The 104539-nt window shown below is 38.1% G+C and overlaps 5 protein-coding genes across 31 annotated transcripts; 1 reads left to right on the top strand and 4 right to left on the bottom strand.

The window, feature by feature from the left end:
• Window positions 1–613: 613 nt before the first annotated feature.
• On the bottom strand, window positions 614–1405 carry LOC114306003 (mavicyanin). Its single transcript, XM_028251154.2, has 2 exons — window positions 1191–1405; window positions 614–998 (listed from the first exon to the last, which is right to left on the bottom strand). The coding sequence occupies exons 1-2, from the start codon at window positions 1366–1368 to the stop codon at window positions 673–675; spliced, it is 504 nt and encodes a 167-aa protein (XP_028106955.2). The 5' UTR covers window positions 1369–1405; the 3' UTR covers window positions 614–672.
• A 2025-nt stretch (window positions 1406–3430) lies between these two features.
• LOC145805503 (uncharacterized) lies at window positions 3431–3793 on the bottom strand. Its single transcript, XM_082900655.1, has one exon. It carries the CDS (start codon window positions 3791–3793, stop codon window positions 3431–3433), a length of 363 nt encoding a protein of 120 aa, XP_082756781.1.
• Window positions 3794–28950: 25157 nt separating this feature from the next.
• On the bottom strand, window positions 28951–36851 carry LOC145805504 (uncharacterized). The gene is made up of 3 exons (XM_082900656.1): window positions 35945–36851; window positions 29777–30044; window positions 28951–29029 (listed from the first exon to the last, which is right to left on the bottom strand). The coding sequence occupies exons 1-3, from the start codon at window positions 36849–36851 to the stop codon at window positions 28951–28953; spliced, it is 1254 nt and encodes a 417-aa protein (XP_082756782.1).
• Window positions 36852–59258: 22407 nt separating this feature from the next.
• Window positions 59259–62444, top strand: LOC114306025 (uncharacterized). The gene is made up of 2 exons (XM_082902588.1): window positions 59259–61890; window positions 62005–62444. Exons 1-2 carry the CDS (start codon window positions 59259–59261, stop codon window positions 62199–62201), a joined length of 2829 nt encoding a protein of 942 aa, XP_082758714.1. The 3' UTR covers window positions 62202–62444.
• Window positions 62445–63549: 1105 nt separating this feature from the next.
• LOC114306023 (protein SPA1-RELATED 2) lies at window positions 63550–85264 on the bottom strand. Of its 27 annotated transcripts, none has more exons than XR_014349095.1 (11): window positions 84957–85264; window positions 84775–84835; window positions 84541–84648; window positions 81785–83317; window positions 71754–71911; window positions 69466–70297; window positions 66408–66562; window positions 65049–65366; window positions 64834–64893; window positions 63982–64339; window positions 63550–63888 (listed from the first exon to the last, which is right to left on the bottom strand). XR_014349095.1 is itself a non-coding variant. In XM_082902583.1 (10 exons), the coding sequence occupies exons 4-10, from the start codon at window positions 83273–83275 to the stop codon at window positions 64148–64150; spliced, it is 3198 nt and encodes a 1065-aa protein (XP_082758709.1). In that variant the 5' UTR covers window positions 83276–83317; window positions 84541–84648; window positions 84775–84835; window positions 84957–85253; the 3' UTR covers window positions 63550–64147. The 27 variants fall into 27 exon arrangements, 7 of the variants coding, with proteins under 7 accessions (XP_082758709.1, XP_082758707.1, XP_082758712.1 ...); XR_014349094.1 differs by having other exon boundaries at window positions 63550–63903; XR_014349079.1 differs by having other exon boundaries at window positions 66408–66554; window positions 84957–85253.
• Between the last annotated feature and the right edge of the window lie 19275 nt (window positions 85265–104539).

The following is a 104539-nucleotide window of genomic DNA, read 5'->3' on the forward strand; positions in this document are numbered from 1 at the left end:
TCTTTTTTCTTTTTTCTTTTTTTTTATCATTTTATATCATCGGTTTACATAGCAAGATGTCATTTGTTTGCATAAATTTTTTAATAATTATTTCTAAACAAAGAAACTAATCATCGACATAGACAATGATAAAAAAATTAGTGAAATTATGCATTTCAAAATCGAAACCACTCCATTCCCAAACACATGATCAAGAATAAATTTCTATGATTTATTGTATTACCTTAGTTTTACAGGCTTTGTTATTTTATTAGTATTTTAATTATTGCAATTTTAATTTTGGATAACTTTTAATTAAGACTTTTTTTGGATGTTTGCCTTTTATGTAATAATTTGGAAAACTTTTATATTTATTTTCTTGTGTTTGTTATATCTTTTATTTTATTTTCTATTGGTTATTTCATTCTCACCGGTCATCCGACATCAACACCATAAGTACAACTTAATGCATTGGTCATTGTGGCTTACAATCAATCATATGAAACAACTTACAACATAGATAGAATTTTAATAGACTCAAAACAAATGTTGCGTTCTTTATAGGAATAGTTATGACATAAAGGGAAAATCAAATCGTTTGCCATGCCATAAATGAAAATCAAACCATTTTTCATTTCCCCAACCGCCAATCGAACAATTTGCCATTTTCCCCAACCGCCAACCCAATTAAAACTAGCAGTTGCCAACGCATTTGCGGGTATGGATGTGATGGTGATGGTGAGGATGAAGATGAGGATGAGGATGCTGTTTTATGGAGTTGGCAGATGGAACAGTCCTTCCAGATGAGCCATTTCCGGGAACAACAGTGATGTGGAGCTTTTGGCCAGCCTCGCATTGGATCCCAACAGCAGAGTAATAGTAATAGTCACCAGGCTTTGTGAAGGTCAAAGCAAGAGGCCCGGTGCTGTGTGTGCTTATGACTGAATTTTGTGTGCATTTATCAAAATCATCTTTGCTGACCTCTTGCACAGTGTGCAAATCACTTCTGAAGGGGAAAACTGCAAAAATTGGCTCGTCAGGAAAACAAATCCTAGCATAATAAGTTGTTAGCATGCACATGCATTGAAATTCGACACACAAGACATTAAAATGAAATGTAATGCTTGATGTAAACGACCTTGGAATTCACATTAATAAATACACGTGAGACACTTATGTGGAGGACGCAGAAAAGGTATGCAAGTACTTACATAGTCTGTCGTTGACGCCAAACACCCTTGATTTAGCCCAGTCTTGGAAATATGTTGCATTTGGGGGGATACTCCATCCAAGACTTCCTCCAACAATGTGGATAAGAGCGCTTGCCGGAGAGGCCATTTGGCAGCAAAGGGCTGCCAAAAGAAACAAAGAAAGCTGTACCTTTGTCATTTTTGGGGCTCTTTGTTTTTTTACCTCTCTGGATGGGTTTGGTTGGGGTTGGTTTGTTTTGAAGGAGGAATGGGGACTCCATTAGCATTTTATAGGACACAATACCAAAAATGGTGGATCAATATCATAGGTTGAGTTTTTGTGGATGAGGTGGAAAATGGGTACTTTTTTTTGCAATACAAAGGGTTTGAAGAAGTCAAATACAACTAGTGAATGGAATGATTTTGTGTTAATTTTAGGGCATGAACAGCTTGATTTCCACATTTAGGGGAATTAAAAGTCTCAACTTTTTGTTGTTGTTGTTGTAAGCTATCAAAAATAGATAGCCTAAATCTGAGGATAAATGCATGGAACATTTGTGCATATGATAAGGGGAACATGGTCAAACTAAGATTTTGAAAAATTATAACCTTTCAAAATATAAGAACAATAACATAATGTGATAAATTCTAACTTACAAAAAGATCATATTTAAGAAAAGCATCACTTCAATATGGTGGATGTCCAATAGCTTGTCAAAGACAAGACAGCCCATAATTTATAAGGTTTGGGACTATGATCTAGGCCCACAAAACTAGGTTGGGCAATTCTTTTAGATCCAATTATAGTATGGGCCGGGCTTGGAAAAACTACTTCAAGTCCAACCCTACCCACCCTGTCCACAAACTATACCCCGTTTGGTAGAGCTGTGGGAAAGTGATTATAATTTATACTTTAACAGCTTATACCTTATAACTGTGAATATAAGCTGATTTTTGACTTATAAAATAAGCTTCTTCTCCTCCACTCAAAGAATAAGTTGATTTTTGACTTACAAAAGCTATAAGTTGTATTGTTAAGCTGAACCAAACACATCAAAATAGCTTAAATTAAGCTAAAAGCTGAAATAAGCTGAAAATAAGCCCTACCAAATAGGGCCATAATATCTTTTTCTTATTATAAATATTCATATTTATGTTGTTTAAGTTTTTTTATTAACAAAAATTATATATTACTAGTTATGTAAAGAATTAGTTATAAAATTTCAACTATTAGCCTTGAATAGGTTAAAGAGACAGCCAAATGATAAAATTAATTACAATTTTTATTTTAAAATATAAAAAAAAATTAAATAATAATCAGTCTATGTGGACATGCTTAAGATTTTTTATTTTATTTTTAGACGGGCTTAGTAATAAAGTATGAGCCCATACCTAGATAGAGCCAGACTTAGAAAATGATTTCAAATATTATTATGTAATATTGATCCGACTCCAATTTGCCCAAGCATGGCCCATGTCCAACCCTAATATGTATACATAGTTTGTCTAGCGAGTGTATTTGAAAGATAGAATATCGTTAATTTTTTTTAGATATATGGGATAGAATATTGTTAATTTCTTCTATAGTTATAATCAAAATTATAAAACTACATTTGGTCTTCTTATGGATGTATGGAATGACAAAAGAAAGAACTTGCATAGGAAGTCATCTTTTTTCTTATCAAGGGAGAAGTTCTAGTTTTAAATTTTCCTCTTCTTTTATTTTTAAAATTTCTTCTTGACGAATCATTTATGATATTAACAAATACACGAGAGTAATACCCACGTGTAGGTAACAAGAATTGAACAACTGACCTTCTAATAAAATACAAAGATTAAAGCCAAACAAGCTAATCTCATTGGTTCCAACTATTTCCTAATTATTATGATTTTTGTTGAACATGTAGAAAATATGTAAAAAAATAAATAAATAAATCACTTTCCTATTATCTTTTTAGAACCAAAGGAGCTAAATTAAATAACAAAAAGGTAAAGGGAATATGGATGAAAGTTCCGATTTGTTTGATTAACCAATTTGAATTATTTTACTTGAACTTTCGAAATTGACATTGTTATTTCTAAGAGTTTCTTCACTTGTTGTCAGTGGCGGAGCCAGAAATTTAATATAAGGGGCACTTATTAATTACAATCTCAAAATTTTTCTTCCCTAATCAATAACAATAACATAATAATAATTTTTCAAATTAATGTTAAACATTAAAAATTAATATTTATTACAAATAGTTTTTAATTTTAAATTTTTACAATTGACCCCGATGAGTTTTCATCTTTTGAAATCTTTCCATAATAGTATCATTGTCAATGTCATCAAAAATATATCTCTCAATGTAGACAACTAAGCTATCATTCATCCATTCATCACCCATTCGGTTCCGCAACCGATTCTTCACAATATTCATAGCTGAAAATACCCTTTCAACAATAGCAGTTGCAACAGGTAAGATTAATACTAAAATCAAGAGCAAATACACCAATGGATATACTTCGTCTCTTCCAGTCTCCACCATTTTCTTAACAAGATCGGCAATTCCATTCAACACTGAGAGCTCACTACTGGATAGCATGTCGATAATATATGTGTCAAGTTGATCATTAAGTACCATTAGGAAATTCACTAAACCATGCCTGATTAAATCGCCAAAGTTTTTGTTCAAATGATTTTTGTGAAAAATTATGATCACGAGGTTGACAAGGACCTTTTTGTAGATATGCCTTACGAATTCGGTCTCGATCATTAGCACTATAGTCCATAATTCGAGGCCGTAGTCATAGATCTATAGGAACGTCTACTAAGTTGATTTCTATGCGACTTTGTTTTGCGGAAGAATAATTATTATCTTCTTCTTGAGGAAGAGATGATTCCAACTTTGATTTTCTTTTGAAATATTTCTCGATGACTGTTTGAAAAAACTAAAAATCAAAATAAAAATTCATAATCAAAATCACAAATCCCCACAAATCAAAATCTCCAATGTTAACACAAATCAAAAAAATTTAAATTAGCACAAATCACAACAAATCAAAATTTTTAATTTTAGCACAAATTATAACAAATCAAAATCCCTAATTTAAATATTAATCACTGCAAATAAATATTTTTAATTTTAGCACAAATCAAATTCCTAATTTTAGCACAAGCAACAACAAACCAAAATCCATAATTTTAATATAAATCACCACCAATTAAGATTCATAATTTTAGCATATCAAAATCTCTTATTTTAACATAAATAATAACAAATCAAAAAATTTTACAAATCAAAACTTAATAAATAACTATATATTAATACTCATAATTTTTATTTAAAAGTAAAAATAAATAAATAAATAAAGTTACTTGTAAACAATGAAGAGAAGATACCAATGTTGTAATGTGGTCCCAAATCTTTGTTGTGTGATCCTAATTTGGTGAATCTCAAGTTGGCAAATTACAAAGCAACAAAGGGAGACAAAGAAAATACAAAATACTTAACAAGTACTGTGAATAAATTAAAAAAATAAAGAATTTTATACACTTTTAAGATTTTAGAATTTTTACCTTATTGTAATTGGAGTTGTGTGTACTTTTTTAAAAAAAAAATTATGTGTCCATATTTAATTGGAATTGGGATTTAAAAAATAAAAAAATAAAAAAAAAACCAAACCTGGTTGCATGTGTGTCAGTGGGTTTGACATATAATTGGAAGGGGTATGTATTAGTATTAGAAAAATGCTTGGAGCATTAAAAATGGAGCACTAGAAGGAGCACTAATGATGTGACAGTGGTTCCTGCTCACTTTCTATGCCTTATTTTATTTATTTATTTTTTTTTTTTTACCATTTTCAATATATTAGTGCTATTAATAATATATTTTTTAATGGTCTAAATTATTGTTGTTAGTATTAAGTGGGGGCACTACTAGTACTGCACGGTGTGAAAGCAGACCCCACATTAATATAATAAAAAAAAAAAAAAAAAAAAAAAAAATCAAAAGTCAGGGAGGCTCGTGACTCTCCTGAGCCCCCAGTCCCTCCGCCCCTGCTTGTTGTGTCAATTTTTATATGGCAACCTGTGAGAACCGTAATTATTTTTGCAAGATAACCTTGACGCACATTGTAATAATATCTATTACTAGTGGAATTTGCCAAGAAGTATAAGAATATGAGTAAATACACTCTACCTAATTGTCCATGACCAAAATTAAATTGGACCTATTCTTCGATGATTAAAAAGAACATGGGTTAAGCAACTTACTTTAAAATTGAGGAAGTCTTGCATGGCTACATGTTGAGACAAGTGGTGTAAAATCCAAGTTTTGTATATTATTATTTTTGGATAGATTAGTAATTAAATTAATTTATATGAGTCACTTAGTAATATTAAGGAATTAATTATGAGATGGCATTATTATTTCTATAATATAGGTGGGTAATTTTGCAATTTTGGAAAAAAAAAAAGAATATTAAGTTAAGTATGAGAAGCCGTGGCTTTTAGTCTTGGAGAAGAAAACAAAAAAACAACACAAACAAACAAGGGGAGGCGTGATGTTGTGGAAAGGCAAGGCAACAAGGGTTTGAAAAAAAAATTAAAGAAAAGAAACCAAAACCAAAAGGAAGAGGGAGGATTTATAAGAGTGATGGTTTTGCTTTATTCATCACTTAGGTAAGATTTATTTTATTGTATTCCTATCTATGATTTTAGTGTTAATATATCAATAGATGATTTTATGGGCAATATGATTAAATAATTATATTGATGTAGTCTATGTTGGGGTTCTCGATTTTGTTCACTTTTAGAGTGTATTTTGTATTCCGTTTGGGTGGTTCATATTTTGAGATTAATATGTGATAGGTTAGGTTTAGTGGTGGTGTGTTTGTGGGATACAAGATTGATTACAAGCAATTACAAATTTTTACGTGTACATAAACAACAATAGAATAATATGGGTTGAGAATTTCCGAAACCGTGATGGTTTTGTTTTGATCCTAAATTGTGGGAGTTCTTAATAGGCAATTGGGTTAATTTATTTTATTGTTGTTACAAGAAGAGATAGATGGGTGCACATAATAATTGTTTATGCGGTATAATATTTTTTTAGGTTTGTGAGATTGAGGTGGATCTTGGTAATTTGATATTAGCTTGGGAAATATTATTTTAGCTGTTTGAGGTAAGTAACCCCCTATCACTGTTGGTTCATTTTTATTCCTATCGAATCGTTTAAAATCATAAATATTTATTTATAGCCTTCATGTTCCCTTAAAATAAAATATGGGTCAAGTATAAAACAAAATCGAATATTATTATGAAAGTTATTTGAATATTTTGTGAAACTATTCTGAAAATTGTACCAAATGTTTATTTTGAAAGTATCGAATATTTTATTTAAAAGTTGTGTATTGTTTGAATTTTGAACATCACTCTAGTCTGACTATGATTTGGAGCCTAGCCAATGGGGGTTATTTATTGGCACAGAAACTAGTTTCTTTTGGGGCTTTATCACTGGCCTATGTGTGGTTCTGGACCTTGTCATGGGCTAAGTGACCGTAGTCATTAAGACTTGGGTTTTGTGAATCAAATCATTGAACTATCTGAATATCGAACCATCGATTTGAACAACGAATTACTTTGAATTATCACAATGGCTTTTCATTTAAAATGTATTGTACATTGTTTATTTTTAGCTATGAAACCACCTTACAAATAATTGTTCGTTTATTGAACTGTTGAAAAAATTATATTTATTGATTATCGATTTATTTATTTATTTATTTATTTGTATACTTGATCCAGCTAGCAGTGATGGTTGGTTATTTACTGGGCTATCTAGCTTACCCTTATTTTTGTTTTCAGATTCTGAAGAGTAGAGCAGCGCGGGATTTTTACATGTGGGAGTGCCGAGAGTAGAACTATGATTTAAGTACTTGGATTATTGTTTTGTTAATGGATTTTATTAGTGAAATTGGTGGATAATTTCATATGATAAGAATAATCAGCTTTTATGGATTTTAATATTATGATAATTAAGGATTTAATTGGAGTATTTTACATTGTTGGTTATGTGTTGGATTCTTAGCCTTGCATGCTCACTTAAATAAGTGTGCGGCATTATCACGGAGCTTGGGACGTGACAATTTTGTGGTATCAGAGCCAGGTTGTAATTTTAAAGGCTAGTATAGAATAGTGGTGAGATTGGGTAGATATAGGATTGGGAACGCTTATAATTTGATATAATGTTAACTTTATTTACATGTTATAGGGACTTGAGAATAGATGAGAATAGAATAAGATGAGGTTTTATTATTGATGCATATAGGTTGCAATGGAACATGATGAGACATTGGCAAATATGGCTAGGAATACACGCCAGGGTCAAACAAATCGACGGACTGGTAATAACAATCGGCGAGGGAATGTGACTAATAATAGTAGTGGTTCTCAAGCAGTCGGAGGAAATCAGGGGCAAGAGTTGGGAAACTGCAATCCCCAATCCAATTGGAATGGTTCAAGTGCTTCAGACTTTGGCCGGGGTGGTGCAACAACAAACCACCATAGGAAATAACTTGACTAGACTTATGGAGCAACAACAACGGATGCAGCCAGGTGTTGGGCCACAACCGAGGCCACGTTGTAACATTACTGAGTTTAAGAAGATAGCCTTGGCATTTGATGGAGCCACAGACCCTTTGGATGCTGAAAAATGGTTGACATAAATGGAAAAGTTGTTTCCCATTTTTGAGTGTACGGATGATCAGAAGGTGACGTATGCTACGTTTATGCTACAAGGAATAGCTAATGATTGGTGGCAGATGGAGAAATGCATACATGAGCATGATGCCAACCCCTATACATGGGACAGGTTTAAGAATGCATTCAATGAGAAATACTTCCCTAGGAGCGTTCGTCTACAAAAACAGAGGGAATTTTCGAAGTTAGAGCAAGGGAATAAGACGGTTGCAGAATATGAAGCCGAGTTTATGAAGTTGTCTAAATTTGCATCAGCATTTGAAGCAGACGAGGATAGCAAAGCATGAAAGTTTGAAGGTGGGCTAAGAACGAACATTATGCAACAGGTGGTTCCTTTCGAGTTACCTACTTTTGGAGCAATGTTGAATAAGGCTTTGTTGGTTGAGAGTGGCCTCACTAGAGCCCAAGAAGAGAAAGAAAAGAATTATAAGAAGAGACCTAGTTCTTCCAACTTCCAAACTAACAGTTCGAAGGGCAATGCTAAGAGACAAAACACTTATTCGGTTGGGAGTTGGGGAAGTCGAACTGTGGGTGGTAGTGTTGACAAGCAGAACGATCAGGTATAGTGCACTAGGTGTGATGGATTCCATCGGGATAGTGAGTGTCGTTGGAATACTGGGGCTTATTTCTCTTGCGGGCAACAGGGGCACAGGATAGCTAATTGCCCTAACCGGAAGGGGCATGAGATTGAACAGAAAACATGGACAAATAAAGGAGCATCAACAGACAAAGGGTCTTTAGGAAGTCAAAAGAAAAATGGAGGTCATAAGCCAAAGACTCAGGGTCGAGTGTACGCACTCACGCATCAAGATGTTCAGACTTCCAACACGGTGGTGTCAGGTACTGTTTTAGTGTCTTCTGTTTATGCACATGCGTTATTTGATTCTGGCGCTACAAATTCATTTGTGTCTATGGGATTTGTTGAGAAACATGGATGGAAATGTGTCTCTAGAGAGATCGACTTATGTGTTGAAACCCCGATAGGAGGTGTTATGGTTGCTGACTTAATTTGCAAATCTCGTGTGGTTAGTATAGATGACAGGAAATTGCTTGTAGACTTAACTGTTTTAGATATGCGGGACTTTGACATAATTCTTGGAATGGATTGGTTGGCAACCAATTATGTTTCTGTTGATTGTCGAGGCAAAAAGGGTAGTATTTCAGATTCCTAACCAACCAGAATTTTGTTTTGTGGGTAGTGGAGTTAACACTCCTCTTCTGGTAATCTCAGCTTTGCAAGCTAGACGGTTGTTAAGGAATGGTTGCGAGGGCTATTTAGCTTCTGTGAGAGATACCCGTGAGACTGAATTGAAGTTAGAGGATATTCTAGTTGTGAAGGAATTTCACGATGTTTTTCCTGAAGAGTTACCGGGGTTGCCACTAGATAGAGAGATTGAGTTTGCCATCGAATTGATACCCAGTACGGGTCCTATCTCCAAGGCTCCGTATCGGATGGCCCCAGCAAAGTTGAAAGAGTTGAAAGAACAGTTACAAGAGTTACTAGATAAGGGCTTTATTAGGCCTAGTGTTTCTCCTTGGGGTGCGCCCGTTTTATTTGTGAAAAAGAATGATGGTAGTTTTCGCCTTTGCATTGATTATCGAGAGTTGAACAAGGTGACAATCCGAAATAAATATCCTTTGCCTAGGATAGATGACCTATTTGATCAGTTGCAAGGAGCACAAGTCTTTTCTAAGATTGACCTTCATTCTGGCTATCACCAGTTGAAGGTTAAAGCAGAAGATATACCTAAGACAGCCTTTCGAACTAGATATGGGCATTATGAATTTTTAGTGATGTCGTTTGGGTTGACCAATACGCTTGCAGCTTTTATGGATTTAATGAACAGAGTATTTAAACCCTTCTTAGATCAGTTTGTGGTAGTTTTTATTGATGACATTCTTGTGTACTCGAAGAGTAAAGAGCAGCACGAAGAATATATGAGAATAGTGTTGCAGATATTAAGGGAGAAGAAGTTATTTGCTAAATTAAAGAAGTGTGAATTTTGGTTGGAGAGTGTATCATTTTTGGGTCATGTGATATCTAAAGATGGGGTGTCTGTTGATCCCAAGAAAGTGGAGGCGGTGGTGGAGTGGAATTGGCCTACTAGTGTCACTGAAATTCGTAGCTTCTTGGGTTTAGCAAGATATTATAGAAGGTTTGTTAAGGGATTTTTCCGAATTTCTATGCCTTTGACTCATTTAACACAAAAAGGGTTTAAATTTGAGTGGTCGGATGATTGTGAGAAGAGTTTCCAAGATCTAAAGAGTCGATTGGTGTGTGCTCCAGTACTTATAGTTCCGTCTGGAGATGAAGGTTTTACCATTTATAGTGATGTATCAAAGATGGGCTTAGGCTGTGTCCTGATGCAGAATGATAAGGTTGTGGCATATGCATCTAGGCAGTTGAAGCCATATGAGCAGAATTATCCTACGCATGATTTGGAGTTGGCTGCTGTGGTGTTTGCATTAAAAATCTGGAGGCACTACCTGTATTGGGTGAATGTGAGATATTCACTGATCATAAAAGTTTGAAGTATATTTTCACTCAAAAAGAATTGAATATGAGGCAAAGGCGATGGTTGGAGCTATTAAAGGATTATGATTTGACTATCAATTATCATCCAGGAAAAGCCAATGCAGTGGCGAATGCCTTAAGTAGAAAGACCCCGAGTAATTTGGCTACCTTGATCACTGGCCAAAAGAATATCTTGGAAGACTTGCAGAGGTTGAATATTGAGATTAGATGGCATAGCCATGAAGTGCAGTTGGCAAACCTTAGAGTTCAACCCACATTGATTGATAGAATTAAAGATGCTTAAGGAAGAGATCCTCAGTTGCAAAAACTTAAGGCTGAAATGGAAATAGGGCTACAGATGGAATTTTGTACGCATAAAGATGGAACCTTGAGATTTGGAGAGAGGTTGTGTGTGCCTAATGATTTAGAGCTCAAGAGGGAAATCCTGAGAGAAGCTCACAGTTCAGGATATACTGTACATCCAGGGAGCACTAAAATGTATAAAGACTTGAAGAAGAACTTTTGGTGGAATAATATGAAGAGGGAAATTGCTCAGTATGTTACTCAATGTTTGGTATGTCAACAAGTGAAAGTTGAACATCAGAGACCTGCAGGTAAGTTACAACCTCTTCCTATTCCCGAGTGGAAGTGGGATCATATTACCATGGATTTTGTGACAGGGTTGCCTAGGACCCAAGGTGGTAACAATGCTATTTGGGTTATCGTTGATCGATTGACCAAATCCGCTCACTTTCTAGCTTTTAAGGTAGGGTCCTCCTTAGAGAAGTTTGCAAAATTGTATATCAAGGAGATTGTGAAGTTGCATGGTATTCCGGTGATCATAGTGTCTGATAAAGATAGCAGATTTGTATATATGTTTTGGAGGAGTTTGCATACAGCTTTGGGCACTAGTTTGAATTTTAGCACTGTCTTTCATCCTCAAACTGATGGACAGTCAGAGAGAACTATTCAAACCTTGGAAGACATGTTGAGGGCTTGTGTTATTGATCTTGGAGGTTCTTGGGATGAGCATTTGGCCTTAGTGGAATTCTCTTATAATAACAGTTATCATGCGAGCATTCAGATGGCACCATATGAGGCTTTATATGGACGAAAGTGTAGATCACCTATTTGTTGGGATGATGTGGGTGAAAGGAAGTTGTTAGGGCCTGAGATTGTGCAACAAACAGTGGACAAGATCAATCTTATTTGAGAGCGACTTCGCACGGCACAGAGTAGACAGAAAAGTTATACAGATAACAGGAGACGCAATTTGGTGTTTGGGGTTGGAGACCATGTGTTCCTTAAGGTGTCTCCTATGAAAAGAGTAATGAGGTTTGGTGTTCGTGGTAAACTGAGTCCTAGATTTGTTGGACCATTTGAGGTTTTAGATCGAATTGGAGAGGTAGCTTACAGACTTGCTTTACCATCTTCATTAGCTGGAGTTCATAATGTTTTTCATGTCTCAATGTTAAGGAAGTATATACCGGATCCTAGTCATGTGATTGATCATGCACCGTTGCAGTTTAAGGAGGATTTGACATATGAGGAACACCCTATACGAATTGTTGATGGGAAGGAACAGGTTTTGAGGCGTCGAGTCATCCACTATGTTAAGGTCCAATGGAGCAATCACTCAGAAAGAGAAGCAACTTGGGAACTCGAGGATGAAATGAAACGAAAGTATCCACAACTTTTTGAGACTTTAGGTATGTCAAATTTCGAGGACGAAATTTCTTTTTAAGGAGGGAAGGATGTAAAACCCAAGTTTTGTATATTATTATTTTTGGATAGATTGGTAATTAAATTAATTTATATGGGTCACTTAGTAATATCAAGGAATTAATTATGAGATGTCATTATTATTTCTATAACATAGGTGGGTAATTTTGCAATTTTGGAAAAAGAAAAAAATATTAGGTTAAGTATGAGATGCCGTGGCTTTTAGTCTTGGAGAAGAAAACAAAAAAACAACACAAACAAATAAGGGGAGGCGTGATGTTGTGGAAAGGAAAGGCAACAAGGGTTTGAAAAAAAAATTAAAGAAAAGAAACCAAAACTAAAAGGAAGAAGGAGGATTCATAAGAGTGGTGGTTTTGCTTTATTCATCACTTAGGTAAGATTTATTTTATTGTATTCCTATCTATGATTTTAGTGTTAATATATCAATAGATGATTTTATGGGCATATATGATTAAATAATTATATTGAAGTAGTCTATGTTGGGGTTCTCTATTTTGCTCAATTTTAGAATGTATTTTGTATTCCGTTTGGGTGGTTCATATTTTGAGATTAATATGTGATAGGTTAGGTTTAATGGTGGCGTGTTTGTGGGATACAAGATTGATTACAAGCAATTACAAATTTTTACGTATACATAAACAACAATAGAATAATATGGGTTGAGAATTTCCAAAACCGTGATGGCTTTGTTTTGATGCTAAATTGTGGGAGTTCTTAATAGGCAATTGGGTTAATTTATTTTATTGTTGTTACAAGAAGAGATAGATGGATGCACATAATAATTGTTTATGCGGTGTAATATTTCATTAGGTTTATGAGATTGAGGTGGATCTTGGTAATTTGATATTAGCTTGGGAAATATTGTTTTAGCTGTTTGAGGTAAGTAACCCTCTATCACTGTTGGTTCATTTTTATTCCTATCGAATCGTTTAAAATCATAAATATTTATTTATAGCCTTCATGTTCTCTTAAAATAAAATATGGGTCAAGTATAAAACAACATCAAATATTATTATGAAAGTTATTTGAATATTTTGTGAAACTATTCTGAAAATTGTACCAAATGTTTATTTTGAAAGTATCGAATATTTTATTTAAAAGTTGTGTATTGTTTGAATTTTGAACATCACTCTAGTCTGACTATGATTTGGACCCTAGCCAATGAGGGTTATTTATTGGCACAGAAACTAGTTTCTTTTGGGGCTTTACCACCGGCCTATGTGTGGTTCTGGACCTTGTCACAGGCTAAGTGACTGTAATCATTAAGACTTGGGTTTTGTGAATCAAATCATTGAACTATCTGAATATCGAACCATCGATTTGAACAACGAATTACTTTGAATTATCACATTGGCTTTTCATTTAAAATGTATTGTACATTGTTTATTTTTAGCTATGAAACCACCTTACAAATAATTATTCGTTTATTGAACTGTAAAAAAAATTATATTTATTGGTTATCGATTTATTTATTTATTTATTTGTATACTTGATCCAGCTAGCAGTGATAGTTGGTTATTTACTGAGCTATCTAGCTTACCCTTATTTTTGTTTTCAGATTCTGAAGAGTAGAGCTGCGCGAGATTTTTACATGTGGGAGTGCCGAGAGTAGGACTATGATTTAAGTACTTGGATTATTGTTTTGTTAATGGATTTTATTAGTGAAATTAGTGGATAATTTCATATGATAAGAATAATCAGCTTTTATGGATTTTAGCATTATGATAATTAAGGATTTAATTGGAGTATTTTACATTGTTGGTTGTGTGTTGGACTCTTAGTCTTGCATGCTCACTTAAATGAGTGTGCGGCGTTGTCACGGAGCTTGGGGCGTGACAAGTGGACCAATCAAGAAAGATATATTTATATAATAAAATAATAATAATAAAAATAAATAAAATAATTAAATAAATTGAACCAAAAGAGCTAACCTCATATTTTTGGTATAGAGCAAGAAGAGAGAAGGAAAGAAAGAGAGAAAAGAGAGTGAGAAACAGAGAAGGAAAGAAAGGAAGAAAGGAAGAGGAGTTCGATACTTAGAGATCATCTTCAACAACAACTAAGGTCGGAAGACTAGAAACCCTCCTTCTACTCGGTAATGAAATATATGTGGTATATTATGTTTCAACAATGCTACATCCTACTAAAAGTGGTGCTCTAAAACACCACTAATGAGTTGGCACCCACTTTTTTTAAAAAAAAAAAAAAAAAACAAGGCACAAAAGCATTGTGGCAGTGGGCTCCACTCACTGCCACATCATTAGTGGTAGCACTAATTAGTGCTCCCACTCATTTTCCATTATGTTTTACAGGAGAAGTTTATGAAGAAATTAATTGATAGTCATTAGAAGGAAGAATGTGAAACATGCATGCCTATAAGCTTATGATCTTCTTTATGAATATTAATTTCCATCTAGTTTCCCTTCTCGCTGATGAAAGTAATCTGAAATATTTGTGTTTTATAATATGAGAGTAATAGTAAGAAATGATTTTTGTAACCTTGCATGTGAATAATAGTGAATACAAAATTTATTTTTCATACAACAATGAACTTCTAGCAAAAGCAAAAAAAATTTCGGGTTGGAAACACTCAAATAAATTCATAGAAACACTTTTGTGAAATCTGAAGCTACTCGAGTTAAATTAGCATGTTCTCATGGTGTGTAAATTTTGGAAAATTATTTGACAATGTTTCGTGGCTAAAACACATTTTTAACTTCGTTGCTTTTTGGAGGTAGCAACTAAGCTAACTTTACCAAGCTACGGTTTATTCCATAGATTGAATTTTTAAGTAATTCAAGTTAAAAATTTTAGATTTATGTGTTATCTTTCAAACGCCACTAGTTTCGCCAATTTTTATTAAGTTATGAAATGGTGAAGAATATGGAAATGTTGGGATGTTGATCCGAGGCGTGACCTTGATTTAGAAAATCTTGTACAGTAAGTGTCGCGAAACCTTCAGATGCCATGAGTTGTATTCTAGCTTCTACACAGATTTGATGGTGATATAAGGGTGACAGTGAGGGTCTCACGCAGGAAAAGCATTCCCAAAAGGCCGTTCCCTTGAGGTAGACCAATGATGTTATGACCTGAATACGTAATTCAGTGCATAGGCATCCTTGGTATTTACCAATATGTTCTAATATACCAAAGAGTCTGAATAAGCTGTATGACCATTGCTTAGGGGTTGGGTAAGGACGACGTTCCATGGGGAATTGTCTAGATAAACTTAGAAAGTAAATCTTAGGGATGATTGAAACTTGTAATGATATTACTTTATTTTAAGTTTTTAATGTATCATTATGATTGTTTCCGCTGTATTGATCGTATGTTTCATTTTAAAACTATAACATTGATTTCTTGTTTTCTCCGTTGAGTGTCATCACTCATGACTTTCTCTGTATTGCCCTGAAATTTTATGCTAGATAACAAGGTTAATGGGTTAATGAGAAGTGCAAGATAAATGTATCAGAAGATACAAATATATAATCATGATTCACTTATGAATCAAAATTAGTGAACTCTTAAATTATCTATTATTTATCCTTATGTAACATTTATAACTTTTAAATTTGGAATATTAAGACAAACATAATATAATATTATTTAAGTATTAATCCATATAAATAGAATTAAATAATAATTTTTTAGAACCTTTTATTACTAAGTACCTAAATTATAATCAAAAAGTAATTAATTGAGACCAAAAGTTCGGACGTCACAACACCAGCAGTAATAATTGGCTCCAAGCTTCTGCTCCACCGATGCTTCAAATGATGACATGATTGTGGAAGATGAACCCGATAAAAGCCTTTCAATTAATTATAATGCAAAAAAAGATGAAGGTGGTTTGTATTGTCACACGACCATATAATAGAATTAAGGGATTTCATTCAAAATTAATGACGCAATCGTGACAGAGGATCGCATTCATAATTTCAAAAACACTTAGTTGAGCATATGTCACTACAAGAAAAGTGGGCTTATAAGACGGAACTTTTTGCGACGGCCCATTTGACATCGCAAAAAGTCATTTTTTGTGACGGCACAACTTGCCGTCGCAAAAAATGTGACCTTTTGAGACGGCACAATTTGCCGTCGCAAAAAATATGACTTTTTGAGACGGCACAACTTGCTGTCGCAAAAAATGTGTCTTTTTGAGACGGCACAGCTTGCCGTTGCAAAAAAAATATGACTTTTTGAGACGGTACAATTTGCCGTAGCGAAAAATGTGCCTTTTTGAGACGGCACAACTTGCCGTCGCAAAAAAATGTGACTTTTTGATAAAAAAAATAATAATAATAATTTTTTTTTCATTAAAATAAAAATAAAACAAATAAATTTTCAATCTATAACTAAAAAAAAATTCATTAACTACAAGAAAAAAATTTATTTTAACAAAAAATAAATTTTTTTGGCGACTGCAAACCCCGTCGCAAAAAAAAAAAAAAAAAAAGGTTAAACCACGTTTTGTTGTTTAAATTTCATTTGTGACCGAATTTTTTTTTTTTCATTCCCGCTATGTTTCCCCCCTTTTTTCTTTCCATCCCCCCCTTCCCTTTTTTTTTTTTTTCCCATTCCCGTTCTGTAACCCCCGCCCAACCCAAACAAAAAATCCCCAATCTCAAACCACCCCGCCCAAAACCAAAAATCCCTAATCTCTTCTTACCCCCCTCTCTGTCTCTTTTCACCCATTTTTCATCTTCATCTCTCTCTTCTCTTTCTCTCTTTCACTCATCACTCTTCTCTGTCTATCTGTCTGTATATCGGTCTCTCTTTCTGTCTGTGTGTCTCTTACTCATCTATCTTGTCTCTCATCTCTTTTCTCTCTCTGTCTCTTTTGTTCATCTCTCTTTTCTCTATCTCTCTCGTTCATTTCTCTTCTCTCTCTGTCTCTTTTTTTTGTCTCTCATCACTCTCTATCTTTTTCTCTTTTTGTCTCTCTCTCTCTCTTCTCTTTCTCTCTTTAACTCATCACTCTTCTCTGTCTGTCTGTCTCTGTCTCTTTCTTTCTCTCTTTGTCTCTCCCTCATCTCTCTTCTCTCTATCTCTCTCATCTGTTTTCTCTCTCTGCCTCTCTCACTCATCTCTTTTCTCTTTATCTCTCTCCTGCTCATCTCCCTTCTCTCTATCTCTCTCATCTCTTTTCTCTCTATGTCTCTCTCGCTCATTTCTATATATATCTCTCTCGCTCATTTTTCTTCTCTCTCTATGTCTTTCTCTCGTTCATTTCTTTTTGTTCTCTTTCTCTCTTTTTGTCTATCTCTCGCTCATCTCTTGTTTCTCTCTCTCTCTCTCTCTCTCTCTCTCTCTCTCTCTCTCTCTCTCTCTCTCTCTCTCTCTCTCTCTCTCACTCTCTTTCACTCATTACTCTTCTCTTTCTCTTTTTCTCTCTATCTGCCTGTCTATTTGTCTAGGCAAACTAGTTCCTTAAGAAACTTGAATTCGAGGTGTTGACGCCCCAAAATCACCAAACAGGGTTGGATTGGCACGAAACTTGGCAAACGCGACCGCCTAGGCACAAGAGACTTGTAGGAGAAGACGGGGCTCGAATCAGGTTCCCGGTTTGGGAGTTAGGGTCGGATTTCTGTCTAGCCAAAATTATTTACTTAACTATCTTTGTAATTATATAGTAGTTAATTTTTTTATGTTTTTTTGTAATTAAAATAGTAACACATAATTATATTGTCGTTAATTATTTTTATTTTTTATTTTCAGATATTTCCTGAGTAGCAGTTTGCTTCTTGTAGAATGCAGGCATGTGAAGATTGCAACTTTTGTTTTTGTAACCCACAGAAGAATCATGACGAAAACTTTTATTTTTGGTTTATGTTATTTAGATTTGTGAACATTATGTATGTATTATGCAACATTATGTGGTGGGATAATTTTGCTAATGTGTTGTTATGAATGGAAGAATACTTTAATTATGGATGAATTTTTATTTATATACAGGAATTTTTATATTATTATATAATTATCAGTTTTTTATAGTTATTTTCATTTAATACAGGTAATTTTCATATTTTTAATAATTTTATTGCAGTTTTTTTTTTTTTTGAGACGGCACCATACTGTCTCAAAAAAAATTAGAACCAGGTTTTTTGCGACGATAGTATAGCCGTCGCCAAAGATATTGGCATTGTTAATTAGTTGAAACAAAAGGCCTTTAGCGACGGTATTCTTCACCGTCGGAAATAATATTTTTAGAGACGGTATGTTTGCCGTCTCAAATAACCATTTAGCGACGGTATTTTTACCGTCGCAAATAACCATTTTAGCAACGGCATATTTGCGGTCTCAAATAAACATTTTAGCGACGGTATTTTTGCCATCGCAAATAACCATTTTAGCGACGGCACCACAATGCCGTCTCAAAAACTTCAAATTTCTACACATTAATGGCGACAGTATTTTGCCGTCGCTAAAAGGCATTTTTGCCGTCGCCTATATTTCGCGACGACGTCACACCGTCGCTAAAGGCCTTTAGCAACCCCCTTTGTTGCAACCCCCCTCTTACCGTCGTTAAAAGCAGTTGTCGTCGCAAAAAAGCAAATTTTTTGTATTTTCAGGGGACAATCGTAATATCAAATATTTATGTATTGTCATATTTTTTAAAATGTATTGTGCTCTAATTTTATTTTTTCACCAAATAAAATTAAGTGTTTAAGTAGCAAATGAATAAAATTTTGAATTTTGTTTAAAAAAATATTTTATAATTATAATATTTTTTTTAGAAATAAAACACTATTTAAATGGGATTAAACATCTTTCAAGAAGAAATTCATTTAATTAGTAAAATAAAAAAGTGTAGAAATTATTAGTATAAAAAATAATAGAATAATAAATTTGGCATACCAAGTGGAGAGTTGTCACCCAAGCCTTCAAAAAAATTTAGCATATCAAAATTTTTAAAAAACAAAAAAAAAAAATTGAGTGGAGATGCTCTAAATTTCTTATCTTATTTCAATAAATAATAAATCAAATGAAATTTGTTATTTTTCATGATTCTTAATAAATAATAAATCAAATGAAATTTGTTATTTTTCATGATTCTTGTTTGAGTATTGAAGTAAAGATCTTGCAAACAAACAAGTGTCCTTATAAACCACCCCCCCCCCCCCCCCCCCCCCCCCAAAAAAAAAAAGTCTAAAAATTGTGTACATCAGAAAATGCATATTACTAATTTCAAAATACTTTTCATAAAATTTAACATAGCTTTTTAATTGTTGGAAAATTATAAAAATCTGAGAGTTTGAATCTTACCATAAAAAATAAATTATGACATTTTAAAATTCCAATTTTTAATTTATTTTCAATCTAATTTATATGTCTATTTTTGTTAAATAAAATTGATGAACAAAATAATATTTTAGCCATTAAACCCAATAGAAAATGATATTTTAAACATTTTATATATACTTACATTAAATTTAATGATTAAAATATTGTTTTCCTGTATTTTTCATTACACTGTGTTTGGTTCAAAAATTTAGAGAATGATTTAAAAAGAGAAATTGAAAAGGTCTTATATATACTTACATTAAATTTAATAACTAAAATATTTTTTCTTGTATTTTCAATTACATTGTGTTTGGTTCAAAAATTTGCAGAGGGATTCAGAAAAGGAAATTAAAAGGCCTGTGAAAATAGGTGAAATATAGGTATATTTTATTCACATTTTACTATCATTTTCTCTTTTTCTTTCCAATTTCCTTTTCCTTTCCAAATTCCTCCCCAAATCGTTTATCCAAACACAGCCTTAGGGAAATTCTAATATAGACACCCTTAAAAGGGATGTACCATATGCACCCCTACTTATGTCATTTTTTTCTTTATGTATGATCAATTTTCTTTTTTAGTTATGACATTATTTTAATTATGACTTATGAAATTTATAATTATATCTTATATTATATTTAATTATGATATTTTTATTTTAGTTATGACTCAAAAAATATAAAATTATATAATTTTCTTCTTTAATTATAAAATGCATATAATATACAACTATTGAGAGTGGATATACTATAATATTTTTCTTTTCATTATAACCCAAAAAAAAAAAATAGAATTACATTTCTTTTTTCTTTCCCATCCCCCCCAAATATACCAACCAAACCATACAGTCTAAAAGAAAATGGTGTCCCTGTTGCAATTGTTTGGGGGAAACCAATGGGCTAGTAGGAAAACTTTTAGACAAACTTTTAGCAAATGGTGTCCAAACGTTATTTGGGTTAGGGGCAATTTAAATATACCGACCAAACCAAAGATCCGTTTATTTTCAGAGATAGAATGGAAAAGATTGATAGTGAAGAGATTATTAGTGAAAGGATTAAATAAAATTATATTTGTTTTGATGATAGTTGTTAGTGTAAGGATTGTTAAATTATTTATATATAAAATAATAAAATAAATAAAAAAATATAAAAACATTAAACATTAATGTTTTTAAAAAAATGCCCAACATGTAAAAATAAAAAATTAAATAACAATAAAATAAAAAAAAAATTAGAAAAAAATAAAACAAATAAAATAATGATTTTTACTTAACAAAAAATACAAAAATTAAACATCAATGTCCAAAAAAAAAATGCCCGACATGTAAAAAAAAAAAAAAAAAAAATTTCTAGTCTACCGGATTATTTTTTTAATACCAAGTCCTGGAGGCCCATCCGAATCCCCTTGGGGAGATCCATCCTAATTAGGAGCTCACTATCAATTTCCTTCCCATATCTCAAAATAAACACAATATTAGTAGGTTCCATCTCCCTACCTGAGACGAAGATTTATGAGCTGGAATGGGCCATGGTAAAGGCCGGGCAAAATAAGGGGCCGAACATGTTTGGGCCGTGATAGCTTGGGCTCGTCCAGATAAGGTTTTGCTCGGTTGAGGCCCAGGACCATGTTGGGATTGAGCTACTTGGGCTTGTCTATGTAGAAAACCGAGCTACTTGAGTTGCTCGGCCGAGATGATTGCCTGCCATTCTGGACTCCACGGTTTGCGCGTTTAGCGCGGCAGGAAGGCCTTCGGTTTGCTGGCTCGACCTATCTTGAACTCGGCTTTGCCGGAATGCAACCGAGCTCGGTCGTTCTGGAGCTCGGCGAGTGGAGCGCTCGGGTACGCTGCACAGCGCAGTCGTGAAAGGCCGAGGTGGTTCCGTCGGTCTACCGGGCTCCGCTAATATAGCCTGACGGTTTGGTTAGGTGGTGATTACAGGATTTGTGCTGACAGATGGGAGAGCAACACCACGTGTCAAGAGACTAATGAGAGCAGATTTGGGCGCAGAAAGTATATAAGCATGTCTGCGCCCCCCATGCTGGGGATGGAACATCATTTGGTGAGAACAACCTAAACACTCAACTCTCTCCTCTCTTTCTAGATCCCTGAGTGTGTGCTAACTTAACCGTCGGAGGGGTTTTTCGGCCACACACCGCCGGGTAGCTCACCGCCGTTGTGTTCGCAAGTCGATTAGACAGACAAGGAGCTTGGTGGAAAGGAGTATGGGCTCTACAGAATATTCACTCCCCGTACAATTGGCGTCGTCTGTGGGAACTCCCTCCGGGGTGACCAGAGCCAGTGCGGCTGGGGGCTAATGTGCGGGAAATCCCACATCGGTCTGTGAGGGACTACTTTCCCACCTTATAAGCAGGCTGGCTCCTCTTACCTTGCATAGGCCTTTTCCCCCAGTAGGGGAGGAACAAAACCATGCGGTCAGAATGCCAAAGCGGACAATATGTGCAAGGCACGGAGACCGGTGGCTTTATTTGGCATTGTCTGTGGGAAGAGTTCAACAGACAAAACCTTATCTTCCAAGCTCATCTGATCGCCTTCCATGGCGAACAACGACGAGATACTGTTGTCCGCCATCGACGGTGTTACCTCGGAGTCAGCCAGACGGAGAGACGGACTCCCCGCCGTTCCAAACATGGCGGGCCTGGAGACTTCCCCAAGAGGACATTCAAGAGACGCGCGGGATAAGCGTGGTAGAAGTTTTGGTAGCTCTCGGAGTCCAGACGGGCACCGGCGGCGAAGAGAATCGTACGCTAGGTGTCTAGAGCACAAGTTAAGGGACCAAGACGCCGTCATCCGTAGAATGGCGGCGGAGATGGAAGATCTCAAACGGCATGTCAAATAGAAGGGTGTTGCTGGAGTAGGAGACCACAGTGAGTGCACCCAACTAGGCCGTTCAGACAGTCAGAGCCAGCGGCACACTCCCTCCCTTTCTATCACTAGAAGCTACAGGGTTGGAGGATCCGACGCACCTGTAGAGAAGTCTAGCGCGCAAAAAAGTACCTATCAACCCTCACGTCCGGCGACGACGTCGAGGTATTCCTATTCCGCTTGCTCAGAAGACTTGCGGGCAGTCTTGAAAGAGCAGGCTCACCGGCGGGAGACTCAAAGGGTGCCGGCGCTCCAGCTGCTATCTTACGGGGGCCGCGCCAGTGATGACATGACGGTTAAAAATCGGCATCAAGCAGACCACTTGTCCGACCTAGCCGAGATGTTTGCCATCCTCAAACAGCACAAGCTACGCCCAAATGCGTCTAAATGTGCCTTTGGCATGGGATCCGAAAAATTCTTGGGTTTCCTAGTCACAAACCGAAACATCGAGGCAGACCCCACACAAATCAGGGTCGTACAAGAGTTGAAGCAGCCCAACTCGGCTAAGGACGTGCAGCATCTAGCCGGGATGGCCACCGCGCTTAACCGATTCATAAGCCGGCCATCAGATCGCTGTCGCCCTTTTTTTCAAGCCTTGAAATCCAAGTTTTCGTGGGACGAGGAGTGTGACCGAGCTCTGGCCAAACTCAAAAAGTATTTGTCTTCTGCACCACTATTGGTAACGCCCAAGCCCAGCGAAGAACTCTACCTTTATCTGGCCGTGTCCCAGCATGCAGTTAGCGCAGTGCTTGTTCGGTTAGCGGGTATCCAACATTTACCCATCTTCTACGTGAGCAAAACCTTGCTATCAGCAGAGTCGAGATACTTTTCGCTGGAAAAACTTGCCTTAGCATTGATGATGGCCTCCAGGAAATTGGCACACTATTTTCACGCTCACACAATCATCGTTTTAACCGAGTTTCCCCTCAAAGGCTTGTTCGAACGGGCGAACTTCTTCGGTCGCATTCTAAAGTGGGCAGTCGAGTTGGGACAATTCGACGTTAAGTTTCAACCCCGAACGGCCATAAAAGCTCAAGCATTGGCAGATTTTGTTGCCGAGTTCTCGCTCGGGATTCACCAAGTATGTCCGGTGGATCTCACTACGGTAGCCAAGGAGGCCAATGAAGATTCCACCGAAATTGTACAGCAGGGCGATGTTGGCGACGCGGAACTTGCGCGCTCCGCCATAGAACCTCCAGCCAGCATGTCACCGCAGCCTGGCGATATGACGACGGTCTTGGGCATAACAGACCAACCTGTTGGGTCTAGTGCCGTGTCGCCGAGGAGGGAGGAAGTGGAACCGATCAGCATTGAACCTGAAGTCGAACAGTTGAGCGACCGTGATCCCATTAACCTTCAAGCCTCTCAGGACCCCTCAGAATATTGGAAGCTCTTTGTTGGCGAAATGTGAAAACTTTTTGTAGATGGGGCCTTGAATTGTCATGGTGTCGGGCTAGGCATAGTCTTGGTCTCGCCAGATGGTCTGACCATTGAGCATTCTATCACCCTCGAATTCCCTGCATCAAACAACGAGGCCGAGTACGAGGCGCTACTGGCCGGACTTAAGAGCGCGCTCCAGGTGCGCGCGTCCGAGCTGATGGTCTACAGTGATTCCCAACTGGTTGTCAACCAAGTATCTGGGGTTTACGAAGCTAAGGATGACAGAATGGCAAAGTACCAAGCTCTGGTAAGGGACCACATCAAGCGATTCCAAGCGATCAGGGTCCAACAAATTGGACAGGAAGACAATGGCCGCGCGGATGAGCTAACCGGTCTGGCTTCCATGGTCGACCAAATCTCTCCCAGTCCTCTCCTGATTGAGTTTCTTCCAAGGCCTAGTATAGAGGAACCGGAGCAAACAAAAGTACTCTGCACCGAGCTTGGCCCTTCTTGGATAAACCCTATTATCCTCTTCCAAAAAGAGCGGACACTTCCGGCCGATAAAAAGGAAGCGCATAAAGTCCGGGTGAAGTCAGAGCGGTTTTGGCTCTCTCCATCTAGCGCTTTATACAAGAAGTCTTTCACCGGTCCTTATCTCAAGTGTGTACACCCAAATCGCGTGGAAGCTTTCCTGTACGAAATTCATGAAGGCATATGCGGCAGTCACATAGGGGGCAGATCTTTGGCCTACCGCGCTATCTCGCAGGGATATTGGTGGCAGTGCATATAAGCGAACGCTTAGAAATATGTTCGTAGAAGTTCGCCCACCAAATTCACCAACCGGCTAGACAACTTCTTCCCCTCACAAGCCCTTGGCCTTTTGCGATGTGGAGACTAGACTATCACGACGCAAACCCGCCCCTGTAGGTTTAGCACCGTAACCGGCCAGTAATCCGTGTATTACCAAAGGCCTCGGAATAGATTAGCAAATAATAATGGGCTGCGGAAGCAATAATACAAAATAGACAAGGTCTAATGAGCTGTGATAACGTACATGGGACAGAACATTTCAAGACTTATTTATATATATAAACATGCCAGTCCAAATACATAATATTTACAAGGTATTTACAGAAAGTACTACCCAAGACCTGACTTTACAAAACAGTCACGAAGACCAGCATGAATTCAATAACAGCCATATAACGAGACTTCAATCGGAACCTCCTCGGGAGGCACAACGATTGGCTGACAAAAACAAGACAGAAGGCCGTCAACTCTGGCCCTGGTCACCTGCAGGCTCACCTACATACATAATATAAACTGTGAGCGGAAGCCCAGTGAATAATAACAGAGTAAAGGGATTTTATGAATGATGTCCAGCACAAGTTAGGATCCAGTATTTAAATCAGAACATATTCAGACTTCAAAACAGAAATAGATGTAGATACACACTCATGTTCATATTCAGATTTTGCATAAAATCATACGTGGTACACCCATTAAATATCAGATCAATTTGGTCCAGAAACCCATATGCATAGTTAGTACCAACGACCACAAAGGTCCATATCTTGCGCACAAGTAGCCGCAGTATTGTTACCCCCAGGCAAGGGCCACGTGCAGATTGGCCGCGGTATTGTTACCCCCGGGCGAGGGCCACGTGAACTAAGGGTGCCACAAATACTTTTCAGAAAATTGGACATTCATTCATAATTCGTAAGATAGCATTTCAGAAAACAGATCATACCATATCAGTCAGAAAATACTTAAGTTAAACATAACTTTACAGAGTTATTACTCACAGTGGGCCTTGAGACAGACAGACGGAGCAGATTAGTTAGACAGAACGCGGCACATGACCTACATAACACATAACAGATACACACTTGAAATACACGCTCTAATTGTACAAAATTTATTTCGTTGGCTCTTAGTGTGTTTCTAATCTCTTATCCTCATTATGAGGTCTTAAACATGGCCTAGGAATGCCTAGGATGGAATGAGGATGCAAAAATGCATTGAAAACCATTTCTCAAATTTTGCTGAAGATAAGGTCCACGCTCGAGCGTGGCTTTCCCCTCTCGAGCGGACATGCAGACAAAGAAGCTCCGTTCGAGCGTGGACTTCCCCGCTCGAGTGGACTGCAAACTTATGAAAAAAGTGCTTGATGCATGAAATTCACGCTCGACGGGCGTTCGACCCCCACTCGAGCGTGTGACACAGACCCTCGCTCGAGCGTGGCTTTCACCGCTCTAGCGGACTGCAAAACACGTAAACTTCTGGGTATACGCATTTCACGCTCGAGCGTGACTCTCGCCGCTAGAGCGGGAGTGCATGTACTCAGACTTTCACGCTCGAGCGTGAAAGTCCCTGCTCGAGCATGGATCAAATTTCTGGAAATTCCAGATTTGATCACCAAGCTCAAATTCGACCTTTGAAGCATCAAACTCAATTTTCTGGGCCCAAAACTTTGGAAAACACTTAATAACTCATAGAACAACATGTTTAAAAGATCATTCCAAGAAATCATGGCCCAAAAGGATATCAATTTTGCACAAACTCAACTTAAATTCAAAATCAATTTATGAACATCACATGCAAGAACCTCATTGAATCCAAACCCTTCAAAACATGACCAAACTAGATAATTTGATGGAAAACAAGATGAATGACCATAATGTGAGTGAAATTAACACATGCATGGAGGAATTCTTGAAATAAATCTCTAGAATGCCATGAAACATGCATGCATGCATGAATTCATTCTTAATTCAATTCATATGTTAATTTGCCTACATAACTGATTTCAAGCATTAATCAACTAAATTACAAGGCTAGAGACTAACATTCTTACCTAAAGTTCTCAATCCCTTATGGTTAGAGATGTTCTTGAGCAAACCACCAAGGTCTCCTAGCAATTTTTCCAAATCCTCAAGCTTGATCCCAATTCCTTTCCTCTCTCACTCTCTCCCACATTTGGTCAAGAAAATGGCTGAGGAGAGATGCTTCTAAGTGTAATGAGGTGTGGTATAGTTGATCTCAAATCAAGCCACTAAGTGGCAAACTTGTAATTAGGCAAACTACTGCAATTCAACACTAATTAATCTAATTTAATCATACCAAATCAAATTTTAATTAAATCTACCATAAAATCACATATATTCTAACTAGTGTGAAACACTAATCAATTTCAAAATCAGGCGCCGATAAGGCTTTCAATTCGCAGTTCAAAGTCTAAACATGAACTGATCATTTTATGTCAAACATATAGAAACGCAAAGATAATGCAACACATATGCAAATTAATTTCGGATTCCCTTCTAAATTACTGTTAGGCATAACTAATCATGGATTAGCGTTAATTAGAGGTCGGGGCTATTACAGTCTTCCCCCCTTAAAAGAGTTTGGTCCCCAAACTCGAATTACCTTCATTTTGGAACAACATTGGGTCCAACGGGAACAAATCTGGATATCTCTTCATCATGTCTTCCTTGGTTTCCCAAGTTGCATAGGTCCTTCCGTGGTTTTGCCAGTCAACTTTTACTAGTGGTATTTCCTTATTCCTCAATCTTTTGACTCGGCGGTTCACAATCTGGATAGGTTTCTCCTCATAAGTGTAGTCATCTTTCAAAAGCACATGTGTCGGTTCGATGACGTGGAGCGGATCTCTCAAATATTCCCCAAGCGTCGATACATGAAAGACGTTATGCATATGTTCCATTACTGGAGGCAAGGCTACCCGATACGATACCGGATTGAACTTTTCGAGGACTTCATAAGGTCCAACATATCTTGGCGCCAACTTGCCCTTAACACCAAACTGAGTTTGACCCTTCATCGGGGTCACCTTTATGAACACATGGTCCCCAACTTCATATTCTCTATCTCTTCTTCAGACATCAGCATAGCTTTTCTGCCGACTCTGTGCAGTTTTCAGGCATTGCTGGATCAGTTTCACTTTCTCAGTTGTTTCTTGCACCAGTTCCGGTCCCAACAAAGGTCTATCACCTACTTCAGCCCAACATATCGGAGAACGACATTTTCTTCCATACAGAGCTTCATAAGGAGCCATTTCAATGCTTGAATGGTAACTGTTGTTGTACACAAATTCAGCTAATGGCAAGAAGGTCTCCCAATTCCCCTGGAAGTCTAACACACACATTCTGAGCATGTCCTCTAAAGTTTGGTTAGTTCGTTCAATTTGTCCATCTGTCTATGGGTGATAGGCACTACTTATCCTCAGTTCAGTCCCCAAAGCCTGTTGCAAACTCTGCTAAAATCTTGATACAAACTTTGAGTCCCTGTCAAACACAATAGATACTGGCACTCCATGTAGTCTCACAATTTCAGTCATATAGATATTGGCCAATTTATCAGCGTTATAAATAGTTTTGACAGGCAGAAAATGGATAGACTTAGTTAAACGGTCAACTATAACCCAGATAGAGTCCATACCTCGACAAGAACAAGGCAATCCCACAATGAAGTCCATGGTAATGTGCTCTCATTTCCATTCCGGTATTGGAAGTGGTTGTAGCAAACCAGCGGGTCGTTGATGTTTAGCTTTAACCTGTTGACAATATAGGTACCTAGCCACAAAATCTACAATACTCTTTTTCATTCCAGGCCACCAAAAATTTTGTTTCAAATTATGGTACATTTTCGTGTTCTCCAGGTGCATAGCAAACTTACTACTGTGAGCTTCGGTCATAACACGTTTCCTCAAATCACCACAATCGGGTACACAAAGACGGTTTTGAAATTTTAGCACATCCTTCTTAGACACAAATCCTGGCCTCGGCTTCGAATCAAATTCCTCCGTGATCTTTTTCAAGTATTCATCCTCGCACTGTTTCTGTTTGATCTCGTCAAGAATTGTAGGTTAAGCGGAGATAGTAGTTAACAGCCCAACTTGTTCTAGGTCAGTCAACAATTCTTTTCGGTTGGATAACAGACATGACAAATTTCCCATTGATTTTCAGCTCAAGGCATCCGCTACAGTGTTAGCTTTCCCTGGGTGGTACAAGATCTGCAAATCGTAATCTTTGATTAACTCTAACCATCGCCTCTGCCTCATTTTCAATTCCTTTTGGGTGAAGAAGTATTTCAAGCTCTTATAGTCGGTGTACACCTCACAAGTTACCCCATACAAGTAGTGACGCCAGATTTTCAAAGCAAACACCACAGCTGCTAACTCAAGATCATGCGTTGGGTAATTATTTTCATGAGGTCAGAGTTGTCCAGAAGCATAGGCAATCACTTTTTCATTTTGCATTAATACACACCCCAAACCTTTGTCGGAAGCATCACTGTACACTTGAAACCCATCAATACCATTAGGTAAAGTTAAGATTGGTGCAGTCACTAACCTGGTTTTCAGTTCTTGAAAGACTGTCTCTCTTTGCTCGTTCCAGTCAAATGGCACATTTTTCTGAGTTAACTGAGTCAATGGCATGGCAAGCTTGGAAAAGTCTTTTACAAATCTCCTGTAATAACCTGCAAGTCCCAGAAAACTTCTAACTTCTGTCACATTTGTCAGTCTAGGCCAATCCACGACAGCTTCAATTTTCTAAGGGTCAATAGAAACACCATCCTTGTTGATTACATGTCCCAAAAATGACACACTGTCAAGCCAGAATTCACACTTGGACAATTTAGTATACAGCCTCTTCTCTCTCAAAATCTGCAAGGTAGTTCTCAGATGGTTCTCATGTTCCTCTCTGTCTTTAGAATAAATCAGAATGTCATCGATAAACATAACAATGAATTTGTCAAGATATTGTTTGAAAACCCTATTCATTAGGTCCATAAAAGCTGCAGGTGCATTTGTTACTCCGAAAGGCATTACCAAGAATTCATAATGTCCATATCTAGTTCTGAATGCAGTTTTCTCTACGTCTTCTGCTTTAACCTTTAACTGATGATAACCTGACCTAAGATCAATTTTAGAGAACACTTTAACTCCTTGGAGTTGATCAAAGAAATCATCTATTCGAGGTAAGGGATATTTGTTCTTAATAGTCACTTTGTTCAATTCTCGGTAGTCTATACACAACCTCAAAGATCCATCCTTCTTTCTGACAAACAAGACTGGAGCACCCCAAGGTGAAGTGCTCGGACGGATAAATTTCTTGTCTAAGAGTTCCTGTAGTTGAGCTTTCAGTTCTTTCAGTTCAGAAGTTGACATCCTATATGGAGTCTTGGAGATGGGTTGTGTTCCAAGTGTTACATCAATGGTGAATTCTATTTCCCTATCAATTAAGTCCCCAGGTAGGTCATTTGGAAACACATCGGGAAATTCACAAGCAACCGGAATAGTTTCTACTGTAGTTCCGTCAGATGGTGCAGTCAGTATACAACACAAGTAACCCCTACATCCCTTCCTAAGCAGTTTTACAGCTTTCATAGCCAAAATCAGATATGGGGGAGGAACTACCCCATTCCCAGTAAAAGTAAATTCAGGCATACCCGGTGGTCTAAACACAACAGATTTACTTGCACAGTCAATGGTAGCACAGTATTTAGTCAACCAGTCCATTCCCAAAATACAATCAAAATGGTCAATGTTCAAGGGCAATAAGTCAACATATAACATCATATCGCCAATCATAATATCACATACCGGATAAACATGAGTGCACATCATAGAATCTCCAGACGGGGTAGTGTAACAAGCCCGCGGGGGACCTCGCTACAGCTCGGACTCGACTTTTTCAGTCACGGTTCTAAGTCTGAACCAAAGAGTCCAAATCCGGCAAATCGTTTTGAGAAAACAGATTTTTGAGAGAAGTGCCAAACATGGACTGCTTTGCCAGATACAAAGTCGCCACCTAAATATTTTATTTTGGGAAATTTAGGAAACCCTGACTCAATGCCAAAAGGCCACGTGTCCGTCATCACCAAAGTTGCCTCGGCTCGGGAACTTGGGTACGATTGGGGAAGGTCACTTCGTGAGCACCCCCGCTCGCCCGGTCATAGACCGGCCTCTACTAATCATGATATCTATTTTTGAAAACATTGTGAGTTCTTATTCCGGTTATTAGCCTAGGTTACTATGTGATGCTAACAGCATACAAGTATAGACCGGGTCGCTTGAATTGGAACGAAACATTTCATGTTTGTTTTTGAAAATGGTTTGCTACCCGCAGGTAGGCTTGAAACATTTGATGATCTATTCCAATTCAGATAACCCAACCTTCACCCACAGGCATTCAGGCAGTTATATCACATAAGCACGTAGCCTCATGGTAAGCATGCTATTCATGGCAGCACTCACACGCATGCAAGGATGCTAAAGCATAAAGCTTACCGAGTACTCCAAGCCAAAATAGAAACTCATTAGAAATCATGCATGAATCCTAAGTATACAGAAATGCCTAATGCAACGCATGCAAAAATGCAACTATAGTAGGCTCGGCTATTCTAAGATGGTATATGAAATGCTACAGCTATCATGTATTCAATTTTGAAATTGAAAATACAATGCAGTTAGTATGATGCGCCGAGCCCGGTGCATGCAATACAGATGAATGAATGCAAACATGCTGTCATACTGTATGCTAATTTAAATATGCCCTAATCTAACCATCATAAGCTGGTAAATAAAAGGGAAGAAAGACGTGGGGTTGGAAGACATACATCACACTCACGCACACTTATTACAGTTATGCCCTCGCGCAGAGGGTCCGAATAAATATACAGTCCAAATATTACAGTCCCCAAATAAAAGAATATTACAGTCCGAAATATTACAAAATCCTAATTAATTAAAGAATTAACTAAGAAAGCAAATAAAACTGGCGTGCAAGCCAGGGACTGCCTTGCTTCTGATGGATGATGCATGTCCGGGTTGTCTTGCGCGGAAATCCACCGGAATGCCCCAATTAGCCTCTGTTTACACCTGTTATTCTTGGAATGCGTGCCAAGTCCCGAAAAGTTGCTGATTCCTCGTTTTGCTGCAACAGAGAGCAGGAAAGGGGCATAGCAATGTATTTGCACAGATGTATGCATGTCTCGATCCTCGTGCCATCAATCACGCATACCGAGGCATGATGGCCGAGGAATCGAAATGCACAACTCAATATAGGACGAATGCACATGAAACTACAACTAAAACCTAACTCCATCATGGATTATCCGGAGTGTTGGTGACTGGGAAATTGAGACACATTCCGTCACTCGGAGTACGAAATGTACCTCGTTTCCCGTGCCCGGGCTAACTCCTATTCCGGACACGATGCAATATGCATGACATGCATGAAATGCAACTAAGATACAATCCTAACGTACACAATGCTATGAAATGAGATGCCTCGAAATGCGTGCACGCGGGCACCCAAACCGAGAAAATGCAAAATGCTATGAAAATGAAATGCCTCGGAGTGCGTGAACACGGGCACACAAACTGAGAAAATGATATGTGTCTCGAAGTACGTGCACGCCGGCACGCAAACCGAGGCGATGATATGTGTCTCGAAGTACGTACACGCGGGCACGCAAATCGAGGCGATGATATGTGTCTCGAAGTACGTGCACGCGAGCACGCAAACCGAGGCGATGATATGTGTCTCGAAGTACGTGCACGCGGGTACGCAAACCGAGGCGATGATATGTGTCTCGAAGTATGTGCACGCGGGCACACAAACTGAGGCGATGATATGTGTCTCGAAGTACGTGCACACGGGCACGCAAACCGAGGCAATGATATATGATGAAATGATATGGGAATGACAAATGGGCTTATACCAACATGAGTGAGCCTCAGCCACACTCACATGGGATGCCGGTGGATAAAAATGAAGTGCCTCGAAATGCGAAAGCGATGCGAATTTCATGAAAAATGCAACATGGACTTATACTAACATGAGAGAGCCTCAGCCACACTCACATAAGATGCCGATGGCAGAAAATGAAGTGCCTCGAAATGCGTGCACACGGGCACGCAAACCGAGGCGATGACAGAATGATATGAAAATGACAAATGGGCTTATACCAACATGAGAGAGCCTCAGCCACACTCACATCGGATGCCGGTGGCAGAAAATGAAGTGCCTCGAAATGCGTGCACACGGGCACGCAAACCGAGGCGATGACAGAATGATATGAAAATGACATGAAAATGACAAATGGGCTTATACCAACATGAGAGAGCCTCAGCCACACTCACATCGGATGCCGGTGGCAGAAAATGAAGTGCCTCGAAATGCGTGCACACGGGCACGCAAACCGAGGCGATGACAGAATGATATGAAAATGACATAAAAATGACAAATGGGCTTATACCAACATGAGAGAGCCTCAGCCACACTTACATCGGATGCCGGTGGCAGAAAATGAAGTGCCTCGAAATGCGTGCACACATGCACGCAAATCGAGGCGATGACAGAATGATATGAAAATGACATGAAAATGACAAATGGGCTTATACCAACATGAGAGAGCCTCAGCCACACTCACATCGGATGCCGGTGGCAGAAAATGAAGTGCCTCGAAATGCGTGCACACGGGCACGCAAACTGAGGTGATGACAGAATGATATGAAAATGACATGAAAATGACAAATGGGCTTATACCAACATGAGAGAGCCTCAGCCACACTCACATCGGATGCCGGTGGCAGAAAATGAAGTGCCTCGAAATGCGTGCACACGGGCACACAAACCGAGGCGATGACAGAATGTGATGAAATATGGCAAAAGTGATATGCAAGCATACTAATGGAATTTCAGCACTAAAATATGGGGGAAAATAGTCCCGAAATGAAGCGAAATGACATGAAATGCCAGGAAATGTTCCGAAATGCGACATTGGGCACCCGAAATGGCCTATAGCTATGCCAAACATGTACAATATGGACATGCAATGCAAAGACAGAAGCTAGACAGTCCCAAAAGATGTACTTTCACAGTTATAAACATGGCCAAACAGCAAGTATAAGTAAGGGAAAAATAGCATGCAAGAATAGGGGCCAAAAGAGGGGTAATGAGGCAAGTGGTATAAGCAAAACTCAAACTGAAAAATTTCCTTCTACAACACTGAAGATGGACCAAAAATATGAACATTTACAGTATATGGCAGACCTCAAATCAGTATACAAACATGCTAAAAATGTGATGCAAAACAAGGCTCAAAAGGTGCTATAACATGAAGTATATAAAATAATCACCAAACAGAAAAAAAGTGTGAATGAAACATGAAGTATAGGCCAAAATAAGACCACTTTTAGTTCGAACCAAGGTCCAAAAACAGAAGCAAAGAGGGCTACTAATTTATGCAAAAATGGGGCCAAATAGGGGATATAACTACAAGTGACACATGGAGACACCAAACAAGGTTGAGCCCTTCCTCAATGTTGGAGAGGAGCTCAAAATAAGCCTAATATCAGTTTATAACATGCTCAAAAACAGATTTCTCATGGGCCAAAAATAGCATGCAAAACTATGACATACAAGATGATCAATGAAGCAAGTATATTATGGGGGGCTCAAACAAGGTTGAGCCCTTAATGAGAAGTGAAGATGAGCTCAAAATATGGCCCTTTTCAGTTAGGGCCGGAGCTTGAAACCAAAAAGAAGTGGGGCTTAGAGATAGATCAAGGAAAAGGGTCAAAAGGGTAAAAGTGTAACTTACCCTTGAAGATTCAAGCTTTTGTTGCTTCTTGGATGGATTTGCAGCCTCTTTTGCCTTCTAGAAACCTTCCTTGCTGCTGGAGGTGAGGTGGTGGTGGTAGAGCTTGGTGGTGTAGAAGGAATGAAGGTTAGGGACTTAGGGTTTTTTGAAGAATTGAGAGGGAAGAAGATGGAGTTGGCTATGGAGCTTTGAAGAATAATTTTTCTAACCCTTATGAAGAAGGCCACCAGCTGGTTATAAAGATCAAAAATGGGGTGTAAAGGTGGGGGAGAAGGAGGGCAAAACTCCCCCACAAAATATCCCCCGGATACAGAAAATATCTGGGGGATATTGCCCCACAGCTGGAAAGGGTACAGTGCAAGGAAGCAGGCCGGCCTCATACTTTTGCTGGAGGTGGCCGGCCGGCCACACCCCCTAGCCGGCCGGCTAGGGGTCAAAAGGGTCAAGGTGATTTTCTGGCCGGCCAGCTACTGGGGAGGTACCTCTATGTGTGCACAACACAACCATGTAGTTGAAATTCCAAGAAAGTGGGCCCAAGGGGTTCAACAATGGCTCGGAAAGAGGGGGTCAAAAGGGTCAAGTTGACTTACTGGCCGGCCATGAACTTTTAGAGGCCTCTCAGATGTGTAGATCACAGATATGTGGTTCAAAGTTCAAGAAAAAAGGTCCAAGGGGTTCAACATTAGCCCGGAAGGAAGGGGTCAAAAGGGTCAGGTGACCTTAATGGCCGGCCATGAACTTTTAGGGGCCTCTCAAATGTGTAGATCACAGATATGTGGTTGAAAGTTGGCAACACTAGCTCCAAGGTATTCAACATTAGCCCGGAAGTGCGAAAAACGGGCGCCGGGAGGCTCCGGAAGAGAGATAACTGGTTGCTGCAACAATTGTTGGCCTCCCACCCTTCAGTGACCTTCCCTGTGATAAAACAGAGGTACCTGCCAAAAATGAACGAAAACCGTGGTAAAACGAACGTTCCGGGGCCAAAACACGCAGTTCGGGGTCCCGAAAATGGGCTGTTAAGCACCGAAAATGGTATTCGACCTCGAAGTGGGTTTCTCAGCCCCCAGTGTCCCTCAAAAGGGATGAAATAAGATGTATGCCAAAAATCAGAGCAATAGGAGATGGTTAAGCGGTCCCGAACCGAGGCACACGGCCTGACGGCTCCGAAAACCGGAAACCGGACTCCGAAATGGGAAAAAAGGCCTACGGCCACCAAATGTAGCCTTTGGACATTGAGAGATGGTCTACGGGACCTCTCCCTTCCCTCGGGAAAAGAAACAGAGAAAACAGAGTCTGGCTCGCAAACCGAGACAAGGCACAGAAAAGGGTTCGGAAGTCCGGAGGCAGGGCTCACGGCCGCGACTCTGAAACTTCTGAACGAGCATATTATGCAACATCACCTAACGCTCAACTGGTGACGTCTGAGTCTTAAGGTCGGTCAAAAATGGGGTGTCTACAGGTAGATACAGATAACACATATGTCATAAGTTCTAATGGTCTAGTCAATTTTCAAGAGAAAGCATGCGATAGAAAGGAATGTGTAGAACCAGAATCTATCAATACGCATGCATCTTGAGAACAAACAGAGAGTGTACCTGACACCACGGTATAGGTGTTTGGTACGTCACCAGGCACTAAGGCGAACACTCGACTCTGTCTCAATGTTTCATTATTTGCATTCCCTCTAACATCGGTCCTTGCATTTGGTCTTGCTGCGGAAACAGACCCGGTGGAACTTGTTATAGGACGGTTAACCTCGTTGAATCTCATCGGGCAATCCCTCACCATGTGACCAGTCTTGCCACAGCGAAAACACGCACCTGATGCTCGATAACAAGCACCTTTGTGCTTCTTTCCGCAGTCGGGGCAGTTTGGAGTAGATCCGCTACTTTGGCTAGAGCTGCTGGAGGATCTTGTATTTTGCCTCTTCAAAACTGACCGGCCTTTCTTGAAGCTGAATTTGGTTCTCTTTCCTCTCCATTCTGTTGTTGGTGTTGTAGTTTGTTTCTTAGCTACTATTGTGGCTTCTGCCATCAATGCCCTGTCAAGTACCTGTACATAAATAGGTAATTTTAGGACACCCACTCGGTTAAATATTTCTAGGTCCAGCCTTTCCTCAAACTTCTGTGCTTTCTTGTAATCAGTATCCACCATATGTGGAGCAAAACATACCAATTCGGTGAATTTGGCCTCATACTCTGCTATAGACATTCTCCCCTGTTTAAGTTCTTGAAACTCGGGCACCTTCCGATCCCTGAAGCATTGGGGAAAGTATTTATCATAAAAGATTGCATTAAACTGTGCCCATGTCATATTCCCATTGCCACTTCGAATTAGTAACCACCACCTTCGGGCTTCATCTTTCTGAGTATAGGTGGCTAGGAGGACTTTCTGGGTTTCAGAACAAGGGAACACTTCATATAACTTCTCCATTTCAAGTAGCCACGTCTCTACTTTCAATGGTTCAATTCCGCCATAGAACGTTGACAGTTTCATCTTCATGAATCTCTGTGTCAGATTGATGATATCATTATTATCTGCTTCGGCCTCTGCTGGTGGAGACGGAGGGGTAAAGGTTGTTGTCTCTGTTGTTGTGTCAAGGTTTCAGTCAATGCTACTAACATCTGTTCCATTCGACCCATGCGAGCCTCTGAAGATTCACTTTCACCACTCTCCTTTACATTCTCCATCTTACTATACAGACATCAAACGATAATGAATACAGGCATAATCTTATTCGTTTCCTTCAATTCATTTGACTCAAATGTACATTCAGTTTTCATATTCAGTTGCATTACCACACACTCACACATGCAGATGGAGCGCCCCTAACTCTTACTAGGACATCCTAAGCTCATACGGACCTGTGTGTGCGGTAGAACACGTGCTTTGATACCACTCTATCACGACCCAAACCCACCCCTGTAGGTTTAGCACCGTAACCGGCCAGTAATCTGTGGATTACCAAAGGCCTCTGAACAGATTAGCAAATAATAACGGGCTGCGGAAGCAATAATAAAAAATAGACAACGTCCAATGAGCTGTGATAACGTACATGGGACAGAACATTTCAAGACTTATTTATATATATATAAACATGCCAGTCCAAATACACAATATTTACAAGGTATTTACAGAAAGTACTACCCAATACCTGACTTTACAAAACAGTCACGAAGACCAGCATGAATTCAAAAACAGCCATATAACGAGACTTCAATCGGAACCTCCTTAGGAGGCACAACGATTGGCTGACAAAAACAAGACAGAAGGCCGTCAACTCTGGCCCTAGTCACCTGCCGGCTCACCTACATACATAATATAAACTATGAGCGGAAGCCCAGTGAATAATAACAGAGTAAAGGGGTTTTATGAATGATGTCCAGCACAAGTTAGGATCCAGTATTTAAATCAAAACATATTCAGACTTCAAAACAAAAATAGATTTAGATACACACTCATGTTCATATTTAGATTTTGCATAAAATCATGTGGTACACCCATTAGCTATCAGATCAATTTGGTCCAGAGACCCACATGCATAGTTGGTACCAACGACCATAAAGGTCCCTATCTTGCGCGCAAGTAGCCATGGTATTGTTACCCCCAAGCAATGGCCACGTGCAGATTGGCCGCGGTATTGTTACCCCCGGGCGAGGGCCACGTGCAGATTGATCGCGGTATTGTTACCCCCGGGCGAGGGCCACGTGAACTAAGGGTGCCACAAATACTTTTCAAAAAATTGGACATTCATTCATAATTCGTAAGATAGCATTTCAGAAAACAGATCATACCATATCAGTCAGAAAATACTTAAGTTAAACATAACTTTACAGAGTTATTACTCACAGTGGGCCTTGAGACAGACAGACAGAGCAAATTAGTCAGACAGAACGCGGCACGTGACCTACATAACACATAACAGATACACACTTGAAACACACGCTCTAATTGTACAAAACTTATTTCGTTGGCTCTTAGTGTGTTTCTAATCTCTTATCCTCATTATGGGGTTTTAAACATGGCCTAGGAATGCCTAGGATAGAATGAGGATGCAAAAATACATTGAAAACCATTTCTCAAATTTTGCTGAAGATAAGGTCTACGCTCAAGCGTGGCTTTCCCTGCTCGAGCGGATATGCAGACAAAGAAGTTCCGCTCGAGCGTGGACTTCCCCACTCGAGCGGACTGCAAACTTATGAAAAAGTGCTGGATGCATGAAATTCACGCTCAACAGGCGCTCGACCCTCGCTCGAGTGTGTGACACAGACCCTCGCTTGAGCGTGGCTTCCCCCACTCGAGCAGACTGCAAAACACACAAACTTCTGGGTACACGCATTTCATGCTCGAACATGACTCTCGTCGCTCGAGCGGGAGTGCATGTACTCAGGCTTCACGCTCGAGCGTGAAAGTCCCCGCTCGAGCGTGGATCAAATTTCTGGAATTTCCAGATTTGATCACCAAGCTCAAATTCGACCTTTGAAGCATCAAACTCAATTTTCTGAGCCCAAAACTTTGGAAAACACTTTATAACTCATAGAACAACATGTTTAAAAGATCATTTCAAGAAATCATGGCCCAAAAGGATATCAATTTTGCATAAACTCAACTTAAATTCAAAATCAATTTATGAACATCACATGCAAGAACCTCATTGAATCCAAACCCTTCAAAACATGACCAAACTAGATAATTTGATGGAAAACAAGATGAATGACCATAATGTGAGTGAAATTAACACATGCATGGAGGAATTCTTGAAATAAATCTCTAGAATGCCATGAAACATGCATGCATGCATGAATTCATTCTTAATTCAATTCATATGTTAATTTGCCTACATAACTGATTTCAAGCATTAATCAACTAAATTACAAGGCTAGAGACTAACATTCTTACCTAAAGTTCTCAATCCCTTATGGTTAGAGATGTTCTTGAGCAAACCACCAAGGTCTCCTAGCAATTTCTCCAAATCCTTAAGCTTGATCCCAATTCCTTTCCTCTCTCACTCTCTCCCACATTTGGTCAAGAAAATGGCTGAGGAGAGATGCTTCTAAGTGTAATGAGGTGTGGTATAGTTGATCTCAAATCAAGCCACTAAGTGGCAAACTTGTAATTAGGCAAACTAATGCAATTCAACACTAATTAATCTAATTTAATCATACCAAATCAAATTTTAATTAAATCTACCATAAAATCACATATATTCTAACTAGTGTGAAACACTAATCAATTTCGAAATCAGGCGCCGATAAGGCTTTCAATTCGCAGTTCAAAGTCTAAACATGAACAAATCGTTTTATGTCAAACATATAGAAACGTAAAGATAATGCAACACATATGCAAATTAATTTCGGATTCCCTTCTAAATTACTGTTAGGCATAACTAATCATGGATTAGCGTTAATTAGAGGTTCGGGCTATTACATAGACATAGTGGGACCACTCCCAACAGCACCGGGCAACCGGAAGTTCTTCATTGCTGTTACAGACTACTTCACCAAGTGGGTTGAAGCTGAGCCCCTAGCAACTATCAAGGAGAAGGACGTCAAACAGTTTGTCTGGCAGAATGTGGTAACGCGGTTTGGCATCCCCAAGATTCTGATCTCTGATAATGGCACCCAATTTGACGGCCGCTTATTCAGAGGATTTTGTAAAGAATTGAAGATTGAATTCTACAACTCCACTCTAGCTTACCCGCAGTCCAACGGCCAAGCCGAAGCATCAAATAAGACCATTCTTGACGGATTGAAGAAAAGACTTGAGAAGGCCAAAGGAAAATGGACCGAGGAACTCCCAAGTGTCCTTTGGGCATACCGGACGACCCCGAGGTGATCTACCGGGGAAACTCCTTTTGCCCTGGCGTACGGCATGGAGGCTGTCATCCCATTGGAAATTGGCATGCCCACCACCCGCAGTGAAAATTTTGAGTCCGAGCTGAATTCTGAAGCAGTCGCCCTGGAATTGGACCTTGCTGAAGAGCGCTGCGAAAGAGCTTTGATTCACGTGGCTGCATACCAACAAGAATTGTCCAGGAAGTACAACAAAACCGTGCACCCTAGACCGTTTAAAGTTGGCGACTGGGTTTTAAGAAAGGTCATGGGCAATACCTTGGTGCCAGGCGAAGGCAAGCTAGGGGCAAACTGGGAAGGACCCTACAGGATAACCGGTCTGGCGGGCAAAAGGGCATACCACTTGGAAGATTTGGACGGCAAAGGCATACCCCAGCCATGGAATGCAACCAACCTCAAACTGTACTATTTTTAGTTTGAGTAGTTTTTATGATTATTCTTTTGAGCAAACACTTGTTTGCCTTGCATTTTCAGAATGTAATACTCTTTTTGTCAATATAATAGAAGTGACTTACCTTTGTTGAAGTATTCTGTTGTTTTCGATGCTTTACTCCGGTTGATTGAAACCGAGATGCTTTACTCCGGTTGCTTGAGTTTATGATTTACTCAACCTTTAGACTCCAACCAAGATGTTTTACTCCGGTCGATTGAGTTGATGACTTGCTCAACTTTGATTTTAAAACTGAGATATTTCACTCTGGTTGAATGAGTTAATGATTTACTCAACTTTGTAATTTAAACCGAGATGTCTTATTCCGGTTAAACAAGCTGATGATATACTCAACTTTGAGATTTCAACCGAGATGTTTTATTCCGATTGAATTAGTTGATGATTTACTCAACTTTGTGATTCAAACCGAGATGTCTTGTTCCGGTTATATAAGTTGATAATTTACTCAACTTTGAGATTTCAACCGAGATGTTTTACTCCGGTTGAATGAGTTAATGATTTACTCAACTCTGTGATCAAAATCGAGATGTCTTTTTCCAGTTAAGCATGTTGATGATTTAGTCAACTATGTGATTTCAACCGAGATGTTTTACCCCGGTTGAATAGGTTGATAATTTGTTCAAGGGCGAGTTAATGATTTTCTTAGCCGAGGTGATTTGCCCGGCTAAAGTTGTTTAGCTTAAACACAATGCAAACACTTAACGAAAATACAACTTTTCATTGATAAGTAATAGCATTACAAAAGGTGGGGCAGTAGCCCAGTTACATTTTCAAACAAAAAAGAAAGAAAACTAAACTAAGGGGGAAAGGTCTGTGAATTCATCCTCGGTCGCGGTCGCCTCCAGGTCGACCATGGTTGTGGTCTCTTGGACACCGGTCTGCTCATGGCCGGCCTGCTTTGGGCGGTTGTCACCCTCGGCATTTTCCTTGGCGTCCTCTGCTTCTTCTTCCTCGGCCTCAGCCTGTAATGCGCTGAAGACGTCGTTGGCAGGTCACACAAGCTACGTCGACAGGAAGGCAGCTGGGGGAGAGGCAAATACGTCGGTCCCAGATCCTTGGCTGAGCTGTTCACAAGCAGCCTTCCAGCCCGCCTTGAAGAAGATGTCTTGGAAGGCATGGACTTGCTTTGTGTAGCTCTCCTCGACCTCCTTGAAACCGACGTCCAAACAGTCTAAAAGAAAATGGTGTCCCTGTTGCAATTGTTTGGGGGAAACCAATGGGCTAGTTAGGAAAACTTTTAGACAAACTTTTAGAAAATGGTGTCCAAACGTTATTTGAGTCAGGGACGATTTATCTTTTTAATATTTAGAAATGACTACAATCCACCATCATTTATGGACTGAAATGTAGTATTAAATTCATTAATAATTTAATAAAAAAATTTAAAATATTTTTATATTTTCTTGATTTGTTTAGAAAGCAAAGTATATTTTAATATTTTATGTTTTATTTCATATGTAATTTACTTTCTTAAATTTTGAAAATAAATATATATAATTTCTTTATGTTTGTCACGTGTTTCACACGAAATGTTTGACAATACATTTCAATTTATAAAAAAAAAAATTATACGACCATTTTCAAACATCAAAAATAAACTGCACATGACCTAGACGTTTGAAAGTGTCAAAGGGCCATTTCGGGGAGTGAAAAAAAAAAAACCAATTTATTGATTTATTGTCTTACTCATATTAGCTCTCTTTCTTCTTTTTTTTCTTACTTTGCAGAGCAAGCTAAGGAAAAATTTCTCAATTACCAAACACTTTGGATCTGTTTGGTAACGTTTACGTTTTCAGTTTATATTTATAAAAATTTAATAAACTCGTTTTTGTTTATTTTTTGTTTATTTTTAGAAAAACATAAACTACAAACGCGTTTGGTAATTGACAAAATGTTTAAAAAAAATTTAAAAATATAAAAAAGAGTGAGAAATGGTAATTGGTGGCAAGTGGCGGTGGAAGACGGTGGTGGAAAGTAGTGACAGTGGGTGGTGGGTAGCGGGTGGTGGTAGGTGGGTGGGTGACGGTGGCGGGTGGTGGGTGGTAGCGAGTGGGTGGTGGTGGTGGTGGTGGTGGTGGTAGTGGCGGGTGGCGGTGGCGGGTGGTGGGTGGCAGATGGCGGGTGGTGGTGGGTGGTGGCGAGTGGGTGGTGGTGGGTGGTGGCGAGTGGGTGGTGGTGGCGGTGGGTGGATAGGTGCGGTGGCGGGTGGCGGGTGGTGGGTGGTGATGGTGGCAGTGGCGGTGGCGGGTGGCGGGTAGTGGGTGGTGGGTGGTGGTAGTAGGTTGGTGGCAGATGGCGGGTGGTGGTGGTGGGTGGCTGGTAGTGGCGGGTGGTGGTGGGTAGGTGGGTAACGGTGGCGGGTTGTGAGTGGTAGCGAGTGGGTAGTGGTGGCAGGTGGGTGGTGGGTGATGACGGGTAGATGGCGAGTGATGATGGTGGGTGGGTGGGTGACGGTGGCGGGTGGTGGGTGGTAGCGAGTGGATGGTGGTGGTGGTGGTGGTGGTGGTGGTGGGTGGTGGGTGGTGGGGCAGGTGGGTGGCGGATGGCAGGTGGTGGTGGGTGGTAGCGGGTAGGTGGCGAGTGGTGGTGGTGGTGGTAGTGGGTGGGTGGGTGGGTGGGTGACGGTGGCGGGTGGTGAGTGGTGGTGGTGGCAGGTGGATGGCGGGTGGGTGGTGGGTGATGGTGATGGGTGGTGGGTGGTGGTGATGGGTGGTGGGTGGTGATGGGTGGTGGGTGGCAGGTGGCGGGTGGTAGGTGGTGGATTGTAGTGGTTGGTGGTGGCTGGTGGATGGCATGTGGGTGGTGGGTGGTGAGTGGTAGTGGCGGCGAGGGGTGGGTGGTGGTGGCGAGTGGGTGGCAGGTGGGTGGTGGTGGCAGGTGGGTGGTGGGTGGTGGTGGCAGGTGGTTGTGTGGCGCGGGGGGTGGGGGGTGGTGGGGGTGGTGGGGGTGGCGGTGGTGGTGGTGGCGAGGGGTGGGTGGTGGTGGCGAGGGGTGGGTGGTGGTGGCGAGTGGGTGGTGGCTGGTGATGACGGGTGGTGGGTGGTGAGTGGTGGTGGCAGGTGGTGGTGGGGGTGGGTGGTGGTGGCAGAAAACGGTGGTGGAAAATGGTGGCGGGTGGTGGCTAGTGTTGGGTGGCAAAAAAAAAAAAAAAACTGAAAACTGAAAATGGAAACACATTTTTTGAGTTTATGTTTTTTGGCTAAATTTAAAAACTGAGACCACTAATTTATAAATCAAAAATTTACCAAATAAGTTTTTATTTAAGTTTTTTTAATTTTTGTAAATATAAACAGAAAATTAAAAACGTAAGTGTTACCAAACGACACCTTTACGCTTTGGGAAGCTAACAAAAAATTAATTTTAAATTTTTTAAGCTAAAAAAATGAACTTTTTTATCTAAGGGGTTGTTTGGGGTGTCCTAAATAAATGCACTTTTTGTCTTTTTGAACTAAAAAATTGAAGAAGAAAATATAGATGTTTGGATTAACTTTTTGACTTTTTATGAAAAAATGTGTAATAAAAAATTGTAAAAATTGGTTTGTAAGAGAAAATTAGAATTGGGAGTTGTGCAGCCGTAATTGTTGACTTTTGGTGAATAGTGTTAACTTTTTAAATTTTTGAATAACTTTTTGACTTTTTGACTTATTCTGAACTTGTCAAACTTGACCTCAGTCATTATACAAAAAAAAACTAACTTTTTTAACTTAAAAAATAAAAATCAACTTTTTACAACTAGGCAAAGACAACAAACACTGCCCCCGAATCAGAGAGTTGGTAAATTCCGTCAAAATCCTAAAAGCCTAAACCCCCCAAGACATGGACGATGACGCTCGAAGAACTCCTCAGCTCATATGCGCTCAGGAGGCACTAGATCTACTCAACTGCGCCACTGAATCCCCCTTCGATCAAGACAAATGTCTTCGTCTCTTGCAGTCCTTGCGTCTCTGCGTCCAAACCAAGGTATATATATATATACATTTTTGTATGTATATGTATTGGTAATCTGATTAAGGTTATTCATGTTCGAATCATAGAATTTTTATGATATCTTTGGATCTATATTCTTGCTAGATGATTGTTGTTTTTTTTCAGTCTCTGGGGTCTTAGACATAACATCGATTGAAATATTTTAATTTTTCTCAGATGTGCACTTGAAGCTTCAATTCTTTGTATTTCTCGTTAATGTTAGAAACTGCCCATTTATATGCTTCAATTCAATGTTCCAAATAACAGATGATAAATTTCTCCAAATGCAACTGATTTAGTTCTATTTCGTTCTCGCCTTTTGAAATGTATAGTATCCCATTTCAGCATTGACCAAGCCAGAAATTTTGTTTAGAGGGGGCCAGAGTAAATTCATCTATAAAATAAATAAATAAATAAAAAGAAGTTTGCTTTTGGGCATGAGTAATTTCTTAATATTTATTTCAATTATTTTATATATTTTGTGTGCTATATTATTAGGATCTTGTGTATAATTGATTACGCCGTCATTTTAAGGCCTTTTATTGACTGAAATAATTTATATAAATTAAAATTATACCATTATGATTTTTATACTTGAAAAAAAAAAGAAAAAAAAGAAAAGAAATGTCATTTACATATTGTATTTTTTTTGGCCAAAGTACAGATTGATGCTGTTACATAATATGTGAATAATTGACAGTCATCCCATATGCATTGTAGGAGTAATCATGAAATATATGACAAATATAAGAATTTTGAGAAAATTTAGAATATATAGCTAAGAAGCATGAACACAAACACAGGATACATCTATTTTGAAAAAATTAGGATTCGGGCACAGCAAGAATATGGGAAAAATATTTTTTTTAATATATTTTAGGACAAATTACAAAAAAAACTCAGGGTTTCGCGTGTTTTTCAATTTAAACTCCGGAGTTTCAATTTTGACAAATTAAACCTTGGAGTTTCTTCCGTGTTTCAATGTGAACTCTCCGTCCATATCTATTTGATTTAACTAATAGAATCTGGGCAAAATTCTCAAATTCAAATACACATGTTCAAACACTTGTATCTTCCTCGTCGTAACTCCGTTTCGCCTTATTTTTGCGTCGTTGGATTCACCTCATTGCTTAGTTTTCATTTCATCCCTCATATGCCTTGTTCCACCTCTTTTTGTGTGCCATTGGAATTCCGAAAGTTAGTCAAAAATAAAATTTTTCTGTCTTTGGGCAAAATTTTCAGATTTGAACATACATATTCAAGCACTTATATCTCCTTCGTCATAACTCCGTTTTGCCTCATTTTTGCGTCGATAGATTCACCTCATGGCCTAGTTTTCATTTCACCTCTTATGCGCCTTATTCCACCTCTTTTTGCATGCCGTCAAAGCTCGAAAAGTAGGCCAATTATTATTATTATTTCCCCCCCCCCCCCCCCCCCTCTATTTTCTATTTCCATGCCTCTTCCTTCCTACTTTCTTTCCACAATTATTCTTTTTTTTCCTTTTCCTTCATAGCCCTTTCACCGAGCTTGTGGTGGCCACCGAACCTCCAACGATGGCGGTGTTGTCGAGTATGAATGTATATGACTTACAAGAACAGAAAGAAATATAAGAGTGGGGGAAGGGCCATGAATGAAGAGGAAAAGAAAGAATAATTGTGAAAAGGAAGGAGGAAGGAAGAAGTAGTATGGAGATATAAGATAGACGAAGAAAAAAAGAAAGAAAGAAATTTTTTATTTTTTGCCAATTTTCGGAGCTCCAACAACACGCAAAAAGTGGTGGAACAAGGCGTACAAGGAGTGGAAAGAAAACTAGGCCATGAGGTCAATCCAATGACGCAAAAATGAGGCAAAACGGAGTTACGACGAAGGAGATACAAGTGCTTGAATATGTGTATTTAAATATGAAAATTTTACCCAAAGAGAAAAAAATCTTATTTTTGGCTAACTTTCGGAGTTCCAACGGCACACAAAAAGAGGTGGAACAAGGCGTATGAGGGATGGATGAAAACTAGGCAATGAGGTGAATCTAACGACGCAAAAATGAGGCGAAACGGAGTTACGAAGAGGGAGATACAAGTGTTTGAACATGTGTATTTGAATTTGAGATTTTTTCCCAGATTCCGTTAATTCAATCAAACGGATATGGACGGAGGGTTCACATTGAAACACGGAAGAAACTCTAGGGTTTAATTTGTCAAAATTGAAACTCTGAGGTTTAAATTGAAAAATACACAAAATCCTGGGGTTTTTTTTTTTGTAATTTGCCCTATATTTTATTTTTTATATATAGCGATATAAATTTACGGCACAAAGATATGAAAGAGATCAATTTATATTTGAGTGTATTTTATTTATTTATTTTCACTTTTCCCCCTCTTTGATTCATATAATTAATTTTGACCCCGAATCAACAGTCTAAAATTATTCTAAAAAAACTTACAAAGTTGTCATGAAGCATGTCCAAATGCATGACACGTTGGGGACTCTTCCTACAAAAATAATAATTAAAAAAATTGATAACATGTGAACTCATGTTTCTACGTGTTAAACACAGACACGGTACCCATTTTGGAGTGTTTGTTCTTTCCAGCTCTATAGAAAAACTCATAAAATAGAGGGTTATTAGAAGAATTTTGAAATACTTAAGAGGGCCATGGCCCCTCTGTCCCCTAGGGCTTCCCACCTAGCTTCATCCCTGCATTTCAGGTATTCTGCTGCTCAGCTTTGAGTCATACACACATAGTACTTTTTCTTGATCTTGAGGGCTGTAAGTTGTAAGTTCAACCTTGTTTTATTTTTGGTAACAGCAGTTTAACTCGATTGTCTACCTCCATTAATCCCTTTTGTACTTTCCCAATTCGAATTAATAACCACGAACACTTGTGCTACATTTGGATCATAGATATATGGAGAGGGGGGGGGGGGGGGGGGGGGGGGGGGAAATCAACTTCTACTTCATACACTTTTCCCCACAAATTCAAGATTCAAACGCAGCCTTAAGCAAATATTCTGAACTTTCTTTTGGTTTTTATTTTTAATTGAATCTAATTATTTGTGATTCATGTTTCTTTGCCATTATGTGTTAATTTTTGGGACATGGATAACTGTGGTACATGCACTTTGGAAATGGTATAAAGGGGGTAAGTTCACTTGATTTTGTTTCCTTTTATCTTCTACAGAAAGTGAAGAAATTCACTTTGGCAGAACAGAGCATAGAGCAAGCAGATTCTAAGAGCAAGAAGGATAGTTAGGTTTTGAATGGGTTGGATATTTGGAGATAAGATGAAAATCTTGGTTCTTTCATTTTTCTTCTAATTTAGATAGCAACAATGACTGAGATTATACTTCTCAAATTGTTTGTTCTGTGACTCAATCTGAATATCCATGGATAAATCAGAGTTGACAGTGTTTCTGTTATTAATACCTGACACGATTTTCATTCTCTTCAAGCAAATGAGAAATGAGATATGTGGGAGTGTAAACAATTATGATTAATGCTTGATTGTCTTAGTACAATTTTGAATGGTATACCCAAAAGGAATTTTGGCATTCATGGTTGTTTTGGATTGGTAATATTTATAGCATTGGTGTATAGTTTCACTTGCTTGGTATATGTTGGAATGAACTATTGAGACTAGACTGTGACCTTTGTGGCCAGGGAGGTTTCAATTGTTTGTATATTGTTTTTCATTTTTGTTTAAACCTTTCACTTCTTCTGTTGCTTACTTTGTGGATGCATTCAATATACAAACACATACTTCTGTTTTTTTTTTTTTTTCTTCAATTTCTTTACACACTGATTCTCAGAGATCAATTATCCCAAGGTGTGAATGAGGTATGCACATCCCATTTGCCAGATTCCTTGGTCAAAGATTAAAAGTAAAAGTGAGTCGTTCTTAGTAGAATGATGAGCAACTTGGAAACGGATTAGAAATCAGATGTCATATAGTTCATTTTGACTGTCAAAAATTTTCTTTTTTTAGAACATTGGTTGTGTGGTTCGGCAGACATACCACATAAAACAGATGCTGGTCAGTTCAAAATATAACAGTCCCACTAGGTAGCTCGAATAACTATGGCTCTTTTTCCTGACATCGTTTTGACACCTTTTTTTTTTCTTCTTCTTCTTTTCTTATTCCTTACCCCTCTCTTCTTCCTCTTCTTCCTTCCCCCTCTTTTTCCTTCCTCTTCTCTTCTTTCTGAATCCAAACTCAAATCAATTTTTTTTTTTTTTTTTTTCTTTCAGCCGGCCAACAGTTTAGAAAGAAGAAGAAGAAAGAAGAGAGGAGAGGAGCGGAAAGAGATAGAGCAGAGAGGAGAGGAAAACTAACAAATCAAACCCAAAAATTTGGGAAAGGAAAGCTACGAAAGAGGAAAGATGGATTTGATTGATTGAATCTCTCTGGGCATTGCTCCGTAACATACACACTAACAAATCAAACCCAAATCAGTCAAACCCAAAAATCAAAACCCACAACCACAAACCAAATCAGACAAAATCAATCAGACCCAAATTAGTCAATTTCTCTCATATTCCCTAATCGCAAATCAGTTCATTTCTCTCATATTCCCTAATTGTGTCTCCTGCTTCGTGAACTAATTTTTGCTTTGACCCGTTCGATTGGTAATCAGAAATGGAATGAAGAGAATGAACTTGTTTGGTGGTCGCTGAAGCCGATGATGGAGTTCGCCTTGCCTCATCATGGACTCTGATGGTGATCCAGATTGTGAGTGTCAGAAAAGGAGAACGCTTTTGGAGTGAAGAAGAGAGAGAGAGAGAGAGATACCTGGAGTGTTAGAATAGAGATAGGGAGAGAAAAAATTTCGGACCACTCGAGCCTAAAAAAATCAAGCTACGAAGCATTTTTGAAAATCTAAAACCAATCTACCGATTTTGATAATAGATAGGTTGACGGTAGCAGTGATAGCTCAAGGGGTAGGCAACTTAGGTGCTCACCACTTATTATTATGGGCCATTTGGAAATATACAAAAAAAAAAAAAAAAAAAAAGGTCAAAAAATCAACTTTTAATACGTTTTGGACCACAACACCTCTCATATAAAAAAATTAAAAAAGCTAAAAAAAATCAAAAAGTTAATTTTTAATCATCTTTTCAAAACACTCCATGTGTCGAAAGTTAATATAATTCTCGAAAATCAAAATAGATGTAAAAAATTTCTCAATAAATAAATAAAAATAAATGGTTAAATATTCAATTATTAGAATATCGCTTTCTTATTAGATGCAAAAAGGGTCTGATTATTACATTTACATTACGCCTCTTTTATTGTCTCAACCAAGACAAAAAAAATCTGCATCTTTATGAGAATTATTTTGATTGTGAAGGTTAGAGATATTGTTATGAAATTTAAATGAAAATTACAGAGTCTATTACAAAGAGCCCAATTAGATTTTTTGCCTTGCACCCCAAATAGGCCTCTAGGCAACAAGTTGAAAAGTTCTCAATCTAAAAGTGGATTAGTTAATGATTTTCTCTTGATAGCAACCTGAACCGACCCACACACCCTTAGGTGCATATGGTATAAAAATCATAAAATGGCATGATTGTTCTCACCACAAAAAAAGAATAATTTTTTTGCACATAACAAACAAGATTAACAAAAATTACAACATTCACAATAGGGATTTTTATTGATAAATCTCATTTAGAAGTGTTTTAATCTAAGAAGTCTATGAAGGAATTTTTTAACCCATTTAGTCCCATGTTGTTAAAATTTATCACCTACTTCACCCACTTAAACCTACTCCACTAAACCTAATCCACTACACCCACTTAAACCTACTCCACTAAACCTAACCCACTACACCACTACCACCTCACCTACTCCACTAAACCTAACCCACTACACCACTACCACCTCCACTTCACCTACTCCTTACCTACTACACACTCACCCTCTTCTATATATAGGAATCATGAATCATTGTAATAGATATCAATACATGAATCAATAATACAATTCTTTATTTCTCTTTATACATTAAATTTCTACATGGTATCAGAGCCATAAGATTTAGGCCCGTATTTTGTTTTCTCACCGGCGGGCAGCCGGCCGGCAACCTTGCCTCCGCTGCCCGCTGGAATTTTGTACACATACCTTCACTTGCCTCTTCCAACTTTCTTACAACTGTTGTCCCATAGATGGGCTTCATATCTACCGGTCCATCTATGCCTTGTGACACCTCTATACTGTGAAGTCCTCTGTCCAAATGCATCAATGGACTTCCTATGGACAACCTGCTTCTGATCAAGCTTCTCAGACCCTCTTTTCTTCCCCTCCTTGAATGGTGTTTGGTACACCTCATGGCCTCTAAATGCATAGTAATCTGAGTATTGCTGGGCTAATAACGAAGGCCTCTCGAGCAACTGAGATGGGGCTTCATATTCCCTTGCCCATCCAGCATCCATAACCATCACTTTGTCACAGTCCATAACTGTGGGTATTCTGTGAGCTATGCTGATTATTGTAAACGACACAAAGTCCTCGCGAATGGTTTTCTGAATGACAACATCGGTCTGGGAGTCGACAGAAGCCGTTGCTTCGTCCATAAACAGAATCTTGCTGTGTTTTAGCATGACTCTCCCCAAGCACAGAAGCTGTCTCTGTCCCACACTCCAATTGTCTCCGCCATCAACCACTGATGCATTGAGTTTTTCAGGCTTTGCAGCCACAACATCTTTTAGTGGTACTGTTTTTGTGCGAAGGGACAGAAATCATCACATTTCTCACCTTTTTTTCTTTTATTTTGTCCTCCACTTTACACCTCACATGCCTTCTCTCTGTCTAAACAATAATTTTCCACCATCTCCCTCTTTTTCTACACAATATTTTTGTACCACCGCCCACTCCATGATACCAATATCAAAAAAAAAAAACAAAAAAAAAAAAATTCATTCCAGTTAATTTTTCTGCATTACCACACCTACCATTCGAGTTTGCCAAACACACTTGCTTTATTCATATCGGGACTCACCCCGATCACCATTTTACATCCAAAAAAAAAAAAAAAAAACAAACAAACAAACAAAAAACAAAACATCCACACCCACAGTGGGATTTTTCTTCTCTACTCTGCCGCCGGCCTCTTCTTTTTGCCTCCAGTCTGCTCCTCCACTGCAGCATCTGGCGGTCCTCCAAATCGGAACATCACGGTGGCCTTCCGTTTCAGTTCCTTATTTTCCGCCTTCAGCACACTTATCTCTGCTCGCGCATCCTTATACATGCGTTGGAGCAGAGCCAGTTGGGAGTTTAACTGCTGCACCTCATTTGTCCTACTCTGCAGCCGGTTCGACAGGTTTGTGACCGCCGTCATGCTTTCCACACATACCTTCAAAGTATACTGATTGGCCTCCACATCCGACAGGACTGCCATTCTTTGCTCCACAGACCGCATCGGAAAGTTCAACGGAGTATACCCAGCGGTGTTTGGTTGAGGTTCCAGTGCCACCGCACCAGTTCTCTCTCTCGTTGACTCGTTGAGGTCGGGAAAGAGGGTGAGCAGTCCACGGGAAGACGAGGACGAGGCCATTTTTCTGGGCAACAGAGTGTTACAGCGTATTACAGAGTTTCTCTCTCAGCACAACAGTGTTACAGCCTCTCTCTCTCAGCACAACGAAGAGTTTTACAGAGGATTTCGCAGTTTTTTTTTGCTTCTGCCTCGGCCTCAGGCTCTGTCATGGTTAAATAGCCGAGGCAGCCACGCGCATCGCGCGCCTCTTGCCGCCCGACACACTGGCACGCCTTTTCAGGGCACATCTTTTGATAAAATGGACACGCCTTTTGATGGCACGACTTTTTGACAACTTTGGGCACACCTTTTGAGGGTGCAACTTTTTAAGGGGTCCGACAAGACTCTGTAAACTGTCCCGACATTGATTCCGGTTAGCTCCTTTATGGGTCCGACAAGACTCTGTAAACTGTCCCGACATAGATTCCGGTTAGTTTCTACAAGGGTCCGACAAGACTCTGTAAACTGTCCCGACATTGATTCCGGTTAGTTTCTACAAGGGTCCAGCAAGACTCCGTAAACTGTCACAACATTGTCTCCTTCAACGGTCCGACATGACCCCATAAACTGTCTTCTACAAACGGTCCGACATGACCCCATAAACTGTCTTCTACAATGGTCCGACATGACCCCATAAACTGTCTTCTACAGCGGTCTGACACCGCCATCCAATGTCCTCTACACCATTATGACACCACCATACCGTGTCCTCTACAACGTTATGACACCCCCATACAGTGTCCTCTACAACGTTATGACACTCCCATACAGTGTCCTCTACAACGTTATGACACCACCATTCAGTGTCTTCACCAACGGTCTGACACGACCATACAGTGTCTCCTATCCTTTTTTATTTTTATGTATTTTCTTGTTTTGTAACTCTCTCCAAACTCAAGTTGGCTAGTTCCTATCCCCCTTGAGTTTGCGGGGGGCTGTTAAAATTTATCACCTACTTCACCCACTTAAACCTACTCCACTAAACCTAATCCACTACACCCACTTAAACCTACTCCACTAAACCTAACCCACTACACCACTACCACCTCACCTACTCCACTAAACCTAACCCACTACACCACTACCACCTCCACTTCACCTACTCCTTACCTACTACACACTCACCCTCTTCTATATATAGGAATCATGAATCATTGTAATAGATATCAATACATGAATCAATAATACAATTCTTTATTTCTCTTTATACATTAAATTTCTACACATGTATGTATAGTTTTATTCCATAAAGTCTTTTTTCTTGATTTACACTATTTTCATGGACACTTATGCCCTTATATTTAATTTTGATACCCTTATAAATATTTTTTGAACGGTTAGCAATTTTATGATGTGAACATTCATATTTTAAAATTCACATTGGTAGGAATGTAAAATTGGCCCATGAGCGGCCCAAAACCCGCCCGCGAGCCGGGGCGGGCCTGACCCGTTGACAATGTGAATATTCACATTGACATGTTAACATTCACATTAATAGGAGTGTAAAATTGGCCCACGTCCCGTGGTGGCGCGAAACCTGCCGGCGGCCCATGGGCGGCCCGGGGCGAGCCCGGTCCAGCTCGTTGGCAGTGTGAATATTCACATTGACATGTTAACATTCACATTGATAAGAGTGTAATATTGGGCCGCAGCCCGTGGGCGGCCAGAAGCCCGATCGCAGCCCGGCCCGTGACATTATGAATATTCACATTGACATGTTAACATTAACATTGATAGTAGTGTAAAATTTGCCCGCTGCCCGAAGCTTGCCCGCGGCCCGGGGTACGCCCGACCCGGCTCGTTGACAATATGAATATTCACATTGACATATTAATATGCACATTGATAGGAATGTAGAATTGGCTCGAGGCCCGTGGGCTACCCGAAGCCTGCCCACGGCCCGGGGTAGGCTCGTTTGGGTCCGGGCCCGAGCCGGTGGGTCGAGCCTCGGATCGGGCCGATGGGCCTGGGCCTAACCTCAGGCTTGGGTCGGGCTTGGACAGGCCTGGCCATTTTTTTTTAATTCTTTTTAATTTTTTCTACCAAAATTTTATTATTTTCCATAAAAAAAGACACTAGGCCTCGGCGCCGGCCGAGCCTCGAACCGAGCCTTGAATGGGCCTTAACCGGGCCGGGCTTCAAAGTGATGGCACAGGCCCTAGCCTAGGGTCTCGGACTAGGCTCGAGCCCGGGCCCAAACGAGCCTTTCCCGAGCCACGGGCGGGCTTCGGGCAGCCTATGTTCTTTTTGACTATTTCATTAAGTCTTATTTGAGGTAAGAAGACCAAAATACCATTTTCATTTACTTATATTCTATTTAGTCCACATTATTTTCTTATATTTCAATAAGTCCTATGAGAGACATAATTACCAAAATACCCATAATGTTAATGTTCACATCGTCAATGTGAATGTCCATATCATCAATGCGTAGAGGCCCGGGCCGGCCCATATCGAGCCTCGTGGGTGTTCGAAAAAAATTCAGCCCGGCCCACGAGTCAAAAATTTAGGCCCAGGCCCTAGCCCTGGCACAAGGGTATTCGGGCTTTAGACGGGCCGATGGATTTGGACCTAACCTCGAGCTTAGGTCCGGCTTGGGCGGTCCTGGCCATTTTTTTTTAATTCTTTTTAATTTTTTCTACCAAAATTTTATTATTTTCCACAAAAAAAGACATTGCGCCTCGGGCGGGCTGGGCCTCGGACCGAGCCTTGAATGGGCCTTAAGCGAGCTGATGGGCCGAGCCAGGCTTCAAAGTGATGGCCTAGGCCTTAGCCTAAGGTCTCGGACATGCTCGGGCCCGGATCCAAACGAGCCTACCCCGGGCCGTGGGCAGGCTTCGGGCAATCCACGGGCCGCAGGCCAATTCTACATTTCTATCAATGTGCATGTTAACATGTCAATGTGAATATTCACATTGTCAACGGGCCGGGCAGGGCCTACCCCGGGCCGCGGGCAAGCTTCGGGCAACGGAAAAATTTTACACTCCTATCAATGTTAATGTTAACATGTCAATGTGAATATTCACATTGTCACAGGTCTGGCCAAGCCCGCCTCGGGCTGCGGTCGGGCTTCTGGCTGCCCACGGGCTGCGGGCCAATTTTACACTCTTATCAATGTGAATGTTAACATGTCAATGTGAATATTCACATTGTCAACAGGCCGGGTCGGGCTCGTCCTGGGCCACTGGCCAATTTTATACTCTTATCCATATGAATGTTAACATGTCAATGTAAATATTCACATTGTCAACAGGCCGGGCTCGGGCCGTCCACGGGCCGTGGGCGAGTTTTAGGCAGCCACGAGGCGCGGGCTAAATTTACACTCCTATCAATGTGAATGTTAACATGTCAATATGAATGTTAACATGTCAATGTGAATATTCACATTGTCAACGGGCCGAGTCGGGCCCGCCCCGGGCCGCGGGCGAGCTTTCGGCCGCCCATGGGCCGCTGGCCAATTGTGTACTCTTATCAATGTGAATGTTAACATGTCAATGTGAATATTCACATTGTCAACGGGCCAGATCGGGCCCGCCCCGGGCTGCCCATGGGCCGCAGGCTGGTTTCGCGCCGCCACGGGACACGGGCCAATTTTACACTCCTATTAATGTGAATGTTAATATGTCAATGTGAATATTAACAATGTCAACGGGTCGGGCTCACCCCGGCCTGACTCGAATTTTTCCGAGCACCCAAGAGGATCGACATGGGTCGGGCCCCTACACATTGACGATATGAACATTCACATTAACGATGTGAACATTCACATTAGGGGTATTTTGGTAATTATGTCACCCATAGGGTTTATTGAAACATAAGAAAATAATATGAACTAAATGGAATATAAGTAGATGAAAATAGTATTTTGGTCTTCTTATCTCGAATAGGATCTAATGGAATAGTCAAAAAGAATATGCGTTGGATGGAATAGAGCTCTTAGAAAGTGGATTTATCAAAGAAGCTCTCATTATATTAACCTAAGGAAAATATGTTTTTGCCATTTTATTCATTTATTTTACGGAAATGCTACTTTTCACACCCTCGTGTCATTAGAAAATTTTGATTTTTTGAAATACTAGTGTAGTTATGAAATGTTGCATCCTAAGAATACTTTTAATTACAACTCTTGATGGTTATAATGTAATTTCAAAAATTATCAAGGAGGTATTTTAATTATGAAGAAATTAGTAAAAATTAGTGTAATTCACCCAAAAATAAATAAATAAAGAACAAAACTTGCGGGAACATGTTTAACGGCCAAAGCCCTTGAAGACGGAAGTTTTCAACGGCCGAAGCCTCTCTCATCAAAAAGCGGTTCTTCTTCTTTCATTTTCCGATTCCTTTCTCATCAATTTCGACTGTTTCGAGATTGATCTTCAGATTGATGACATATATACATCTTTCTCTGTATCTATCTCTCTCTTCTTTTTCTTTTTTTCTTTTTTTTTTTGGCCAAAACTCCAAGAATTTTCTTAGCAGGTATGGTTATGCTCATCTCCCCACTCTGCCCTTCTTTAAATTATTTTTTTCTCTGTTTCATTGTTTTTGTTATAATTTTTGTTTTATGAACATTTTGATATTACAATGATTTTTGTGTGTGTGTGTGTGTGTGTGTGTGTGTGTGGGTAAATTAGCATTTCATTAAAAAAAAGAAATGATGTACAAAAGCTTTCAATTCAAACCCTTTGGACAAAATGCTTAAAATCAAAGGTATTTAGCTCCATGAGGCACTAAATAAAGAAACCAATAAAATAAAATAAAATCCAAGGCCCTAATATTACAATGAATCTGTTTATTCATTCGTAGTATGTGCGTACCATGTTGTTTTCATTTTTTTTTTTTTTTTTTTTTCTGGGTGATCCATTTCATCTTTATATCATTTACAAAACTAAAATCTGGTTAGTATACTTCGGTGGATATATTTTATGCACAATTGAATCTTTTCATTCATAAAAATGTGCCTTGTTGCTTTTGATTTTGATTTTTTGAAATACTAGTGTAGTTATGAAATGTCGCATCCTAAGAATACTTTTAATTACGACTCTTGATGGTTATAATGTAATTTCAAAAATTATGAAGGAGGTATTTTAATTATGAAGAAATTAGTAAAAATCAGTGTAATTCACCCAAAAATAAATAAATAAAGAACAAAACTCGCGGGAACATGTTTAATGGCCAAAGCCCTTGAAGACGGAAGTTTTCAACGGCCGAAGCCTCTCTCATCAAAAAAGCGGTTCTTCTTCTTTCAATTTCCGATTCATTTCTCATCAATTTCGACTGTTTCGAGATTGATCTTCAGATTGATGACATATATACATCTTTCTCTGTATCTATCTCTCTCTTCTTTTTCTTTTTTTCTTTTTTTTTTGGCCAAAACTCCAAGAATTTTCTTAACAGGTATGGTTATGCTCATCTCCCCACTCTGCCCTTCTTTAAATTATTTTTTTTCTCTGTTTCATTGTTTTTGTTATAATTTTTGTTTTATGAACATTTTGATATTACAATGATTTTTTTTTGTGTGTGTGTGTGTGGGTAAATTAGCATTTCATTACAAAAAAGAAATGATGTACAAAAGCTTTCAATTCAAACCCTTTGGACAAAATGCTTAAAATCAAAGGTATTTAGCTCCATGAGGCACTAAATAAAGAAACCAATAAAATAAAATAAAATCCAAGGCCCTAATATTACAATGAATTTGTTTATTCATTCGTAGTATGTGCGTACCATGTTGTTTTCATATTTTTTTTATTTTTATTTTTTTTCTGGGTGATCCATTGCATCTTTATATCATTTACAAAACTAAAATCTGGTTAGTATACTTCGGTGGATATATTTTATGCACAATTGAATCTTTTCATTCATAAAAATGTGCCTTGTTGCTTTTGATTTTGATTTTTTGAAATACTAGTGTAGTTATGAAATGTCGCATCCTAAGAATACTTTTAATTACGACTCTTGATGGTTATAATGTAATTTCAAAAATTATGTAATTTCAAAAATTATCAAGGAGGTATTTTAATTATGAAGAAATTAGTAAAAATTAGTGTAATTCACCCAAAAATAAATAAATAAAGAACAAAACTCGCGGGAACATGTTTAATGGCCAAAGCCCTTGAAGACGGAAGTTTTCAACGGCCGAAGCCTCTCTCATCAAAAAAACGGTTCTTCTTCTTTCAATTTCCGATTCCTTTCTCATCAATTTCGACTGTTTCGAGATTGATCTTCAGATTGATGACATATATACATCTTTCTCTGTATCTATCTCTCTCTTCTTTTTCTTTTTTTCTTTTTTTTTTGGCCAAAACTCCAAGAATTTTCTTAACAGGTATGGTTATGCTCATCTCCCCACTCTGCCCTTCTTTAAATTATTTTTTTTCTCTGTTTCATTGTTTTTGTTATAATTTTTGTTTTATGAACATTTTGATATTACAATGATTTTTGTGTGTGTGTGTGTGTGGGTAAATTAGCATTTCATTACAAAAAAGAAATGATGTACAAAAGCTTTCAATTCAAACCCTTTGGACAAAATGCTTAAAATCAAAGGTATTTAGCTCCATGAGGCACTAAATAAAGAAACCAATAAAATATAATAAAATCCAAGGCCCTAATATTACAATGAATTTGTTTATTCATTCGTAGTATGTGCGTACCATGTTGTTTTCATTTTTTTTTTTTTTTTTTTTTTTTTTCTGGGTGATCCATTGCATCTTTATATCATTTACGAAACTAAAATCTGGTTAGTATACTTAGGTGGATATATTTTATGCACAATTGAATCTTTTCAGTCATAAAAATGTGCCTTGTTGCTTTTGATTTTGATTTTTCTTTCTTTTTTGTTTAATTGTGTAGTTAAACATATTTGAATTTGTTAACTTATCTACTTATTGTCTTCATTTTCTTTGTAATCTGACTGCATAGTTATTCAATTTTGTTGCCAAAGCTTGCATTTTTTTTTTCTTTTCCCTTTTCACTTTTGTTCTTGTTGATTGTTCTGTGATAACTAATTTTGGGTTATCTATAAATTGCTAGGGCATTGCTTGTTCTAGTTCTGCCGAATTCAAGGCAGTGCTATAAGGGTTCGACAAGGTTGATTTTTCATAACTCAAAATGGATCAATTTGGTCAGATTGGAGAGGTTTTGGGAAGTATTAAGACTCTTGTGGCATTGTATGATAATGATATTTCAATCAATCAAAGACAGCTCTATTTGTTGCTCCACATCTTCACTTTGGCCTATGAAACTATTTTAGCCGAGATCAAACAAAAGCTGAGGCTAGAAGAGAAGAACACAAAGTGGGGAGCTCTTGAAAACCCACTAAGAGAGCTTCACAAGATCTTCAAAGAAGGTGAACTCTACGTCAGAAATTGCTTGGATATCAAAGATTGGTGGGGCAAAGCATTGAGTCTCCATCAGAACAATGACTGTGTCGAGTTTCATATTCACAACTTGCTCTGGTGCTTCACAATTGTAATTGAGGCCATTGAAACAGCTGGAGAGATCTCGGGAATGGACCAGGACGATATGCAAAAGAGGAGACTCGTGCTCATGAAAAAATATGACTTGGAGTGGAATGACCCAAAGATTTTCCAGTGGAAATATGGGAAACAATACTTGGTTCCTCGAGAAATTTGTAGTCAATTGAGGAGCGTTTGGAGAGAAGATAAATGGCTTCTTCTTGAAACTATAAGGGAGAAGAGAAATTCGGCATCTACCACACTCACAAAGCATGAGGAGAGCCTTTCAGACCTACTTGTCAAGAAACTGAATGAATTGGAGCAACCAATGGGAAACCTTTTACCGGCTTGGATCTTGTTAGGTGCTAACGATTTTGATGTTAAGCGACGTTTAGGATCGGTGGGAAGTCGTTGCAAGGAGATTCATTGGTTAGGGGAAAGTTTTGCTATGAGAAATTTCTTTGGGGTGGTTAATGAACAACAACTAGAAAGTGAGATTTCTTTGGTCCTATCATTTTCCCACCCAAACATAATGCAATACCTTTGTGGGTTTTATGATGAGGAAAGGAAAGAAGGTTTTCTTGTTATGGAGTTGTTGAACAAGTCTCTTGGCAGTTATATAAAAGAGAATTGTGGAGAGAGAAAGAGTATTCCATTCTCTCTTCCAGTTGCAGTTGATGTCATGCTACAGATTGCAAGCGGTATGGAATATCTACACTCGAAAAAGATTTATCATGGTGACTTGAATCCATCTAATGTCCTCCTTAAAGCAAGAAACACAAACTCCTCCCAAGAAGGTTACTTCTATGCAAAAATCACCGGTATTGGCTTAACCTCCATTAAGTGTAGCAACACTTCTCCAACTTATACAGACCAAAATGGATTCAGCCCAGTAATATGGTATGCCCCGGAAGTTTTGGAAGAGCAAGAACAAAATGGTGGTAGTAAATGTGGTTCAAAACACACAGAGAAAGCCGATGTGTATAGCTTTGGGATGCTTTGTTTTGAGATTTTGACCGGGAAAGTTCCATTTGAAGAAGGCCATCTTCAAGAAGACAAGATGGGGCGAAACATAAGAGCTGGTGAGAGGCCTCTCTTCCCATTCACTTCACCAAAGTACTTAGTGAACTTGACAAGAAAATGCTGGCAAGCCAAACCAATTCACCGCCCAAGTTTCTCTGCAATTTGTAGGATTTTACGATACATCAAGAAGTGCCTTGTCATAAACCCTGATCATGGTCAGCCAGAATCGCCACCCCCACTTGTGGATTACTGTGAAATAGAAGCCGGGTATATGAAGATTTTTGCTAGAGAGGCGAGTCTTGATTTGGCACGAGCCTCACAAATTCCTTTTCAAATGTTTGCTTATAGAGTTGTGGAGAGAGAGAAAACTTCTGGCAGCTCTAAAGATAGGGTTTGGGATTTGGGTATTGAAGGTGGTTCGGTTTTCGGGGATGATCAAAGTTCAGTTTGTTCTGAGGATCAAGAAAGGAAGAATTTGTCGAGAATAGGAGGCGATCAAAGGTCGGTTTGTTCTGAGACTCCCTTGAGGAGAGTTTTATCATCGACAGCAATTGGTCAGATGTCATTTCGTCCTGAGTTTCTGAGGAAGGTTGGTTCTGAGACCCCTGAGAGGAAATTTTTCCCGGCAGCAACAGCTGATCAAAGGTCGGTTGGTTCTCAGACTCCAGAGAGGAAAACTTTGTTGAACCCAGACAATCAAAAAGAGAGGAAAACTTTCAATGATGATCAAGGATTGGACGAATCTGAGACTCCAGAGACGAAGCTATTGTCTTCAACGGGAGTTGATCAGGTCTTTGATTGCCATTTGGAGACTGCAGAGAACAAAATTTCATCAACAATAGCAGTGAATCAAAATTATGAGATTCCAGGGAAAACAACTTTGTCAAGAACAGAGAGTGTAAGGGAATCAGTTGGTTTGAAGATTCCAGAAAAGATATCTTCGTCAAGAACAGTGACTGTAAGGGAATCAGTTGGTTCTGAGATTCCAAAGAGGATGAATTTGTCAAGAACAAGAAGCCTACGCGAATCAGTTTATTCCAAGATTCTAGAGAAGATGACTTTGTCAAGAACATCAAGCGTACGTGAATCAGCTTGTCCCACGATTCCAGAGAGGAAAGTTTTGCGGCCAATATCATCCAGATGGGACATATCATCCATTTTTTCTAAGCATCCAAAGAAGAAAATGTCATCGAAAACAGAAAGTGGTCAAAGCTCAGTTCGATCTAAGCAAGCACTAATTGCAAAGACATGCAAGGGTCTAGGTTAGTCTCATCTCCTGTAACTTTTTTCTCTTCTTTTTTTTTTTTTCATGTGATTCTTGTTTTCTGTTTCTATGATAAAATTAGTGTTTTAAGAATGTGAATTTGATTAAACAGGGACACAGAGAGCAGAATCACCAGGATCATCACCACTACGGACATTCAAAGCGTCACCGGGATCGTCACCACTACGGACGTTCAAAGTAGAGTCCCCTGTATCATCACCAATAAGGACACCAAAAGGGCATTCGACTAATTCTTCAAAAAAACTATCAGCACTAAATCCATTTGTTCGCCGTTCAAGGATGAAATGAGACCCAGATTAGATTAGTTTTTCTCAGACATAACTTGTATTCATGATGTTCATTCAAAAATGAATGAAATTTTTTGTTTTCTTTTGCCCTCCATCAAGAGTCAATGTAATTTACATTAGGGGTATTTGAAATTGCATGTACGTCTGAATCTCTGTTGAAGAACTTATAATAAACCTTTGTGGAAGTTATTAATCAATGTATAATTATGACTGTATAAGAGGGTTCAAGAACGTGGTTGGAAAATTCGAAGATCTTTGAAGAAAAATTCGAATTCTCTAGAAAATGATAAGAGGCTTAGATTCTCTAATAGTCACAACTAAAAACACAAAAGCAAAGAAATGATGGAGATAAGAGATTGGGTGAAGAAGAAGGTAAAGTAGTTAGAAAGAATAATGGCAAGGCTCTCCCATGGATCTCTCACTTTCACTCTTAAGGTTGATAATGGAGAAGGGAAATTAGTTCTTTCCCAAAAGTTATCTCTCCAAAATCCATCCCTTGTAAAACTATGGGTAGGTGCTATTTATAGGCACCTCATGATGTAAGGTGGAGCTCATGTGCACATGGGGAATATTCTCTCTAACCACCTTATCCGAGAAGGTGACCTCTCCGAGGACGAGGAAAACCCTCGAAGAGGAGATTAATCTCTCAATGAACCCTTCTTCTTAGCCATACCTAACCAATGATCCTCAATCATCCCAAAGGGCCGAGGTAGTCCTAGAGGACCGCCACATTGCTAAATATTGCCGAGTCTCATGGACCCCTCGGGGTCGTGCCACCTCGACCCGGGTATAGGCTAGTTTAACCGAAGAGTGAATTTATCTCCACTCACTGTCCTCGGGATCGGGTCCTTTGTTAAAACTCCATTATGCCCATGGTTCTGGTGCGTAAATCCCGAAAAGCTCCGAGCTCGCAAGTGTTCTGGAACTCATTAACGGAGCGACTTCTAGATTACGTTTGAATTTGTTCAAAGCCCGAGTGCCTCCGATCTCTAGGCTTGCTCAATACCCTTTTGAATCTGGGCCCGAGTAAGTCTCTAAGTTCGTGGATCTGAACTCTTTCAAGGCTTGGAGCAATTCGGCCCGTTTGATAGCGATTAATCTGAGCGCACTAATCTTGGACTTGCGATAAATTCGGGTCCACCAACCTTGGGCTATTGGGCCTAATTAATTTAGTGGGCTTAAATTAGCTCCTCTTACATTTGCCCATTGCGTGTACGAGAAATTTTAAATTTCTAGAACATACATATTGTCACTTCTTCAGCCCTGCTTCACATCACGTCCCCAGAAATATGTTGTCTTGACAAAGCCTATGGATAAAGTTGATGACTCACTGTAATTTATGGATAAAATTGACGAGTAATAAATTATTATCAATTAATTTTAATTTCAATCAACAATGAGTGGATTGGATTAGGATGTGTTTAAGCTTCCATTCCTTCCAAAGTAAAACCATCATCAAGTATCTTAAAAGAGCAAAAAATAACAATGTATGCTCAGACTTTACAGTGAACTAACTATACAAGCTACCCTTTTATACTTCATTGTGTGTTTACATACAACTAGAATTTAAGGCTATGTAGGAATTTGCAGTGGCATCAGTCATCTCGTCACTTTTGACGAGCCGCTACAAAACTGTCAATACCACAATCTTGAGTTTTAGCGAGCTAATTGATCTGCAGTTTGTGCCTCTGCAAATTCAATTCCTATAAGAAATCCAAATGTTTGGATATTAATACTGAACTTGATGCATCAACATCTCCATGAGGGGATTAGTTTGGTACCTGAGATCATTTACATTTTTAGAGCATCTTCTTCGTGCAGACTTTGCGGCGTCTGTAAAAAAAAGCCATCAAATGAACCTTTTTGGGTTCTCAAAGCTGCGAAGAAGCCATCAAGGAGGACTGCATTTCTTCAGTCGGATGAGAATTTTTATTTATATTTTTTAGTTCACACCATCTGCAGCACTTTTATACATCCACTGGAATTGGCAGCAACAAGCATGTCTGAGTTCTGCTTCCAGCACACACTCGAAACAAACTGTCCATTGTCATCATCAGTTTCTTTGCCAGAAATAGGATCAATGGAGCCAAACTTGTGAGAAGTGATTGGCATATCCAGAGATTTATAATAAGCATACACCTGCAGTCAATCAAACAAGACCAGCGCAAGAAGACAAGGGATTGGTATTGTTTCCGCAACGATGTACTAAATGAATTGTGACTCCTGAAATATAACTCCCTAGAAACCGATTGGGGCTAGCTCAGTTGGCTAGAAATTCAGACTTTAATGTAATAAGAAGCACAAGAATATCAAATAATATGAAATCAAACTCATTTTCTTCTTTTTCTTCTTTGCTGGGGCGTGAGGGTGGGTAATTATATTCTGGGAAGTCTATATTCATTGAGTTCTCCTAACAAATAAAGCCTCAAAACCACAACAATTATCTCTCTCATATCAAATTACCTCACCCTATCGAAGGATAGTGAGAGTGTCAAATGATTTTAGCACTTCGCATAGAATTTTATTCTTCTCATCTAAGAAAATAAGGGATACCAGTGCCATTGGTATTTTAGTAAATTAGGTCCTGCATCCATCAAAAGAAACTTGATGCAACATAAAAAATGAATGCCTACCTCATTTGTCTCTGAACCACACGCTATGTATCCATCAGCAACAGATAAACCCACAAAGTTCTGAGGAAGAAAATTAACAAAGCACGAAGTTATAATCACCACCACCTTCTCATTAGTATAAAAATTTCCCAGACCAAACTGGTCCAGTAGAATAAACTATTTGAGATTCCAGAATAGGGAAGGAAATATTATCAAATTGAAGCACAGAAACCAACCTTCTCGTTAGTGTGCCCTTTAAGGGTTAAGATGCAAGCGTTCGTTGATAAACCCGTGGAATTGGTTTTATTGAGATCCCAAAGCTTTAGCGTGTTGTCAGTGGATGCAGAAACAAGAGTTTCAGAGTCCAAGAATTTCACATTGCTAACAGCTTTTTCATGGCTAGCCAATATACACCAGGGGCTTGAAACATTCCGAAGATCATAGCAGTAGGTTTTGTAATCAGCAGAGCCAAAGGCTAGTAAATGAGTGGAACAAGCAGAGAACTGAACACAGCAAACATTTGCGATGTTCCTGATTGTGCATAAACTGTTCCTCTGCACCAACAGGAAAAAATATAAATATATATAGCGAGAGCAAGAATGAAGAGCACCAACACGAGGGAAAGGATGGGAGAATACATTCTTTTGATTTCACACAATGCATAACTAAGTGGTCTATAATAACCGTGATTAATCCATACCCCCATCCCCTTGCCCCCTTATTCTTCATGCACCATGGTCATCAAAATCTTGATTCAGATCATAGGGTCTTATGATTCTTCGACCCTAGTTGGATTAAACAATCCGGATCACACTAGGATATTAAATTTTGTAAGATCTTAAAGTGACTACGATCCTAATCATAAAATTATGTAGAATAATACAATGATCCCAATCCTACCAAATTTTTATCTTATTATCTATTTCTTATATATGTACGTATAACTGTATATCTATATAACAAATTTGACTATAAACTTCCTCTTCAAGTGTCTCCTCTAATTTATGTATAGAAGATGCATTATATTAAATTTAATATTTTTCTTTAATGATTTAAAATTATTTAACATACATTATTGAAAAAATTTCATTTTATTTTGCATCTAAATCAGAATCCTACGATTCTTGATCCAATTCTACAATCCGATCTATGAGTCCCTCCCAACAATCGTACATAGGATCCTATTTTTAACAACCTTGTCATGCACATTATGCAAAGGACCCAGCCAAGTGCATCCTTGCTATCCAACTTGAGTATTTCATCAAGAAAATAAAATGTTACTGTTGAGTTAATTTTTAATTATTTTTTTGAATAGAGTTATGTTTAACTAGGTAAATTAGCCTTTTCTTTTACTAAAACAAAACAAAACAAAAAAAAAAACTCTCAAAACAATCATGAAGTTGATATTTGTAATAAAAAGAAATCTTAAGTTTTCACCTACTTCAGAAAATATTGAATATCATTTCAGAACACAAATACAGACTCCGGATTTTGGGGTGGGTGGGGAGAGGGATTTCTCATTCATAACTCTGGTTTCAAAGAGTATCAACTTTCTTGAGCCTCCAAAATTAAAAGACAGAGAAGACAGAGCATGCCTCATTAATGTTCCAGAGCTTCACGGAACAATCATCACTTCCACTGGCTAATTTGGTGGGATCCACTTGAGAGAAGTCCACAGACCAAGCTCTTTTATTGTGCTCAGCATATTGGGAAAATGCTTGACCAGTTCCCACATCCCATAGCTGGAACCCTCCAAGAAAATTGAGTCATGATCAATGGAGGGAAAAAATTATTAGATACTAATAGCATTACTTATACTTGCAATCTTTCAGAATATGAGTTTTGTATGTATGCAGTTATGTTATGTCTATCAGTGTACGTGCTTACATGAGTACGGATGAACATAAAAAGTATTTGCCCAAAATTTCAATATCATGGACCAAGATCCTTAAAAGTTTCTGTGGAGAGAGAGACAGACAGACAGACTAAACAGATTTTGGGAAGATGATAAGTCCCAAAAAAATTATTTTCGTTGTAGTGAGCTAAATGAGTATACTTTGGAAAAGTTAAAAAATAAATAAATAACAACTCATGCAGTTGCATTGCATATAACCCATATATGATATATTTTAAAAAAGCTAAACCTCAAGTTGCATTTAGCAAGGCAGGTTCAAATATGAGAGAAGTCATTTTGTGCGAGTGCTGCTCAAAATTACTATGGGTGGAAATAATAAAGAAAGACTTGCAAGCTAGTGTGATTTAACTGAAATTTTGGTCCCTTATAGAGCAAAATGGCAAAACAAAATTCATGTAGCCAACCCTAAGAAAGCTTTGTTCAGTAAAATTATACATGTGTAAACTGCAATTTGGCCTTAAAAAAAAGTAGAACGGTAACAAAGATTCTTGTATCCTGGACAGTTGAGGCAAGAATATGTGAAGTAGAGTTGAGATGTACTGACAATTTAATCTGTCCTTGCGACCCATCATATTTACTGAATGATCACAAAGGCTCTTTCAATGAATTTAAAATCTATGAAAATTCTACTTTTTTAGTAAATGATTTAATTTTTTCCAGTCAACCAACAGTTTCTTTTTTTGGCAAGTGAGTCCAACAGTTCAATTGCCTACAAACATGCATTTTCGCCATTTTGCACTTTCAACAGTCTCTTTTTCTACCAAATCATGGGTTTCCACATCTTTCCTTCATACTTTTTAACCAGTACCCTTTTATAGCCATATTTATCTCTAAGCATCAACTTCATCCATATAATTCCTAAGTTAATTCAGGCAACTTAAGAACTTCTATGGTAATAGATATTCAATCATCAGTATGTTTCACCATATACCCTTTTCATTTACACTAAATAAAAGCATGAAACTGAAAGATACCTGCATGATCAAAACTGTTAGGACACAACGCTGCTCCCTATGATTGCTCTAGAAAGAAGCCTACAGGCGCAATAGTGAAGCCCTTCCTAACACCTATTGGTTTTATGATAGATGATGGAACTTGGTCTGACAAATGGTATCGGAGCCGGGTTCAAGTTGCAGAAGCTGTCATTGTGAGGGAAGGATTGTTAGAACACAATGTCGCTCCTACAACAGTTCTAAAAATAGCTCTACGGGCAAGTTGTCGAATGCCGTAAAAGACAAAAGTGAAGCCCTTACTAACACCAATTCGTTTTAGGAGAGATGGAAGAACTTGGTCCGACAAAAACTATCATTCCTGCAATCATCGAACTGCTATGTTATTGATTGGTATTTAGATTCTCTTCCAAATAAGTTTCTCTTGCAATCAAACCATTTCATAAAGATTTTAAAAGTAAAATCCTATCTAAAGTAAAAATATAATCCGTTTGGTCTAAATTTGTGAAGTACCTATGTCAAACACTTGACACTTGGATTAGAGTATGGGGTATGTGCCCAACAAGTCTAGATGGACATGCATCCTACAAATATGTTTAAGTAGTAGATTTTACAATGAAACTATGCATAAGACGCTCATTCTATGCATAAAAAGCTCTTGTTAGTTTATAAATACCATTTTTCCAAAATAAATGAAAGAAGTATTTAAAAAAATATAACATTTAGTCATGTCATGGTGTCCTTGGGCATCAGAATTAGATGAATCTGACACTTTGACACATACCTGCACCCATCTGCTTTACCCAAAGCCCATGTAACATAGCTTTTGGTTAGTTACAGCCAGGTGTGCGCAAAAAGCATAATATGATGAGCATATGAAGTCATACCAAAACTAATTAGCGTACAAGGTAAAACAAGGAGGTTTCTAGTCACAATGTTACACTTGGTAAATAAAGAAAGAATTTGTCAAATTCTTGCTTGTATTGATCATATGTTAAGGAAAATATCTTTTAATCTACCAGACCCATTGATTTAACAAGGATATGGCCCCAAGATAGAGCTGAATGGTGAGGGAAAAAACAACAATGGATGCAGTCAACTCTGAGGATATGGCATAGCTTGGTGCTGTGGTAACAGCTCAGGTTGCCAACATATATTCAAGTCTGAGAGCAGCCACTTAGTGCCTATAATGCCAAAGGTTAGGTCCCCTTGAATATTGAAGACTAACATTGGGGAAAGGCCTTGACTTGAGAAAATGATAATGCAGTCAGGCTGTTTTTCTATATTAGAATACATATTTCATAACCTCTGAAGCTTGACATCAGATTAATCCTTGCAGGATAATAATTTGAATCTTATTTTAGAGACCTTTTTAAGAAATGCGAGTGACTAATTTCAGAAGCAAGTGTAAAGATAACATGAATGTTAATTTAGACAAGATGCAGCAACTCTTTTATTTCAATTGACTGTAACATAAAGGTATCGCAAGAAGAGCCATGGATATGCATGACTAATTAAGTTAAAACTATTCAAGACACAAGATTCAATTGTGAAATGCTCAATCCCATTACAACAATCCTATGTGATTTAGAACCCAAGGCAGATATGTCTTATCCATTGATTTGACAAAGAATATTCCCCCCAAGTGAAACATCAGATAACTGATCAGAAAATTTCATATCTACACACACAAACAATAAACTGCACAACCTGGGGTTGGTCTGCTGATGATTCTGACAAAATCCAATTAGTTTAACAAAGATTCTATAATGCCCAAAGTAGACATACCTTAACTATGCCATCATAATCAGTTGAAGCCAAATAGTTCTTGATATAGCTATTCCAGCAAATGCAGCTGAGCTTTGATTTGTTCAACATCTCAATTACTGGATAATGGATATCAACAGCTTCATTAAAGAGTTCCTGAAACTCGTATATCTTTATTTTCTTCGATACTCCAGCAGCAGCAAAATACTCCTGATCTCGATCAAAACTCAAAGAGCAGATTACATTTGCAGAATTATGAAAATCTCCGTTCCTTAATATCCCACGCACTTCAAACTTACTATATCGAGCATACTTGCACAAACCACTAAAGAAGGCCCCTATACGATCGATGGGTTTGTTTTTCTCCTTGTCCTTCTGTGCCTGACACCCGTTATCTCTTTCTTTCAGTAATTCCATATTTTCCCGTGTGACTGCATCATTGTCAGAAAGCTGAATGTTGGATCTCATGGAGAAGTAAGCACTTTCCAGCTGATCGATATTCTTCATCAAGCTCAATTCATTATTAATTCCAGGGGTCAAATTAGAATGCACCTCAAAAATTGAATCTTTGCTGTAAAGAAATTTGCTTCCCCTTGAATGAAGGGCTGCCTCAGATAAACAAGGAAGAAATGACGATTTTTTGGTGTGCCGTCTTTCTATCTCTTCAATATCTGATTCAAGGCACTTGATTTCTTCTACTAGCTTCAAGGTATCCGTCTGCTTTTTCTCTTTCAGAGTGGAAAGGAAATGTAATAATAGTTCTGATTCAGTATCATCTTGGTTTATAGATGATGACAAATCATCTCCAAATGATTCTTGAATTCCACTTACAAATTCAGACTGCAGGACTTCCCTGTTATAGACCATTGATTATAAACCCAGGATATTGCATTACAGTATCATTTGATTTCAGTGTTTATATGAAAGAGATTAATGTTAAATGCTTTTTCATTTTTATTTTTTCCTAGGTGACTAATGTTAAATTTGAATTGAATTAAAAATAGCAGGATATCCATTCATACTTGATGCCATGGCAACGTTTGACTATCTAGCAATCTTGAGAGATGGGCACATGAGGCGCACTCAGCAATATATATGGACTAGGGAAATCAACAGGGTTAGTTTGAGTTGTTTTTTCAAAGTGGAAAACATTTTATTTGTAGCAGTGATGAATGCATTCTATTTTCAAGGCAATGATCAACATCAAAGATAAAAAATTTCATCTATCAAGGATCACAAACTACTTACCAATCTAATAACCCCCTCACTCATTACTTATTACAGAGAAAAAAGGACAGATTCACACATTCCTACTCCAGAAGTTGAGAACACCATACTCCACACCTCGAACACAACATACCGACTCTATACCCTGAGGGAAACTGGAACATGATAATGAAGAATGTAGCTCTACACCCTATGAAAGTAATGCAAGCACGTCATCATCCAAATTTATAAAACATGGGTGGACTCTAGGCCTAGAGGGAGGGTTGATGATATGGAAGTAGGAACACCACAAACCTAAATTTTGACTCGACTAATGTTCCAAAAATGTTGTTCACGCTTACTTATGAGCAACAACTGGGCAATGTAAAAGGCTATGATTTACACTTTCCCCCTATACCTCACACATACAACATTAGTCGAACAAGAATATGCCCCTCCCAACACTCGAGTGACAACTCACACTCGAGTGACAAATTTTGGCCTTGCAGTGGAAAGAAATGGACAAACTTACAAATAAAATGAAAAGACCAAAATTATTGTCGCAAAATTAAAAGTAGGGTTGATTACACTTTTAACCCCTTTAGTTTAACTCAAAGTTTCACTTTGGTCACTATTGTTTCAATTGAACAATTTGGTTCCTACACTTTAAATCTAGCTTCAATTTGGTCCTTCTGTTCAAGTTAGAGGTTAAAATTAATGATTTTGGGACACTTGTCAGTCTCCTAAGGTTTACGCAAAATCGAGATCCCCTTATACGGTTCAGAGTGGATTTAGTTGAAGGATTCAGAATGGCTATTCAATGTTCCAAAAAAAAAAAAAAAGCCCTTAAGACTCCATAATTATCGGGGAAGAGTCCTGCACGACTTTCGAGAGAATGTAGGTTCACCTAAGCTATCAAGCACCCTTTCAAAAAAATAGAAGCCTTTTCGACAGCCTCTATGTAGGAGAAACAGTAATATCCACACAGAATAAATAGAAAGTCAGATGGGATTAACATTCTAGAGATAGCTTTCCAAGAAGAGATTAAAATCAACAACTTACCTTATAGGTGGAGCAGATTACTAGTCTAAAGACAGTATTACCTTGCTGTTGGCCGTAATGAAGGTTCAGGATGAAGAAGCCAAAGACAGAATCCAGCTTCCTTGGAATTCTGTGACAGAAAGTTCGAAGGAAGAATCCTATGACGCAGATCTGACATGGCAGCAACACGTGCCCTTTCAGAGTCAAAAGAGCCAAGCAGCTGTAAGAACCAAACCTATTAGTCCAAATAATGAGTTGTTGTATACTCAATCCCTTCAAAGGAACTAGAAATTGGGACAAGTACAATTAATGATTATTACAAATAGAACAAAGCTAATTTTCTCAGTGAACATAAATATTTCTTCATCTTTTTTCTTCTTTTAGCAAGTAAATTGTATAATGAGTACCCCACATAAAAGTGGCACTCCCCGTACGGACAATACATTATAGGAAAGGAAACCTCCATCTACAAGGATAAATGAAATTATGAATCACCCAAAAACTCTACACAAAATTGAAAAAAAAAATGGAAATTCCTCATAAAGCAAAAAAATGAAGAGCTCAAAATACTCCTTTCAGATTAAATTGGAATACATTCCTCTTCAAAGTTAATTTTTTTATTTTACCTATAAATACACCACATCAAGCACAACAGTGCTACTACCCAAGCTTTAGTCGCACTCTTCCAGAGCAACCCTTCCTAACAAGATAATAGCTCCCTCACTGAAAATGGTATTTCACCTAGTGGACACTAAACAAAGAAATAATAAAGGGTCCACAGTTCTCCAGCATACTCACGAAGGAGTTCTTGCACAAGTGAAATCACTCCATCATGACCTTCCCTCTCTTCCTTGGGTTTTGGTCCTTATGGATAGTAAGAAACTAAAAATGGCATCCCAAACAGCAGTCCAGGCCCAAAAAAAAGAAAGAAGTTTCAAACGAAACTTTGAACACCAAAGATCTCCACAAGAGAACCAAAAAAAACCCACTGTGCATACCCTTATACCAAGATTTTACCGAAACCATTATTGTTGAGCTTTAACTTAATTACATCCTTGGTCCTACCCTAAGTGTTTTTGAAATAGAATGCCTCCAAAAACTCCTCCACAGGCTCCCGCCTCCCAATCCATCAAATCCCCCTGAACTATGAAATCCTAAGAACCCCAACCTCCAGGAAATGATCAATCTTTGTGAAAAATACCTTATTCACTGTGATTTAGAGTAGAAGGGGAAACAGAAAACTAGTGACCTCCACAAAGAAAACTTGTAACAATAAAGGAAACTTGGTACACGGAAAACCTCCATGAAGAAAACAAATTAAACCCCCGCTCCGTGTTGCATACCCTTGTACCAAGACTTTACTAAAAACCATCTTATTGAACTTTCATCTAATCACATCCTCAGTCCTACCCTAAATGTTTGTGCTATAGAATGCCCTCAAAAACTCCTCCATAGGCTCCCACCTCCCAATCCCTCCAGAACTGGGAACTCCGCACAACCCCAGCTTCCAGGCAATGAACAAATTTCTTGAAAAACACCTTATTCACAGCGACATTGACAAGCTTAAGAAAAGCCAAATTACTGATTAGTAATTTGGTGACAACATCATGCATCATCCCAAAACCAAAAGCTCTACCACTCCCAACAAGAAAGCTAACATTCTCTAAAAAGTCCCCCCAACCTTTCATAGTACCTTCCAAAGGCCAATGCCATGAGTATCTCAACCATCCTCAAAACCCAACCACCCCACGCTGAGTTGTACTTTCCCACCACCATTCTCTTTCAAAATATATTAACTTGTGAAATCCAAGTTTTAGTTATATAATAATTAAAATAATAAGAAATTAGTTATGGGTGATTTTGTAATTTTCGTAACTTAGATGGGTAATGTAGAAATTTAATGTATAAAGAGAAATGATTGTATTATTGATTGATGTATATTGTGTATATTACAATGATTCATGATTCCTATATATAGAAGAGGGTGAGTGTGTAGTAGGTAAGGAGTAGGTGAAGTGGAGGTGGTAGTGGTGTAGTGGGTTAGGTTTAGTGGAGTAGGTTTAAGTGGGTGAAGTAGGTGGAGAGTAGGTGGATTTTCCAGCCCCCCGCAAACTCAAGGGGGATAGGAACTAACCAACTTGAGTTTGGAGAGAGTAACAAAACAAGAAAATACATAAAAATAAAAGAGGATAAGAGACACTGTATGGTCGTGTCAGACCATTGGTGAAGACACTGGATGGTGGTGTCATAACGTTGTAGAGGACACTGTATGGGGGTGTCATAACCATGTAGAGGACACGGTATGGTGGTGTCATAACGGTGTAGAGGACACTGGATGGCGGTGTCAGACCGATGTAAAAGATAGTTTATGGGGTCATGTCGGACCGTTGTAAAAGACAGTTTACGGGGTCTTGCTGGACCCTTGTAGAAACTAACCGGAATCAATGTCGGGACAGTTTATAGAGTCTTGTCGGACCCATAAAGGAGCTAACCGGAATCAATGTCGGGACAGTTTACAGAGTCTTGTCGGACCCATGAAGGAGCTAACCGGAATCAATGTCGGGACAGTTTACAGAGTCTTGTCGGACCCATGAAGGAGCTAATCGGAATCAATGTCGGGACAGTTTACAGAGTCTTGTCGGACCCCTGAAGGAGCTAACCGGAATCAATGTCGGGACAGTTTACAGAGTCTTGTCGGACCCTTAAAAAGTCGCACCCTCAAAAGGTGTGCCTAATTTTTCAAAAAGGCGTGCCATCAAAAGGCGTGCCCAATCCATAAAAAGGCGAGCCAGATATGATGGCGAGGCACGTGAGTGCCTTGGCTAGCGCGCCCGTTTGTCGTCTGGCGTCAAGTGGCGCGCGATACGCGTGGCTGCCTCGACTATTTAACCAAGACGGAGGCTGAGGCTGAGGCAGACAAAAAACTTCTGAAAATCCTCTGAAAAAAACTCTTCCTTTGCTGAGAGAGAAACTCTGTAATACTCTGTAACCAACCCGTCTCTGAAACACTCAGCAACATGGCCTCTTCTTCCCGTCCAGCTACCCAGAACATGGCCTCCTCTTCCCGTGGTCTGCTCACGCTCTTTCCAGAACTGAACGAGTTCACAAGAGAAATAACTAGTGCGGTGGCCAGTGAACCTCAACCAAACACCTCTGGTTTTGCTCCGTTGAACTTTCCGATGCGGTCGGTGGAGCAAAAAATGGCGGTGCAAACTGATATTGAGGCCAATCAGTATACTTTGAAGTCATGTGTGGAAACCATGACTGCGGTCACAAACTTGTCGCACCGGCTGCAGAGCAGGACAAATGAGGTGCAACAGTTAAACTCCCAGCTGGCTCTGCTCCAACGCATGTATAAGGATGCGCGAGCAGAGATAAGTGTGCTAAAGGCAGAAAACAAGGAGCTGAAGCGGAAGGCCACCGTGATGTTCCGATTTGGAGGTCCGCCATATGCTGTAGTGGAGGAGCAGGGGGGAGTGATCATGCCCAGTGGAGTGGGAAATACGGAGGCAACACCGGCAAGGGCCGTCCAGGACGGAGGCAAGAAGAAGAGACCGGCGGTAGAGTAGAGAAGAAAAAAATCCCGCCTGTGGATGTGGTTGTTTTGTTTGTTTGTTTGTTGGTTTGTTTGTTTGTTTGTTTGTTTTTTTGTTTTTTTGTTTTTTTTTTTTTTTTGTGTTTTGGGTGTAAAATTCTGATCGGGGTTGATCCCCGGCATGAATAAAACGAGGTTTTTTTTTTTTTTTTTTTTTGGAATGACATAAGACGGAGCAGAAATAATAATGAAAAAAAAAATAAAAAGAAAAATAAAGTGAAAGAAACATAAAAAAAGAGAGAAAGAAATAATAATATATAAGTAAAATCAAAACGAGAGAGTGAGGGAAAAAGAAGATTGGTGCATGTGGGTTTCTTGGCCCACGGTTTTGTTAAAACCTGCAATGATTTTTTTTTTTTTGTTTTTTTTTTTATTTTGTTATTTTATTTTAAAAATGAAAAAAGAAAGATAAAAGAAAATAAAGAAAGTGGAGCAACGGAAGTGGACAGCTGTGGTGAAGATTGGGTTAAAAAATAAAAAAGGGGTATGGGTATGTGCAAAAGGTGGTGGATGATGGGTTGAAAAGTGGTCACCCTGGTGGAGGTCCTTGAGTAGAGAGAGAGAGAGAGAGAGAGAGAGAGAATCCAATCACAAAATCCGAATGTTCCTCGGCAATTTTCACAGCGGCAGCTGTGTAATCTCCCGTGGCGAGGTGACCCGCCGAACTCATTTCAGCCAGCAGTAAGGGTTACCAATCAGTGATTTCATAACTCTTCTTCTCACACAGTCTTGCTCATGTCCTCGAATCTTCATAAAACCACGCAGTAATTCTCACTTGTAGTGGCAATCACCACTGAAATGACCAGCCTGAATCTCACATTATCTCCTTATTGCAGTAAATGGCCGCGATGAACTTGTCCCCAAAACTGCATCCAGCTTTCTCCACATGTTCCCTCAAAAATTTCACCATTGGAGTTATGGTACTCTTGGTACTTTTGTTAAAGCTGCTGTTGTTTATCTTGGAACAGCATTAGTGAAGCTTGTTTGCCTGGCAACCTTTCTTAAGGTGTCTGAAAATGACAGCTTTGATCCATATCAGGAACATCTCTCAAAATCATAAGTTCCAAGCGGTAGGTCTTGGGTGGGCTTTTGCCGACTCGGTTCTGCATCGGTTGGCACCCCTTTGGGTGGGTGCTAGAGGATTAGAATTTACTTGGGACTACATTCTACAAGGCCTTGAAGCGAATGCAAATCTGGTGTTGAGTATATCTCTTGCTGCTGTTGCTGCTGTATTTGTTATGAATGGTCCATTATGAGCAGCCTTGTGCATTCATCTTCCATGCAACAGAATGTGGTGGTGAGGTGTATGGAAGGAGAGAACCAGCCCGAGAGAGAAGAGGTTGGCCTGTCTGTCTGGCTATGCTGGGTGTCCCGCCTGCATGGTGTGTGTGTTGCCCATCATTGTTGCAGACATGGTGTTTGACGAAATATCCCTGAGTTTGTTTCGGCGAGGTGGTGAAGCAGAGTGAAAGTATGTGTAGAAAATTCTAGCGGATTAGGTTGAGGTCCGGCGGGCGGCCAAGGCGAGGTTGCCGCCCGCAGGTGAAGCGAAAAAATACTAAGTTTTTAACCTTGCTCTGATACCATGTAGAAATTTAATGTATAAAGAGAAATGATTGTATTATTGATTGATGTATATTGTGTATATTACAATGATTCATGATTCCTATATATAGAAGAGGGTGAGTGTGTAGTAGGTAAGGAGTAGGTGAAGTGGAGGTGGTAGTGGTGTAGTGGGTTAGGTTTAGTGGAGTAGGTGAGGTGGTAGTGGTGTAGTGGGTTAGGTTTAGTGGAGTAGGTTTAAGTGGGTGAAGTAGGTGGAGAGTAGGTGGATTTTAACAGGTAACATTTTAATTTTCGAGAATTAGGTTACTAAGTCAATTTGTGCCTTTTATATCTTGCGGCAGTGAGAGTGCATTGGAAAGCGGGAAAAAAAAAAGGTTTCATACAATTTCATTATCACGATTTCGCAGAGGATTCAAGCAGGAAGCTGCAGTAGGAATTGAGGGCGAAAAACATTGAAGATATCTTGATATACCCATTGATTGAGGTAAGACTTTTTTGCACCATTGTTTATTATTTTTATATGGAGCAATAGACAGTCCAAACATTATAGAAAAGAAAATCTGTGTGGGTGCCCACCTAAGTTTTGAGATATTGGATGTATGATGCAACATGTAATAGTGTAATAGTGTGGGTCGTTGAAAACAGTGCAATAGTAGTTTATGTAGGTGTAGTTTGACAGTGGAATGTTGTATAATGGGTAAGGTAGTGTTTGGTATTAAGTTGGGTTGAAATGTTTGGTATTCCTTGGATTTTTAAGCAATTAATAAAACTAAGACGGTGGGTTCTTGTGGGTGTATGCAAGAGGTGATAATATTAATTGATTTGAGGTTATATTTATTAGGTTTGTGTGATTGAAGTGGTGGAGCTTGGTATTTGGAGTTAACTTTGGAATATTATTTTAGTTGTTGAGGTGAGTAACCCTTGATTTCCTATCAAATCGTTTAAAATTATAAATATTTATTTATAGCCTTATTATTCTCTTAAAAAGTAAAATATAGGTCAAGTATAAAATATCATCAAATATCATTCTGAAAATTATTTCAATATATTATGAAACTATTCTGAAAGTTTGTACCAAATATTTATTCTGAAAATATCAAACACTTTATTTAAAAGAAGTTTATTACTCTAGTCTAACTATAATTTGGACCCTAGCCAATGGGGATTATTTATTGGCACAAAAACTAGTTTCTTTTGGGGCTTTACCACCGACTTATGTGTGGCTCTAGGCCTTGTCACGGGCTAAGTGACCATAGTCACCGAGACTTGAGTTTTGTGAATTAAATCATTGAACCATCTGAATATCGAACCATCGATTTGAATAACGAAATTACTTGGAATTATCTTATTGTCTTCTCAGTTAAAATGTATTGCTACACTATTTATTTTCAGCTACGAAACCATCTTACAAAATAATTATTCATTTATTGAATTATAGCAAAAATACATTTATTGGTCATCAACTATTTTCTGTGTATACTTGATTCAGCTAGCATTGATAGTTGGTTATTTACTAGGCTGCCTAACTTACCCTTCTTTTATTTTTTTCAGATTCTAAGTAGAGCTACGTGGGGTTTTACTTGTGGGAGTGCCAAGAGTAGGAATATAATTTTAAATTACTTTGGATTACTATTTTGTTAGTGGATTATATTAGTGGACTTGGTGGACAATTTCATATGATAAAGGTCGTTTATTATTTATAAATTTTGGCATTATAATAATTAAAGATTTATTTTGAGTATTTTATTTTGTGGTTTATTTGATTGGACTCTTGTCCTTGCATGCTTAGTTAGATGGGTGTGTGGCGTTGTCATGGGATTTGGGGCGTGTGTGACATAACTTTGGTCGTAGACCTTCACAACCATTTCTTGTTCTAGCAGCATGCCCCAAGTGCTTGAATAACCAAAAATAAAAATAAAAAATAAATCTAGAACAAACAGAAATAAAACTTCTCTAGCCTCTCCAACATAAATGCTTGAATAGCAAACACAGATATGATATAGGTCAGAAGATAAGCCAAATTCCATTTCATTATTGTAAACCTTCCTCCTCCCAATATATGCTTTTTCTTCCAGCCAGAATGCCTTCTCCCAAATCTCTTAATGACAAAACCTTAAATTGCCTTAGTTTTAAAACACAGGCCCAAAAGGAGGCCTATGTACAATGGAGGCAGGGATTCCACAATTCCCATCTTGAACCCAAACCATTCATGCCTCTAACATCACCACCCAGATTGACCTAAGTTGATTCTAAGGCTTGAGATCATTTCAAAAAATTAAAGAATGCACCTATGTTCATCAAATATCCTCCTTTATCCCACATAGAATAAGGATGTCATGCCCAAATAACAATTGAGACACTTTTATTGCCTCACCCCTGTGGTCCCCTCCAATTAAGCCCATTAAGCAACCATCATGAGCTACAATTCTCAACAAATGGCTCAAAGACTCCATCACTACACTGGAACTAAGAGGAAACATGCAGTCCCCTTGTCTAGGACCCCTCAAACAGTGAAAGAACCCTTAGGCATTCATCAAAATAGAGCAAATTTGAGACACAAAATTGAACCCATTCCTGTCATCTGGTTCCACATCTCCTCTCTCTATTGATAAATCCAAAGTCTCCAATTCACATGGGTGTAGGCCTTCCCAAGATCCAATTTGCGCACAAATCCTTTTTTTCAATAAACCAGACCAAACTAAGGCCTTGTTTGTCATAACCTAAAAAAGTTAAAAAGTCAAAAAGTCACTATCTTATTTAAGTCACATCATCTTATTTAAGTCACATCACCTCTCTACCACATCACATCAAACCCAACCCATATTTCATAAAAAGTCAAAAAGTGTACTTATTTAGATCATCCCAAACCACCCCTAAGCATTGTGTTCAAATCAAAATATAAAAGCAGGCCAAACAAAAACCTCTACATCAACCAACATATGTGAAGAAGGAAACAAAAAATGTCCACCTTAGACTCTAAACTAAAGAAAAAGGAAATCACCACCTAACCCCTCCTATACCTGCCTCCCTCCCTCCACTCCAACCCCTTTACCTTTTCTATCATAATTGATAGTGCAATCCAAATTCTTTAACACCCTATCACTCCTAGCTCTTGAGCAGCCATTCCTCTTAGCCAAGGTTTCAAAAACTGGTTGCAATCGTCGTAACGGTTGCAGTGGCGCAGTTGCGGTGACGCAGTTGCGATTGCGGTTACGGTTGCAAGGTGTAAAGGCCGTAGCGTAACGGTTGTAGTAATTGAAACTGTAAATTTTTTTATTTTTCACACAATTTGAAAAAAAACTTAATTGATACGCATATTTTTTTTTTCAGAATCACATTTATTGGTGTTTAAAATAGATTTTGATCAATTTTTGTTAGTTTTTAAATATAATACAATATATTTCATATTTTTAAATCACTATAAAATGAGCATTTTACATTTTATTTGAATAGTTGATCACTTTATATGTCATAAATCCATATTGCACCTCTTATTTTTATTTATTTTTTTAAAGAATAATTGATTTTAAATGTCTACAAAATTATTTTTAACCAATACTTGAACTAACTAAAAAAAAGTTATTTACAATTATTAAATGAAATGATTATAAAAATAAAAATTGAGACAAACAAAAATTATTTTTGAGCTACTGAATATTAATGGTGTGTAACGGGCCGTTACAGTGCCACTACAGCTGCTACATAATACCGAAATGGCCGTTACACGTGTGAATTTCCATCACACCACAAAAGCGGGTGTAACAGGTAGTGCCTACCGCGGCAGCCGTTACATAACGCCACTTTTTAAAACCTTGCTCCTAGAAGAATTTTCATCCATCCTTGGCCTCTTATGTCAACTACTATCAATTTCATAGCGTGCTTCTCAAAGCCTTTGCATGAAATCTCGATAAGTTTTATAAGGCCTTCAAAACCTCTTCCTTACCCATTTTGACAACCCCGTCACATCTGCCAATCACGAGACAACTGGCTGGCTTTCTTGCATATTGTCCATCCATTGGATTGCTACCTTCTTGGCCCTAACTTCTTTTGTAATTGTAGCCCCATGACTTCCATCCTCATCCCTAACCAAAACTTCGCACCCATTTTTAGCCAACCCACTACCCTCCTTAATCTATTGCATGGACCACTCCTTCTTATCCTCCAGATATCTTGCAAGCCCCAATTGGTTCCTACCCTATGAGTGACCATTGCCAAAATGGATGATATTGCCCAAAAGCCCTAGAAAAAAAAGTAGAAGTAAAAAAATAGAAAATGAAGAAAGGATAAATGTATGAGTAAGAGATAGCTATGAGAATAACCCACACACCCCTATAACCCACCTTCTGGCAATATTTTGCTCCCTTTTAATTGAAGCAATATTTTACTTGATAATCCCTACAAACCAAACAAACAATTGGCCCTAGATTAACCAACCCTTAATCCTAAAAGCATCAAGATGCCCTCTAAGAATAAAGTTTATCCAAAAAGAAATGTTGGAGCAAAATTTCAGAGCAAACCTAATGTAAATCGACATTACTTGAAATACATAACCCAACATCACTGGTTTCTCACAACCAAGCAACAATGGCAATGCCATCCCCAAAAGAACTTTATAGAAGGATTGACCAAATAACAATAACTCCACCCTTCAAGGAAGGGTGATATTGTTCAAGTTCAACCTTAGTGACATTCAAAACTTATTTAATGAAACAAAAGAAAATGAATAAATATATGGAATTTGGATCAAGAAATTGATATAAAGAACTCTAAATATTTCTAAACCACAATGCTTTGGAAAAGTAGTTGAAGTGCATTCATATTTCTATTTTTGATACCTCAATTGTCTTCAGCAGAAAATAAATAAATAGCACAAGACCATAATGAAATTTTCACTAACAAAGAAAATCATGAAACAGCATGAACTACTTGTACCTCAAAGAGAAAAACACCCAGAACATAGATATTTGATGAAAATGTGCAACCCCTCCCACTAAGCTCCTCAGGACTAGCATACCACTTCTCTTCCAATGGATCACTTTCATGAGTAGACAGCATTTGGTATGTGTTAGACACACGAGGGCTGCTGGAGTTGCTCGCACTCTTGCATTCTCTTTTCAGGTTATGCTTGTTCAATTCATTCCATGAATCCTGTGGCCCAGCAAGATTAACATCAGTACCCTTGGCAGTGGAAGTTTTAAACCACGACCTTGATGGAAACTGAGGCCACTGTCTGATAAAGTTCAGGTTCTCCTGAATCCCCCCAAAATTTTGTTTCTTGAGCAGTTGACTAACAGCACGATGAATGGCAAGTTCCAATGGCCTTTTTTCATTTCGATAACTTTCTGAGAGAGGATTCTCCTTGACTGTAAGAGTCTCTGCAATTTCTTGCTGGACAGATGATCCAGTGTATATAATCTGATCTGATGGCAACAATTTGAAGCATGATGGCCGTAAGTCTTGCAAGGCAACTCCTTGGGAGTGAGAGAAATCCACAAGATTCATAATCTGCCTAAATATATACAAGCTCTTAACTTTATTTGCCTTACAGTGCCCAGCTTTTAGCCATTCTCTCAAACTGACTCCATCATGGAAAGCATTGGGACAAAGACACAGCCCATGCCCGGCAATACCATGAGAAGGAGGCACAACAGTTTTAATACACGAATTCAATGGTGGATCAAAAGCTACCACATCGGTACCGGCAACCTTCGAATTAGTTTGGCTTTGGCCCCCAAGCTCTGCACCAATTACTTCACGAGTTGGACCTTTACATATAACCCCCTTACCTTTCAATGTATTCTTCACAAAATACTCAGAAAACCCAGACTTAGAAAGAATTTTTGTCCTGATACCTCCACGAGGTGTTGACATATTGCTTGCGACAGTTTTGTTTTCATTATTTAACAGATGTTCCGTGTCATCGTTGTGATGGTCATTGGGCTGTCTTTGACCCAAGAATTCTGGAAAAACTGTGTATCCAACATTCTCCCAAGCATTCGACTTTGCCTGACCGTAGTCCTTGTAAAGAGTATCTTCCCGTGAGCTACTACTTCCTTGTCCACCTGCTATCTGATACAAATGTTGCCACTGGTTCTGCTGCCTAGTCTGCACTCTATCCCTATCATTGGAGGTACCCACTATAGCTATGTTTTCATTGTTATAATTTCTCAGTGTTAACTCTTCAACTATGACCCCAGCATCATCTATACAGTGAGGACTAGCACATGGATGTTGTGACACCCCACTTCCATCTGGGTTCTTAACCTCTAAAATAGTTGCAAATGCAAGGGACGAATCCCTATGATATTGACCCTCGCATGGTATAATCATTTCATGTGATTCCAGTGTATTATACTCACCATCTTTGCCTTGAAGGTATGTGCCATCAACTGCAGCCACTTCGTCGTCCACTTCTTCACTCATACTGTCTGAGCAAAACTTCGTTCAGTCATATGCTGAATTACACTGCAAAAGAAATTTGCTAGCTAAAAACCTCGTGAACAAGAATAATCAATATGGGTTATGAAATTTTTTTAGAAATCATATAATTCATGATGATAAGGCATGCCAAATTGTATAATTCAAAGGTCAGAAAGTACTGTAGAGTTTCAAGAAAGGAACAACTGTTCCTACAATACAAACAGGCAATTCCCGTGTGTCTGCGAATAAGGAAATTTAAAATTTAAAAGCTCACTGTTGAATTACCCATTAAAATTTAAAAATAAAAAACTAAAAAAAGAAAGAGAAAAAGAAAAGTAGAAAAAAGCAGGGGAAAGAACCTTTACCACCTAGGAAGCATAGATACGGATACGAGATACGGATACGACACGATACGGATACGGCGATACGACAAAACCTAAAAAAATAGGATACGGGTACGGCTAGGATACGTTTGTGAAAAATATATTTTTTAGAATTATTAATAGTGAGTTACACATAAGTTAAAGAATGTTAAGAAATCACAATGTAATTTTATAATGCACAATACTATCCTTTAAGAATTTTGTATTAATTTAAGCTAGTAGCTTGTTTACTTTTTAAATTTTTTATAGGTCTTGCAAATATTTCATTTCAGTATCAAGTTTAATATATTTATATTACAATAATAGAACAATTCACAACTTGTCCCTATGCTTTTTCCTCTGATACTAGTGAAAAATATTATATTCAAGTTTACTTGCTTATTTATTTATTGATATTTAATTTTACCATTGTTATATTCTTTTGTTAATTCTTAGTTTCTATGTAGTTATAGGGGACATGCAAGAAATAATTAGGATACATCAATTTGATAAATTCTATTATTTAACTCACTATGCTCTTCTTATCGAAGAACTTAACAAAGTATTAGAAAAATATTCTTATATTTATACTTGCAATTATATTACATTCTATTACTATGCAATAAATGTTACAATTCTAATTCCATAAAACAAGTAAACATGACTTGGAGTATCCGATACTTCAAAATTAAGTATCCGATACTCTAAAATTAATGAAAAATTAATTAAGAAGTATCCGATACTTTTAATAAGTATCCGATACGTATCCGCGAGTATCCAAGGAGTATCGGTATCCGATACGGATACGATACGGATACGTCACCCTATTTGAAGTATCCGTGCTTCATAGTTTACCACTAAACATCTCAAACAGAAAAAAACAAAACAAACAAAAAAAAAACTCACCTCAACCTTGCCAAAACAGTTGCAGCACTATCAGTTCAGTAAAGCTCTCAATTTTCTCAACAACCAAACAAGAAGTTCTCAAATTCCATTCTTTTCCGAACATTTTCTCTGCAACCAAACGAAGCATCATAACAGTTCGGCACAAAGCAATCCAGGTTGAACTCAAAACCCACCAAAAACAAAAACAAAAACAAAAAAAATGCTTTAATAATTGAATTGAATCATTCATCGTACCCGATTTTGGGTCGCTAGGCGCATAAATCGAGTACGAGGGTATGTATTGATTACAGGAAACCTAAAATGGAGGGACAATGCAATGAAACATGTAAAAAAAATAAATAAATAAAAAAAAAAAAACCCTAGATTTCATTCCTCTCTTAAACCATGCATGTATATGTGAGATATGTGGAGTTTACCTTAAAATTTACTAAAATGGCTGACAAAAAATATCTGTGTTCTTTCGCTTCCAGCTTCAAATAAAAAACTAAACTAATAAAACACTTTGATTTGGCTTCATAGACAGACAGAGATGCAAAGTGAGATTGATAATATATTAGTATCAATTATTACTTGAAAATGAATGGGTTGCTCAGCATGACTTTTGAACTTGGAGATGTGGAGAAAGGGCTACCAGTAAATTTTCAAGAGATCATTTTGAAGTTGGAGACCCACAAAAAAAACAAAAGTTCGCACACTTCACTGCACTTTTTGTCAAGGAAAAATTACCACTCATTTAGATTTTTCTCAAAGTAAATAGTTAACTCTTTTAAAATAGGTTAAATTACACTGACATTTCGAGATTTGATCTAATTATAATTTATTCTTTGACATTTTGAAAATTATATTTCTATTTTATGGTTAATAGTTTTATTTAATAAATTTCTTACTTTATAAGTAACAACTTCTAATAGAAAAATAAATTAAATTACATTGAAAAAAAATAAAATAAAATAAAGTAAAGTCAAGAAAAAAAAAATACAAAAAGAAAAACAAAACAAGAAAAGAGAGAGAGGATATGAGTTTAATGTCTTTATTCTGTCTAAATAATTATAATAACAGGGGTTAATATAATTTTTCAAACGTCAGAGGTGATATGTATTAAACTCAAATCTCAAGAGGTACAAGTATAATTTACCCTTTAAAATATTATTTTATTATAATTTATTTTTTTAGGATTCTCTTAAAAATTTATAAAAAAATGTAAAGTATGTAATATATTTATTGAATTTTTAAGGTAATAATATCAATTGTTTTATAATACTTTTATTTGGTGACTTTATTTGCACTTTGTCTTCTTTATCTTAGTGGCAAAGTGCAAATGGAATCAACAGATAATAATATAAATGTGTCATGTACTTTAGACATTATCTGATTTTTTGTAAATTCCTAACAGAGTCATAACAAAAAGAGTTAATTGTAATAAGATAATATTTTGAAGGCTTAACTGTTGAGTTTCGAAATTCAATGAGGCAAAATGCAAAGAGTATTGTTATTAGCACTCCATTTATTATTTTGGACTCTCCTAATTTAATTTTTTTTTATTATAATAATAAGCTTAAATGAAATTACTAAAGATAAAATCAATTATTTTGGGACACCATATCCACAATTAAGCCCACATATCTATTAAATCATAAGTTAGGGTTTATGAGAGTACCCACCTCCATTACTACTCATACACTTCAAAACCCTCAAAACCTACTTATTACCAAAACCTTGAGAACCCTCCGATGTTGATATTTTGATGACAACGGTGGCAGCCATTCGATTATAGATACTTCTCTGGTAATGGCGATGAGTGAAAGTTCTTCCAACAACCACAATTCTATAAGACGAATGGAGTATAACAATGTAAGCTCAAATGATGTTCATAACTTGGATGGTGTTCGCAACTCAAAGGAGGTTGGCCTTGTCATGGTAAATTTCTTCAAAAATACATGGGAAAAAATTATGAAAATGGTTCAATTTTTTTTTTGATACTAAACTCCCGAACATATGATAAAAAAATGACAACACATAGCCGAATTAAAGGTATTAGTTCAGGAACGGGTAACCGAATATTATTCATATATTCAGACCTGTTTTACCTATCACATGATAGCGAGTTGATTAGAGGTAGTAAAGTTGGCTCAAAATTCATAATAGATTATAATAGTGAATTTGTGACTCACTCTGCTATGAGAAGCTCCTCTTCTGCCGTGAGAGTAATTGAGTGATCAATAAGGGCTTTGGGAGATTAATGTCTTAACTTTTAGGGAGATAAATGATTTTTAGGGGTATGGGGGTGTGCATTTTAGTGTGTGTGAAATTTTGAGAAGGATAATTTTGATATTATTTGGAGAGATGAAAGAAATTTAAAGGGTTTCAAAACTTATAAATGGGGGTTCAAAGTCATAAGTGAACTACTATAGCATCACTCAATGTAAATGGGTCATAATTTAATAAGGTTTACTGTAATTTATCCTTTTTTAATTATAATTTTATCCTTTCATTAAATTCTTTTCTTTTCTTTTCTTTTTTTTTTTTTTTGGATTTGATGTTAAATTGCAATTATTTTAGTACACTTCTACACACCACCCATATCCCTTGCCACCGCTACCAACAACCACCCGTTGTCAACCCCTTCACTACAAGATTGGGGTTAGGAAGGAAGTTGATAGTGACTACGAGTTGTTGGCCGACGATGGTGTTGGAATAGAAAATTATTTAAACTTGGTGTTGGAATAGAAAATTATTTAAACTTCAATTAATTGTTATCGATAACCAAATTACTTGTTTGATTGCATGTTTAATTAATTTTTCATTGGTTATTTAAACAATACAACTTTTTTTTTTGTAATAAAAGTATAAAAATTTTAATATTTTCTTATTAATCAGAACTAATGATAATTAATTATGCATTAATATTCATAAAGTCACATAGTTAGGCAAAATAGTTTTGAAGATTTGAATGTGAAGTGAAAATGTTATAAAACAAAACTCCACATATCCCTTTTATTTTTGGGAGGGGGTGGTCAATCAATGAGAAATTAGTCACAAATATAAGCAACATTACATTAAAATAGATAAATGAAGTTTGACGGACACCAAACTTAACAACTACCACTAATCAAAGCTAAAGAAAAAATAAACAATTGTTGTGAAATATTTGGAAAACCATGAAAAGAGATGTAATTGAAATTTTAATGAGTTTTGGGCCAAAGTGTAAATAGGAAAAAGTTTTACCATGTGGGTAGTGTCATATACCATGTGGTAAATCACATGGTGTGGGAATAGTAGTGAATAGTGATGGTTTTATCACCTATAAATAGGTGAGTTTACATAGTAATGAAGATATAGAAAAAAAAATTTCTTTACTTCCTCTTCCATTGTGGCTCTTTTTTATTAATTTATTTTTTAGTTTTATAACATGTTATCAGCACGAGATTCTAGCGAACTGAGAAGACAAAGCTACTAAGTGGTTGTAGTAAGTATAAATAAATTCTAAAATTGATTTTATATTTCCTTAATATATTTACGTGATACTAAATATATTATTTTTGTTAAATTTAGTAATCATGTCAAATCTTTCAAAATTAGAATTTTCTTCTCTTGACATTTCTAGAAAAAATTATTTATCTTGAATTCTTGATATTGAGATCCATCTTGAGATAATGAATTTTGGAGATACCATAAAACATAAAAATGAAGCATCCCTACAGGATCGCACAAAGGCAATAATATTCATTTGTCATCATCTCTAAAAGGAATTAAAAAATGAATACCTCACAGTAAAAGATCCATTAATTCTGTGGAATAATTCGAAGGAGAGACACGAGCACTAGAAGATCGTAAGAGCCCGTTATAATCGGTTGCACCTGAGATTGCAAGATTATAAATCAGTTAGTGAATACAATTATGCTTTATTTAAAATAATCTCTAAATTAAAATTATGTGAAGAAAAAATTACTAAAAAAGATATGCTTGAAAAAACATTATCTACATTTCACGTTGATAATGTGCTCTTGCAGCAGCAATATAGAGAGCGTTGTTTTTTAAAGTACTATAAATTGATTTCATGCTTTCTTGTGGCTGAACAAATTAATCAATTATTATTGAAAAAATATCTATCCCATCCAACTGGTTCTGCTCCATTTCCTAAAGTGAATGAGGTTGCATGTCATGGTCGTGGACGAGGGAGAGGTCATGGTTTTGGACATGGCTGAGGTAGAAATAATTACCGAATTCGTAGAGGATGTGTTCAGAAAAATAACATGACATTCCACCAAAATTGGAATAATTCTGGAACATCACAAGAAAGGGAAAAAGGTTTACAAAATAAACCTTCCAAGAATCATGAAAATACTTGTTACAAATGTGGCATGACAGGGCATTGGTCGCGAACCTGTTGTAATGCCCCGAAAAAAAAATTGGGTAGGGTATATCTATTTATACAACAAACCCACCTGATAGACAAACACATATATATAGCTAACTATTCCATACATCCATTTCTATTTAATCCCAAATACCAAATACATACTGTTCACATCTCAATGCCCCAGTTCCAATCCCAAGCATGTATTTTACAACAAGTATGAAATGGAAGCCAAACAGATAATAAGTGCCCTACAAGCTTACAAATTTATCCAAGAGCATTCTTGGTTACACAAAATGGAGTTTCAACTCAACGCAAATACAACCCTGGGCTTACATTCAATAAATAACCATAAAACAAAAATGAAGCCTCAGCTCCGAGTCCTCCCAAGTCAGTGCCTTGGTAGAAGCATAGCACATGTACCTGAAATGGTTTCCCTTATAGGGTGAGCCACAGCCCAATAGAGATATACTATACAACATATGGACCATAACAAGACTAAAGAGGAGTATGCTCATGATAAAATAGTTTATCTCTCTTTTTATAAAGCATGCAATGCTGAGATGCAACAACAGATATAAAACCATTTCCATTTTGAACCATATCTGTTATATGAATACAGACTCTGTGAATCTCTAGGTGAGTGTCTACAAGTAGACCCAAATGTAGTACCACTGTCATTTTTACCAGTAAACTAGAAGGCTCGACACCTAACCACGCAGTTCTACACCCCCTACCCAGATTCACCAAGTATTTATCTTTTTGCAAACAGATACATTTCCAAATATTTCTCAAAAACAGATACATTTCTAATGAAATGAATGTAATGCAATGTCCAATGCAACAAATGAGGAATGTGGCTCAATTTACCTCAGTCTCATGCATTTCTACACCAATCATGGCTATCATCTACCGATAACCCAAAACAGATATTTCTAAAAAATATTTAAACAATTAAATTTCAAAAATTTCGATAAATACAATCTATTCCACATCTTATCAAATATGAACAACTACACTAGCTTTCATATCACAATCACATCCAGTAACCTCTCAAGGTCCATTTCTAACCGTGACGGTTTTATTCCAACAGATACATTAAGCAAAATAATATCGTTAATGCCCAAGAAAACACCATTTTCTTTCCAAAATCATTCTCCTAGCATTATTCAACTATGACATCCTATTTTGATCAAAAGCCCCAAAAGTTAAACATAATTCCTTTATTTTCTTTAAAAATGCTCTTTTGGTCGCAAACTGGTAAAAATTTCAAAACCGATCGAGTCGGAGTCTGTTTTTGTTCAACTTTAAAACATAGCTGTTTCATAACCTTACACACATATTCCAAGTTTACACTTTCGCAATTTGGGCATCAACTCTTTATTTTTCTCAAAATTTCTCTTTTAAGCAAATAAATCACAAATTTTTCAAAAATTATAATTAAATTATATACGACTCTAAGCTCCATATAATCAAATAAAAGTGCATAAAAAAGTGTAAGAAAAATCCCTACCTCAAGCCAAGAAGCTTTCAAATTTTTTTAGCAACGGGAATTAAATCTATTCGGAGCCAAATGACGCATTTTTCGTCCTCTACGTTTTGATCCAAAGCATTAGGGGTCAAAAATGACTTACACTAGATCAAACTCATGAAAAACCAACTTGGAACCCCTTTTTTCTTTCCTCTCAGCAAGAACTCCCAAAAGTATGAAGAAAAAAAATCTATTAGGTCACTATCTATAGATATTTTCTTTTTTGTTGTTTTGTTTTTAACTAAACAAATATCTAACCATATATATATATATATATATATATCAATTAAAAATACATTTCAACATCTTTAATGGCAAAAATAAATATAATATTTTCTCACCACAAAATATATTTTTATTTAATGGTACACACCATAAATATCCACAACTCGTTTATGGTAATCAAATAATAATAATAAAGCCACAACAATATTACATAGTTATTAATGGGTCACGATTCAATTAATTGGTTCCACAATGAATAGAGTTTAATAGTTTAAAATAAATCCCCAACTGAGATTAAAGTATAAATTCAATTTGATTCAACTCGTTACAAGCTTCCCCCTTTAAGGAATTTCGTCCCTAAAATTTAAACTAGATAACCTCGTTGAATCAAAATCAATTACAACCGTAGAAACGCAACCATGGCATGATAACACAACCTCTCAATTAAACATAAGAAATTCACCTATTCCATAACATATACAATGTACATCCTAATATCAAAATAACATTTCTATTACAACTCTCAAACATCGATAAAAAGGTCCGAATACTTCTCACGGACTTCAGCCTCACATTCCCAAGTAGCCTTCTCAACCCCGTGGTGTCTCCACAACACTTTCACTAAGGGAATTGTCTTGCCATGCAAGACCTGATCCCGAGTGTCTAAGATCCTCACTGGTCTCTCCTCATAAGAGACATAATCGTCCACCTCTAACTCAGTCCAATCCAACACATGTGATGGATCAGGCTTGTATTTTCGAAGCATAGAAATATGAAAAACATCTTGAACTTCAGATTGTGGTGGTGGCAAAGCTAACCGATATGCCACTTTCCCAATACACTCCAAAATCTCAAAAGGCCCAACAAAACCCGGAGACAACTTCCCCCTCTTCCCAAACCTCATCAAACCCCGCTTAGGTGAGATCTTCAGAAATATATAATCCCCAACCTCAAAAGATAACAGCCTCTTCCTATGGTCGGCGTAGCTCTTCTGACGACTTTGAGCTGTAAACAACCTTTTACGGATAAGAGCAATCTTCTTCGTCGTTTCCTGAACCAACTCTGGGCCTATCATAGGTGCATCACCTACCTCGGCCCAACACACTGGGGATTTACACAGTCGGCCATACAAGGCCTCAAATGGTGCCATACCAATACTCGACTGGAAAGTGTTGTTGTAGGCAAACTCCACTAAAGACAAGTGTTTCTCCCAAGACCCCTTGAAATCAAGAACATAACCCCGAAGCATATCCTCCAGGATCTGAATAGTACGCTTTGACTGTCCATCAGTCTGGGGATGATAGGCGGTGCTAAAAGTCAACTTAGTGCCCAAGGCACTCTGTAGGCTCTGCTATAACCGAGCCGTAAAATGTGTATCTCTATTCGAGACAATAGTCACTGGAACCCCATAAAGTCGGACTATATCTCGAATATAAAGGTTGGCAAGATGATCTACGGAGTCACTCATACGCATAAGTACAAAATGCATTGACTTAGTCAACTGATCCACAATCACCCAAGTGGCATCACTACCCCACTGCGTCCTCGGAAGACCCACAATGAAGTCCATAGTGACATGATCCCACTTCTACTCGGCTATAGGCAAGGGTTGCAATAAACCCGCTAGCCTTTAGTGCTCGGCCTTCACTTGCTGACAAGCAAAGCATCTCGACACAAACAATGCTACGTCCCTCTTCATCCCCTTCCACCAAAACTGGCGGCTAAATCATGGTACATCTTCGTACCTTTCGGATGCACAGCAAGGCATGAGTGATGAAACTTACGGAGTACCTCTCTCTAGCAAGACTCTGGCACAAAAAGTCAATCAACATATCTAATACTTGAATCAGAATGCACATTCAGACCCCCTCTCCACCTTACCACTAGCAATCTTCTCCCAGATGGTCTCAACCTCCGAATCACCCCTCTGTGCCTCAACAACTCGGCTCGCTAGTGTAGGCTATGCAACTATAATAAAAAAGGTAGCCAACTCAGCAGACTCGCCAAGATGCAAGTCAAACTCGCCGATAACACCCAATATCTCCCATCCTCGGACGGCAATACAAGCTGCACTGCCAGAGGATTTCTGACTCAAAGCATCGGCCGCAACATTGGCCTTCCCGGGATGATAATGTAACTTGAAGTCATAGTCCTCCATGAACTCCATCCACCTTTTCTGTCTCAGATTCAGATCCTTCTGAGAAAACAAGTATTTCAGACTCTTATGATCCGAGAACACCTTGAATCTCTCGCCATATAAATAATGCCTCTATATCTTCAAGGCAAAGATCACTGCTGCTAACTCTAGATGAGTAGGGTAGTTCCTCTCGTGAATCTTTAACTGCCGTGAACCATAAGTAACTACCTTTCCCTCCTGCATCAAGACACAACCCAAACCTTCCCAAGATGCGTCAGAATATACAACATAACCCAAACCCCTCTCCAGGATAATCAAAACTGGAGCAGTAGTGAGTCTAATTTTCAACTCCTGAAATGACTTCTCACAAGTCTCACTCCATACAAATTTGATTCCCTTCCTCGTCAGTCTGGTCAATGGAGCGGCCAGACTAGAAAAGTCTTTTACAAAACGACGATAATATCCGGCCAACCCCAAGAAACTCCGGATCTCAAAGGCATTCTTGGGATGCCCCCAATCTTGCACTGCCTTTATCTTGGAGAAATCTACAGTCACCCCTTCCCCAGATACCACATAGCCTAAGAACGTCCAAAACTCACACTTCCCGAACTTAGCATATAATTGATGGACTCTAAGCAACTCCAACACAACCCGCAAGTGCTCCTCGTGCTCCTCCTCAGAGGGTGAATAAATCAGAATGTCGTCAACAAAGACAACCACAAAACGATCAAGATACTCACGAAAAACTCGACTCATCAAGTCCATAAACAAGGCCGGTGCATTAGTCAACCCAAAAGGCATGACTAGGAACTCATAGTGGTCATACCACGTATGAAATGCCGTCTTCGAACCCTCAACTGGTGATAACCCGATCTCAAGTCTATCTTTGAAAAGTAAGAAGACCCCTTCAACTGATCAAACAGATCGTTTATGCGGGACAATGGGTACTTGTTCTTAACAGTCACCCGGTTCAGTTTCCAGTAATCAATACAAAGCTGTAATGTACCATCATTCTTTTTGGCAAAAAAGGCCGGTGCTCCCCAAAGCGAAGTACTAGGGCAGATAAAACCCTTGTCTAGCAATTCCTAGAGCTGAATCTTCAACTCACTCAACTCAACAGGTGCAAACCTATACGGAGCCATGGAAATCAGTGCTGTGCCCGGCACTAGATCAATATAAAACTCAATCTCTCAATGAGGTGGTAAACCAGAAAGATCCTCAGGAAAGACATCCAGGTACTCACAGACTACCCTCGACAATTCAACCCGAACTATATCACTCTTTACCCCCAAGAATGCAACAAGAAAGAGGCTAAGCTCGCCCTGACTACGCGGGTCACAAACCGGCAACAAAGCTCTATCAACCCGATCCCCCAAGAAATAAAAACAGTCACCGCTCAAGATACACACAGTAACCTCTGACGGTAATAGTCTATAATAGCCCCATACATAGACAACCAATCCATACTAGTATAACATCAAAACTCAACATATCAAGCAAAGCAAAAGAAAATGGAAGTCAACGACCGGTAACCTCTATATCACAACCCTGACATCCCTGTTCTAACACAATCTCACCCCCAACCGGTGACTCTACGTAGAGTGGCAATGTTAACCGAGCCAACTCTAACCCCAATGCTGATGTAAATGCAGATGAGATAAAGGAATGTGATGCACCCCTGTCAATCAATACATTGGCAATAGAATTGTAGAACAAGAAGATACCTCTCACAATCGAAGGTGCTGGCACTAACTCTGGCATGGTAACAACATACACACGCCCAGTAGGTCTCTGATCCACTTGCTCCCCTCTCGAAGCATAAGCCGAATGTGCAAACTGAGACGAAGAGGCTCCCGGAGTAGCCCTCAAGGCCTGTGCCGACTGTGCTGGCTGGTGACTTTGAGTCTGCCTCGATCTAGATACACCAGGTGTGCCACCCAACTATGGATAGTACCTTTTCATGTGTCATTCCTGTCCACACTGAAAGCAAGTCAAAGACTGCCCCCTCCCCTAACTCTAGCTCGGTGGACGGATTGAAAACGGAGCAGACCGCTGTCCTCCCCCCTTTTGTGGGTAAGAAAAGGACTTGTGACCCAACTGACCATACTTGAAACAAGAAAATCCTCCTTGGCTACCTCTCATTGCCCCTGAACTCGGCACTAGAAAAGTGGACCTAGACTGTGCCCCATGAGACTGCTGTAGTGTAAAACCCCTATACCTCTTGTTGTCTCAGTCCTCACTGTGCATCTCTTGGCCTCTCTGCCTGAAACCCCTCATCTCCCTCTCTCCAGCTCCTAACCGGGTTTCCATATATGCCGCTGCCTCAACAAGACGACTGTAATCCCTCGTCATAGACCCACTCACACAGTAGGCAAGCTTATCTCCCAGTTGAGTCTCAAACTCAATACAACGGCGTTCCTCTGTCGCCATAAGCTCAGGAGCAAATCTAGACAAACTAGCAAAAGTGGCTTCGAACTCCGCCACCGATGTGCCAAGTTGCTGTTTGAGGTTCTTGAACTGTTTCCTCAACCTCTCTCTGATAGTAGTAGACAGATACTTCTCCTAAAAGACGTTGACAAAGGCCTCCCAAGTCACCCCAATATGTCCTTGCGCGTATTTCCATCACTGACCCGCTTCTCCCCTCAACTGAAAGGATGCCAAGGTCACTCTTAGAGCGTCGTCCTCAATGTCTAGCATCTCGAACGTCTTAACCATCTGCTCTAGCCACTCATCAGCCTTCAGTGGCTCCTTAGGATCTCTCACAAAATATCTGGATTGGTCCGGAAGAACTCCCTTTTTAGCAGGAGTGGTCCTGTCTCTACAACTGGGGCAGCTGGGGCTTGTGCTAGGTTCTCAGCCGTCAGTATGTTCAATGCCCTTGATATCTCTCGTGCCAAAGAACCCATGGCCTGTTGCCCAGCTGGTTCAGCCACAATTGCCTGCCATGTCCCCTCTTTCTGCGTCGGAATCTCATCCGGTATTGGTATCTCGTGCCTCCTGGGCTTATCATGCCTACCACAGCCCCTTCCACGCCCTAACATCCTAATAAAAGTAACACTCGAAATTAGCACAATCACAATTGTGCCGAAGCTAACTCACTCACACCCTAGGGCAATGGACAACAGTTAATTCATTCCACATAAACACATAGTTATATAAGCACATACATATTTTCTTTCTAGATAATGATTGTCCCATGACATTGCAAGAGTTCCAATTAGAAATAGTAGTGATCAAGTGCTCTTCCAACTGGACTTCCAGTAACTCACATACCCAATCAACATCTCAGAAATCAAATCCCATACCAATACAATCACATAAGTATGTTATCACATAGCACCTCATCATACAGATAACTCTATCAAGCGAGATAAACCCACTGTGGTACTAACCACTCCCCACGTGCCCAAAGTATTCGAACTTGGTACGCTCTGATACCAAGTTGTAACGCCCCGAAAAAAAAATTGGGCAGGGTATATCTATTTATACAATAAACCCACTTAATAGACAAACACACATATATAGCTAACTATTCCATACATCCATTTCCATTTAATCCCAAATGCCAAATACATGTTGTTCACATCTCAATGCCCCCGTTCCAATCCCAAGCATGTATTTTACAAAAAGTATGAAATGGAAGCCAAATAGATAATAAGTGCCCTACAGGCTTACAAATTTATCTAAGAACATTATTGGTTACACAAAATGGAGTTTCACCTCAATGCAAATACAGCCCTGGGCTTACATTCAATAAATAACCATATAACAAAAATGAAGCCTCAGCTCCGAGTCTTCCCAAGTCAGTACCTTGGCGGAGGCATAACACTTGTACCTGAAATGGTTTCCCTTATAGGGTGAGCCACAGCCTAGTAGAGATATATTACACAACATATGGACTATAACAAGACTAAAGAGGAGTATGCTCATGCCATACTCATGATAAAACAATTTATCTCTCTTTTTATAAAGTATGCAATGTTGAGATGCAACAACAGATATAACACCATTTCCATTTTGAACCATATCTGTTACATAAATATAGACTCTGTGAATCTCTAGGTGAGTGTCTGCAAGTAGGCCCTAATGCACTACCACTGTGATTTTTACTAGTAAACTGGAAGGCTCGACACCTAACCATGGAGTTCTACACCCCCTACCTAGATTCACCAAGTATTCATCTTTTTGCAAACAGATACATTTCCAATGAAATGAACGTAATGCAATGTCCAATGCAACAAATGAAGAATGTGGTTCAATGTACCTGAGTTTCATGCATTTCTACAACAATCATGGCTCTCCTCCACCGATGACCCAAAACAGATATTTCTAAAAAGATATTTAAATAATTAAATTCTAAAAATTCTGATAAATACAATCTATTCCACATCTCATCAAATATGAACAACTACACTAGTTTTCATATCACAATCACGCCCGGTAACCTCTCAAGATCTATTTCTAACCGTGACGATTTTATTCCAACAGATACATTAAGCAAAATAATATTGTTAATGCCCAAGAAAACATCATTTTATTTCCAAACTCATTCTCCAAGCATTATTTAACAATGACATCCTATTTTGATCAAAAGCCCCAAAAGTTAAACATAATTCTTTTGTTTTCTTTAAAAATGCTCTTTTGGTCGCAAACTGGTAAAAATTTCAAAACCGATCGAGTCGGAGTCCGTTTTTGTTCAAATTTAAAACATAACTCTTTGATAACCTTACAAACATATTTTAAGTTTACACTTTCACAATTTGGTTATCAACTCTTTATTTTTCTCAAAATTTCTCTTTTAAGCAAATAAATCACAAATTTTTTAAAAATTCTAATTAAATTATATACAACTCTAAGCTCCATATAATCAAGTAAAAGTGCATAAAAAAGTGTAATAAAAATCCCTACCTCAATCCAATAAGCTTTCAAATTTTTTGGCAACAGAAATTAAATCTATTCGGAGCCAAACGACGCCTTTTTCGCCCTCTACGTTTTGATCCAAAGCACTAGGGGCCAAAAATGACTTACACTAGATCAAACTCATGAAAAACCAACTTGGAACCCCTTTTTTCTTTCCTCTCGGCAAGAACTCCCAAAAGTATGAAGAAAAAAAATCTATTAGGTTACTATCTATAGATATTTTCTTTTTTGTTATTTTGTTTTTAACTAAACAAATATCTAACCATAGATATATATATATATATATATCTATTAAAAATACATTTCAACATCTTTAATGACAAAAGTAAATATAATATTTTCTCACTGCAAAATATATTTTATTTAATGGTACATGTACGGGGAGCAAATGTTCCGGCAAGCCCGTATTCCTTTCTTCCGAGCTCCGTCGATGTCCGATCACCTGCGAGCAAGTAATGGTGAGCTACCCGGCGGTGTGTGGCCGGAAAAACCCTCCGACGGTCAAGTTAGCATACACCTTAGGATGGATAGAGAGAAGGGAGAGAGTGTTTGAGTGTAAGAAGTCCTTACAGAGATGTTCGTGTGTCGCGTATGGGGGGCGCAGACATGCTTATATACCTTCTGCGCCCCATATCCACTCCCAGCCATCTCCTGACACGTGGCTCTGCTATCCCATCTGTCAGCACAAACCTTGCTGAACATCACCTAATCTCATCTGCTTGTGATCACAGCTGGAGCTCGGCAGCCGAGCTGCCTTATGCGTTGCTGCGCCGTGCCGTGCTTCATACCCAAGCGCTTCCCTGGCAAACTCCAGGGGGGACCGAGCTAGGCGGCATCTCGGCAAAGCCTAGCCCGAAGCACCCCGTAGTCAGCTTTCACGTCGGTCAAACGGTAACCTCGGCTGACCGTGCTATTCCGGGCGCCGGTCACTCGGCTTGTCTGGCTTCGGCTAATCTCGGACCGAGCATCCTGGTCCGACCGAGCTCTGCCTTACCGAGCTGCTTCTTTACGGTCTGGGGCAGGACGCACTCGGACCAAGTTCTGCCCGGCCCAAGTTCTGGCGGCCCTTCTCTGGGCGAACGGTCGATCATCTCGGCCCAATGCACTGCTGGGCTCTCAACCTGCTCGGTCGATACCTCGGCCCAACTCCAGATCATAAATCACCCTCTCAGTACACACAATAAATATCCACAACTTTTTTATGGTAATCAAATAATAATAATAAAACCACAACAATATTACATGGTTACTAATGGGTCATGATTCAATTAATTGGATCCAAAATGAATGGAGTTTAATAGTTTAAAATAAATCCCCAATTGAGATTAAAGTATAAATTCAATTTGATTAAACTCGTTACACCTGTCGTACGCCTAAACATTTAGTGGATCTTTATCAAGCCTCGATAAAAGAAAAAGGAAAAGGAATTGAGATGAATTTCATAGATCATTATGAACCCATTGTTATTAATCATCTTGGTGTTTCCAATTTCTTTGAAGATTCTGAAGGAAAAATTGATGATTTAATTGGTGACGAAAATGTTCACAATGATTAACTTAATTTTCTAGATATCATATTTTTGGGTTATGCTTTGTATTGTCCTATTTTACGATTTGAAATTTATATTTTTCTTTTTTGGAGTGTTCATTTTTTTGTTTTAGTTAGGCCTTTAGAGTTTGTATTTTTGGGTTTAACAGTTTATATTTTTCCTGTTTTGAGAATAATGAATTTCAACTTTTTTTTTATAGGCATGGCTTTCATTGATGCATTGACTAACTTCAAAATGATTGGTAATGATATTTGTCTAGTGGACAATGCAACTACACACACAATCTTACGTAATGTAAAATATTTTATACAATTAGTCATGGGAAAAGCTAATGTCAATACAATTTCAGGTTCTGCAAACCTAATTGAGGGCTCCAAAAGAGCCAATATTATGTTGCCAAATGGAACAAAAATTTGTATTGATGAAGCTTTGTTTTCTACCAGATCCAGAAGAAATCTATTAGGTTTCAAAGATCTGCGTTGTAATGGTTATCATATTGAAACTATAAATAAAGGTCAGGAGAAGTATTTATTGATCACTTTAACTAACTCTAGCTAGAAGCTAGTATTAGAAATAGAAAAACTTCCTGCATTTTCATCTAGAGTATATTATACGATAATAAAAATGATTGAGTCACATATTGTCATGCACCAGAAGTGTTCTGACCCAAAAATGTTTATGCTATGGCATAATCGACTCGAGCATCTGGAATCTATAATGATAGGTCGAATAATTAAAAATCCACATGGACACCTTTTAAAGAACCCGAAGATTTTTTTACTAAGTGATTATCCATGTTCTTCCTATTCACAAGGGAAATAAATCATCAAACCATCATTCACAAAAGTAATTGTTGAATCTCCATCCTTTTTGCAAAGAATTCAAGGGGATATATGTGGACCTATACATCCTTCTTGTGGACCATTTCATTATTTTATGGTTTTAATAGATGCATCAACCAGATGGTCACATGTTTGTTTACTTTCTACACGTAATGTTGCATTTGCCAAACTCCTAGCTCAAATAATTAGATTGCGAGTACATTTTCCAGGCCATCCTATCAAGACAATTCGTCTTGATAATGCCAGTGAATTTACATCCTGAGCATTTGATAATTATTGCATGTCCATTGGCATTGATATTGAACATCCTGTTGCATTCACTCATACCCAAAATGGTTTAGCTGAATCTTTCATTAAAAGACTTTAGTTGATTGCTCGGCCTTTGCTTATGAAAAGTAAATTACCTGTTTCAACATGGGGTCATGCTATATTGCATGCAACATCTTTGATTCGTGTCAGACCATCTGCATATCACGAGTACTCGCTATTACAACTTGTATTTGGTCAACCACCAAATGTTAGTCACCTTAGAGTATTTGGTTGCGCGATTTATGTTCCTATTGCACCTCTACAGCGCACTAAGATGGGTCCACAATGTAGGCTTGGAATTTATATTGGTTTTGATTCTCCATCAATTATTAAATATCTGGAATCTTCGACTGGTGATGTGTTTAAGGCACGATTTGAGAATTATCATTTTGTTGAAACAATTTTCCCATCATTAATGGGAGACAAGTCGCAACCTGAAACTCGATAGGAAATCACTTGGAATACTTTGACATTATCTCATCTTGATCCTCGTACTAATCAATGTAAACTAGAAGTTCAAAGGATCATTCATTTGCAAAGTATTGCAAATCAGTTATTGGATGCATTCACTGACGCAAAAAAAAAAAAAAAAAAAAAAAAAAAGACAAAATCTTAAATACTAGTAGTTAATACCCCCAATAAGAATTGATGTTCCTGTTGGACAATTAGCAGATATAATAGCAAATGAGTCTAAGGCACGCCAGAAGCGTGGGAGACCTATCGGTGCAAAAGACAAAATTCCTCGAAAGAGGAAAGGTCAAGAACAAATAGTTAATACTCTAGAAGAAACCATAAATGGATCTCCTAGAGAGATCATACCCATAAATGAAAGCACCCTTGTAGAGGCTAGAACCACAAAACATACTAGAGTAAGTCTATCCAAATCTCCTACTTATGAACCGCCAAAAGAAGGACCTCCAGAAGAGAAATCTCCTAAAGAGTTATTCCCTAAAGTGGAAAAGGTACCTGAAAATAATGAGATTCAATACATTATATGAGTACAAAAGAAGTTTGGGATAGAAATCAAATTGTTGTCGACGACATATTTTCGTTTAAAGTTGCTCTTAACATTACCAAAAGTAATGTTGAAAACATTATCAAAAGTGATGATGACAATGATCCACAAACTATCGAGGAATGTCGACAGAGAAATGATTGGCCAATGTGGAAAGAAGCAATACAAGCAAAGTTAAACTCACTTACAAAACGTAAAGTATTTGGACCTGTAGTCCAAACCCCTAAAGGGATACAACTTGTGGGATATAAATGAGTGTTTGTTCGAAAACACAATAAGTAAAATGAAATGGTAAGATATAAAGCACGACTTGTTGCACAAGGTTTCTCACAGAGATCTGGTATTGATTATGAGGAAACATATTCACTCGTAATGGATGCAATTACATTCAAATTTTTTATTAGCTTGGTAATCATGGAAAATTTAGATATGTGTCTAATGGATGTAATTACAACATATTTATATGGATCACTAGATAGTGATATATATATATAAATGAAACTCCCTGAAGGATTTAAAATACCGGAAACATCTAATTTAAAACCCAAAAGTGTTTATTCAATCAAACTACAAAGATCTCTATATGGGTTGAAACAATCCGAACACATGTGGTATAATCGGCTTAGTGTATATCTGCTAAAAGAAAGATATGTAAATGATCCAATTTTTCTATGCATTTTTATTAAGAAATCATAATCCATATTTGCAATTGTTGCAGTATATGTTGATGATTTGAATCTTATAAGAACTCTAGAAGAGCTTAAAAAAACTGCAGAATATTTAAAGAATGAATTTGAAATGAAAGATCATAGCAAAACAAAATTTTGTCTCGGTCTACAGATCGAAAATTTGCCAAATGAGATTCTTATACATCAATCAACATATGCAGAAAAAGTGTTAAAGAACTTTTATATGGATAAAGCTCATCCTTTGAGTACTCCTATGGTTGTTAGATCTCTTGATGTGGAAAATGATCTTTTTTGACATCGAGAAGATAATGAAGAACTCATTGGTCCTGAAATACCGTATCTTAGTATAATTGGTGCTCTCATGTATCTTGCAAATTGTATTAGGCCTGATATTGCATCCGCTGTCAATTTATTAGCAAGATATAGTTCCGCACCACTTGAAGGCATTAGAATAGAGTAAAACAAATATTATGTTATCTTCGTGGAACAACTGATATTAGTTTTTTTTATTCAAATAAATCCAAGCCGCAGTTAATTGGATATGCAGATGCTGGATATCTTTCAGATCAACATAAAGCCAAATCACAAACAAGATATGTTTTTACCTATGAGCATACTGCTATATATTGGTGATTAGTAAAATAAATATTGATTGCTACTTCTTCAAATCACTCAGAGATACTTGCAATTCATGAAACAAGTCGAGAATGTATTTGGCTTAGATCCATGATATCCATTATATTCAAGAAAGATGTGGATTGTCTTCAACAAAAGATAGTCCAACCATATTATATGAAGATAATGTTGCGTATATCACACAGATCAAAGGAGGCTATTTCAAAGATGATAGGACTAAACGCATTTCACCAAAATTCTTTTACACACATGAGTTCTAAAAGAATGGTGATATTAATGTTCAATAGATACACTCAAGTGATAATTTGGCATATCTATTTACTAAAGCATTATCGACTGTAACATTCAAGAAGTTGGTGCATGGTATTAGAATACGTCGACATAAAGACCTGTTATGCAGCATTGAGGGGGAGTTATCAATTTTAGTAGATTTGTAGATTATAATCTTTTTCCTTTGTCCAAGGTTTTTTCCCATTAGGTTTTCCTTAGCAAAGTTTTAATGAGGCAATCTAAACAAATCACATATAAGAATATTGTATTCTTTTCCCTTTACTAAAGGTTTTTTCCCACTGGATTTTCCTTGTTAAGGCTTTAACAAAACATATTCTCATTATATGGTTATCCAAAGGGGAGTGTTGTGAAATATTTGAATAACCATCAAAAGAGACATAATTAGAATTCTAATAAGTTTTGGGCCAAAGTGTAAATAGAAAAAAGCTTTATCATGTGAGTAGTGTGGCATACCATGTGGTAAATCACATGGTGTGGTGAATAGTGAGGGTTTTATTACTTATAAATAGGTGAGTTTGTATGGCAATACAAATATAGGAAAAAAAAAACTCTTTATTTCATCTTCCATTGTGACTCTTTCTTCTTTATTTTCTTTAGTGTTATAACAACTATATAAGCTCCATATTTGAGGAGAAGTAAACACCATAAAGACTGTCAAACTATTTTTTTCATAGAAGTTGAACTTACAACTTCACGTTACAAAGCAATAGTACATAACCACGAAGTCAAGTTAATACAAAAATTTAATCATTTCTTTTCTATCTTATCACATGGGAATCTTTTCTCTTTTGTGGCATGCAATGCTCTTACACGATTCTAATTTTATAGAACTAATCACTAAAGAGGTAATGTTTTGTATTAATTGTTGTGCTAAATATAATTATGTATACATAATAATAATAATATTATTATGATTATTATTATTATTATTATTATTATTATAAAAGATGAACTATTTGGATGATTGAGATCATGTTAATGAATTAGGACTCTTGATTGAATCTTGTATAAACCAAAGTTTTGCAAGACTTCTTAATTTAGTATTTTTCCATCATCTTTTGTATATCACAACCCAAGCATTCCCCAAACCTCCCTTTGTCGTGGTTTCTCATTGTTCTTCCTTATTTGATGTTTTTTTGAAATTTTCCTTATGGATCCTAGGCATTATTTGAGTTTTTAAATAAGTATTAGTGAGTTGATTTAAATATTTTGTGAGATAGTAAGAGATTTTTTTTGAGTGTGTTTGGAAGCCTTGTTGAAATTTGGTAGTTGTTTGGAACTCTCCTCTTACTTGTTTATCCACTTCAAGGCTTAAAAAGCTTATTTGGTGGGAATTTCTCTATTTTCTTTATACAAGCATCCTACGGCTTCTTCTTCTTCTTCTTTTTCCCCCTCCCCATTATCTCATGTTGTATTTGATACATACATTATTGTGAGATTATAAAATCCATTCACATAGATTGTTGTAAAAATTTAACAAAGAGGTGAACTTTTGTTT

This window comes from Camellia sinensis, chromosome 13 (assembly GCF_055761805.1).
Source record: "Camellia sinensis isolate YWXY chromosome 13, ASM5576180v1, whole genome shotgun sequence".
Lineage (NCBI taxonomy): Eukaryota > Viridiplantae > Streptophyta > Magnoliopsida > Ericales > Theaceae > Camellia > Camellia sinensis.

Bases quoted from the DNA above. Each gene is read 5' to 3' on its own strand.
- LOC114306003 (XM_028251154.2), bottom strand. From the start codon at position 1,368: ATGACAAAGGTACAGCTTTCTTTGTTTCTTTTGGCAGCCCTTTGCTGC. The intron at 999-1,190 runs GTAAGTACTTGC...CAATTTTTGCAG, and splicing joins TGGCGTCAACGACAGACTAT to TTTTCCCCTTCAGAAGTGAT.
- LOC145805503 (XM_082900655.1), bottom strand. From the start codon at position 3,793: ATGGTACTTAATGATCAACTTGACACATATATTATCGACATGCTATCC.
- LOC145805504 (XM_082900656.1), bottom strand. From the start codon at position 36,851: ATGAAGATGAAACTGTCAACGTTCTATGGCGGAATTGAACCATTGAAA. The intron at 30,045-35,944 runs GTACACTCTCTG...ACGGAACTACAG, and splicing joins CACCTATACCGTGGTGTCAG to TAGAAACTATTCCGGTTGCT. The intron at 29,030-29,776 runs GTTGTGTATAGA...TCAAGTGTACAG, and splicing joins AAGAAGGATGGATCTTTGAG to TGATGCTTCCGACAAAGGTT.
- LOC114306025 (XM_082902588.1), top strand. From the start codon at position 59,259: ATGGATCAATTTGGTCAGATTGGAGAGGTTTTGGGAAGTATTAAGACT. The intron at 61,891-62,004 runs GTTAGTCTCATC...TTGATTAAACAG, and splicing joins AAAGACATGCAAGGGTCTAG to GGACACAGAGAGCAGAATCA.
- LOC114306023 (XM_082902581.1), bottom strand. From the start codon at position 83,275: ATGAGTGAAGAAGTGGACGACGAAGTGGCTGCAGTTGATGGCACATAC. The intron at 71,927-81,784 runs GTACAAGTAGTT...TTGGACTAATAG, and splicing joins TGGGTGTTTTTCTCTTTGAG to GTTTGGTTCTTACAGCTGCT. The intron at 65,367-66,407 runs GCATGCTCTGTC...CTGTTGGTGCAG, and splicing joins AGCTCTGGAACATTAATGAG to AGGAACAGTTTATGCACAAT.